Source organism: Pygocentrus nattereri, chromosome 7 (genome assembly GCF_015220715.1).
Source record: "Pygocentrus nattereri isolate fPygNat1 chromosome 7, fPygNat1.pri, whole genome shotgun sequence".
In the NCBI taxonomy this organism is placed as follows: Eukaryota; Metazoa; Chordata; class Actinopteri; order Characiformes; family Serrasalmidae; genus Pygocentrus; species Pygocentrus nattereri.
The window spans coordinates 19,562,816-19,706,994 of NC_051217.1; the positions used below are offsets into that span (position 1 = coordinate 19,562,816).

At 39.6% G+C, this 144,179-nt stretch overlaps 4 protein-coding genes across 7 annotated transcripts; 1 reads left to right on the forward strand and 3 right to left on the reverse strand.

Annotated features, from left to right (window-relative positions):
- Nucleotides 1-1,996: 1,996 nt before the first annotated feature.
- On the reverse strand, nucleotides 1,997-35,361 carry cep126 (centrosomal protein 126). 3 transcript variants are annotated; one of them, XM_037539966.1, is made up of 13 exons: nucleotides 35,150-35,361; nucleotides 31,894-32,050; nucleotides 29,791-29,910; nucleotides 26,325-26,470; nucleotides 24,639-24,735; nucleotides 24,177-24,363; nucleotides 15,037-17,005; nucleotides 9,149-9,304; nucleotides 8,680-8,801; nucleotides 7,420-7,477; nucleotides 5,631-5,795; nucleotides 4,192-4,253; nucleotides 1,997-3,997 (listed from the first exon to the last, which is right to left on the reverse strand). In XM_037539966.1, exons 2-13 carry the CDS (start codon nucleotides 31,923-31,925, stop codon nucleotides 3,899-3,901), a joined length of 3,213 nt encoding a protein of 1,070 aa, XP_037395863.1. In that variant the 5' UTR covers nucleotides 31,926-32,050; nucleotides 35,150-35,361; the 3' UTR covers nucleotides 1,997-3,898. The 3 variants fall into 3 exon arrangements, with proteins under 3 accessions (XP_037395863.1, XP_017563519.1, XP_017563520.1); XM_017708030.2 differs by lacking the exon at nucleotides 35,150-35,361 and having other exon boundaries at nucleotides 31,894-32,369; XM_017708031.2 differs by lacking the exons at nucleotides 26,325-26,470; nucleotides 29,791-29,910; nucleotides 31,894-32,050; nucleotides 35,150-35,361 and adding an exon at nucleotides 24,967-25,054.
- Nucleotides 34,583-59,921, forward strand: arfgap2 (ADP-ribosylation factor GTPase activating protein 2). Of its 2 annotated transcripts, XM_017708032.2 has the most exons (17): nucleotides 34,583-34,690; nucleotides 39,265-39,383; nucleotides 41,818-41,890; nucleotides 42,003-42,134; nucleotides 43,312-43,392; nucleotides 44,548-44,662; nucleotides 45,075-45,131; nucleotides 47,447-47,491; nucleotides 50,911-50,963; nucleotides 51,507-51,643; nucleotides 53,421-53,552; nucleotides 53,770-53,898; nucleotides 54,449-54,604; nucleotides 55,570-55,696; nucleotides 56,077-56,167; nucleotides 56,277-56,398; nucleotides 57,041-59,921. In XM_017708032.2, exons 1-17 carry the CDS (start codon nucleotides 34,619-34,621, stop codon nucleotides 57,059-57,061), a joined length of 1,662 nt encoding a protein of 553 aa, XP_017563521.1. In that variant the 5' UTR covers nucleotides 34,583-34,618; the 3' UTR covers nucleotides 57,062-59,921. The 2 variants fall into 2 exon arrangements, with proteins under 2 accessions (XP_017563521.1, XP_017563522.1); XM_017708033.2 differs by lacking the exon at nucleotides 47,447-47,491 and having other exon boundaries at nucleotides 57,041-59,860.
- si:ch211-71n6.4 (para-nitrobenzyl esterase) lies at nucleotides 59,857-77,713 on the reverse strand. The gene is made up of 9 exons (XM_017708028.2): nucleotides 77,596-77,713; nucleotides 72,277-72,977; nucleotides 70,134-70,241; nucleotides 69,293-69,489; nucleotides 66,790-66,992; nucleotides 66,641-66,699; nucleotides 63,719-63,886; nucleotides 62,870-63,091; nucleotides 59,857-62,020 (listed from the first exon to the last, which is right to left on the reverse strand). Exons 2-9 carry the CDS (start codon nucleotides 72,968-72,970, stop codon nucleotides 61,878-61,880), a joined length of 1,794 nt encoding a protein of 597 aa, XP_017563517.1. The 5' UTR covers nucleotides 72,971-72,977; nucleotides 77,596-77,713; the 3' UTR covers nucleotides 59,857-61,877.
- Nucleotides 77,714-84,279: 6,566 nt separating this feature from the next.
- pex16 (peroxisomal biogenesis factor 16) lies at nucleotides 84,280-101,544 on the reverse strand. Its single transcript, XM_017708027.1, has 11 exons — nucleotides 101,341-101,544; nucleotides 99,132-99,167; nucleotides 93,515-93,591; nucleotides 90,855-90,988; nucleotides 88,633-88,733; nucleotides 87,660-87,740; nucleotides 87,412-87,561; nucleotides 86,029-86,101; nucleotides 85,753-85,875; nucleotides 84,723-84,787; nucleotides 84,280-84,608 (listed from the first exon to the last, which is right to left on the reverse strand). The coding sequence occupies exons 1-11, from the start codon at nucleotides 101,465-101,467 to the stop codon at nucleotides 84,550-84,552; spliced, it is 1,026 nt and encodes a 341-aa protein (XP_017563516.1). The 5' UTR covers nucleotides 101,468-101,544; the 3' UTR covers nucleotides 84,280-84,549.
- Nucleotides 101,545-144,179: the final 42,635 nt, after the last annotated feature.

Here is a 144,179-nt window from a genome sequence, read left to right on the forward strand (position 1 = left end):
GTAAAGTCACTATTTTGGAGATACTTGTTTTTCTCTGGATAACAATACGTATATGATAAACGAATACACTTTGCACATACAGAGGATGAAATGTTCCATTCTGGAGACACTTACCAACTCAGGATTGTTCACAGGGGTGGGAGCCAGACATTGTGAAGTATTTAATGCTGCTAAAAGCTCCCTCTCTTAAGTTATTACATGAAATGGCGATGAATATGCTGGCCTAAAGCTTGTTAAATTAATGTTTAATCCACTCATGGGGGAGTGGTACTTGCAGGACGTTGTAGGGCTCAAAGAAAACATATTTTCAGATTTACCACCATTTTACCATCATCAACATTAACATTATTAACATTAAGAAATCTGTATGTGTAAAGGAAGTTGGTAAGTTTATGCACTATGGGCCACTTCACATCAACCCACTCTGAATTACTTTGTTTACATCTTAATGATTGAACAAAGCAAAAAATTTGAAAAAGAGGTGAAATTCCCCTCAAAGGCCAAACCTCTTATCCGTACCAAAGTAAAGACTGAACTTTGGTAATGCATTTTCTATAGCATTTATCATATGGACGTTTTGTATTCCTCCTGTATTTCCTTTTACCAGATGTAACCGATCAGGTAAGACCTGTTTGGTGCTGAACTTTGTTTCTTTAGTTTTGCCCTGAAGCTCCAAGGCTAATGTAGCTAACAAGTAATGGAGGCTTATGGACGCAAATTGTCATGCACTGTCTGGTCAGTCTTAAGTCTTGAGTATATGTTATTGGCATTGAGGCATATAAGCCCACAATAATAATGAAAAATGTAATCAACCAGAGCCCTGTTTCACAGATGTAGCAAACTGGCTTAGCTGGATTAGTTTGTCCACAAATCATTTTCACAAAATTTCGCCATGCTTATTATCCAAGCAACAGTGAATCAGACCTAAATCTGTAGATTCCCAGGTTTAAGCCCACATTAGCTTCAATAGCAGCCAACCAATGACATTTCTTAGTTTGCTTCTTTAGTTTGCAGCAGCACTATGAGGCTAATATGGATAACAAGACATGGAAGTTCATTTACGCAGCATTAGCATCATGCTAACTGCAGGCCTAAATCACCACACACTTGCCCCAACCTGTGTTGAGTTGTTAAGTAATCCCTAACAGACCTTTTGAAACTGTATGACATACTATTACCTATAAAAAATGGACAAATGGAGGCTACAGGGCTAAAACCAGTAGCAGCTGCCGTCTCGCGGCCTAAATTTTATCCCTACATCCAATTTTTTATGGTTTGGATAACATCGGTGTCAGAAGAAAACCTTCTATCTCCATTTTTGTTGTTATTCAGTCTTTGCCATGATCTGAAAATGCCTGTTGCCCTTTACATTGTGTGTAAATTCCATGATGAATGGACCAAAACAAATACCCAAAATTACTTGGACAAAATTCTGGTTCCATTGACTTACATTAAAAGTAAAGGATTGTGATAAGCTTCAATTACTTGTTAGCCTCAATACAAAACTAAAGAATCAAAATTTGGACACCAAATGCTATTTTCTGTCTAACCTGTGACTTTGGGGTGAGGTTAGATGAAGTGTAGCACTGAAGCATTTAGCTCATGTAATAAGTGGTTCACTGGAAAAACCCATGAAGATAGCAGTTCTGTTGTATTGCTACCATTATTTATTTAACCCCCCCCCAAAAAAAAAAAAAAAACTGAATGTATGTGATAACAGTGCTGCAGTTGTGTAAACTGTGAGTGAGTGAGGCTTCGGGTGGGGTTAGAGGGGTGGGGCTGGCGGATGAGTGTGCAGCTGACCCTGTAAAGCCAGTGGAGTCAGTCCGCCACACACTGCCGGAATTAATGCTCACTCAACAGTCATTTACACATGCACGCTTAAATGTACACACTCCCAGAAAACCTGCTGTGATTAGATCAGCATATAATCAAGAAGCACAACAGACTCTCTCATGTGGTTAACAATGAGGAAATGAGCAAAAACTCGACTCTATTTCATAGAAACATCTTTTTACTTCACATAATTACTGTACATAGCATAAACGAAAGTACATCCAATATACAACTTTAGCACTGCGTTACTGTGCAGCATGTACGTACAGAAATACACTTAAATTAGAAAAATAAAATCTGTGCTAATTTTAGGGGCAAATCTAAATATTAAATTATTTACTATCCATTTATATCACATAAATATGGTTTAGACTATGGCTGGTCTGTATGTCCAGTGCTGTCAGATTATGGGTTTCAGTCTAAACAAAAGTCTAAAAAGCATTTCAGTGCAGACCAAAGCTGTCCAGAAGCTGCGCTGTGCAGCAATACTGTCTGCCAGAGCAAGAACGATAAAGTGCTTGTCAGTTTAAGGGTTTAAAGGAATAGGCCAGCGATTTTCAACCTAATATCTTTTGGTCACATCTGTATCATATGGTCAAAAACCACAGACATTAATTTCAATGCTTCCTTGTAGTTAGCAAAAGCACAAATAACCTGTTGACTCAAGCTCATTTATAATAGAAGCAAACCAACAGGTTTTTTTTGGTTCTTTAAAGGGTATTTTGTTTTGTTTATTTAGGTTCACTTACAATGTTTTATGTATCAAACACTGGCTAAATTAATTCATAAATGACAATTTTCCAACCTTTCTTTATCCTTTAAGGCTGTTACACACTGAAAAGAAAGTAAATAAATGTTTGAAAATGTGAAATATTTAGGCTTTTTCCACGTCAAGTCTACACACACCAGGTGTGACGCTTTTTTGGGGTAATTTGGTGCATTGTTGGCGTGGTGAAAAAAAATGGGTGGAACATCTATCAAGAAGAATGGGAATCTCATGAAATGGGTAAGCTGTGACATTATGCAGGATGCTCCACTTTGGAAAAACAAAAGGAGAATGGAGAGAGAGAGGTTCCAGATGCACCTCCACACATGGCGAAGCACAAAATGACTGGGCGGAATGTCTTCAAATCCGAAAAACATTTTTTGCTCCTTGCAGAATGGGCAAACTGGGCTACTTTCCTTTCTATAAAAGTGAAGTTAGCATGGAGAGCTTCATCGTTTCATTCAGAAACTGAATCTTTGAATGCTTCCATGTGGATGGATGTTCAGTTTGAGCCCCATTTGAGCTTTTGCAGATTCTAATCTTTTGACGTGTGAAAAAGTTCCAGTAACTGGGACACAATCTGTCATCTTGGCTGTTGCAATGCCAACACCAGGGACGACAATGATGACCAGTGAGTTCATAATGCTAACAAAAGTTCATAAGAGTCTAACAGAGGGACGGATTAAATAATGTAGCATTTTTGCCACTTGAATAATTGCATTTGGTGTGTGATAAATTATCAGTCAAACATGCTCAAAATTTTTTGTCTAAAAAAATTAAATCCCATGAATAATTTGCACTCTGTGTGTAAATGCCTTTAGAATTAAACAGGCCACATTTGCTACTGTGCCTTTAAGACAAACTTGTAAATAAGCTTTGTTCTGATTGGTAGCCTCATTTAGAAAGTCTAGACTGAAATGCTCCTTATAAGTTCAGTGTGAAAGGGTGGAACTAAGCTGCTGTAGACCAAGTAAGGAATGTATACAAATTAGTTTTTTTCTCATTAAATCACAAAAACACTGAATTTTAAATGGTCTGTTTTTGTAGCTTAATTTGCATGTATGGACTGAAGTTTATCTTGAAACTTTAACAATGTTTATATACTAAATCAAGAAAATCTGGTTTTCCATGATAGGGGCCCTTTAACAGAGAAATTTCTGTCTGCGGTAATTGACCATATAAAGCAGATGCAAAAGAGATTAGGTTCAAGTACACTGGAGTTTTTCTTTAAAAGAGAATTCCAGCATAGAAAGGAAGGCTGCAAGGCTGGAGAGAAGTGCATTCTGGGAGCTGGAGTCAATAACGCCTGTAAGAGTGGGTGCGGTTTTCAGCTGAGCCGGTCTGATACCTGCGCTGGGTGGTACCCAAAACCTCACTGGTCTGGGGAGACTGGTTCTGCAGGGAGAGAGAGGGAGAGGGAGAGAGAGAGAGAGAGAGAGAGAGAGAGAGAGAGAGAGAGAGAGAGAGAGAGAGAGAGAGAGAGAGAGAGAGAGAGAGAGACACGGAGGAAGCAAGAGACAAAGTGTTAACAGAAAAGATGGGAAGTTTTACTAGGTTGAAGAAAATTAGGGCATACTAGTATTACTTACATTACACTCCAAGGCAAAGATTCCCTTCAGTGCTGTGTTTCCTGCAGTCATATCTTGCACATCTGTTCAATGCAAGCAAACAGACTTGTAAAACATTCTAATGGCTTACTAAAATATCAGGTCCTGTTAGAATTAACTGAGAAAATATGATAATCTGTTACTGTGCACCTACACTATATGGACACCTGACTGTCACACCTGTATAAGCTTGTTGGGCTTTGCATTCCACAACCATGGCCATTAATAAGAAGTTGGCCTCCTTTGCAGCCATAACATCCTGAACTCTTCTGGGAAGCTTTACACAAGATTTCGGTAATGGTAATTTGTGCCTATTCAGAGCATTTGTGAAATCAGGCACTGATGTTGGACGAGAGCCTGGCTCGTAGTCGATGTTTCAATACATCCCAAAGGGGTTGAGCTGAGGGCTCTGTGCAGGTCACTGGAGCTCCTACACACCAAACTCATCAAACCATGTCTTTATCAAGCTCGCTTTGTGCACAGGGACTCAGTCATACTGGAACAGGAAAGGGTCTTCCCCAAAGTCTTTCCACAAAGTTGGAAGCATACAACTGTCAAAAATGTCTGTTAATGGCATTAACATTACCCTTCATTAGAACTAAGGGGCTCAAACCCCGATAACCAGCTGCAGTGCATTATCCCTCCTCCACCAAACTTTACTGTTGGCACTATGCATTCCAGTATGTAGCCTTCTCCTGGCCATCCATCAAACCTAGACTTGTCCATCAGACTAGCAATGAGTGAAGTGTGATTCATCACTCCAGAGAGCGTTTCCACACCAGATTCCAGAGTCAGTGTAAACTACACCACTCAGAGCCAACTCTTGGCACTGAGTAGTGATCCTTCGTGAAGCTATGAACAGTATATGTACAGTTCTTGGATCGCGCTTCAGCACTTGCCGGTCCCTCTCTGTGAGTATGCATGGTCTCCCACTTTGCAGCTGAGCTGTTGCTGCTCTTAGATGTTTCCATTGCACAATAATAGCACTTACAGTTGACTGGGGCAGATCTAGCAGAGCAAACATTTCAAAACCTGACTTGTGGCATCCTATGACTGTGTGTTAAATGTCACTGAGCTCTTCAGTACAAACCAGTCTACTGCTATGTTTGTCTGTGGAGATTGCAAGGCTTGATTTTATACACCTGTTGGCAGTGGGTGTGGATGAATCACCCAAACTCAATAATTAGGCAGGGTGTCCACATATAGCGTATACAGTGGTGCTATAAGGTAGGTGGGGCCAGAGAGTGGAAGTATAAAGTAGTGGGTTTCTAATAAAGTGAAAGACAAGTGTTATTTAAAACAATTTAATAAAACAGCCCCATGTATGAACAAACACAGCTACAGTGCAGATGTTTTGTTTTATTCTTACAACTCAATGATTGTTCTGAATGGGAATATTAACACAAACACATGATGCTTACACTGCAGCCGGTGGTTGAGTCTGTCGAGGGACTGCAGTAGTTTCTGTTCCTCAAGAGACAGAGCACTAAGGCCAAACACCTGTCCACGCTGCTGCTGATGCTGCTGTGGGACCATCCTGGACCTCTGCAGCTGAGACACATCCTGACCATCACCATTCATCACCTCTGGACAGAGCGGAGAGAAGGAAAGAAGGAGACAAAGGAATGAAGCACACGTTGTTTAGTTGATTAGAGGGATTAAACTGTTCAGTTAATTCAATAAAGCTCTAATATATTGATGTTATATTTTAAAAGGGTATAAATAGTGCATCATGATGCATCAGTCAAAAGGTGGCGATTCAACTGCATTCATCGTAAAACAGAGTTTATTATGATAATATTCAATAAAGGATGAATATTATTTTTTTGCAATGATTTTCTTCTGCGATTATTATTGCTATTAAGAAGAGTATTTTTTGCCATTATCATTTTTAAAATAATCTTTTAAATATTATTATTTTTTTGTTAAAAATGAAGTTCTCAGGCTATCATCAAACGTAAACATCCATCAATAATGAAAGCTTTTTAGTTGCCGATATCCCACTGAACTGACCGTTTGCTAAATTCTACAGTGTCCCGCCTCCCCTTAGTTACTGTTGCCATGTTAGTCAAGCTCAGGCTACAGATGTGTCACTGCGGAGTCTCATTTTCAATCATGCCAAAAACATCTTCTGTTGACAATTACATGTTTTTGACGTTCTGACTGGCTATTTCATGAAACTTCCATGAGATTGTTGTGACTGAGTTGCAAGTGAGTTGCAGGACGTTTTCCATTTTGCAACTCAACTAAAGCTGCATGAAAGTTTTGCAGTGTAAAGCCAGCCTTGTGTTAACACACAAGTTCAGTAGCACAAAGGGAAATGTGAACATTTCAAATGTTCTGGTTCACTGGCTTTAGAGCATGTGTCAGGCTCCAGTCCTGGCGGGCCAAAATACTGCAGACTTCAGCACACTGCCAAAAAAAGCCAACAGCAGCGGTGGGTATATCCCAACAAAAAATCTCAATGTCTCAGTAACTTGTCATGTGCCCTTGAGCATCAATTACAGCTTGACGTCTCATGCTATTCACAAGTCGACTCATTGTCTGCTGAGGCATGGCATCCCACTCTTCTTGAAGGGTGGCCCTCAGGTCATTGAGGTTCTGGGGTACAGAGTTACGAGCCTCTACACTGTGACTCAGCTGATCCCATAGGTTTTCTATGGGATTCAGGTGTGGAGAAAATGCAGGCCACTGCATTTGAGGTACCCCAGTCTCCAGCAGCCGTTCCCTAATGATGGGACCTTGAAGATGAAATTAGGCCTGTGTTGTTCATGCAGAGGCACAATGACTGGATTAATGATGTTATTCAGTAGTATAGGCTGGTCACTGTACCATTCACAAAGTGTACGGCAGTTCTGTATTGACTAGACACACCTGCCCACACTGTAACACTACCACCACCACCACCTTGCCGTTAAGCTCCTTGTTAGAGAACAGCAAGCTGTGCAAAAAGTACTGAAACATTGAACAGCTGGACATGTGCATTCAAAGGTTTAGAGAAGGTCACATTAATTTCACCTGTAAAGGTTAGAGTGCATTTTAGGTTCATCCTGAAATTTCACCCGAAATATATATATACACACTTATTTTTAATTAATAAATTTTATAACTATAAATTTTGTTTATGTATGTGCTATCTTATTTTCTCAGATGTGCAAAATTTACATACGACAGTTTATCTAGAATAACTTTTACAGTAGCATACAATACCTTCATCATGCACTGTTTGGTCAGCTTTGCTTGAGTACATGCTTATTGGTACCGTAGCCTAGAGGATCAAAAATATTGAGGAAAATTAAAAAAGCAAGCAGTTTGGGTTGAACACAATCACAAACCTACAAACATTACATGAAGTACTCTATCCATTACTGCAATGAAGATACAGCTACTAAAGGAATCTCTTCATTGGGCATAGTCAAACTAGATGGTTTTTGCTGTAATTGCTGTAACTATAATAATTTGATCATAATCCACTTGACCTGAAGTTTGTAGTGTTCATGGATTACCTATTTTTTATTCAAGCACAGTAGAAACAGGTAAGCAGACTACACAGCTTAAATACCTGACACACCTGGAAAAGCCCTGTATACCTGTACTTGAGAAAGTAAAGATATCCAAGTATCTCATGTACTTGAGTTAAAGTAGAGATACCCAAGGTAAAATTTTACTCCAGTCAAAGTAGAAGTTCCTCCCTTTAGACCTCCACTTGAGTAAAGTATGAAAGTATTTGCCTTCAAATGTACAAAAGTATCAAAAGTAAAAGTACTAAAAGATTGATTATGGCTCTGATGTCCTGCACAAAACACTGAAGGCAAACAGTTTCCATCAGGGAGAACCAAGTGGCTACAAAATTACCTCAGAATAAACCAAAGTTTTGTTTAAGTTTAAGTTTAATAAAAACTGGCTTTAAACTCAGGATCACAAATGAGCTCCTTTACTATGTTGATCTGTAGGTCTCTGTTCATAAACATAAACCAGCCCAAACTGATTTACTGTAAAATGAAATGGTGTTTGTATGAATTCAGAAAAAAGCCACGTCAGTCACGACTGCATATGTGGACATATTTCTATATTGTGCTCTATTTACACAAAGTTAGGTTAGTTCATCATTTATGTTGAACAGACTCTCCCAAAATTCTACACTGCTGTGCTGATGTTGAACCGTGTGCTGCACTGGGTCGGTATGACCAACAGGTCAAAACAAGCTCTAAACAAAGTGACCGCTGTGCCCTGATTGGTGCTCTTGCTTTGCGCCTCTTTACTTTTGACGTTACATTTTTATACACAGAGAAACCAAAAGGAACAACAGATTTCTCAAAATGTAGTGGAGGAAAAAGGCAAATATCTGACTTTGAAATGTAGTGGAGTGAAAGTAAAAAGTCGCCCAAAATGGAAAAACTTCAGTACAGACACAGAAAAACTACTTAAGTATAGTAATAAATTACATTTGCTTTGTTACACCACTAATACCTGATAAAGAAACTTTTGTTTCCGGTCTCCTCCGGCTGTGGCTTGAACTCTGCCATGATCCACATGCACTCTGTTTTTCACAATATTGTTCTCCACAGTGGGTCTTCTCACTGGAGTCCTCACTGATTGGCACACCACAAAAAACGGAAATTCTGCTAAGAAAGGATCCTTTTCATCTCATAATTAGGCATGCGTCAAGTTCTGAAAAGACCTTTTCACCTCCAAGAACAACTCCAGGTCAGCAAATAGCATTCAAAAGAAGTAATGTTCTGAAAATAGCCTCAGTCCCTGTGTTAAGATCACAAGTGAGAAACTTATTGTGTAGCACAGCTGGCCTCTGTCCTAAATGTCCCAAACGAACCTGAAATGGTCAGTTTACAATATATCACCACAGAATTTTAGGTCTTTGGAGAGCTTCTACAAGGATGTCTTTGAAAACACTAGTAATATCTCGTGGTTTGAACCTTACCGTTGGAGGGGGAGAGGAAAAAGCCACCCATTCTTGTGACAGCTTTGACGCCACTGAGCAGGCTATCTCCATTGATGGTAACATGGGACAAATTGGCACGGCCTTGAGGCAAAGCAGACAACGAGCCATTGTGAGTCAGGAAGCTTCGAGGGTCACCTAAGTCAATTTAGAGAGAGAGCGAGAGAGACAGTGAGAGACACACACACAGACACACACATACAGAGACACACAGAGAGAGAGAGAGCAAACACAAGATGAGAGTTCATGAGAAAAATATGGCTTCAATATACAGTAGTGTGCAAAAGTCAGAGACCACCAAAAAAAACCAGAAAACATATTTCTTAGTATTTTGTGTGTTCGCCCACTTTTCGGGAGACTCACTTTCAGTTTGTCTCAAAGAAATCTGCAGGGATATTTTTCCACACTTCTAAAGTTCAGTCTTAGAAGTTGGCTGCATTTTCTGCTGCTCACAATGTTCCAGCATAATTTTTCTTCTTTTTTGTCTATTTCCTATTCTCCTTTTCTCAGTGAGGTTCTTCTTGAACCGCTACACATCCTTTCAGACCCATAGCACTAAGTTGTCTTCTCACAGTGGAAGGATGGACAGAAACACCTGTGGATGGTTTCAGATCTGAAGCAGCTTGATTTTCTCCTCTCTCTCAAAGACGAAAGCTTTCAGTGCTGTTTATCTGATGGGGGCAGTTTTGGTGGTGTTTTTTCTGCTTGTTCGAATCCCATTTCCTCTATTTCTGAACTTCAGATTTGGAGAAAAAAAAAACTTTTTTCTCTAATTTTCCTTTGACTTTCTTCTCCTTATGCAAGTGGATTATTAAGACAGATTATCTGCTCCCCTGAGAAACATCTATTGAAAAACGAATATGAGGCTGTTTTGACTGGAAATTAAATAAATGAGGGGTGGTCTCTGACTTTTGCACAACACTGTATGTTTGTGTGCTTCAACAATCAATTCAAAGGTTCTTTAAAGGAGAATCTCATTGATTGTTCAAATTTTCTGTATGATTAAATGCTTAAAATATAAAGTAATTCAGAGTGTTTTGATGTGAAATGCCCCCTTGTACAGAAATTTACCAAGTCAGAATCGTTCACAGTGGTGGTGACAGGAACCAGACATCTGAAGAGGTTAATGGCTGTAAAAGTTCCCTCACAGAAAGTTGTTGCACAGAATGATTATGAATATGCTGCCTGAGACATTGCTTTATTACAGTTTTGTGAAGGTTTTGGACTAAAACGTATATATTTTTGTTGCAGAGAGGTGCAGACAGGGTGCTGTGAGGCAAAACAGCACCCAAAGGAAAGCTATTTTTCAGATTAACCACTATTTTACCATCAGCAACATTACACATATAAACTCAGAGGACGTGCAGGTCCACTGGTAGTTTTGCACAGTAGATAAAATGGCTATGTTTGTGTTGTAGACATCAAGACCCCTTGTTCCTATCACCACCACAGTAAAGAAATTGGAGTTTCTCTACAATTAACCATTTCATACTTAACCCACTCAAGAGTCTTTATGTCTCAATGATTTAATTATGCAGAATTTTGAAAAATAGGTGGAATTCCCCTTTAACTCTAACATAACATAAAATGACTCTAAAGGAATAAAACCTCCATCATTATATGGATCCATTTCAGCAATGCAGTAATCCCATAAGTGGTGCACTGCTGTACAAGGGGCCAAAGCAAACAGACCCAACTGATCCAACTCTGAAAAGAACTTTTCCCAAAGACTCTAGAAAAATACCCCCAAAGAATCTTGAGCAAAGCTGCTGAACATGCCGACACACAAAGAGCACTCAGTTTCTTCAAGAGCCCCGCGCCTGACTATATGATGAGGTGCAATGAGAGCTCAGGGAGAGGCAGCAGATTGTAAGCCTGTTAGTGTTGGATTATGTTGCTGGAATGTGCCGTATGTGCAGTGAGGAGAGGATGACTCTTTTTTTCAACAACAGGTGAATGCTACTGTCTGGGTCTGTTACAATAAGAGTTCATTTGGCCTAAATTGAAGTAAAAATGGGGTCAGTATGCAAGGTCTCTGAACATTTGTAAAGTACACAAGTCCACAGTAACAGCATATCACTGCTGTCGGAAGAAAACCTTGCATGTCCATTTTTCAGTTTTTAACATATTTTGAAAATGCCTGTTGTCCTTTCTGTTGTCTGTAAATTTCATGGCAGATGGACCAAAAGAAATGACCCAAAATTACTTGGAAAAAATTCTGGTTCCATTGACTTACATTAAAAGTACAGTATGTTTTTTTTTCCTTTTCCTGTAAAGTTACCATTTTGAGATAAAAGGTTTTGTTCTGACAGCAGTGATATGCCATATGTAACAGTGGCATTTTTCAGACTGAATTCAAAAGCAGATGCACAATATTATCATTATCACACACAGAGAGAAAGAGAGAGAAAGAGAGAGAACAAATACAAGATGAGAGGTCAGGAGAAAAATATGGCTTCATTATACAGTAATGTGCAAAATTCAGAGACCACCAAAAAATTACAAACATATTTCTTAGTATTTAGTGTGTTTGCCCACTTTTCAGGAGACTCACATTTCAGTTTCTCTCAAAGAAATCTGCATGGATATTAATCCACACTTCTAAAGTTCAGTCTTAGAAGTTGGCTGCATTTTCTGCTTCTCACAATGTTCCAGTGTAATTTTTCTTCTTAGTATCAGCAAATAATTGCTTAAAAATGACTGCCATCAGACAGATGTTTAGATTTATAGCAGTTCTGGCCACGCAAGCTGACTGGTTGAGAGGCATCCTAACCGTGCTGTTATTTCACCACATCACAGGTTTTTCACAAACACTGTATCACTCCACTGAGACGCCGTTGCTAAGCAATGACTTTGACCGCTGTAGGAGATGCTCAAGCCATTTGAACATTTTTACTTCTTACAGAAAACGGACACTTTTAAGATCACATTTGACCGACAGCCAACTTGGTCAGACTCTGAAGATGAGACGACACTAAATTCCCAAACTGTCAGTTGGTCTGTGTGGAGCTGGAGAACGAACTGCCCACTGTGCAGCGAGTGGGCGGAGCTCATTACTCTGATGTAGCAATGAGCTGACTGTTAAGGAACTGCGGACATTAAACATAGTAAACGATCCAGTTTAATAGAACACTCAAGGTCGTGTGTTATCGCTATTAAATATTTTTATTAAACCTGTGTCTACCACAGTTGTTGGCTTCATTAAACCTCTTATTCTCCAGGGTGTATTTTGGTTTGTCCATCTGAATTTACACGTCCAGATCGTAAAGCAAATTATTCAGTAACTGCATGAAATAAATGCAAATTTTTTATTCCTTTTTGTAAAAGTTCCCATTTTACTAACAGAAAATGTGTTTATGATCACATATATTGCTATATTTATTGCTGAAAGCCAAAAATCTTAAATGCTCTACGTTTTATTTTATAAAAATAAATTTTACAGAGCAGATCACTGAAAAGATGCTGTCTGTTTATAGTTTCAGATGTGTGGAAAAATGGCTTGACTTTCAGTAGAAAAAAAAGAGTTCAGCTTCTTTTATTATAAGGGTTTAAAATGACATCACCATCTATTTGACTGGAAAGAAAAGCCTCATACGACGCCCAGCTTCTAAATGTAGCTTATAAAATATGAAAGTTATGAAGAACATGACGAAGTGCGTTTTGGAACCATCAGTGGTCTCAAGGAGTTGAAAAGGTTAATATGGTGTGTAGCCTCCCTCTGCAAAGATAACAGCTCTGAATCTTCTTCTATAAAGCTAAATGAGACTGGAGGATACATGGCAAAGCATCTGCGATCCTTTGTCCATACAGAACCTCTCCAGATACTTTAGACTCTGAGGGTCTACACTGTGGACTCTCCTCTTCAACTCATTCCACAGGTTTTCTATGGTGTTTAAGTTAAGGAACTGGACTGGCCATGGCAAAACTTTGATTATGTGGTCAGTGAACGATTTTTGTTTTGATTTTCAGGTTTGCTTTGGATCATTGTCCTGCTGGAAGACCCAGCCATAGCCCAAATTAAGCTGAGGCAGTCAGGTTTTGATTTAAAATCTGCTAGTACTTGATGGAATCTGTGATATCATGTATCTGAACAAGCTGTCCAAGACCTTTGAGAGAAAAACAGGCCCATATTATCACAGCTCCAACCCCCATACTTAACAGTGGGGAGGAGGTACTTTTCTGCAATGCTATCTTTGCATCTATGCCAAACTCACCTATGGTATTTGTTGCCAAAAATCTTGGTCTCATCTGACCAGGGTCCCACTGTAATTTTCAGTAATGTCTGACATGCTGCAGGCACCCCAAAACAACTTATGGTTAAGTAGGTGAGGTTTTATTGTAGTTTGGGAGACATTCTGACCCCAAGACATAATGTCTGCAAATCCCCAACTGTAGAGATTCTTTCTCGAACCATCCTCCTCACTGTCCATGGGGTCAGTATAGACATGTCCTCTTCCTGGCAGATTCTTAACATCTCCAGTTGTTTCAAGCTTCTTAATCATTGCCTGGATAGTGGAAATGGACATTTTCAACTTTTAAACTATTTTCTTGTAGCCATTACCTGATATGTGCATCTCAACAACCTTTTGTGCTGCATTCTCTGGTCTTTCTCATAGTGATGAGTGACTAAAGGAATTTGGCCTGTGCACCACCTCATACTTATAACCCAGTGAAACAGGAAGTAATGATCATTGTTGTGCTGGTCTGAGTGGATCAGACTGTGCTGCTGGAGTTTTTAAACACCTCAGTGTCACTGCTGGACTGAGAATAGTCCACCAACCAAAAATATCCAGCCATCAGCGTCCTGTAGGCAGCGTCCTGTGACCACTGATGAAGGACTAGAGGATGACCAACACAAACTGTACCAATACTGTAGCAACCACATAGCAACATTCTAGCAACCACCTGAGATAATATTAAAGTACCACAGGAACAATGCTTTAGCAATGACTTGGGATAAAAATGCCTAGCCACTCCCTAGAAACCACCTGAAACACAACAGCAACAACCTGTCAACCAGGATACCTATAATCAGGATACTTGCCAACAACCCAAAATACAATAGTAACCACAATAACCACCAGCAATATACTACTGTCTAACAACCGCCAAAAAAGACCATAGCAATATAGCAACCACCTAAGGCACTATTAAGATACCATAGCAACCGCTTAACAACACCTTAAAAACCAATACACTAGCAACAACTTAACAACCAAATAACAACTACCTAACAATCGCCAAAAAGACCATAGCATGAAAGCAACCACACAACAACACTCTAGGAACCATCTAAGATACTATTAAGATACCATAACAATGTCTTAGCAACCACTTGGGATAACATGGCAACTTACTAGTCACACCCTAGCAACCACCTGAAATGCAACAGCATCAACCTAGCAACGACCCTGGATACATATAACCTGGACACTTTAGCAACAACCCAAAATACCATAGTATCCACTTAGCAATACACTAGCAACAGCCTAACACCCAAATAATAGATGCCTAACAGCCGCCAAAAATAAAACCATAGCAACATTCTAGCAACTCTGCATTTTCTTCAGCAAGTGTAGTTTTCTACTAATTTGCACTATATATATATAGTATATACACACACACATACATACACATATATATACATATACATACACACACACACACACACACACACACATATATATATATATATATATATATATATATATTTTTTTTTCTTTTTCTTAGGAACCTTATCCAAAATGTCCTGTTTGTGCTATGTTCATGTGGCCTAGGCCAACTTTCATAGAGCATACATCTGTAAAACTGTATAAAAAATAATGTGTATCAGTGTACTGTGAGGCAGCCTGAAGCTTGGCCTACGTTACCCTCTTTGCTGGCTAAGGCACTGCGAACTCCATGCCACAGCAGTGAGATCTCCTCGTCCGTTGGCGTGCGATCCAGGCAGATGCCGTTCTCTCCACACTGGAGCGGCCGCCTGGCACTCCCCATCTGGGCCTCTGGCTGGCAGAGGGCATAGATGCCTTTAGACATGGTCTCGTATGCGTAGGCATAGGAGGGTGGCACTGGGGCCAGTACAGCACCATCAATTTTCAGCACATGATGCTGAGATACAGGCTGGCTGTCTGGGTTTTCTGCTTTGCTATTGGGACAGTTGTTGTTACAGGCCGCCTTGGTGATATAAATGGTGGGCTCAACTGCATTGGCTTCTAAAACCTCACATTTGGGAGGAGGTCGAGGAACCATGGCCTTCCCTTGAGTTCGGGCAACACGCTGTGCCTCACTAGCCGACTGAGGTCTAATCATGGTACCTTTCCTGGCCCGAGATGATATGGTGCCTGAAACGGTCCTGGCTGAGCGGACCCTGCGGGGAATATGTGAACTAGCAACACGAGCACCTGGCCTCTGTGGCTTGGGTTCCTCTGTGGTTTCCTCCTGGGGTCTCACGTCTGCCCAGGCTTGTCTGGTGGAACTGGGTCCAACAGACACCTTTGGTATTCCAGTTGGTGCATTCATATACCCAGAGTTATGTAATTCCCGCTGGTGGTCCACCGAAGGCTGTTGAGATAGAGGAGTTGGTTTGCTTTTAGCTGGTGCCTGCTTGCTTAGGTCTTTCTTCATTCTCTCCTCACACTCCTCCTCATTGCCATTTAGCTCATCAAACCAGCGGAGTTTCTTTTTCATGCTCTTGTCACTCTCAGGCTCTCTGGCTTTCACCCTGGTCAGCTCCATACTGTCCCTAATAGACATGGCTACTTGTTTGGGGAACACAAAGTGGCCTGAGGTGTAAGTGAATTTGGTATCTCCCACAACATACTTGGAGTTCTTCTTCAGTATTCCTTTGAGGAACTGCACATCACCACATTTAGGGGCAGGACAGCTGGTTGCACCCTTTGTTAATATCCTGTCTGGTTCCTCTGCTGTTTTGCAAGACTTGGAAGGCACTCCTCTATCACTGCATTCATCTGGTAGATTGCAGGCGTCCACTCTTTTGCATTTCTCCTCATAGCTCTCAGGTTGAGTTTCCCTCTGGAGGGCGGTACAGTCTGGTTTCTTCTTACACGACTCAAAAGAACCCTCTGATTCTACTGGTTGTAAGGCTAGATTGCCAAAATGAGAAGAAGCTGTGTTCACATCAGCAGCAGTGCTGGATGAAGCCTGGAAAAAACTGTCTCTGTGTCTGCATCTCCCAGTTAGCTGATCAGCTTGTGTCTCCGATGGACATTTAGCATATTTCTCCTCCAGCATTTTTCCCTGCAACTTTGATTCCTGAGTCAGACTCTTGAATGCTTGAGGTGTGCTATGTGGCACAGTGCATGTTTTGCTGTGGGTGACTACGATGCTTTTGTCTCTCAAAATTTTCTCTGGAGCAGCATTTTCAAAACAGCCGTTAGCCGTATGTCCTGAACAAGCTGCTAGGTTCTGCTGAGCTTGCACATTTTGGCAGCTGAGAGTAGACTGGGTGTCTATCTTCTGATAGCCTTCTGATTGGTCAGTCAGGTTGCATTGCTCCACTGCTTGTGTGAGATCCCATAGATTCTGGTCTTCATCTGCTGACCCATCATCCTCCCTGGGTGAAAGAGATGGGGAACTAGGACTGGGGCTGCCCTGCTGACTTAATACTTCCTTTAGGAAGCTCTTTATTGGACTGTGGTCAGATGATGCACACAGGTGGTTTTGTTGCTGTGGTCTTGTGACATCCTTGACCTCTAGAGGATCCAGAGAGGAACTGGAGCAGGCAGGGCTATTGTCATGACCCTGCTGAAGGACCTCATTCTCCAGGCTGTCCAGGCTAGACAGGCTTTCTGAACGGCTAGCTGGAGTGTCTTGGGGGTCCTGTAATCAATATAACAAGATTTGATATGACTACGGTACAAGATAATTATTCATATTTTAAATTCTTTAAACATTTGTAAAGGCTTGCTTGTGCAAGGTTTGTTGTTGTTTGGTTTTTTAAAAAGGGGAATACTGCCCATTTTTCAAAATGTATCCATAATTAACTTGTTTTGATGTCAACAGAGTCAGCGTTCTGATGTGAAATGGTGTACTGTAGAGAAACCTAAAGACTGTGATAGCATTTGGGGTTATAGAGTATATCACCCAAATATAGCCATTTCATATTCTATACAAAATTACCAGTAAACCTACATGTGTCTTCTGAATTTTTATATGTAATTGAGTGTTGTCTTTTGGTTTTTTAGGCTGAGTGCGTAACAAGACAGAACTGGGGCTGGATCATTGTACAGAATTATTTTTTTAAATGCATAACACATGTAAATACACTATATTGAAAAACTTTCTACACGTTTATTTTCAAGAAGTGTAATTGTGATTGTTGGAGTTCTTTATAATCAGTTGCTTTGTAAAGAAAGAATTCATGAATGACAAAGCTTTACAGTTCATAACAGGCCAAAGGACTTGCTAATTTGCATATATTTATACATTCTGTAGAAATGTATAAGCATAATGTTAATATTTCCTTAAAAATTAATAGTTTTTTATTGTACAACAGGTGTATAAGAAAGCCCAAATAATTCTGCATTTGTGAAGAATCCTGTAGGAAGTTGACTGCTTATGTCTGCAAACATCCAGCAGGTTTTACTTATCAATAAAAAGGCAAGAGGTGAAACACACACCTCAGTGTCACTTCTTTTATTATCTTATTACAACACATATTTCAATAAAACTAAAACCACTCCAAACTTATTTCTTGGACTGAAGAAAAAGAAGGAACATTTTTAATGAAATTCTTCATTAAAGCCTACTGTGACTACACGCTGCTCCTTCGGCACAAACCAGCTCGTCTCTGTCTCACTCATCTCACTGATTGGATTCACGCTGTATGTGGCATCTCAGTTTAGTGCATCTTCAAATTTGGCTTTTCCCAAACATTGACAAATTTGAAAAAATATGGAGTGAATAAAAAAAAGCTAGCCTGCCAGTCACATCTTAATGTCTGTATCTCCTCCAAACTGGGTACCCTGGGTGTATTACTGTAGGGCAAAGGCTATAATTTTAACAATGGTTAAAAAAAGTGGTAAATCTGCCAAAAAAAACCCCAAAAACAACAACAACAACAAAAAAACAACATCTCTCCACCATTAATACGTTTTAGACCAAAACCTCTCAACACTATCAGACAACACTGTCTCAGAGATTAGGCATTTCATACCAAACCACTCTGAATGACTTTCTTTACATCTGAATGATTTACCTGATCATACCTCACTAATAGTGAAAGCTATGAAAAATCTATAATATTACTAAAATATTTCTTTATTCTTGAGACATGAAATTAACGGAGGACGCTTATTCATGCAAATTAGCAGGAGTGCTGGAAGGCAGCTATATATATTTTCACTTGAATAACTTTGTGTCTAATATAAAATTCAAGAAGCAAAAGACAAGGTGGACAGAAAAAACACCACCCAGAAATCATATGGTTTGGTTTTCAAGGGAAAAATATTTACAAATGCCTGATAATAGATTCCACACAGTTTCTCAGCAACAGTGTCTCTGCTGAAAATGAAAAGAAAGCAAAACAAAAGAGAAACACCCCCCATGGTTCTAAATAGGATTACAGCTGTTCTGTCCCGGTCTGTTTAAAATTACAGGATTATGTTCTGGCTTCCACCCAACACAGGTAGCATTCCAGTGTGTGTGTGTGTGTGTGTGTGTGTGTGTGTGTGTGTGTGTGTGTGTGTGTGTTGGAAGGTCCTTTAGGGGGCCTTTGTACTTGTTCAGACGACACTCCAGCACGCTGTTGCAGGTGGAGCTCAAGGCTAGAATGGTACGGTCTCATTTTAACCCTCTATTTCACATTTTATGAGAGCAATGTAAAAATGATTGATACACCTTTCTTGCATAAAATGGAACTGATGATTAAAATCCAAAACAAACATATAATAAAAAATATAACATGTGGTTGTGGGGGGGTCCTTTTGGGGTACGTTACTTTAAGGTAACATCGTGCGACAAATGAAAACAAATGATACAGTGAAGTTATTTTACTCTAAATATTTGGAACAAAACAAATTGTGGATACTAAAAAATCATTTCTATTTCATTTTATTCTCAATGCCATGATGCTTTGTGAAGTAATGTTTCCGCTTCCTGCAGCTCAAAACACTAAAACACTTTTAAAAATCAAGAAAATTTGAAACGCTCATTTGCATAAAAAAATAAATGGCATCCTTTAAAAAAAGGACTGTGTTGAGTTGTTCACAGACACACACAGCACATTCTGAACCCTAAATATGCTTCGTCACAAAAGCTGTTGTTGTCCATTGTCAAGGCACTGCAAGTTAATGTTTCACAGCAGAAATGGTCAAACGCCAGTGCTGTTCTCCAGGAGAACCTGATAAATCAGTTTCAGGTGTCTCAACACTGCCATGCTGTTTTAAGCAGAATCTCCCCTCTCCCCACAAAGTGCAGCATGCAGGTGTTAAAATAAGGCTACTGCACCTAAACAGCGCTGAGTGTGTCCAACAGAGACAGTGTGAACAATTCATACCGGACATGAAACACAATATTTAGGTGTAAAAGCCAAACTTTCATAACTCGGTACACTATATGGGAAGGACTGAGCCTTTTGAGATTCAGCCGTATGATTTTCAGAGATATGATCTTATAGAAGTTTAATTTTAACTGTTAATGAGCTGATTTAGCAAAAAGCAATTTCAGCTCTTTACCTGCTTGTTTTATGTTAAAGAACATAAAACAATGTACCTGTATTTTGTTGAGCTTAACTAATCAAAAAACCCTACTGCAGTTTAACTGATATTACCTGAAATGCCCAATAAAAAAAACTGATTTACGAAAATTCATAAAAATTTTGAAATCTGTTTTTCCCAGCGAACTCATTGTAAGAGCTCAGAATGACAGTGGTAAGAGATACTGTATGCTGAACACTACATTACATAATTGACTAGAAGGGGCTTCTAGCCAATAATACTACAGTTAGACTTCCTAAATAGGCAAAAAGACTAAAGTAATTCTTAAAAATCATTTATAAGATACTGAAATATTTATGTGACACTGAAATATGTGAATCGTATTTTTGAAGTATGAAAAATTAAGATGAGTGAAACTGTCCAGCACACAAACAAGTCATCCACATGTTGCACTACGTCACAAAAAGGTACAAAAATGCCAATCAGATGACGTAATAACAGAGTAAAAGCCTTTGAATTATTTATTCAAACTTATTAAAAACTCCAGCAGCACTGCTGTGTCTGATCCACTCAGACCAGCGCAGCACACACTAACACACCAGATGGACTACAGTCTGTAACTGTAGAACTACAAAGTGCTCCTATATAGTAAGTGGAGCAAATAAAATGGACAATGAGTGTAGAAACAAAGAGGTGGTGGTGATGTTATGCCTGATTGATGTATGTGTCATGTTATTGTAAAGTGAAGCAAAATGAGCATTATCCTGAGGCAACATTGTGCAATACAAGGTTAATAACATTGCAAACCCACTCTAATATACTGTTTACACAAATTCACACACCCTTAACATACGCCCCCCACACACTTTCCTCATCAAACACCCACACACTCTTCTCAACACACACCCAGCCGGCTTACGCTGCGGTGGTTTTGTCACACTCCAGATCAGATGATGCTGTTGTAATGTTATTCTGCGTTTCCATGTTGGCATTTAAAAACTCAGGCTACGTTCACATTACCAGGCTGAAGTGGCACAAACTAGATTTTTTTCCCTGATGTGACTCAGATCTGATGTCTTCAGAGCTGTTTGGATACACAAATCTGATCTTTTCAAATCCGACCTGAGCCACTTTCATATGTGGTCCTAGATTGGATACGTATCCGATTTGTGGCCATGTGACCTTAATGTGATGCTCAGATCGGAATCATTCAGCATTACCATGGCAGCAGCACCAAACAGACGTTAAAGCCTGTAAACGGTGGAAAAGCAGCTCTTTTTCTCCTTCCTCTTGCTCTAATAATGAAGCTGAGAGCTGATCAGAGTTAATGATCTTCTCAGTGAAGCTCGTTCTGCTCGTTAGTTTGTGCTGATGATGGAGTGATTCAGTCACGTGACATTACTGAGTAGGATGAGCTCATGAGGGTCATTTCAGGACGCCGGTTCATCACATTAATGACAGATTTGAATCACTTACCTAAACGAGTGGGAACCATCCCACTCTGGGATTGTCAGAGAGTTCAGATTTAAGCAATGAGGCTTGTAATGTGAACGTAACCTTAGTTCTGTGTCTCATAGCAGCACATGGCCAACAGTGGCAAGCAGCCATTGAAAGGTTGCCATGGTGACAGGGTTACTAGCGAAAATTAATCATGATCACAAAAAATGGTTTGTTTATTTAAGTAGGCATAAATGCAGCAGTACTATTTTCACGTTTTCACTTCTTGTTTTAAACTGTACTTTGTCATGTTCTTTACTTCATAACTTTCATATTTCACAAGCTCCATTTTAGGTGGGTGTTGTGTGAGGCTGTAACTCTTCTTTCCAGTCAAATAGATGGTGATGTCATTTTAAAACTTTATAATAAAAGAAGCTGAACTCACAATTTAATTAACATCATTAAAAGTCGACCCATTTTTCCACAAATTTGGGCTATAACCTATAAACAGATGGCATCTCTTCAGTGATCTGCGCTGTAAAAAAATCATTTTTATAAAATAATACAAAGAGCATCTAAGGTTTTTGGCTTTCAGCAGTAAATTGTAAGCACACAGCAATATGTTTATGATCATAAAACACATATTATTGTTAATTGGAGGGGAGCTTGTGACAAAAATTTACATTTAATGCAGTTACTGAATAATTTTTTATTAAATATCCAGTTTCCTGTTGACCATTTATCATTCAAAACTAAACATAGCATTAATGTTAAAGGGGAAATCCATCAATGAGTCAAACTTTTGTTATTGAGAAACTTATCTGAATTGTTCGGAGTGGTGGTGTGACATCTAAAGAATTGAATTCCTATAATAGCTCCCACACAGGATGTTATTAAACATAACCCATATAGCGAGCATATATTGGTCCACTGGCTTAATAAGGTCAGCAACCCACTGACTGTCACTGCTGGTCCACCCTCGGACCACCCAGATTATTGTCCTGCATACAAACTCTAACTAGTTTTCAATCTCTCCAAAGGCACACAAACTTATTTAGAGAAAAACCTAAAACAAATATTATAAACAACAAAAAGAAAAAAAAATGACTAGGTCTGATGTAAAATGATTTTATAGAAGATGTTATTACTGACACTCACACACACACACACACACACACACACACACACACACCTTCTAAGCCGCTTCTCCTTCTGGGTCACAGGGGGTACTGGAGCCTATCCCAGCTGTCACTGGGCGAAAGACATGATATACCCTGGACAGGCCGCTAGTCCATCGCAGGGCAGACAACCACTCGGCTAGATTTAAATTATTTAATAAACTAACATACGAAGTATAACTTAAGAAAGGAAGGAAGGAAAAATGAGTAATTTGGACTGTGAGTGGAAAGTGAGCAATGATAAGTGGAATTTTCTCTAATGCTCTGCTTAAACATTGGTGGGCCGCAAAGAAAATGCGGTAACACTTTATTTGAAGGCTACCTACATAAGGGCTTTATGACGCATTCATAAGCACTGAATAATGTGTTTATAAAGCACTACTTGAACATTTATTAAGTGCTTATGTCGGTTCTCGCAACCTGACATAAGATGTTTTATGAAATAAATGACATTGTACTGACATAATTTAGAATAAACGTTGAACATATTTACAGCACTAAACATATTTAAAACACTATACATAATTGCATCAATCATCTTATCCATGCCATGGAGGGAAGAGGGAGTAGTTTCCAGGCATATTTAACCTGATATCAGTACAATGTCTTCTTAAGAATGCTGACATAAACAGTTATGTATAGTGTTTTAAATATGTTTAGTGCTGTAAATATGTTCAACGTTTATTCATATTATGTCAGTACAATGTCATTTATGTCATAAAACAGGACATAAGCACTTAATAAATGTTCAAGTAGTGCTTTATAAACACATTATTCAGTGCTTATGAATGTGTCATGAAGTCCTTATGTAGGTAGCCTTCAAATAAAGTGTTTCCGAAAAGGCTGAGTGAAACACCAATGGACCACCAGCTTTGCCATCAGCGGACAAACAGTGACCCACTATCCTCTTGCTCAGGGAATCAGGGAATGGTTACAAATACTTTGTCTGATTATTTTACCATTATCAATAATACATATAAGGGGCTCCCGAGTGGCACAATGGTCTAAGCATTGGCCCTGTCATCAGGAGATCGAGAGTTCGATCCCTGGTGATGCTACAGCTGTCCATAGCCAGGAGTCCAAGAGAGCACAATTGGCTCTCCGGGTGGGTAGGATGGCCCCCCTTCTCCTCCCATCAGTTAGATCTGGCGGTTGGCGTTTTCCTCCAAGCACATTCGGCTGTCCAGTGACATTGCGTGAGCGGCAGTTCGAAAAGAAGCGGTTGCTGGTTTCACAGAACTTGGAGGAAGCCTGTGCTAGCCCCACCCTCCTAGCGTTGGTGACAGCGTGTGTTTGGGGGAGTCCTAAGTAGCGAGTGGAATTGGGGAGTAATGACTAAAATTGGGGAGAAAAAAATCGGGTAAAAAACAACCAAAACAAAACACATGGTGGTTTTGCATAGTACTATATTTGTGCTGTAGACATTGAGACCCTTGGTTCCCATCACCATTGTAAACTGATCTGGTTCTCTACTATGAACCATTTCACAACAAACCACTCTGAATGACTTTGTTTACATCTCAACATTTGAATTATGCTGAAAGTCTTTATGTTTTAAGTCCACTTTATGTTACCAAATGTTTGTGTCCTTATACAATTTACACAAATGTAATTTATAGTGATGGTAATGATTATTATTATGTTCAGATATTTAAAACATCCACACCGAGGCTGTTCTGCAGTGTTTTAAATGTCATGTGGCAACAGTAACAGGCTGACCTGTGGGCAGGCCTGCTGTTGGTCCTCTGTCTCCTGCAGCTGATTGAAGGAGAGCAGCTGGTTGCTTTTGAAGTCACTCAGGCTTCTCTCTTGCATGAGCTTGGCATAGGCTTCGGCTGCAGAGACCGCTCGCAGGCTGCGAGGACCACTGGAGCCCCCTGGAGGCTTAGGGGAGGGAGTGCAGCTCCTATTTAAAACAGCAGCAACAACACAATGTTTCTCATCCAGTGGCTTAAAAGACAGAATAATGACTGTATTTTAAATGTGACTGTCTCACTCATAGAATAAACCTTCATAAACGTCAGCAGAGATGTAAAGACACTTGTGTAAGAAATGCACAAACTGAGACACAACCACAAAACTGTGCACGAGCACTGAAAACAAAGTAGTGTAAGAAATGGATTAATGGAAACACATGCTTAATTTAGTAACTGTAAATTCCTGTAAATGGGAAAATCTCACCTGTTGATGGCAGAGGCACTGGATAAAAATGGAGAGTGGAGAGTACCATGAATATGCATGAGTGCTTCCTCTAAGTTAGGGGCTCTTTTACCAGAGACTAGGGAAAAATAAAAAATAAGATTGTCTTAAATAATAGAAAACCAATAATGTGATAAAGATACATATATATGTACAAATGATGTCTGAAATCATACATACAAAATAAAGGAAGTTGTAAAAAGTAGTAATCTAATCTAATAATGTGCATAATAATTAAAATGAATTATAATACAATACAATAGAATACAAGACACACACACACACACACATACACAAATTCAATATTTACTTTGATGTGATACAGTGGTATCTTGATTTGATGCATTTGTCAAAATAGCACAAAAGAGATTTTTAGTATTTTAACTCACCAAATTTATTATACACACATAAATATACGTTATTTCCAAATAAGGGGGCACTGTTAGACTGGGAAGTCTGCGTAATGATCAAAAACACCCGTAAACAGGTGAATAGGTACAAGATGATGATATCATCATATGGAATAAAAGTTAAGTGACCCTCATTATGTCCCACAACAGGGAAATGTGCGAAAAGTCCAACAGTTAGAGAACAATGTTTATCACAAAGTGGCTACTGAGCCCTTCATAAATGCTAGTTTTATTCCATATCATGACAGCATCAACGCACAAACCCACACACATTTTCTAAGCTGCTTCTCCCTCAGGGTCGCGGGGGGGCGTGCTACAGCCTATCCCACCAGTCATCGGGCTGAAGGCAGGAAACACCCTGGACAGGTCGCCAGTTCATCGCAGGACAGACAGAAAGACACAATCACACACACACTCACACCTAGGGGCAATTTAACATGTCCAACTGACCTGACTGCATGTCTTTGGACTGTGGAAGGAAACCGGAGAACCCAGAGGAAACACGGGGACACGGGGAGAACATGCAAACTCCACACAGAAAGGACCCTGGCCGGGGAATCAAGCCCAGGCCCTTCTTGCTGTGAGGCGACAGCACTACCCACCGTCCCACCCACAGCATCAACAACACTTCTACAACGCAATCCAGAAGCCTTATATCACCAACATCCAGAAACGCTGCCGACTTCTCTGGGCTAAAGCTCATTTGAGATAGACTGATTCTGGAATGCCCACCTTTCAAATTGTTTCTGTAAATAATGAACATTATGTTCTCTGGAGAGGAAAAAGGACCATCCTGATGGTGATGTTAGTTGGTGATGTTATACTGTGGTAAGTATGCCCCTGTCCCACCTTTTGCAAGCATCCACTATAGGATAAGTGTATACACCCAAAAACAATAGTTAATTAGTTGAAACAGTAAATATCTTGTCTTTTTTCAGTTAAAATCGGGTTAAAAAGGATTTGCAAACTTTTTTTTTTGCAATTGTGTTTGTAACTTCATGGAAGTGCCACGTCATGGAATACTGCCAAAATCATGAAATACTAGCATTGTATTAGAATCAACTTGTGCAGGTATTTGCAAATAGTTTTGGTTTTATATTCATGAAAACACAATGATGATGTGCCCATAAAATCCCATAAATTTCAAGAAACCCATTTTAAAGCAGTTGTGATTCCAACCCACCAACCAAAACAGAAAGTAGGCTGAGTAAGAGTCTGTGAAGATGAGTGCTGGCAATCTAATGGTTGACATGCTGACCTGGTCTCCTCCTTTGGGACAGAGGGAGGTGTGCTCTCTGAAAGCGCTCTGTAGCATCCTGCACCCTCTGCTTACGCTGCTGCAGAATTTTCTCCCTCAGTCTCTGCTCCTGAACATCCCACTGCCTCCTCCTCTCCTCCAGCACCCTGAGAAGGAGAGAGAGAGAGAGAGAGAGAGAGATTAACAGATAAGGCGTAAAAGCATCTAAATATCAAATGAAGGAGCTCTAATTGGAGTGGAAATGCATCTTTGTTTGCATCGACAACAACATCTCGTTATGCAAGCTGTCATTGAAACCAGAGCCCTTTGTCTAAGCTGGCATTTCAACAAAATTAATTTGTTAATGGCATATCCACTTCAACAAATGGCAGCGCTACAATCACAAACAGCAGCAGAGCTGTAGGAGATACAAAGCATGAGCATTATATAGAATATATCGTTGCTGTCCAAAGAAAACCATGTATCTCTCTTTTTGTTGAATTAGTCTTTTTTTGTATTTATCTCTATTTTGTTTTGTTTCTACATCATTTCAACACACCAGCTGTCCTTTACATTGTGTGGAAATTTCATGATGAATGGATCAATAGAAATGCTCTTAAATCACTTGGAATAAAATCTCATTGACTTACATTGAAAGTGTTTTTTGCTTTCTCCTGTAAAGTTACTATTTTAGACATACTTGTTTTTCTTTGTATAGCAATGATATACTGTTATCCTATAATCCGAAATAATACAAATGCTCAAAATAGTCATAACTGTATTGTTAAATATAATAATAATATATAATAATATATATAATATATTATATTATATATATTATAATAATAAAACCCAAACCTGCACGTGCAGATGACCATTAGCACATTTACATTATGCAATATTGATGCTGATTAATGTGTATTGTCCCTGTTAAAGCTGCCCTTTGTAAGTTTTGGAGATTTGGAGACCTCTCTGGTGGGAATGTGTAATGACACGCAACGCAGATCATAACATTTTGCTACATTGGTTGTGCTTCGGCCCCCTTCCCCAAGAGAATGAATCTGATGATTCTGAGCGCATTGACTGAGTATTCAAAGAGAACTGAACAGAGAGAAACTGTTGATAAACATGTCCACTATTGCCAACGTATCTTCATCAGTATAATGTTGATTTTTGCATTTGAGATCTGAATATCGGGCCTGGCCTTGTAACCTTGTATGACGTATGAAAAACTCCTGCAAAATCTGACCTGGTCTTGATTTTAAAATGATTATTTCAGACTTTACAGGGTGAGCTTTAAATAAACAAAGCAAAGCAAAGTATACGCACACATAACTACAGATATGCAGGGTTTCTGTAAGGCCATCTTGAAGGAACTGTTGTCTCGCACCAGAATAGTGAGTTATAAACGTGGTAGGATTTGTGTCTCAGTCTTGTGTGTGCTTTGTGTTATGTCTGGTCACTGATGGCTATTATAAGTGACTTTACCTTAGGGGATCTATTTCAAGAGACCAAATCCTGGCTGACAACTAAAGCATTGAATAACAGTATCTTTGGACTGGATGTGCTAGCCTCTCTTTCTTTGGGCACAGGGCAGAGCCTGGGTCAGAAACCTAAGCTTCTGGTGAGGAAACAGGGTACGCTGCAGGTTACACACACGCACACACATGCTGAGAGCATTCTGCATGTCTGCAAATACAGTCTAGAACAGTGCGTCCTAAAGCCACTGCTGTGTGTTCTTGCCTTGCCTTCTATGGTTCTGTGTTGACCTCTACTGTACTTGTTCACAAATGCAATCAGCAAAATGATAATATACAGTGTATTTAATATGTAGAGGAGTGACAAAACAAAGGCAAAACTATCATAAAGTGTCTTAGTGGCTGGGACTGTACTGTTAGGATAGAACACCATTATTCCGAAATATATTCCGTCTATCGGTGTGTTGATGGGTTACATTCTGCTGACTGTGAAGGCCAAAGCATGATTTGCATCATTTTCTCACTCGTCAAACCATTCAGTAACCCCTCGTGCTCTCTGGATTGGGGGCAATACTGGAATCCTGAGGCCACTCCCATCAGGGTAGAGGTGATTCATCACAAGACAAAGGTCTGGACTGTACTGTTCCCTTGGTCTACACTGCATATACACTCTCCCACTCATATCAATGTTCTCCATAATTCTGTAGTGCTGATTATTTATATATATCATTTGTAATTAGAGGTTTATGCGCTGCAGCTCTACTATAATATCCCTCTCTATGTAGTTGCGGTTGGCACAGTCTGATTCCAACCTGTACTGACATTCTAGGTCTAAACGCAGATCACTGTTCCTACTGAAACATAAGAAACTCAGTCTCACACCTTTTCCTTTTGCCATCTTGATCCAAAATCAATTTTATTTGAGCCTCCCCAGCTTGTATATATTAGCCTCAGAGCATGGAGCATGGAATGTTATTGAATGCGTAACTGTATCATGCAGTATACCAATCTAGAAGCACTTATTTTTCAGAAAATACAACTGACCTTTTAGTTACTGTCAAACTAGTATGAAAGTTATGAGTTATGTTGCAAGGGGGTGAAGTGTGGGGAACTGAAAGCTACTAACAGTCCCACTGTCACACACTTTCTTGAACCACTGTAAATCATGCATGCAGATCTTGACATTAATTGCGATGTTTGATAAAGCTGTTGGATATTATGATGACAGCATGAGAAGCAACAATTTAGTATTAAAATAATGTGTTTCTGGCTGGATGTAATGCCAGTGCAGACAATTTTGGGATGTGTAAACAGAAATCGAACTAACCTCTCTTTAAAAATAGCAAAATAAAGAATTACAAAAGCACCATGTACCATTTTGTAAAATAAAAGGAAATTAAATACTAACAACTACTTATAAGCACTCGTGTTTTTGTGTATTTTTTTTGTATATAATATATAGGTACACAAGAACAAATGCATATTGTTGTTTCATATTTATTATTTAGTTATTAAATATTGGGGCATCAGACCTGGCAGGTTTTATTTAGTTAAAAAAAGTTCTTATTTTTGAGTGTAGGCACCGTGTTCTTCATTAGTCTGGAACTCTTATTTTGAAGGACTCTGGGAGGCATAAGGTTGTGAGCTCAAGTAGAGCCTGAGCAGCCTGTGTGCTGCGTGTTTCCCCTTTGCTGCAGCTCTTTAGAGTTGAATTTCCTTTAAAGCTGAGTTAAGGGTGACATTTTTAAGGTCTCAGAGTGTGTGTTGTATAGTCAAATGGTTAAGTCATTCATCTCCTGCGGTGGAGAGCAGGTTCAGTCCCAGCTCAGAGAAGCAGGCTTGTAATGATTTGCACGGGTAATGTAATGACGTCTCTCTGCATGCATATGAGGTCATTATATCTGTTTTGTCATTGCCGCTTTAACGATGTGTTTATCGTGGGAACTCATATCGTTAATGATAAAAATATAATTTATTGTGCAGCCCTAACATGCGGTATAAAATCTTACTTTCTCCGCCGGTTTGTCTCTGAGGAGAATTTGCGGGCACGAGCTCGACAAGACTTCTGTTCCTGGACCAGCAGCTCCCGGTCATCGTCATCCTCTACCTCCAAACATGGCCTGAAGTTTCTGGTGTAAGGCCGGGTTAAGAGAGCACACGGTTACAGGTGGCGCATGAGGGAAGGTCAAACGAGTAACTCCATCATTTACAGGAAAGTTTTCATTGGTACAACGACCAAGAATAAGAAGTAAAACCAAAATATTTCATGTTACATACAAGCTGGCATTCATCCCTCATATTCCATAATGAAACTTAAGTACTAATTGTACAGGATTAGGTGGGATAATGCCAGTTTACAACAGGACATCTGTATTGTTTATGACCAATTCACATTGGATATCTCAGCATAAATTACTGAGATTGGAGTGGCTATTTGATTTATGCTCAACCTTCACTCCAGAAAAGAGCAGAAAACATGTTTGGGAATCCACAGCCAACAACAATTTTCTGTAATTTTTATATGTTCTGAGCTGTACATGTGAGATAGGACAGTAACGCTACACACCGGCTTCATTTTAGCCACAGAAAACACTAGTAAATGAGGGCATTCATACTTAAGAAACTCTATTTTCATAGGATGTGATACCATTTTTATAACATGTTGATTCACACAAGATTAATGTAACCTGAGCATCACTGAGAAATGCTGGTATACACAAATTACCCCACCTCCCCATGTAAAACTAGTCCTATCCAAATAGGACTATTAATGTAAGAACGGCTGTAAATTTACAGTATACTCAGCCAGTAGAGTGCTGTATTATTGTAGTGTATATATACAGTAAAGCACTGTAAAATATTTACCTCTAAAATACACATGATAACCTGTTCATTATTTACAGTATTTCTCTGTTTTTGCTTAGCAATTATTGACTGTAAATTTACAGTACTTTACTGACAGTAGATTTTCCCGTAATTTTTTTTTTAGTGTAAACCTACCACTACGGTGTGTCTGTAACTTAGTGGCTGTGTTATTAATTACAATTATGTACAAAGGTACATAATATACTGTAGATATTCAGACGTTTCTCCATAAACATATAATCTGCCTTTCACTAATAACCAAAAGTTGATATAATTGACCTGATACACATTTTACCGAAGCTCAGAAACGCCTGCTTCTCTCTAAGCTTTCTGTAAGTTTTTTTTTTTTTATTATCGTTTTATTAATTTGTCATTTTAATACATTTGTTTATTGTTTTTTTTATCTTATCTTCCTTGTTTTATTTTAACTTGATTTTATTAACCTTTACATTTTATGTATGTTGTAATTATTTATTGTATTACTATATTTTTATGTGTTTTTTATTATTATTACTGTTTCACTTTTTATACTTACCTGATTTGAGTCTTCATTTATTACATTTACTTGTATCATCTGATGTTCTTACACATCATTAATCCACTTACTCTGTACTAACTCTGCAACTTTGTAAATGAGGGGCACCCTCAATGTTCTCCGAGACTAAATAAAGGTTGATTGATTGATTGATTGACTGGATTAACAAATGCTTGCCTCTCTATAAACTTTCGGAATTTTCTAACCCACATTTATTGTTAACTTGCGCTTCAGTTACTCCTGGTACTTTTAATAATCCGTCCAAGCTCCATTACAAATCTATTAAAAGCGTCTGCCTCCTTAGTAACATTCAAACGATCTTAGCAAGGTCAATGAAATTAAGCAGCTTGCACTCTTAAAAAATGGTTCTTCAAGGGTTCTTTAGGAAAGACAATGGGTCTATACAGAACCATGAGCACTCAAAGAACCACCTGCATGCTTAATAATAAAACGGTTCTTCGGACTGATAGAGAATGTGCTGTATAGGGTTCTATATGGAGCCAAAGTCAAGCTTGTATACAAAAACCCTTTTTTGGTGCTATTTTCAAGAACCATACACATCAGTCTGAAGAACCATTTCACCATGCAAAGAACCATATAAGGAAGCAAATGGTGGAATTGCTCATTCTTATTTTTATATTAAACAGCATTCACAGCAACGCTAGTCAGAAAAACACACATAAACCAGTCACAAAGCATCCAACAAGGATACGAGTAGAAGAGAGTCTCCTTCAGAACTTGCATCCCCAACAGAAGAGGAGGGAGAGCTTCCTTAGCTTCCCAGTTCCAGCAGCTTCACCACCCCAGCCTTCGTCCGGCCAGGAGAACGCTCCTCATGTCGGTGCTGTTGGAGGAGCAGGAGTGCAGAGCTGGAGAAATAATGATTTCAGCTAGCTCAACTGCTGTTGGAGAAGCAGCTCAGAGACTGAGGAGGAAAAACAGCGGGCTGCCAACACGAACGTTAAGCTGTTATGTCATGCTAGCCGTCCTGCCCTGAGCGAGCTCTGCATTTAGAAATATCTCCCGAGGCGACTGTTTGCGTTTCTTTAAGCGTGGATAGTCCGGTTTCTGCCAAAAATCATAAATAAATAGATACAAAACATGAAAACGGGCGTTGTTCGCAAACGCTGACTTCATTTAAAAGCCGTTTAATCGGTTAGCTTAGCGCTTAGCACCTCCAGCCGCACAGCAACAGTTGCTCCATGTTGGTAACCACAGACGCGTCTCCTTGGCAACGGTAACAACAGAAGAGCGCCGACAGGAGGCGCTGCAGAGGCGAACAGAGCAGCAAGGGCGTTTTGATAATGGTCAAAAACGGTCACGTTTTTTTCCAAAACGTCTGCGTGATTCAGCCCTTGAGATGTAAACCACGTCCTTCAGAGAGTTTGGTGTGAAATGGTCGATTGAAGGTGTCTTTACAGTGGTGCTGATGGGAACCAGGGCTCGCGACGGCCACAACACAAACATAGACATTTTATTTACTGTCCAGATCTACCAGTGATCCTCGGGTCTTCTGAGTTTTTGTGTGATGCTAATGGTAAAACAAAGGAGTTTTCTGTTGGGACTGTCTTGTCTGAGCACACCTTTCATGTATCACTCCACCATGACTGGGTTAAAGTCTTCTTCTTCTTCTTCTTCTTTCGGCTGCTCCCTTTAGGGGTCGCCACAGCTGATCATCTGCCTCCATCTTGCCCTATCCACTGCCTCCTCTACTTTCACACCAACCATCTCCATGTCCACCTTCACTACATCCATAAACCTTCTCTGAGGTCTACCTCTTCTCCTTCTGCCCGGCAGCTCCATCTCCAACATTCTTTGACTAATATATCCACTATTCCTCCTCAACACATGTCCAAACCCTCTCAACCTGGCCTCTCTGGCTTTATCTCCAAACTGCTCCACCTTCACTGTCCAGTGTCTCAGACATCAGGAAGCGTGTTCATAACCATGTCATGTAATAACTTTCTATGAGGGAGCTTTTAGAGGTGGACGTCTGGTTCCTATCACCATCACTGTGAAAGACTCGACAAGTTTCTCTAGAATGGAGTGTTTCACGCCAGACCTCTCTGAATGACATTTAGCTATGCAGAAATTTTGAAATATCGGTGCAGTTTCCCTTTAAACAGGTGACTTTTTTTTAAATGCATAGTTGTAATGCTGTAAATTGATTTCTCCTATTGTAGTTGTTTTTTATTGCTTTTGTATTAATAAGAGTAATAAAAAGTACTGATTCTGACGCAGAAAGAAGAATCATCAGCAGGTGCTGCCGGTGCTAGCTAACCGCTTTGTGTTGTGAGAAGATTGAGAACCCACGTTTTGACAAATGGAGGATCGTGCTTATTATTTAGCACAAGAAAAAGCGAAGGAGAGTGAATAATCGTCATCAAAGAAGCGAAAGAAAATCGGGCCAGACGACGGCAGAAAACCCGAGGCCACCGTAGGCTCTACTACATGTTTGCTGAGGTATTTAGTTGGTTGCAATCTACAACCTCGCCGCTAGATGTCGCTAAATCGTACACAAAGCTCCTTTAACCCCCATTTTATTTCCGCTTTTTTATGAATTAAAACATCGGTAAAATAGGCCCAAACTGATAAATGCCCGCTATTTCACAACCACATTGTTCTCACATTGTTTGTCTGTCATATAAGCCAATCAGACTGTAATCAAGGCTGTAACACTCTGTTTGAATGAATGGAGCTAAACTGCTGAAGGCTGAGTGGGTGGAGTAGGTTTTACAAATGGCCTCACAAAACAAAGTGATTTAAAATAAACCTTTTTGCAGTTTACTTTTAATATATGGACTGTATGGGCAAAGGAGTGAGTGGATTGAATATTTATAATGATAATTTTAAAAAGGTAATTGTACAATCGATACTAATAATGATGTTATACATTGGAACACTATCCATTGTATACATTAATACTACTACTACTACTAATAATAATAATTTTAAAAATTATATTTTATTTTTAACTTTTATTTTATTACTATTTTAAATCCCCGCGACCCTGTAGGAGAAGTGGCTTAGAAAATTTGTGTGCCTGTGTGTGTGTATTATTTTAAATGACATGTTTAAAAAATATTTTATAAAATATTTTTATTTAGCTTATTATTACTATTATTGTTATATAATATAACATAATTGTACAATCAATAATAATAATAATAATTTTATAAAGTGCCACAATATCCATTGTATAAATGGTTTTATGTATACTACTACTACTAATAAGTATTTATTAGTTTTATAAATATTATAATTATAATAATTAAATACATTAAATTTTTTTTACAAATGTTTGTATTTATTGTATTGTATATAGATTTATTATTATATCACTGCTTTTATTATTTACGTTATCATCGTGCAGTGCTCCGTGCTCTTATTTTGGACAGGGTCCTTGGTGCTGTGTGTTTGGTTGCGGATGGTGCAGGATGGCGATGGAGCCGAATAAAACAGAGATTCTCACGATTTTCAAAAGACTGCGGGGGATTCCCACAAATAAGGTAACGAACACATAAACAACACGTACGTGACTTATTATATCCGCCGCTGTCGTGTTTAATTCTGGCGTATGAGCTCTAATTTCGGCGTTTTTAATGTGTGATTACGTGTCAGTTCTCGGTGACTCGTTAAGCCGGTGCGGACAGAGGCCTTCATGCTAAAGCTAAAGCTAACGGCGTCAGGTCGCATACAACTTACACAGAGCAGCGAAGCCTCGGGGGCTGAAGACGTGAAGTGGGTTGTTCAGTAACTGTGGGGTCAACACGAGTCGGATTTAGGCTCGTACTGTTCAGGGCTTGGGTGAATATTTTGGGGGAAGTCCTCGGGAAGTTCACTGGTGTGCTACGTGACGTTAGCCGCTGGCTGGCTAGCGAGTGTTTCGTCAGCTGAAGCGGTGTTTATTAATCCGGCTCCTGGTTTAAAATCCCCGTTTATCTTGGTGTTTTTCTGTTCTTACTCACCCATTTTAACCCGAGAAAGGGCGCCGAGCTAATGAGAGGTTCATTTGGATGCCTTAGACCGGGAAAACACTAACGTTAAAGGGCAGGTGAAGCTGAAGTCGGCGGCTTTTATTCGCCACCGTCTTGTTCGCATTTTCCAGTTCCGCCTTAAACTGCTACCATTTAAGGTGGAACAGCTAATTGGGGCTTCGTAAAGAATAGGCACAAATACAGGAGCAGAGCTGGCTTTGGCATATTAGAAATGTTAAGTCCTTAATGAGGTTAGGTGGGGTGTCAAATCAGGAGAAACGGTGCTGTGCGGGGTTAAAACAGGGGAAGGATTGGGAACATCTGCTTTAGCCGGCTGGGATCTATTAGCCAGTTTTCCAGGATTGCAAAGCCACGTACGCAGCCAAGCGCCAGCATCTCCAATGACTGAATTACGAAGGAAATACAGGCAGTTCCAGGCCGAACAAGTGAAAAACAATACATGATTTGACGGGAGCCGCGTCATCTTTACCCCTTCTTTAGACATTTGACACGATGTAGTGCGAGGTAGCTTATAGAGATGTGCCGATATGGGAATTCAGGACTGATGGACGATTTTTTCCATGTCGATGCTGATGTCAGTACTCACGCTTTTCTGAAAGGTTTACATTTGGACTAAATTGTCCGTATAGACCAGTGTATTTATTTATAGAGTGTTAGAAATCCGGTAAAAGATCAGTGCTCAAGTCTGACCAATAATCCAGACAGACGTGCCACATCTTGAGGGTGGATTTTTTCCCTTCTACTTTTGCTGGTGGGAGGGGGTCAGATATCTTATGCCACTCTTAGGAAGCTAGGAAAGAAAATCCTGAAGCAACACTTCAAAGCGGTTTTTCAGAAGCCCCTCCCACCTTCAAGATACGTCATCAGAAGGGGGTTTTCCTAATCCTGCTGCGGTTTGCACATGAATGTCTCTCTGAATTTTTGGTCAGATTAATTTAAGTGACACTTTTTACTCCCACAAACAGGGAAATTTCACCTCTGCATTTAATCCATCCATGCAGTGAACCACCACATACACACTAGTGAGCACACGCACTACGGGGCAGTGAGCACACTTGCCCGGACCGGTGGGCAGCCCTATCCACGGCGCCCGGGGAGCAGTTGGGGGTTAGGTGTCTTGCTCAAGGACACGTCAGTCATGGACTGTCGGCACTGGGGATTGAACTGGCAACCTTCTAGTCACAAGGCCGGTCCCTAACCTCCAGCCCATGAATCTAAGCATCGTACAATTCTGTACAAAAATAATGATTGTATATAGCTTTTAATATTTCTAATGTGCAACAAAGGACATCTGGAATACTTGTTTATACCAGCTGCTAAAAGGGCCCATATCATGGAAATCTGAGTTTTTCATTTCTTAAACGATAGTTTTATGTAGTTTGTAAAGATGATTTAATATTCAAAACGTACACTTCACTCACCAGTCCAGACAGTCCATTTGGGGAAACCAGGCTTCAAAAGCACCCTGATTCTGTAATGTCACAAAAAAATCAACACATTTACACACATCCACCTTTTCATCCTGCAGTTTAGATCCATCTGTTCACGCCAAACCAATATGGAGTCTTTCAGCCCGGACTGCATTTAAATGAGGCACAATACTGGGCACCCAAACAGAACAGATATCATTTACATATCTTAAAGGCGCAGGAACAAAACCAGCCTGTTTAAGGAATAGAGAGAGGCTGGTGAAGAATTCTGACTGTTTTGAGGCATAAACCCATAGAAACATTATAAGTACACCTCAACGAGGAAAACAAAACAAGAATAATGTAGGATAAGGGCTGTTTATTTAAGCCCCATGCAAGCACAACATGTCTGTACACATGGATTTGAAGTATTCTGTGTTTTGCTTTGGATGGCTGGGCATGTGGATGTGGGTTTAATGCCAGGCCAACATGCTGTACATCACTGAGCTGCAGCATTAGGTCTGGAGGACTTGTGAAGGTCAAATGTTTATTGACAGGATTGCTGAATGTGCCTTAGTTGTGTGTTTCCCTTTTAAAAAGGCTTCTTGGTTCAGGCTGGTGAAGTTTTCTGCATTGTTGTCATAGTTACTCAAGGTTTTCTGAGCACTTAACCCTGCACAGTGGCTGCTAATGTCTTTAGAATTAAGCTTTCCAGAACTGTCTGGCTCTTGGCAGGGATGTAAACCACTCCACTGAGGACTAAGAGAGATTGCAGGGAAAGTGAAGGTACAAAAAAACACCATAATTAGGGATGCACAATAATATTAGATCACATGAGCATAGACATGCTCTAATAAATAATAATAATAATAATAATAATAATAATAAGAGCACGGAAGGTTGCCAGTTCAATCCCCAGTGCCGACAGTCCATGACTGACGTGTCCTTGAGCAAGACACCTAAGAGCAAGACATGATAATGATAATAACAAGAAAAGAATTTATGACAGAATAATAATATAACAGTAATCAGCGTCGGACAGGTGTTTAGATTTATACAACAGTTCCGACCACGCAAGCTGGTTGGCTGAGAAGCGTTCTAACTAGGGATGTCCAGATCAAGTTTTTCTGCCCCTGATCAGAGTCATTTAATATTGACCATCTTCCAATATCGAGTCTCAATCCGATACTTGCAGTGTATTTTCCTAGATAATACTATTGCACAGTGCACAATTCAGATTACAGTTTGATAAAAATCAGTCCATTGTATATGTGTCACAACTGAATAGCATTGTAGTTCATTAAGAAAAACATTGCCTGCTTCCAAGACATGTTTTTTTTATTATTATTATTTTTACAAAATAAAAGTAAACAAACTAAAAGATGTCTTTATTAATAGCTTGGAATAGCAGTGCAGCAGTAAAACTAGAACACTCAAAATGAGTAATATAATTATAATTCCACTTTAAAGTGTTGTAACAGCTTAATGTTCGCAATCAACTTAACTTAATCATGACAAAAAAACTAAATTCCACCTAGTGCTGCATTATAGTAGAAATAATATACAAAAAATCTGAAATCTCAGTTGCACTTAAGTGGTGTAGCAGCTTAATTTGAACATGTAAAAAAAAAAAAAAACCCAAAAAACTGTTTCCACTTATAAGAGTCACAGCATTACAGTAGAATATCAAAATAATAAAGTTGAGTTGTACTTTTTTGTAATCTGGAAAGGCCAGTTCTTAAAGTGCTTTTTAGAGCTGCTACAGTTTTTCCTTTCTTGTATTCAGTTATCTACACTCTGACTCTCACTTCCAAGTGAAGTGAAGGGTTTTTTGAGGTAAAGTAGCATCTCTGCTCAAAATATTTACAGAAGAAGGAAAAACGTTTTGAACTTTCAGTGCAAGTTAATTTAACAAGATTTAGTTCTAAGTAATTTTGGACCATTTCTGTTTGTCATGAAGTTTTGACAAAGGAAACAGCTGGTACTTTTCAAATTGCCTTAAATGAAAAACGTCAAAAACGGATGCGCAAGGTTTTGTTCCGACAGTGACTATGTTTACAGTCATAGGCAAAAGTTTGAACACCCCTGGTCAAATTACATGTTTTGTAGATTTTCTTAGTTAAAAATAAGTTGACACAATTTGTACAGGGAGTAAAATTGGAGAAATTCCATGTGGTTAAGGTGTAAACTGTCATTCACTGTGGTTTGATAATTGTGCTTTGACTTGTGTTCACTGTAGAGGATGTGTTCACCTGTTTTCACGTAAGAACTGTGTAACTATGTAACGTACAAAATGTAACGTGACCAGGGGCATCCAAACTTTTGCATACGACTGTAGCATCAGCCTCGGCAGATATGTACATGAGAACGTTTCAGAATCAGCCGGCAGTTCCCATTTTGGGAATTTTTTTTTCCCATTCCCATCACAAATTAAAACCTAATTACATTTTAATGCAAATTAAATATCTAGTGGGCGTAAGTGTTTGATCCCAGTATGTACACAAAAAAACTCACACTAAAGACACTGCGATCTCGTTGTAATAACACCTCCACTCTAGTACTTTGGGAAGGTCATATTAAATTGTGCGTGAATGAAAAGTTTGCATAGATTGTGTGTTCAGGGAATGAGCGCTTTCACAACCTCTGTTAATCTTCTAAACTCATCTTTCCTCACAGGCCTGCTTCGACTGTGCTGCTAAGAACCCGAGCTGGGCTAGTATTCCATATGGAGTTTTCCTTTGCATTGACTGCTCAGGGATCCATCGTTCACTGGGTGTTCACCTGAGCTTCATCAGGTTTGTGGTTTGGTCTGTCTGTTTACTGTGCTGTCTGTTACACTGTAATCAGAACTGATTGTCAGCAAGGGTTTAAATTACTGACGTTCAGGAGACCCAAATATATGTTTTTGATGAAAAACTTGGTTTGTTAGTGCTGGATGGTTTTAAGGGGGATTCAACTAATTATTATGTAATTTTTATAGACTGAAATGGTCAAAATGTAAACAGTTATTTATAGTGATTTGATGTGAAATTTTTTGTCAAAAAGAAAAAAAGAAAAGAGTCAGAACCTTTTTTGTGTTGTGATGATAGAAACTAGATATCTGAAGAGTTTAATGCCTTTTAAATCAGCTTCACAGAAAGTTAGAATACAAAATAGTTATGAATATGCTGGCTGATGCCTGAGACATCGTTTTACAATAGTTCTGAGAAGTACAATGATGTTTTAGGGCCACTGATAAAATAAAAATAGTGGACTTTGAGTAAAAAGTCATAATATTTACAGTAAAAAATCGTGCTATTTTAAGGAAAAAAACTCGTACTATTTCGAATAAAACATGGTAGAATTACCATGAAAAGTGGCATTAATACCAGTAAAGGTCGCATTATTGTGGCCAAAGTCTTTGCAAAGTGAAGCAGCACCTCCCTGTGTTAAATGAGGCGCTTTGAGTTGGTGGAGTTACATTTTATATCGATTCACCCCTTAAAGAAACACTCAGCCTCCCTGTCTGTCCTGCACATCAGCATCAGCCTGGTATTAGTATAAGAAACGGCTCAGCAGGAAACTGTTTATCTAGAATAAAGAGCTAGACGGACTTGGAGGAAACTTTCTGTCTGTGTGGTTGAAGGAGAATCTCAGGCAGGCTTGTCCACACAGCTATCGGGGGCTACATCTCCCCCCATTTAAAGAGGGCATGAAGTTGCACAGACTGTGAGAAAGACAGTCAAAATGATCGACCCACAGAGATAGGAACTCCGGCGCCAGCACAGCATCCGAGACCCCACACGTTATGTCAACCCCCCTATGGTTAGCTCACTTTATCCTCAAAATAGTACGACTATATTCTCAATAAAAAAAAAACTTTAACAGTGGGCCTAAAATGATGTTGTAGATGATCTTCAGTCTAAAACATTTTTAAAGTCAGTTCATGAGGTACAGACGGGGTTCTGCTTGACAAAGGTATGTTTCAGGTTTAGTATTAACTTTAGCATCATCAGCATTACATAAAGCTCAGAAGACACATGTAGGTTCACAGGTAGTTTCGGATAGTAAATAAATGACTATTTTATCTTGACCTCTGGTTTTTCTCAGCACCATTGTAAAGAAATCCAAGTTGCCAAGTTTCTCTACAATGAACCATTTCACACCAAACCACCCTGAATGACTTCGTTTACATCAACAATTAAACCATGCAGACATTTTGTAAAATCAGTGAAATTTCTCTTTATCAAAATCCAGTGTCACAGTGTCAGAAGTTTCTGTTTGTATTACCAAAGAATGTCTTACAAACCCAACTCGGCTCGTTTTGACTGGACTGTTCAGTTTCCTTCCCAATTTGCACAGTACAAATTTAGCTTTTTACTTTAGCACTGGAGCAAAAAGCCTAACATTGCTAACACTAGAAGTCAGTAGTTGCCAAAATCTTTGATGTAAATACATTCCCAAAACTCAAAGGGCATCCAGGTCTTCATTTAAGGTGGTGCAGACTTGTCAGTGCTCAGGACACAGTATGACTCTGAACTAGGAACATGAACAAAACTGCCCTGTACGGCTAAATGTAGTTTGCAGTTTTATAAATAACTATTAGTCTTGAATTTTTGAACTGAACTGTCATTGTAGATGGAAACATCAAAAATGATATGAATTTAATTCCTACACTTCCTTTAAAATGACTCCAAAGGGAACCTTTCATAGTAAACTTTAACTGATCAGAAAACATTTTTACAGAAACTTTTTTTTTGTTATTGTTTAAATCAGTCTGAAGCAAATGACACACAGCAATTTTTGTCATCTTTAAATGTTAGAATAGAAAGAGTATTACCCACACAGCGACTTATCTAGCAAAAGTATGTATTTTTCCTTTAGATAATTTATTATGCTTTGATTTATTGTGTTTTGAAATGGTTTCTGATGTTATTGAAGTATTTGATTGTATGTTTTTTCAACTGCGCCTGTCCTGTTTTGGTACTTTAATGGAATAAATCTGTACTTTTACTGGACTTATGTGACTTCTCAGAAGTGTGTGGGCAATACTTTTTCTGCTCTATTTAGATTTTTTGCATTATGCCCCTTTAGTAATCTGTGTTTTGTGGAGCACATAAATAATCTCATCTTTTAATGCTGAAATGTTGCTCAACACTAGCCAGCGGACAGTTTGGACAAAACAATGTGTTCAGAAAGCGCGGAGTCTAATCTGTGGGTTTTTACTGAATGATTTGTTGCTGTTTTCAGATCCACGGAGCTTGACTCCAACTGGAGCTGGTTCCAGCTGAGATGTATGCAAGTCGGAGGGAACGCAAATGCGGTAGGTTCTCCTACTGAGCATTATTAAGGCTCAAAACATTGTAATCATTTTGTGTTCGTGAGTGAAATGCTGACTTGTATTCTTTTCCTCTGGGAATCCTCTCCTGGTGCAGACGGCGTTCTTCCGCCAGCATGGCTGCACAACCAACGACACCAATGCGAAATACAACAGCCGTGCAGCACAGATGTACCGGGAGAAGATCCGACAGCTCGCCAACGCTGCTCTGTCCAAATATGGCACTGATGTAAGCTGCAGTTCTGACAGCTTTAGCGACTCGCATTAGGCCAATATTAATGGCCAGTTGTACTATTGACAGTGACAAATGTTCTGCCGTCACTGAGAGATTTTATGTGCAACCCCAAATTTTTCTTCCTGCTACATTTAAGCATAAATATAGACAATTACGTATCATATTAAATGCTTTACACAGCTTTCGCTACTCAGTTTATGATTCTGTTTATTTGCTTTAATGTGCTAAATAAAGATTTTTTTTCTCCTTCAAAATTTCTGCATAATTAAATACTTAAGATGTAAGCAAAGTAATTTAGAGTGGTGTGATGGAAAGTTTTCTGTTCTGGAGAAAAGAGTCAGAATCATTCACAGAGGTGATTATAGGAACCAGACATCTGAGGAGTTTGAGTTTAAGCTACCACACCAAATTATTACAAAAAATGAAGACCTTGACTGACACCTCAGATATTGTTTTAAGATTTTTATGAAGGTTTTGACCTTAAAGGGGCTTTTAAAATTAGTTCTAAAGTAGAAGTAATAAACTTTTACATGCTTAAACAAAGCAAAAGATTTTTTCAATATCACTTTTTACAGCTGTTTATCATCATTTAATGTTGCATTTAAAAACTAAGATAGGTGTAGGATCACTGATGGATTTGGATAGTAAATTTAATGGCTATATATTGTAGACAATGCAACGTTACAGTGCATCATTTTAAATTAAAATATTTTTAATTACTTTGTTCACATTTCAATTGAATATGCAGAAACATTCAAAAATTGGTCTTTCATTATCATTATTGTAGATTTTTTGATTATGACATACATTTATGATGTTCTTTAAACATCTTTACTCTTCATATTTACTAGTATTGTTTGGACGTTATGTATTATGTACCTTTCTGTATCTGTCCGCTGGGCAACGTGTGTCAGTATGTACACAGCGGTACACAATCTGTTCTTGCTCTCATACTGTTTCCACGTTCACAGCTTCAGCTAATCTTTGGCCCTGTGAGTCACTAGAGCATTGGATCAAACTCCACTTTATATCAGCGTAGTTTAGTCTTACCTTCACAATTGATTGTCTGATGTTATCAGTCACTGCTTAGAATATTTTGCTGAAACAGCAAGTGCAGGTATGTTCTGAGAGTGTTTGTGCTGTTGGTAATGATAATATTTTTACCCCTCAGCTGTGGATCGATAATACAGGAAACGTTCATTCCCCGACTGCAGAGAAGAAAGAGGCGGATTTCTTTGACGAGCACACTCAGGTGAGCTGCACGCAGTCATGTTTTCTCTGGTGTTTACCCTTTAAGACTGAACAATGCTGCCTTTAAACGTTGTTCATTTTTCAAACAGTTGTAATTAAATTGCACATTAACCTTGAGAAGCTGAGATTTCTGGCAAAATCCATTATAGTGTGAAATCCTATGCCCAGTCTATACTGGCTTCAGACTCCTATATTGTCTGCCCACAAGATCTCAGTGGGTGTAGATTGATGAGCAGTAGGGATGTGTGTGGTTGCTGCTACTGTCAGAACAAAACCTCAGATTTCCATTTTTCTCTTTTCTCAGTTTTTGCTGTAATTTGAAAATGCCTGCTGCCCTTTTATATTGTGTGTAAATTTCATGATGAATGGACCAAAACAAATGGCCCAGAATGAGTTTGGGGTTTAAAAAGTCTGGTTCCATTGACCTATATTAAAAGTAGTTTTTATTAAAAGTATGTTTTTTTTCCCTTCTTCTGTAAATGCATTATTTTGGAGATATGAAGTTTTGTTACTACAGCAGCGATACATTTATATATACACCCACACAAACATCACATACAGTGTAAGTGTTAGGAAGAAGACTGACCGACATCTGTGTATAGTAAAAAGGTTTTTTTTTCCTCTGCAGTAAAACGTTCTCCCATTTGCTGGTGCTTTTGTTTTGTCAAATCAGGACAGGAAAGTGATTTTTATATATATATATATATATATATATATATATATATATATATATATATATATATATATATATATATATATATATATCCATCCATCCATTTTCTAAGCCGCTTCCATATATATATATATATATATATATATATATATATATATATATATATATATATATATATATATATATATATATATATAAAAAGCATAGATTCATTACAGGAATCATTCTGTTCGTTACAGGATTAGTGCCATTTCAGCATAGATTCATTACTGGACTCGTTCTGTTCGTTACAGGATTAGTGCCGTTTCAGGATAGATTAATTGCAGGATTTGTTCTGTTTGTTACAGGATCTGTGCTATTTCAGCATAGATTTCTTGCAGGATTTGTCCTCATTCTTTCTTTTATCCTCTCTGTAAAAACTACAGCAAAAGGAAAGACCTTTTTTCTTTGTTCATGTAACTAAATTATTATGTTCATGTTCAGGCTGCCACCAGCTGGGACATGGCCTCCCCTTCCCTGTCGGAGCAGAATGGAGCCATCACCATCAATTCCCAACTGGAACAGGACGGTCCCAGAGTGGCCGAGACTGTCGCTGCTCGTGAGTCTGCTTCCATACATATCATCCTGCTGCAGCTATATGCAGACATAAATGCACACACAGTACTACGGCTGTCACTGTTGATTATTTATTAAATCAAGTAATATATTTATTATTTTGAAAACACTAATCTGAGGTTTTTAAATATTCTAAAGTGTTGTATCAATTTTATTAAAATATAGTATAATTATGGAAAACACACTGTGCATGTAAATGAGTGTGTATCAGTTTCTAATTGTGCAGTAGCAGAATCAAAAGTGCATTATCCACACACATTGCCACTAATTGTTCTTTGTAGGTAATTCAGTATGTGTGGAAGATGGGTTTTTTTTTTTGTTGTTGTTGTTTTTTTTTAAAAATAAATCTCGTAATTTTGCCCGCCTACTTAATATCTTCTTTTCAACTCTTCCAGAACTAGACGAAGGCCCCAGCATTGAAGGGTTAAGCACAGATACAAAAGCCCCTATAGGTGAGTGTTTCTGTGAGTAGTTTTATTTATGTAAAGTGCTGTGAAAAATCTAAGGCAGTCTTAGAAAAATATATACTTTATGAACTTTTTACAATCATATGTAAATGTTTGAACAGAAAGTTTGTCAAATTAATTAGTTTTGTTGATTTCCTAAGTGAAAATAAGTTAACACATACTCTATAGAGAACACAGCATTTTTGCTACTTGTACTGCGCAATTTCTACTTACTAAAGGGGTGCCAAAACCTTTTTTATATTTATATAAGTTTCTAGGCCGTGAGCATTCACTTTCAGTTTTTGACAAAATTTCAAAGGACCTGTTCTTTACATTGTGTGTAAATTTCAAGATGAACGGATCAAAAGAAATGACCCAAATTGAGTTGGAGAGACGTCTGGTTACATTGATTTACATTAAAACTACAGTATGTTTTTTCATTCTGCTGTAAAGTTAAAAATTTGGAGATACGAGGTTTTGTTAGATAGTAGCAATATAATAAAACCAAATAAACATTACGTTATCGAATGAGATTGTTACATTCTCATCTCAAGGAAGTCCAGTATTTACAGTTTCCATCCAATACATAGTTTACCTGTTCAATCTTTCATTAAATTAAATCAGGTCCTGGGGAGGGAATTTAATGAATCCATGCCATGTCTGGAGTCCAAGAAGAAGTCAGGAACTACGCCTTTATTCTAGACAAATTATTAATAACTTAATAAAACAATAAATCTTTATTTATTTAATATTAGATTAGATGCAAATGAGCAGAGTGGTATAGTGGCAAAAACACACTTGCTGCCAACAATATAAATAGCCTGAAACCAGTTTCGTAGCTGTTTGAGTTTTGCCCAGTACTCTGTGTGTGTGTGTATGTGTTATGATTATAGTGTGAATATTGCATTTGAGTACTTTTTTGCGCACTTAATGGTGTGCTACACAAAAAAGTATCCCTGCATTTATGCCACACACTGCACTCACTCAGACCAAATTCATCAGCATGAAATGTATTGAGGTGTTCTGGTATCTGCAGAACTGCCATGTCAGTGAATCCCATCAAACATTTGCACCATGTCAACCTCAGATATGACCACAAATGCCATGGAAACTTCAGTGATTGTCAGTATGTTGAGACAAAATTAGGCAAATAACATTACAGGAGAAGACAAATACATTCTCAAGGTAATGTAAAGAGATTTTATTCTAAGTGAGTTTGGATAATTTCTTTTGGTCCATTCATCATAAAATGTTCACACAATATAAAGCAGCTGCTGTGCTCAAATGAAGTAGAAGGGTTAAGCACAGATGCAAAAGCTCCTATAGGTTTTCTGTTGTCTGCCTAATTGCCGTGTCAGTGAATCCCATCAAACATTTGCACCATGGAAGAAAGGGTCAGCCTCACATATGACACCAAATGCAAAGAAAAATCTGTGACTATCACTGTGTTTAGACAAAATTTGGCAAATTCTCAAGTTTGAATGCAAGTTAATATAAAGAGTTTTTTTCAAAGAGATTTGGGACCTTCTCTTTTGGTCCATTCGTCATAAAATTTTCACACAATATAAAGCAGCTGTTGAGATCAAATGAAATAGAAAAATAAAAATTGACAATACTTACCTTTTAAAATAATTAGTCTGATAATAAACAGATAATAAAAAAGCACTTTGTGGATTTATCTTGAGAATTCATTTAAGTTGTTTAACATCAATGAAATCCTTCAGATTTGTTTCTAATGATTCAACCAGATATCGTTGATTTGTATATTCAAAGAAGCAAACATTGTCAATTTATGAATGAATTCAGAACCATCAGCAAACCGTGTTTTGCACAAAGAGGAAATGGACCTCCGCATTTGACCCATCCGTGCAGTGAAACACCCACTCACATGCCCACTATTGAACACACACACACTAAGGGGCAGTGAGCACACTTGCCCAGAGCGGTGGGCAGCCCTATCCGGGGAGCAATTGGAGGTTAGGTGCCTTGCTCAAGGGAACTTCAGTCATGGGCTGTCGGCCGAGGGGATCGAATCAGCAACCTTCCGGTCACAGGGCTGGTACCCTAACCTATAATAAATATGACCCAGTCTCAGATAGAAATGCCTTATGCCCAAACACTTTTACAGAGCAAAACGAAACTGTCCAGAATCTCTGAGATTGGAAAAGGGTTACTTTGATCCGGCACGCAGTTTATGAACTGTAGCCACCTGTCAGTAATAGAGAGGGTGAAGGGCCATTATCGGACTTCTGTAATTTGAATTAGATAGGAGACTCCTCTGCTAATTCTCTGTAACAACCATCTCTGCTCTGTTAATGCAGATGTCTCAATGAAATTGGCGCCTGATGAGCCAGAGCCTCTTAAAGGTGATTTGAATGATTTTGAATTGGCTGGGTGCCTCCTGGCTGGCTGGATATCAGCAGCATGTTTCTGTGCTTGATTGACGCTTGGGTGGAGTGTGGCACGCCTGCTTTTAGCCCAAATCTCTCTCTCTCTCTCCACATTAAACCACCAGTTTTCAGACATCCTGCATTTTATTAACGGCTGAAAATTTACAACCAGTTTACTGATAGTCTTCTGTAATTCCTTTGCAAACTCAAAAGCTGCGCTAGAACTTGCTTTTTTTGTCTCTTTTCTGAGACCCAACGAACGTGAGATTCCTACAGCGAATGTTTCTGTAACCAGCTATTTTAACTACCCAGCTAATGCTAACAGCTGTTTAAACAGCTGCTTCTGCCACCGTTTATTGTTCTTTAGCCTGCTGTTAGCGTGATTTACGTAGCGAGCGGCTGGTGAGACATCAAGTGCACTAAAACTGCAGTCGCTGCTTAAACATTCATTTTTGGAAGCTTAACATATCTGAGTGTATAATAAAGAACCATAGATTATATGGATTATAGATGTAAGTAGAAAGAACTGCAATGACAGTTGGAAAGGATACAAAGATGATAAAAATGCTGCAAAGATGTAAATAACACCCTTCGGATGACTTGATAGCGAGAGAATGTGTTGCGTGCAGCTTGTGTTTGAATTGCTTTGTGCAGGCCAGTCAAGTTCTTCCATACCAAACTCACTCATCCATGTCTTTATGGACCTTGCTTTGTGCACTGGTGTGCAATCTGAAGGCCACGTGAAGTTTGGAGGTCTGTAGTGATTGACTCTGCAGAAAGTTGGTGCCCTGCGCACTGTGTGCCTCAGCATCCGCTGACCCCACTCTGTCAATTTACATGGCCGTCCACTTCGTGGCTGAGTTGCCAATCACTTCCACTTTGTAATAATCCCACTGACAGTTGACTGTGGAATATTTAGTAGTGAGGAAATTTCAAGACTGGACTTGTTGCACAGGTGGTGTCCGATTGCAGTACCACGCTGGAATTCACTGAGCTCCTGAGAGCGACCCATTCTTTCACTAATGTCTGTAGAAGCAGTCTGCAGGCGTAGGGGCTTGGTTTTATACACCTGTGGCCATGGAAGTGACTGGAACACCTGAATTCAATGATTTGGGTGGGTGAATGAATACCTTTGGCAATAGTGTATGGTCCCTGACTAAAGGTACTGAGATGTACCCTTAAGGGTCCCACCCCAGTGACGAGAGGTACTGCCCCAGTGACAGTTTACCTTTTTTTCTGAGAGTGTAATAGCAAGTATTCCAACCAGCATGTCGCCTTGACTTGTTTTCTGATTTATGACGTGGCCTGTAGACTTTAGCTCAGCATTGTCTGACCCTTCTCCTTGTGATCTGCTCACCTATAGTTCCAGCTCTAATCTGACACCTAATCAGAGGTCAGGGACATGTGAACATTAGAGACAAGTGAGTTGAGTTAAGGTTGGAACTGAACTTTGTGGGAAGAAAGAGGAAAGTTGGGTTGGACAGCTTGGATTTTTCTCCTCAGTTCGATTTGAACACTGGTATAATGAGCTGTAGTAGACAAATGCTTAAGTCTGCACATCCAATGCATTAGTTTCACTGCTAGGGCTAATGGTCACTGATCTCATCAAAAGCACTTCAGCAGGACCTCTCCTCTCTGTTTTCGGGGCTTGTTATCTTAAAGTCTTTCTGTATAGAGCCCAAGCACACCAAGGTCCACTGAGAATTAATGTACTGGAATAATGAGATTAGAGATGCTTTCTTTCTCGTTCGATGGATGGAGTGCATATTTGCTTGTGTGCTTAATCAGGCCTAACGTCTCCATTTGTTCCTTCTAGTGGGTCTCTAAGGGCCAGGTTCAGTTTAGCCCACTATAAGGGCTTTGTCTAAAGAGTGTGGACGTCATCATTGCCCTTAAAAATGGCATCATGTCAAGAGAACTGCAGCCATAATCTGTTATTCTTGTGTATCAGGGATTTGGGGATTGTGTGTTGGCTGTTGTCCTACTGGCTTGATTTCCTCAAAGTGTTGTGTTTTGTTTTTGGCATTTTTCTTCACACTAATAGGGCTGCCACTGTTGATTATATTAGTAGTAATCTGCCAATTATTCTGCTGATTAGTCAAGTAGTTGGAGTTATTTGAAAAGACTGAAGTAAAATAGGCAGAACTGAGCAGCAACAAAATCTGGAGAGTCTTTAAAGGATTCTAAAATACTTTGTTGGTAAACAACAAACTAAGAAGCCTTTAAAGAGCCCATATCCTAGATTTCTCTTCCATTTTAACCTTTATTTATCAAAAACACTCATAATACATTTTAAGTGACCATATTCCAACCTTTTTTAACCCTTATTATTAAACAGTCTGTTACTGTGCCTTTGATGAGGCATAACATCATGATCACCTCCTTGTTTCTACGCTCATTGTCCATTTGATCAGCTCCACTTACTGTATAGGTGCACTTTGTAGTTCTACAGTTACAGACTGTAGACCATCTGTTTCTCTGATACTTTGTTACTCCTTTCACCCTGTTCTTCACTGGTCAAGACCCCCATAGACTCTTACAGAGCAGGTACTATTTGGGTGGTGGATCATTCTCAGCATGTAAATTCATGCAAATGAACTGTTTTATTGGTTGCTTTGTATTTTGCCTCATTCAAAAAGCATTCCAGATCAAAGTACTTAAAAATTCAGCCTTTATGACGAGGCTAAACTGCTGTTGGACGTCATAAAAACGGTGAATTCAAAAACAGACTGGTTTTGTTGTTTCCATATATGGACGATTGAATGGTGAGTTTTGAAACTTGGTGTTTAAATACTTGAAACTATGGTCACACTTTATTTGATTGGTCATCTATAGAGGATCTACAGATACATTTATTATTAACAAATATTCTGGTGATAGTTGACCATCAACAGCATTATGGTTAGGGTGAGGTTTAGGAGTACGTGTAGGTTTAGGGTTGAAGTTAAGGTTATACTTAGATTTAGGTTTAGCATTATATTTAATATAACCTTCCACACTCCAAGTTCAGTTGCATTTCAGTGATATTTAGTTGAATGTTAGTTAAAGAGAGACTACAAGGCATCTACAGTGGACCATCCAAATAAAGTGTTACCCAAACTATTTTATTCTGAAAAGCTAAGATTTTCCATGATGTGGGCCCTTTTAAAAGGGCTCCAGGAAGATTTACAAAATTGCAAGTTGTCAAGTAACCCTTGCCAATTCGTTGATCAGGTACATTGTAATCAATTATTCATCTGTATTTTTTTAACTGAATAACAAAGTGTGACTAGGTAAATGTGGCAGCCCTAAATACTAATGATGTCTGTCTCCGTGTGGTGTGCTCCAGTTTCTGATAAACAGAAAGAGAAAGAGTCGGGTTGGAAATAAAAAATCTGTCGTCTTTTTTGTTTTAGAAGCGAGACCCTCCATTATAGGAAAGAAGAAACCCACCACTACAAAGAAAGGGGTAAGCGTTATGATTCTGATTGCGTCTTTGTCCACTCAGATCTCTCTTTGGAACATGTTCATGATGCAGCAGCGCTCTCATTTAACCAGCAGGTGGCAGGCTAGTATTAGACATTGTTGCCCACACAAAGTCCAAGCATTAAAAGCCGCTGTGATGTTCCCAATAGCCTAAAGAAAGGCATATCGCTATTGCTTCCAACAGATTTCCATTTTTTAAAATCTGAACCTAAAGGAGTAGTCTAGTGTTTTTCAGCCTTGTCTATTATCTGCCACATCTGTGGCACACATTCGAATCCACAGACAGTAATTTTGATACATTACCGTGTACTTACTAAAAGAACAGAACATCTGACTTGAAGCCAGTAGGCAGTTGCAGAAGCTACAGTGCAACAAATGCATGTTGGATTGAAAAATGCAATGTGACTCCTTTAATTCACTTGTGTGTATCAGGGCTCTGTTCCCTCTTTTTGACATTTTACAAGTTATCTTGATCTTGTTTGTCCTTGTGTGAGTCTTTCCCTCATATGTGTTTTTGTGTCCTCAGCTGGGGGCCAAGAAGGGTCTGGGGGCGCAGAAGGTGAGCAGTAAGAGTTTCACTGAAGTGGAGAAACAGGCTCAGGTGGCCGAGAAGATGAGAGAGGAGCAGGCCGCCGAGGCTAAGAAACAAGCTGAGGAGTCCATGTGAGTACTGAACACCAGACAAACTAAGACACTCTTAATACCTGCCCAGTGATGTAATGTGGCTGTTACCCTTACAAAAATGTTTCTATTTAGAACCTTTTTTGCAAATAGTGATGGGCTTGTTAAAAGGCTTGTATTCTGTATCTGAGGTCCACTGATAATGTTTGTAGTTTTATGCACCAAAACAGTCCTGATTCATCTTTTAAATGACAACTTTCCAAACTCTACTAATACCTTAATTAAACAGACTGATTTTGTTACTGTGCCTTTAAGACTGACATGCAAATGATAAAGCAACAGTTCGTTCTGGCCACGTGAGCTGATTGGTTGAATGGTGTTCTAACTGTGCTGTTATTTCACCATAACCTCATAGGTTTTTTTTTCCCCCCAAACACTGTATCACTCCACTGAGACGCTGTTGCTAAGCAACGGCTTTGATAGCTGTAGGAGACGCTCAAGCCATTTGAACATTTTTACTTCTTACTTTGCCACAAACAGAAAACGGACACTTTTAAGATCACATTTCACCGACAGCTGATTTGGTCAGACTCTGAAGACGAGACGACACTAAATTCTCAAACTGTCGTCACCACTGAGCAGCTGTACAGTCGGCGGCTGTGACAGAAGAACAGCTAAACAACCTGGAGTCAGCCTGAAATGAACCCAATACCATTCGCCAAACTAAATAAGCTGTAAGATGCTTTACAGACTGGCTGGAAGAAAACATTAATATTGATCAAGTAAAAAAAATGAAAACTGAGCTAAACTTGATATTGTGGCAGTTTTATGGCTCAGTCCGATTTGGTCAGACTCTGAAGATCAGACTACACATTTGGCGAATGGTATTGGGTTCATTTCTGGCTGATTCCAGGTTGTTTAGGTGTTCCTCTGTCACAGCTGCCGACTTGAAAGCTGCTCAGTGGTGATGACAGTTTCAGAAATTACTGTAAGGAGCTGGAACAGTGAGTGAGCGGAGTTTGTTACTCTGACGTAGCACTGAGTTTTCTTTATTTAACTGTTGTATGAAAGCAATAAAACACTCAATGTCGTGTGTCATTGCTATAACATTACAATTATATTTCGCGATAACGCACCCTCTCGTGTTCTACTGCTTAAGTAACAATCAAGGTGGAAACACTCTTTATAGCTTGAACATAAATTGACAGGACTAACTTGCTGTAGGCTGAATAGGCAAGCGTGTAAGGTGTAGGATTTTGTGAAATCAAAACAGGTTGTTTGCAACTTAGTTTCCATGTATAGACTGGGGAGTAAATGATAGGTTACAAAATATACATTTACATGCTACATCTAAATGTATAAAAGCAAAGTTCATCAGCAAAGACTATAAAATTCAACAAAAGTAAATGAAGGAAATTAAGGTTTCATAATGGCTGTTTTTGACATGCTATGTTTTTAAGCTCTGCAATTTAATTTTGTCCATTTTTATAGGCAACATTGTCATACAGTGTCGTAAATTGCACAAGCAAGTCTGTTAGAGATTACCGATTTAGCCAAGTGCAGTACAGTGAGCCTCCATTACTTGTTAGCTACATTAGCTCTGAATAAGCAATCTTCAGACACCAAATGGTTGCTGAACAAGTGCACTTAGGATAGGGAAGACATTGTTGAAAACGATCAATAATTTTGCTTTAAGATCCAGTGCCTGAATAGCAGTACAACCAGAGTATGGGGCTGAGTACAATAGGAATTTCCTTGGCTCATTCATAGCTATAGATGTCCTGCTGTTGATACACTCTTTTGATTCTGTTCCATTCAGTGTGGCGTCTATGCGCCTGGCCTACAAAGAGCTGGAGATTGACAGGAAAATGGAAGAGAAGAGGCTGCAGAACCTGGAGGGGAAGAAGAGGGAGCAGGCTGAAAGACTGGGAATGGGCTTTGGGAACAGGAGGTATCTGCACCAACCTCTGTAACAGCACCGCACGAACAACAGTGTGCACTTAATCCTGGTTGTGAAATATCCCTGCACTCTGTATTTTTTAGCATTTTAGCATTTCTTCAGAGGTGTGTTGATGAGCACTGTAGCAGGCAGCTATGTAGGAAATGGTGATGATCGTCAGTAGGGCAGCGGTTGATCTGTTTGTCTTCCCCCTGCTCCACCTCTCTAGTGTTGTGTCACACTCGGTGATGTCAGAGATGCAGGTGATTGAGCAGGAAACTCCAGTGGGGTCAAAGTCTTCCTCCCGCTCCAAACTGGACATGTTTGATGAGCCAGGGTTTACCTCAGGACCACCAAAGTAAGTCTCTAGCAGGGCCAATTTGACCATCACTTGATCTCAGTGGTGGTGTGCGTCTATGTACTTGTGTGCATATGTGGGTTTATTGGCATATATATTTTAAATAAATTATTTATTTTTAATGAAGCTGTGCATTACAGTCATTTTACTACAGTTAAAGGAAGCTTTAAAACGATGACTGTTTTGCTCACTGGACGTTGGTAAGGCGCAGTTAGAAGACCTCAGAAGACAAGAAGGTTTTTGTGCTGTGGGGCTGTGAAAAGGAGCTGCTGGTGAAAAACCATCCCTAATTCAGATTAATTCACGAGGTCACTTGACGTGTTCCACTGTAGTTCCTCACAACTCAGTTCCAACTGAGGAAAATCTCTCGAGCAAAAAGACCAGTTTTTGTTCCTTTTTTTGGCACAGTACATTCATGCAGGACTGTATCACTAACAACAGTTGAGAGGCCCTTTAACAAGGAATCAGTTGGACAAAATATATTAAATATATAGAAATGTTCACTTTTAAGTGGATATGCATGTAAACATGTAACTTTGTGTCATTGCAGGTACAAGGACAACCCTTTCACTGCGGGAGACAGCTTTGGCTCTCGGTGGGATTCAGATTCAGGCTCTGCTTCCTTCTCCTCGTCCTGGGCTCTGGAGAAGGAGGAGCCGAAAGAAACAGAAGTCACCATCTCAAGCATCCAGCCAATTGGGGAAAGGTTTGTTATTCTCTACTGAAGCATGTTTGGTTTGCGTGGTCATGTTGGAATGTTTCATGTTTGTATAGATCCACTTCATTAAGTACATCTCCTTGTATCTATACTCACTGTCCATTTATCAGCTCCACTTACTGTACAATTACAGAGTGTAGTCCATCTGTTTCTTGGCATACTTTGTTACCCTTTCACCCTGTTCCACAGTGGTCTGGACCACAGTGCAGGAATTGTTTGGGTGGTGGATCACTCTCAGCACTGCAGTAACATTGACTTGGTGGTGGTGTGTTAGTTTGTGTTGTGCTGGTCTGAGTGGATCAGACACAGCAGTGCTGCTGGAGTTTTTAAACACCTCAGTGTCACTGCTGGACTGAGAATTGTCCACCAGCCAACAGCGTCCTGTGGGCAGCGTCCTGTGACCATTGATGAAGGACTAGAGGATGACCAGCACGAACTGTGCAGCAGCAAAAGAACTATCATCTCTCACTTTACATCTATAAGGTGGGAGTGTCTAATAGAGTGGACAGTGAGTGGACACAGTGTTTAAAAACTCCAGCAGCATTGCTATGTCTGATCCACTCGTACCAGCGCAACACATGCTAACACGCAGCCACCACGTCAGTGTTACTGCAGTGCTGAGAATGATCCACCACCCGAATAGTACCTGCTCTGTGGTGGTCCTAAACATTGGAGAACAGGGTGAACAGAGAAAGTGTGCAGAGAAATGAACCTATATAGTAAGTGTTGCTAAAAAATGGACAGTGAGTGCAGATACAAGGAGGTGCACTTAATGACCAGTTGGTGTACATGATTAGGTCTTTCTTCTATAGTTGTTTTTCTCACTCTGTACATTCTGATTGAATGTCTTCTAATAATAGAAAATGGATTTGAGTCATGGAAGTTATGAGAATTTCAGAATGTATGTCTAACAGATGGCAGATGAGAGATTTATGTGTGATGAAATATCTCAGGTTGCCCAGCAGACGGAAACCAGAAGCCTCCGCGCCTGTTGCAGAGTCTAGTGAGGCACGGCAGAAGTTTGCTAATGCTAAGGCGATCTCCTCAGACATGTTCTTTGGCCGTGAGACCAATGCAGAGGTACAGATAACTAAGGGAAATTTTGAGATTTCTGTTGAATTGCAACCCCAGAAAATAAGTATCAGTGAATTAAATTGCTGTGAACTCTGAGGTTTACACTCGGCTCCATTTGTTCAGATTTTTACTTTTCAGCATAATTCGAGCACACCACATTTATGTTGTGTAAAGAATTCATGATGAATTAATAAATAGAAATGCTCCAAAATTGCTTGGAATGAAATTCCTTTATATTAACTTGTGTTAAAAGTAAGGAACGTTTTGGCCCCTGCTGTAAAGTTGCCATTTTGGCAATTCTTGTTTTTCTTTAGACAGTGACGATGTTGTCCCTGACAAGTTGATTGATTAAAATTTCACGTTTATTGCTTCTCTCTGTGTTTCAGTATGAGGCAAAGGCTCGGCTGGAGACCATGTCTGGTAGTACCTCCATTAGCTCTGCTGACCTGTTTGGAGATGGTAGCAGCCGTACTTCAGGTGAGCACGTTGCATGTTTCATCCTCACCCTACCTGCCTGTGTGCTTTATGGAATGTCTGAAAGAGTGGTCAGTGCTTATACTCATTACCATGTGTGACTTTTCATTAGCATCGTCGGGATTTGAAAGTGTGCTTCCCTCTGGACCGGACATTGCCCAGTTTAAGCAGGGGGTGAAGACTGTGGCTGGAAAAATGGCTGTGCTGGCTAACGGAGTAATGAACACCATTCAGGTGAGTTGTTGACACCCTGGACCCTGAAGGGAAATCACTGTTGCGGCTAAGGCTTTTTTCCCCACAGCACATAAAAGTGGCCCAAATCTGATCTTTTTCTTCATATGTGACACAGATGTGTTGTCTGTGTGGCCGTGTGAACAGCAAGAAACGCACGATCGGATTTTCAATTTTCAATTCCGATTTGAAACGCTTTCATATGTGGTACTGAAATCCGATACAGCCATGCGACTTTTACATCAATCCCACTCCCCGTTCGTCATAATTTCATGCTGCTGAGATCTCAAATATTTAGGCTGATGTTTCTGTACCAAAAAAAAATAGAAGGCACTTATCGTAATCGCTCCATGTTTGAAGAGATTTTGAAAGAAACTGCCGATTGTGGCTGTAGGTGAACGAGGCTGCAGCGTTAAAGAAGAGTTAAAAAGTCTGAAAGCAAAGTTTAAAGATTCCAAGGACACGAACCAAATAGGTGACCGTGACTTTTTAACGGCGAGCTCGAACACGTTCTGGGTGATGAGCCCAGCTGTCAGTCAGTCAGCCCCACCCATTCAGCCTGATTGTTAAAGACCCCCCCTCTCCCCACCCCACCTCGCCACTCTTCGTTCTGTATTCTCTAAACTTCCTTTTCCTCTGTTTCAGGACCGCTATGGCTCCTACTGAGAGGACTGCATGAATTGGACAGGAAAGGAAGTGACATCAAACAGGACGTATCACACTGCTGACTGGATCTGGCCTTGTTTTTCTGTCCTGCATTTACATAAAACAAAGGAGAGAGAGAAAATAGAGAAACAAAAATAAGAGAGGTGGAAAGACATGGGACCTTCCTGTCTCTGTCCCCAGACCTCTGTAGATTGTCGCAGAACAACCCCCTGACAGTATTTTCACTTTCTTTCTTTTTGCAAATGTGTGGTTTTATTTTCAGATAACAAAAGCACTGAGAGGTGTAGAAAGTTTAGTTTTTTGTTTGACTTATTTTCCAGAACCACAGTGCATTTTGTTGAGACTAACAAGTTCTGTTTTCTATGCCATTTATTGGTCTCAGATTTCAAAGAAGTTGTTGATTTGAAAAACAAAAGTGTTCGCTATGAAATGAAATGTATAACCAAACTTATTCTTAGCTCTACCATGTTCTCATGGCTTTGTTTTTTTGTATTTAAATGGCATCATATTCTACCTGAACAGTGCAGTTAAGACTGTAGTGGTGTTCACCTTAGAAAGAAAGGGAACTGAACCGGTTGACGTGGGTTTGGATGTCAGCCGATCTGCACAGGTGTGAGGGCGTCTTTCAGCCAGCTGTGATGGAGACAGTCTGGGGCTTCAGAGTTTGATCGACCGAGACAGGATGTTGCCCTTTTCTTGGTGAGGTAGCTTTATGTTTTCAGAATCCAGCAATTTGAGATTGTTTCAGACAACATGACACAAACATAATACGGTGCAATACATGCTTCAGGTTTGGGCGCGGCAGCGTGTGACTGGACACCTGGAACTGCTAGTGGAGTTTTACATGTGAGGAAACGGAAAGGATTCATGTTTTTGTGCTGTTTCTCTAAGCATGCCTATGCAAGCCTGTGCTTGTAAAACTCCTCTCAAACCCTCAGGTTGCACTTCCAGTTTTCCCTCACACATTTAATAAGGTGCAAAAGGAGCAAGTCTGCTTGATACATGCTGGAAGCAGGTTCACAGATATGACCATGTCTGTAGCCTGTTTGGTTTAATAAAGAACATGTGTTCGTATGCAAAAGTCAAATCACATGTTTTGTTGATTTTTCAAAGATTTTTAACAGGGAACAGTGACTTTTTGTGCTAATTTTAGTGTGCAGTTTGTTACTTTGTCCCCTCATTTAACATGGCGGGAAAAAAATGAAACAGAAAATATTAAAACGTCATAACCCCCCCCGTGTTTTCAGTGAATAAACAATAACTGCGCATTAAATGTGTTCCTTATAGAATGCGTACCTAGAAAATCAATCAAACACGTCATTTGAGCAGGGCTGCCCAAACTTTTGCATACGTTCACATCAGCTGCCAGAATTGACCTATCCAAGCTCCGCTCAGAAATGCATTGTTTCGTATCGACTGTTGTGAAAGGAGCATGAGAATTCCCATTCAGCCTAGTGAGAAGTTGTTTGGGATGCAGTGATGTCGGAATCGTATCGGTTATTGCGGGAAGCTTCTTAAAAATCCAATTGGCATTGTAGAGATGTAGGCATTGTACTCCAGAAGAGCGGAGGGTTTAGGTGACGTTGGGTTATTGTGCTAAAATGTATATTCGTTTTAATGCATTTCTAATCCTATAGATGAAATTGACGAGCTCCAGTAAGATATTTCTTTACATTGCTAGTCCAGGTGTGGTACCTGTTTCTGCATTATTTTTTTTATATAGATATAGATGTGTTTTATAAATGTATCGGCAAATATGTCCATGAAAAATATCGGACATTTGTATCAGCCCACAGTTCCAATATCAGTGCACCCCTACAAATTGTAACTATTGTTTATGGCTGATCTGCAGTGTTGAGCTTCCAGTTGACCATTCTACGCTACTGAGCTGGATGTTGTTGCTAATCAAAACTGGCTGGTACGTCAGCTTGATTGTGGCAAAAATATACACTCCATCAGTTCTTAAGGCTTGTTCACATCAAATCCGTTTGTTCATGCATGTTGACAGTCTTTCACATCGAGTTCCAAACTGACTGACTGCAACGCTTCGTACTTTTTAAAACTGAAGTCTGCTTTATTTCCTGTGTTGTACGGATGCCTTAAACAGCAGACTGACCAATCAATGCCTACCAATCCAACCAAATGTTACAGCACAATATCTTATACAACAAAATGACTAAAAATATGGCGCTTAAAGGAAATAAATGCAGGACCAGAGCTGAAAGGCTGGGAATAACTTTAGTACTACGCAGCTACTGTTTGTAGATATTCTTTGTCTGTTTATATCTGGGTTTTCATCCACACTGGGTTGCAGTGCTTTTAAAAAAAAATAATAAAAAAATTATTTTAGTCCTTGGTGTGAACAGGCTTTAACAGTGTGACCAACTACATACACAAACTTATTTTCAAAACAACCCACCCCTCCAAAAATGACTTGTGTGCTAGTTTGCCTGAGATTTCCTCCAAGCATTCTGTACAGCTTGTCCAGCCTAGCAACAGTTGCCGCTAAGGACTGTGTTTGTGGGCGGAGCTTGAATTGGGTCAGTGAAAAATGAAACGAGATAAATTTTCCTTTTGACATTCAGACTCTTAAGTGATGCTGTTCTCTCCTGTCTGCTCACGATGTGCATGTAAGATTCTCCCTCATACATGCATTACGAAGATGTGTTTTTTTTCCACTTTGATTGATACCCGGTTGTATTAAAGGAAGGGATGGAAAAATTCACGTCCCTCAGACTCGTCTGCCTGACCCTTTGTACCCCAGTGCAAAATCCGCAAAATAAAGGAGGATGAACTTCAGCAGAAACAGTAATTTATTGTAGACAAGTTTTATGTAAATAAAGGTTGAAATACCCCCCCACCCCCAAATATTCCTGACTGATTGATTAAAAAAAATGTGCACAAAGTGATTTTTCATATAAAAAGCTTCAAACTCGAGTGGAAAACAAAGGTGATTATGAACACACGCAACATCCATAAAGGAAATAAAGTGGTAGAGGCACAAGAAGAGAATCCGAACTTCGCCAGAGCTCGAGTCACTGTGGGCTCTTTCATGCGCTCTTTTTCAGCAGAGGCCTTTCATCCACTCTCCTGCGCAGGTTGAGCGAGTCAACCCATCCGATCTTCGTTAAACCTTGAAGACGCGGAGAGGGGTGGTGTATAATCAGACGAGCCGGGCTTACGGCCTGTGATTAAACCTGATTCCCTAATCATAGCCTCCGCTCGGCAGTGGCCAGAGACCCTTTGATCACAGATAACATGAAAGCAAGTCACCCCCCACACTAGAGGAGAGAGAAAAGTACACCTCCAACACTGGAATACAAACAATAGGCTTATATGGCTGTGAGGAGGCCTTTCTAAATCATCTGCATTTTAGCTGTCAGCATGAAATCACAGAAAATGAATGGTATTGATGAAGCCATTCAGAGTAGTGTGGTGTGAGAAACTAACCAAATCAGAATTGTTCACAGTGGTGGTGGTGATGGGAACCAGACGTCTGAAGAGTTTAATGCCTCTAAAAGCGCTTTCATAGAAATCATTAGACGTGAAATTAGTCCATAGAAGTGAAACGGTATGAATATGCTGCCTGATGCCTGGGACACTGCTTTACAGTAGTTTTGACAAACTTATGGAAGTGAAATGTGTTTTTTTATTTTATTTTAAATGCATTCATGGTGGAGGGTTACATTCAGGATGCTTTAAGGCAAAGCAGTACACATTGTTTTCTTTCAGATTTTTTTCTCTCTCTCCTCCACACACACACACACACCCCAACACACACACACACTATATATATATATAACAGTAGGTTTTGTGTTGTAGACATTATGACCCCTGGTTCCTATCACCACCACTGTAAAGAAATCTGAGCAACGATTTCACATCAAACTACCGTCAATGTTCCCATAAGGTGCAGGAAGCTGTCGGGTGCAAAAATTACTGAATATAACAGTGACAGTGTAGCTGTTTTAGCCATGTCAGCCTTAAATGTTCAGGCTCAAGTTTAGCTATTGTAACTTATTAAAGACACTTTCATTTGACTCCCTTTTCACCTTTTAACTACTATCAAAATATCAAACAATGCATTTGACTCTCCTTACAAGCAGTGTGCGAAATACCCCCAGGTATTCGGGGGTCCCATGCTGGCTAGCTACTCCAGCGCTGGCTTGCTGCCCTCACTATTGCAGCACTGAAGCTTCAGAAATATTCAGAATATTTAGTTTAACAGTCCTTTTTTTTTAATGCTCTTCTCTCATTTGGTAATGTGCTCTTCCACACATTAATGGAGATCTTACTCATCTCCTCTTTTGTCTTTGGTTTGAGAAACGAGTAACAGTTGACTCTTTCTACCAGCCTCTTGGGCAATTTGGGCAGTCCGGAGCATAGTTACAGCTGCTAGGGTGCTAGGGCCAATTTGCAACAGTGCCACCCTGAGGCAGACCAGCGCTGCATCTCTAGTTAATTAAGAATATCAAAGACAGCATCTCACCGTTTCCTGAGTAAAGAAGGCTAAATAATGACTTCCCTAAATTTGCATGTTATCATTTTTAGGGACCCCAGAATTTTGATTTTGAGACATTCAATGGGTCCAAGAGGTTAATTAGGGGGTTCCAGATGCCCCTAGGATCCCCTGTATTTCGCACCATGCTTAGCAGTCACAATTTCCCTCCCCGCATCAGTGGCTATTCAAAAAGGCAAACTCAAGAAGAGTTAAAACAAGTTAAAATACACAACAGATTCTTTAGTATCGCCCCCTGCTGGTGTGCACACTGCTTTAGTGAAGCATGTTAATTGTTGGGAATCGATCAAAACAGTTTTAGTTGATCCAAGCGTATTTGTAAAAGCCATTTTCTTCCCACAGTCTGCATCTCTCTGCTAAAGGGTTCTGCTCCACAGAGAGTTTCTGGTCCAGAAGGGCGATCCGAGAGGGAAACTCCACCCACTCAGCTGGCATCTTACCTGCAACACGAGTAAAATCAGACCATTCAGAGCCGGAGCAGCAGTGGAGAACGCTTAAAATCCTATTCAGTGTGTTATTTCTGAGATTATCTTTGCCTTTTGTCCTTTTTATCTGTTCATTTTTCTTTTCATATCCCCGTTTTCATGTATTTATTCTTTACCCATGAATTTTTCTTTACTTTTCATTGTTTATCCATTCATTTTCCTCTTATTAATTACCTTCATTTGTCCTTCATCCATTCACTTTCCATTCTTGATTTATCCTACATGCATTAAGCTATCTTTTCCTTGATTTATCATTTATTCAGTCATTTTTCTTCTTCCTTCCTTAAGTGATCCTTTATCTGTTAATTTTCCTCTATTTATCATTTATTTCCATTTATTGTTCATATTTCCTTTGGTATTTTATATAGATTTTTATCAAAATTTGTGTAAATTTTGTACTTTATTTTCAAAATGTTTATTTTATTTATATTTTCTCGTCTATTTAACAAGCTTTTTGCTATAAATCTCTTATCTTAAATTATCTAAATACTGTATGTACAGTTGTATGCAAAAGTTTGAACACACCCTGGTCAAATTCCATGTTTATTTTATTTTACACATGAAAATAAGTTTGCACATCCTCTACAGAGAAAACAAAAAAATTCTGTTTATTTGCTGAATTCAACATATTGGAAAAACAAAAAACATGAAGCCCAATGTTTCCCACATTTCTTTCTCTCCAAAATGTTAAATTAAGCACAAACAGTAACTGTCCATTACAAAGTGCATTAGACCTGTAATTTGACCAGGTGTCCAACCTTTGCATACAGCTGTAAAAAAGCTATTTTAAAAGGTAAAGCTCACCTTCTTTAGCAAAGTAAATGAAGTATTTAGTGAGCACTTCCTGGAAAGCTTTGTCTGCAGGGGTTTTCGTCCCCAGCGTCATCTCAAGACCACCGAAGAATGCCAGACTGTCCAGCATATGGAAGGAAAAGCGACTTGGGTAAAACCCCCAAGAGGAGGCGTTCACTGCTTTAGACGGAATGTAGGTCACCAGGTAACGGTACACAGGACTCTTCAAAGCTTCTGGAAATCAAAAAGAATTAAGAGAGTCTAAGGCTGACTGCTCCTTCAAAAAGATACCAACAAGAGTTCACCTGCTGGGCTCTCAAGACCTCTCAGATGTGACATCAAGGATACCCTTTAGTTACAATATTTAGTTAAAAATATCTCTATTGTCTTTAAAGTGGTGGTTCAACCAAAATCTGATGCATACAATTTTCCCCATATCTCAAATGCAGTAGATCAGCCAAGACATATTTAGCTGACCACTAAAATTGTACATGTAATGCTTAAATCATCACACACTAGGCTCTAAGCATGTTGAAAGGTTATTAGTTATTAATCTCAAACAGACTCATTTATGTGGTTTCTGACACTATGACATACCGTCATCTATAAACTGGGACAAAAGTACATTAGGGTAGCTAGAAACAAAGGTAGTAGTGATTTTAAGCCTGATATTTGTCCATACTCTTGTCCATTTCTATAGATAATAGTACATTGATACGGTTTAGGAAACAAGTCAGATGAGTCTTGGCTAGGTGAGAGGAAAATTTAATGAATTTGATTTGCTGTCATTTTAAGACTTAAACCCATAAGGAGACACTATAAGGACAGTCATGCTAAGGTGGAAGATGAATTCATTTGTACCTGCTGCTCGCTTGGCCAGGTTGTTGTTGGGGCAGGTGACCCTCATATCGGACACCAGTGTGGCGTAGAGCCTTTCTGGACAGCGGTCAGTGGTTGGGCAAGGAGCTGAGCTGTTATAGAGCCTCAGGGCCTTGGACGCAACATCCTTTCCAAAAGGTCTTAATTTCTCTATATATGGGGTCAGAGAAAGAGACAGATTAAATGAAATAACGTTTTTAGAATGTACTCCAGTTATTATAGTAGTAGTAGTAATGTTACTGCTACACAGTCCATGTTATTGCAGTGGCAGTAATACTACTGTGAATTAGTCTACGTTATTACTAGTCTACATTATTACAGTGCTGGTAATATTACTACTGCGAATTAGTCTACGGTATTATTAGCTTGCGTTATTACAATGGTGGTAATATTACTACTGCGAATTAGTCTACGGTATTATTAGCTTGCGTTATTACAATGGTGGTAATATTACTGTGAATTAGTCTTCGCTATTATTAGCTTGCGTTATTACAATGGTGGTAATATTACTGCGAATTAGTCTTCGCTATTATTAGCTTGCGTTATTACAATGGTGGTAATATTACTGCGAATTAGTCTTCGCTATTATTAGACTGCATTATTACAAAGGTGGTAATATTACTGCGAATCAGTCTACGTTATTATTAGCTTGCGTTATTACAAAGGTGGTAATATTACTGCGAATTATCTACGTTATTATTTGCTTGCGTTATTACAGTGGTAGTACTGCGAATCAGTCTACGTTATTAGTCTGCGTTATTACAGTGGTAGTAATATTACTGCGAATTAGTTTACGTTATTATTAGACTGCATTATTACAATGGTGGTAATATTACTGCAAATTAGTCTTCGTTATTATTAGCTTGCGTTATTACAATGGTGGTAATATTACTGCGAATTAGTCTTCGCTATTATTAGCTTGCGTTATTACAATGGTGGTAATATTACTGCGAATTAGTCTTTGCTATTATTAGACTGCATTATTACAATGGTGGTAATATTACTGCGAATCAGTCTACGTTATTATTAGCTTGCGTTATTACAATGGTGGTAATATTACTGCGAATTAGTCTTCGTTATTATTAGCTTGCGTTATTACAATGGTGGTAATATTACTGCGAATTAGTCTTCGTTATTATTAGCTTGCGTTATTACAATGGTGGTAATATTACTGCGAATTATCTACGTTATTATTAGCTTGCGTTATTACAGTGGTAGTAATACTACTGCGAATCAGTCTACGTTATTAGTCTGCGTTATTACAGTGGTAGTAATATTACTGCGAATTAGTTTACGTTATTATTAGCCTGTATTATTACAGTGGTGGTAATACTACTGCAAATTAGTCCAAGTTATTATTAGTCTGCGTTATTACAGTGGTAGTAATACTACTGCGAATCAGTCTACGTTATTAGTCTGCGTTATTACAGTGGTGGTAATACTACTGCGAATTAGTTTACGTTATTATTAGTCTGTATTATTACAGTGGTGGTAATACTACTGCAAATTTGTCTATGTTATTATTAGTCTGTGTTATTACAGTGGTGGTAATACTACTGCGAATCAGTCTATTATTATTAGTCTGTGTTATTACAGTGGTACTAATACTACTGTAAATTAGTCAGTTATTATTAGTCTGCGTTATTACAGTGGTAGTAATACTACCTAGTGGTTGGTGTAGTGTAGTGGTTAACACCTCTGCCTTCTACGCTGTAGACTGGGGTTCAATCCCCACCTGGACAAACACCCTGCACTAAACCAATAAGAGTCCTTGGGCAAGACTCCCAACACCACCTTGGCCTACCTGTGTAAAATGATCAAATTGTAAGTCGCTCTGGATAAGAGCATCAGCCAAATGCCGTAAACGTAAATTAGTCTAAGTTATTATGAGCCTGCATTATTACAGTGGTGGTAATAATACCTCGAATCAGTCTATTATTATTAGTCTGTGTTATTACAGTGGTACTAATACTACTGCAAATTAGTCTAAGTTATTATTAGCCTGCGTTATTACAGTGGTAGTAATACTACTGCAAATTAGTCTATGTTATTATTAGTCTGCGTTATTACAGTGGTGGTAATACTACTGCAAATTAGTCTGTTATTAGTCTACGTTATTACAGTGCTAGTAATATTACCATGAAATAGTCTACGCTATTATTAGTCTGCCTTATTAAAGTGGCGGTAATACTACTGCAAATTAGTCTACATTATTACTAGTCTACGTTACTGTAGTGGTAGTAATACTACTGTGAATTAGTTTACGTTATTACTAGTCTACGTTACTGTAGTGGCAGTAATACTACTGTGAATTAGTTTACGTTATTACTAGTCTATGTTACTGTAGTGATAGTAATACTACAGTAAATTAGTCTTTGTTATTATATTGGTAATACTACCACTATAATAGTCTACATTATTACTAGTCTACGTCATTACAGTGGTATTTATAGTACTGAGAAATAGCCTACATTATTAGTGGTAGTAATATTTTAATAGTATATTAGTAGTAGTAATACTACTGTGAATTAGTCTACTTTACTATTAGTCTAACTTATTACAGTGGTAGTAAAAGTACTGTGAATTAGTCCATGTTATTATAGTGGTAGTTGCACTACGCGAAATAATCTACATTATTAAGCAATACTAGCTGCCGTCCTACTAGCCAACCCCTGTTTGATGTAGAAAAACTGAAAGATACTAGTAAGTTTTCTCTGACATTTTTAATGGAATGCCAAAATTAATGGAAGTTTCTACAAGAGTGGCTAGGAATGTGTTTCATTTTCATTTTTAGCCATTTAGTTCCATTCATCCCCTATTAACTGAGGGTGCCCTCTAGTGTTTTGCAGTCAGGAAGTGGAAAAGCTCCCCTTGAACTAACTCTGGTAAGCAATAACAGCATACCTCCTACAAACCACTCATAGTCCCCCCAAGTCCATGTAGAAATGTTCTTCAAAGGAGGACTGAAGATGAGAAAAGCAAGTCCCATTTTAAGATTCAGAAGCACAATTTAATAACAGCAACTGTAGTCAGTGTAAAACTGTAATATTTACCTGATGTCGGTCTCTTGCTCTGTTGTTCCAACCACAAACGGAACGTCATTATAAAATTCACCTTTTTTCTCCCAGGCTTCAAATGGAGGAACAGAAAGAACATGGCCGTCCACAACCGCAACTGGACCGCAGACGCGGTCTTTAACAGGAATGTCAGTTAGGTCCTCTGCTGCCCAATACGGATACTCCTCCCATGGAATGGCCTGCATAGTCAGAAGGAGAAGGAACCTGATATGAGTCAGTGATAACAAATGCATGATGTAATTTAATATAATTATTTTCTCACTTGTAGCTCAAATAGATTGAAATAGATGGAAAAACTGTCAAAAGTGCTGATTCTATACTATCAATCCAACCACATCTACCATTATAATATGAGATGTTATGGCTACACTTGAACAGAATGGAAGAAAGAAGAAGTGCAGACTTGAACCTGTCAATACAGAATGTAAATGTAATAATTCTGTAACTTTGTAACTAATTATTCAATTACACTTAAATCTAATAATACAGACAATACTAACTGGTTCAGTCTTAATCTAAAGACAGACCAGTATGAAAATGTCCTACTGTGATATTGTTCAAATATGCTAAAAACATATAAAAACACAATATGCACTACGGACCCACTCATATTTCATTAGAACAGCAGAACAATCATCTGCAGTTTCGATATGTATGAAATAACTAGCACAAGCACCGTTTAATGCTCAGTTACTATAAACATGCTTTGTCCTGGTATATGCTGTGTTCCTACGCTTACTTCTACTGTGACTTTTTAAAAAGACGGCAATCAAACCTGATCATCAGAATAATTCAAACTGACTATTTTTTACTGCAGTTTATCATTGAAAGTGCCCATATCCTACATTTTAACATTTACACCTTATTATACAGGGAGATTCACTTGAAAGAGGCCCAGAATATTCTGTAATAACTCTCGTTAGGATGAAGCAATCTGAACAAAACAACTTGCAATGAGCTCCTCAGTATATGCAGCTTTGAACAAGCTGGGACGCCCCTGTGTTGGAGCGATGAGGTGGGCACTGGACAGTCGTTGCGACATTTAACCTGTGTTTGCGATTCCTAGGTGCAGCCCCCCGTACCCTTTTCATGTGTCTGGCAGAAAACGGAGATCACATCCAGCATTGCATGTAATGCAATCGATTACACATACATCAAGGTATGTAGTGTATTTTTTGGTTCTGATTGCTTCATCCTAACGGGAGCTACAACAGAATTTTCGAGGCCTCTTTTGAGTGAATCTCCCTGTATTATTATATTATATATGTAGTAAAACCAGACATAATTCATCCAAACGTGACCATTTTGTAATCTCTTTTCATCCATTAGAATTAACCGGGCTGTTTCTTTTCTCAGTGTACCTTTGAGACTGATATATGTAAATGTGCTCTGTTTTGATTGGCTGCCTTGTACTGTGCCTCGTTAAAAAAGAGAAAAACAGTCCAGGCTGAAGCCCTCCTTATAATTTCACCTGACTAAAACGATGTGGGCTCAGTAAGTTTGTGTACTGTGTGCCTGCCTGTTTTCATGCATAATTAATGTTTATTTGAAGAATTTAGCATAACAAAGAAAAATAAAACAGAAAATGTGGCCTGAGCACATTTTATACTGTATGTTTCCTTTTTTCCAAAATATTAAATTCAGCCAGGATGTGTCAACTTCTTGTCATTCAGAAAATCAGCAAAACGTCCTTCGTCCAGGAGCGCTCAAACGTCTGTATACGACTGTATATGTAAATATGTAAATGTTTATTGAAACATATCTCCATATATGTGTCCAGGGAGTGAAGGGTACGTTTTAACACTGATCATGATAAGAGAAAAATTCCATGATATGGGCTCTTTGAATCAGTAATCAGCCTTGTGTCAACAAATAAAACACACTCTGATTTGCTCTGATGAAAGTCCACACACTAGAGATGATCCTGCCTCAACTTGCAAAGATTAAATGGTAACACTTCATTTGAAGGCTACCTACATAAAGGCTTCATAACACATAGATAAGGACTGAATAACATGTTTACAAAGCAATACTTGTATTTATGAATAGCTTATGTCATTAATCGCAAGATAGCATAAGATCTTTTCTGAAGTAAATTACATTGTACTGACCTAAGGGCCCTTAAACTAGTGATGGACATTTTGATTCATTTATAACACTGGTATGAAGCTTCTTTCTCAAATGATGGTGCTTATTACACAAGGCTTATGCAGAGACCTAGATAAAGTTTTTAAGGTGTTACAGGATGAATCCATGCCTGTCACCCTTTTGTCAACCTCTTAACATGCCAGGGTTACTACATTTACTTCATAAAACATCCTTTGTCATCCTGCGATTAACGGAACTGGGTTTTCATAAATACTCACGTATTAGTTTAGAAATACATAATTCAATACTTATTCAAGTTTTATATAATCCTTATTCAGGCAGCCTTCAAATAAAGTGTTACCAATGAAATGGGCAGGTGCAGGACTCTTACCTGCAAGACTTCAGTTATGCTGAGCTTTCGAAGACAAGCGGCGTCCTGGCAGCCTGTCTGTTTGAGGAACACAAGGTTGTCTCTCTCAGCTGAGGCCAGACTGGCGTTATACACGTATGAGCCGCTCATGTCGATCGCACGATGGAACAGGCCCTGGGCCAGCTTTGACATCATCAACGTCCACACAGATGTTCCTCCTTGAAAGGATTTGAAAAGCCAACATATCAAACAAACTCAACAGAAGGGACGCAGGGGATGATTACTGATATTATAATGAGCTGATATTGTAATATTAGGTTTAAAGAAGGAAGGCACAGCATGCAAACGAGCCACTATAAAATACAGCTATTTTATGTTGTACAGTATATGTCTAAGGCACAGTATAAAAGTAACAATAAAAAACACACACACACACACACACACACACACACACACACACACACACACACACACACACACACACCCATATATATATAACCTCACATTAAAGCAGGTCACTAACTTTTGGACTGCAATATATACAGTCCTATGCTCTAAATTGTTTGTTTTCTACCTGTAAATAAATTAATCTACTTTCACACTTTTATTATACAATTACAGTTTATTTGCTGAACATAACATATTGGAAAAAATTTAAATGTGGCCCACACAAAAGTTATGGCCCAATATTAATTATTAATTAATATTTATTATTATTAATATTTCATGCTTTCTTTTTTTCCAATGTATTAACCTGAGTAAATGAATAAATAAATAAACAACTAAAACTCCAAACCAAAACAACGTGTTCAAACTTTTGCACAGCAGCAACATACATTCACACACTTTTTTTTTTTCGTACCTGAACTCTGGCCAAATATGGTGACCTTTGTTGGGTCTCCACCAAACACGTGGATGTTTTTCTGAACCCACTTAAGAGCTTGAATCTGGTCCATGAAGCCATAGTTCCCTGAGTGGAGTGAGCAACACGATGTGTTATTGTTAAAGTGATAAATTACATCAGCACTGTATTCTGAGCAGAAGGCTGGTACGGTCAATACTTCTAGAACCCTGAATGACTGCATATATCCTAAAAATAGATCTAGACCAATTACAGAGTGCCTGTAAACAATGACAGTGTAATACATCCAATAATCAAATAATAAATTAAACCAGCATCTTACTTTTTTATTAGTACCACCTTTTTTGTTTAGGGATGCACTTTATGTGCAATCTGCCAATACATAACAAAACATACATGTAAAAATGGAAAAATTGGGACTAAACCTACCAGGATTAGCAATACAGAGATCCTCTATATGGTTACAGATGCAGTAAAGTGAATAAAGTGCTCACATGTTACAGGTTACATCAGAGTAACCCAGCCTCACTTAAGCATTCTGCTCTTCTGGAGCATCACCACATATCGGTCTGAAATATCAGTCTCATCTAAACATCTGCCCAATGGTGTTTTTTTAAATCAAATATCTGCTGATCCCCATGTGATCCAACATCACTGTGCATCCTTTTATTTTTCCTCTTATTCTTTCTTTATTTGTGCAAAGGTTGAATTTAAAAAAGCCGCGCACTCCTAGTTTTTATGGCCTGTTTTATATGTGGCACTACTCTTTGTTCTGTAAAGTCCATTGTAACTTGTTCGTAAACCACAAAAAAGTTCATTATCATGAGTAGACCTGGTGCTGATCTGGTACCAGGCTGATATCTGCACAAAATAATGGATCAGCTGTCAGAGTCGGAGCATTTTCAGTATGATGGTCTACTTTTAGGTCAGGGGTGTCAAACTCAAACAAAAAGGCCCATACTAAAAATTTCAGCAAATCCGTTGGCCAACTGTGTTTTTATTCCATTTTGTTAACTGTTAACTAGTCTGTTAATTTATTAACATTTGCCTACCCAATAGGCCAAAACCACAACATCAAAACAGGCACTGAATGCTTCAGCTTGAGCTTATTCAAAACTAAGTCTAAATAAAAATAAATTATTTCAGGTATTTTTTTAACTGCCTATTTATTTAAACAAGACACCAGGCATTTTTTCTTTTTGTGTAACTGCTGGCCCACAGACTGTTGTTGGAGAAAAGTGGTCAGAACACACAATATGTTGCTGTGCATGCTGGGGATTGTAGTGCATCTCAGAGTGAAACGGGCTGATAAGTATAGAAAATTTCACAGGCAGAATAGGACTGTGTCCCGGGCCTGATTTGGCCCACGGGCCTTGCGTTTGACACATGGGTTTCAGATGAGACTGCTGCAACTAAAAACAGTGCATTTTAAAGCCTAGTAGTTTTGAAAGAAGCAATACTGGATCTGTACTGCCCAATGCACAACAGACCTCATTCACCAATATCTTCCTAAGTTTGTTCTTTAATGTGTTCTTGAGAAAAGCTCCTAAGAAAGCTCTACGTCAGATTCATGACGTGTTCTTGTTTGCAACTTAGTGCTCTTGAGTGTGTGTAGATTCTGTTCTTACCCAAGAACAAATGCCAGATGAGAAAACATTGGTGCAAGACCAGAATCCTCATAAAACCTGCTTAAGTGGGCTTTAAAAAGAAATTTCTTCTTAAGAACGGCTGGTAAACATGGTCCAGTATCAGTATCGGGATCGGAAGGAAAAAGCGGTATCGCTCCATCTCTAATCATGACTCATTGTGTATTGTGAAAATGTCTTGTCTTAATTGTATGACGTTATGATGTTATGTTTTTGCCATATCGCTCACCCTGGATCAAAATGATCCACAATCATCTTGTACCAAATTGCTCTGGTTCAAACAATCAAACAATAAGAAAAACCCAAGCCTACTGCTGAATATGCTCCCCCAGCTGCTGCTGTACTCTAAAAGCTAATGACTCATCAATTGTGGACATTTGACAAGTGGGGAGCGTTAATGTGGGCAGACAATGGCTTTTTTCAGGATGGACAGCTTCCCTGAGCAGTTTGGACATTCTATGTAGACCTAATCAGACAGCTATGCTGAAAGGACTTACCTGAGGTATTGGTGGGTGAACCCTCTCTCAGCACCTCCAGGGCCATGAAGCCAAAGGCATTGAGCCTGTAGTTCAGACTGACAAAGACGGTTTGTGTTTGGGCCGCTAGCTCTTCGGTGGGTGAGTAGCCTTTCTCCTGCCCACTCAGCATGTGCAGATACCCTCCATGGAGCCACACCATGACGGGCAGGGGTTCGGCAGGCTGCAAGCTGGGCGTAAACACGCTCAGATGAAGGCAATCCTCGCTTCCGGTCACATGCCCATCTTTTTGAAGTGGCTGCACTTGTGCACATACGCTGCGTACACGGGTAGCATCGTAAACACCATGCCAACAATCCCCCGCTTCCTTTGGATCTTTCGGAGGCATCCACCGGCGTTCATCGACAGGCGGGACGGCATATGGGATGCCTTTGAAGGAATAAGCTCCGTTCTCCCAGCGCCCGCGCAGCCAACCACAGTCCGTGGGCACCTCCGCAAAGCCTGGGGGCGGAGTCTGGGCGATATGAGCCAAATATCCGGCAAGAGCAAGCAATGCGAGCACTCCACAGGCTATTAAAAACATGCACCGCTTCGACACCACCAGAAACGGGCTGACGTAGTGACGTCGGACGTACTGGATCTCCTCCTCCCCCTCATCCTGCACCAGGTAGCGGTACTCATTCCTCGCAGGGACTTGATACGCGTCCTCATTCATCTCTTCTCTAGGATAAACACACAGAGGGGGAAAGAGAGAAGACGTGAAGGCAGCTGAACCATTTTATGACTCATGTTTTCAGGTAATAGGTGACCAGGCGGCCGGTCTGATCACATTTGCAGCTGAAAAACACGTTTGTCTTCAGTCAACAAACAAGTTCTACCAGCTACCACTTTCACACAAAGTTTCTGTGAAATTGTAAACACGTCAGTTTATGTTGGACAAAAACTGATATCTTGGCAAGCAGAGCCAGCCAAAATCTGGTCACTGAAATTAATACGTCTCATTAATTTATTAGAATGTTATAATATATAATATAAAATGATATAATCATGTTGTAAGACTATTATACACTTGTTCAACTTCTTTCTAGATTTTTTTACTTGTTCAAAGTCATTTTATCTTGTTAAACCTTCTTATTCACTTAGGATTCTGGTCATTTCAAAACATAATGCGCATGATTTTGCTTCTTTGGAGAAATAATGCTTGAAACAAAGTTATCTGCCAATAGAAAAACACTTTCATGAGATAAAATAACTTTAAGGGCTCATAGCCTATGCTTTCTTGTACTTTATTTCCACATTTTAACCATTTTTGTGTTATTGTTTAAGAAAAAAATCATCGGAATTTACTTTGACATGACCATTTTCTAACCTCTCTTTAACCCTTACAATTAAACATGCTGTTTTTGCTACTGTGCCATTAAGACTAATATATGTAAATGAGCTCTGTTCTGATTGGCTGCTTTGTACAGTTTGACTCCTATAAAAGCCCTCCTGAAACACTCCTCGGGGCTAAACGGCTACAGGCTAAATAGAAGTAAAAAGTTGGTTCATCACAGAAACATCACAGAAACTGAATTTGAACCAGGGAGTTATTGCAGCTTAGTTTCCATATATAGACTGTGCAGACTGGGGAGTGGACAGTATGTTTTGAAAATGGCAGTGTTTACATATCACTTCATACCTTTTATTTTTTTTAAAAAATGTTTTTTTCTATGATTTGGGCCTTTTAAAACAGGCAAATGTCTAGAAATAGTTTATATCATTACAACAATGTGAATATGAGAAATATTAACACTTCTGAATTCACTATGGTCACTTTTTGCACGCTGAACACACTTTTCTTCTTAAAATGTACCCAAAGCATTACAGGAAACACACCAGAGGAAGAAAATGGACTTTTCAGCAGGTCCAGTCAAAGTAAAGAGAGCGAGTTCACCGTAAAAGTCCATTAAAGTAGAAAGATGTGGGCCCAACATTAATCAGAGTTAATGTTATTACTGAAAATACTGTGTGGATATCAGGTCAGGGTCAAGTAGGTCAGGAAAAAACTGCTCTGTACAAATAGACAGTCAGCAATATGAATAAGTTTTTAGGAGAAGCAACAGCTTATTTGCTCAGCGTGCAAAGGAGACAAGAGTGTTTGGTTTAAATAACTACACCACTTAACTTATAGACAATGTATGAGTGTCTTCTAATGATGTACAACGTTTTTATCTTGCAATTTTATGACTTAAATTATGGAGGTAAGTGCACTCGAACTGCATGTTAAAAACTGCTATTATGCTACACAAAAGACTGCAGACTGTCGGAACAAAAAACCTTGCATCTCCAAAATGGTAACTTTACAGGAGAAGGAAAAAACGTACCTTACTTTTAATGTAAGTTAAAGGAAGCAGACTTTTTGCCCAAGTAATTTAGAGTCATTTCTTCTGGTCCATTCATCATGAAACTTACAGAGAACGTAAAGAGCAACAGGCATTTTCAAATTATGCCAAAAACTGTTTTGTGCGGATAACAGTGACAGTTGTACGGAAAAGTTTGTGTGAATTTAACAAAATGGGAATAAAATAAAATATAAAATGTGGCCAAAGTTACAGCTCATTTTTTATATTATATTATATTATATATATATATATATATATATATATATATATATATATATATATATATATATATATATATATATATACATACACACACACACACACACACACACACACACACACACACACACACACACACACACACATATATTCCCCAACATGTTAAAATTAGCAAATAAATACATTTAGCAGTAACTTATTCAGAGAAACGTCACATTTTAGTGTGTTCTCTGTAGAAGACGTGTAAATGTATTTTCTCTTAAAAAAAATCAACAAAACATAAATTTTTACTGGGGGTGTTCAAACTCTTTATGCTAAGTATCCAGTGGCTTCTTACTTTCGACGTAGCGCTTCATTCAATTCATCTTATTTAAGGAAAAATGCTAGTTTGGCCTTTAAAGAGTAAAAAACATTATTTACACCAGCATTCAGAAGTTTGGGATCAATATATTTTTAGTAAAATAAGAAAAGCTACAGGAAACTATAAAATTATGATGCTCAGCAGAGATTTACTTACCAAGATATTACTATAAACAGATATACTAATATCGACTATCAACAAATAACTACATTATTTAACTGCACACATTTACAGCATGTAGTATATTCCACATTTTAAAGTACCTTGTTGTATCTATATAGTACTTGAATGTACACTGTTCTGACAACAATCTGGAAATAAGTCATATTTTGCAGTCTGAACACAGTGTAAGCATTACAGGGGAACATAGAGGAGAAGGAAAATGGATTTTTCTTTCAAAATAAATTGGAGAAGTTGAAGTTTCAGGCAAAAACAGAACTTCGTGAACCAATTCAAGTGGAGTCAGCAGGTCCAGTCAGAGTAAAGAGAGCAAGCTCATCATAAAAATCCATTAGATAAGTAGAAAGATGCTTAGCTTAGGTTATTACTCAATAAAATAACAAATTATTAATAAGGTAAGTGATTTTAAGTGTTTGATTGAATGCATTAATATGATTGATGGGCTCATTTTAGCTCACAAAGTGTTGATTTTGGGTTAGAAACGGCCAATACAACTGAGCCACCTCATAAACCGACAACCTTTATTTTGCTAACATGTGCCTTAGTTGAACCTGAATGCGTTTCGTCTTATTCATAATTCAATTTAGTGAGAACCCACTCTAACATACTGATCTACAATCATGTGCAGACTCATCTCACAGACCTACTACAGCCTTAGATTTGGGATCATAAGCCTTGGCTGAAGAAAGATCATTAGAACCACTAGGATTAGTACCTGATGGTTTTGCTTTTGAATGGGAATCAGCTATATGGTTACCATTACAGATCACTAGTTTCCTTTGGGACACCTTCAGATCCCATTAGGAAACCATTGAATGCATCTGGAATCAGTCCCAGAGCACTTGTTAAACCACTGGAATCCTGAACACTGGGATCTCATTCCATCAGGGCAGTCTGATGCACTCAGCATTCAGGCTTTATGCTAGAAAAAGTGGTCATTCTGTGGTCAACATTGGTCAGAAAAATCATAATTTATGTTTTCCCCAAATCATTCAACCCTATTTGGGTGGTGGGTCATCCTCAGCACTGCTGTGACACTGACGTGGTAGTGGTGTGTTGCGTGTGGTCTGAGTGGATCAGACACAGCAGTGCTGCTGGAGTTTTTAAACACCTCAGTGTCACTGCTGGACTGAGAATAGTCCACCAACCAAAAATATCCAGCCGACAGCGTCCTGTGGGCAGCGTCCTGTGACCACTGATGAAGGACTAGAGGATGACCAACACAAACTGTGCAGCAGCAGATGAGCTATCATCTCTGACTTTACATCTACAAGGTAGGAGTGTCTAATGGAGTGGACAGTGAGTGGACCCAGCGTTTAAAAACACCAGCAGCACTGCTGTGTCTGATCCACTCACACCAGCACAACACACACTACCACACCACCACCACCACATCAATATTACTGCAGTGCTGAGGATGATCCAACCTAATAATACCTGCTCTGTGAGGGTCCATGGGGGCCCTGATCACTGAAGAACAGGGTAAAAGGGGGCTAAGAAAGTATCAGAGAAACAGATGGACTACAGTCTGTAACTGTGGTAAATGGTAAGTGGGGCTGATAAAGGAGGCGTCACAAACCTAACACAGCCTTCAGTTTGGTTATAGGTGCCTTGTCTGAACTTTTGGCTGTAAAGTTGATGGTCTGGTGCTGGTTTTCCTGCAGACTGTGCTCGAACTGAGCTGCTCTGACCTTCAACTACGCAGCAGATTATGAAGATAAGGAAGACCGTGAAGACCGTGAAACTGCCCAGGTGATTTTAACTTAGTGTTTTTAACACATGGCCCTAAAACAGAGCAGTGCTGTGTTAAAATAGGAAACAGAGACGCGTTTTCGGGCTTTAAAAGACAGGATGACGCGAATAATCGGCGGAAATAACAACCTGAATCTGGCTATAAGTACGAGGCTGGAGTCAGCTTCCTATTCGAATTTTCCCGTTCCACCTTAAGTGGCGCCTAAGTACGAGGCTGGAGTCAGCTTCCTATTCGAATTTTCCCGTTCCAGAACGTAACCGCGGCACCATTTAAGGTGGAACGGCTAAATTCGAACAAGAAACTGAGGCGCCAGAATGCAACTGCTGCACCATTTAAGGTGGAACGTGAAAATTCAAACAAAAAGTTGGCGAATATGAAGCGGACTCCAGCTTCGTGGGGAAAGTAGAGTCCTGCTTTCATAATAAAACGAATGTTAGACTCACCCCTCCAGCGTTCCTGCATGAGTGAACTTCTTCTTCTTCTTCTTCTTCTTCTTCTTCTACTCTCTCTCTCTCTCTCTCTCTCTCTCTCTCTCAACTTTCTCTGATCCCCACCTCCTGTCTGAAAGTAAAGATGGCCGCTTTTTAACCAACCCCAAACAAACTGCAGGCTGAGCGGTGGGAGGAAGGGAGGCCCACGCCGTGGGTCACTAGTTCCCAACTGCACAGCCGCGCTTTCAGCCCTCATGAGCGTCAAAAGAAAACGGCGGCTTGAACTTCTACAACCCCAATTCCAATGAAGTTGGGACGTTGTGTAAATAAATAAAATAGAAACAGAATATGATGATTTACAAATCCTTTTCAACCTATATTGAATTGAACACACTACAAAGACAAGATATTTAATGTTCAAACGGATAAACTTTATTGTTTTTTGCAAATATTCACTCATTTTGAATTTGATGCCTACAACACATTCCAAAGAATTTGGGACAGGGGCAACAAAAGACTGGGAAAGTTGAGGAATGCTCAAAAAAAACACCATTCCACAGGTGAGCAGGTTAATTGGAAACAGGTGAGTGTCATGATTGGGTATAAAGGGAGCATCCCTGAAAGGCTCAGTTGTTTACAAGCAAGGATGGGGCGAGGTTCACCACTTTGTGAACAACCGCGTGAGCAAATAGTCCGACAGATTAAGAACAACGTTTCTCAATGTGCAATTGCAAGGAATTTAGGGATTTCATCATCTACAGTCCGTAATATGATCAAAAGATTCGGAGAATCTGGAGAAATCTCTGCAAGTAAGCGGCAAGGCAGAAAACCAACATTGAATGCGCCCTCAGACGGCACTGCTTTAAAAACCGACATCATTCTGTAACGGATATTACCACATGGGCTCAGGAACACTTCAGAAAACCATTGTCAGTGAACACTGCTCCATCTACAAGTGCGATTTAAAACTCTGCCATGCAAAGTGAAAGCCACATAACAACACCGAGAAACACCGCCAGCTTCTCTGGGCCCAAGCTCATCTGAGATGGACTGACGCAAAGTGGAAAAGTGTCCTGTGGTCTGACGAGTCCAAAATTTAAATTGTTTTTGGAAATCATGGATGTCGTGTCCTCTGGGCCAAAGAGGAAAAGGACTGTCCGGATTGTTATCAGTGCAAAGTTCAAAAGCCATCATCTCTGATGGTGTGGGGGTGTGTTAATGCCCATGGCATGGGTAACTTGCACATCTGTGAAGGCACCATTAATGCTGAAAGGTAGATACAGGTTTTGGAGCAACATATGCTGCCATCCAAGCAACGTCTTTTTCAGGGACGTCCTGCTTATTTCAGCAAGACAATGCCAAGCGATATTTGCACCTGTTATGACAGCGTTGCGTCATTATGAAGTGCAAAATATGAAAACGGAGACCCCGGACTGTTGAGCAGCTGAAGTTGTACATCAAGCAAGAATGGGAAAGAATTCCACCTACAAAGCTTCAGCAATTAGTGTCCTCAGTTCCCAAACGCTTATTGAGTGAGAAAGGAAAGGTGATGTAACACAGTGGTAAACATGCCCCTGTCCCAACTTCTTTGGAATGTGTTGCAGGCATCATATGAGTGAATATTTGCAAAAACAATAAAATTTATCCATTTGAACATTGAATATCTTGTCTTTGTAGTGTAGTGTATTCAACTGAATATAGGTTGAAAAGTATTTGCAAAGCATCATATTCTGTTTTTATTTATGTTTTACACAACGTCCCAACTTCATTGCAATTGGGGTCGTACATCACTCTCAGTTCCAGTCCAGAGTCGGTCGATGAGAGGCCATGAGGTACAGTAGTTAAAGTGGGCTATTTTACATCCATTTGGTACGGAGTCCCGCTGATGACATCCTGTATAAATAAAAAATAAGGTGTGGCCACGCATTATTAACACGTGGGAACGAGATGATTGAGTCGTGGCCATGACTTACTAAGGCATGGGAACGAGATCACAGCTTACAGTCATGGCCACACATTGGGATCTCGTTCCCACGCGTTAATAAGGCATTCTGTTAAAAGACTGGTTTAGCAAGAGAGACACTGGAGGATTTTCACCTAAAATGAGTTCATGAAGTGAGCCTTGATATAAAAATAATAACAGGACATCAGAGCCAGAATTAACCTTTTAGTACTTTTGCTTTCGATACGTACATTTGAAGGCAAATACTTCAGTACTTTTACTCAAGTGGAGGTCTAAAGGGAGGAACTTCTACGTTTACTGGAGGAATATTTTACCTCTACTTTAACTCAAGTACATGATCTGTGTACTTTGTCCACCACTGCTAGCAGACAATCATTAGCTTACAATTAAAACAGCCCACTTTAGTTACTGGCATACTGCCAGTAAGGGACAAAGGGACATCAAAACTTCTGATCCTCAGTGAATCCAACATTTTCATTAAGTCTTTAATCCTCTGTAATCTTTGCCATCATTTCAAGTCAAACATCTCTTGTTGACGTCCCAGCTGTTTTGTAGAGGAGATTTTATAGAACCATGTCCACATGTAGGCCTGTATTTTCATTTCTGTTTACTGTCAGTGCAAATGAGAAGGCTTTAGCACAGCGGTATGCAAACAGTGTTCGCTGCTTCCACAGACAGGAACTGAAGGGAAGGGGGTTAAACTTGTTTTTTAGTCTAATTTTAGTCTCCAGCGTTCCATTCATTTATCATCAGGCAAAGACGTGCTCTTGGTGACTGTGCTTTAAAGAACCAAGAGAGCGGAGATGCGTTTAGGGTTCATGTTTATAAGTATCAACAGTATCTTTCCATTTATGTGCAGTGCAAAGATGCTAAATTTTAAATTAGACTTTAAATTACAGACCGCAGTCGAGTGCGCACTACTTATTTTCTCATTCTCGTTTTCCGTTTTGATAAAGCGACCCCGTCTGATCTCCGTCTGCTTCGGCAGGAAAAAGATCTGAGGGAGTAAATCACTTTTCTCATCACTGGCTGATTTATTAAATGCATAAAGTCATGTACAAAAATCCACCATCCATTTCTCACATTGGATTTCATTAGAGACTCGGTTTTTTATTCCTTTTTTGACACACCCTGATTAAAATTACTAAAGGTTTGCATTTGTACATTCACATACAGTGTTGTCTGGCATTCCTCCAGTCAGTTTTACTTAATTACACAAAAACAAGCTTTCATTTCACACAGTGAAAAATAGCCAAGTCATTAATTCATTGCTTATAGTGCTGGTTTATGTTAGTCCTACAGACCATTAAAGTTGTGTGTCATTCTGTAGGTGGCGTCATGCCCATATTAGGAATTCAGTGCCTAAGCTGGATTTCTCCATGGAGAAAATGAATGGGATTTCCCAAAATCACCACTACAGCACACTGCTTTGTTTAAACGCGAAGATTTTTGCCAATCCCATTAAATACATTCTGATTAAAGATTTAGACTGAAATGTTTATCTGATCACTCTACTCAACAATCTGATGGAAAATCTCCAGTTACATCAGAGCCAGTTTATGAGGAGCCTGGCCACTTCCTATTTCCCCTGTTATATCAAATACAGGACTGCTAAACAGCAGAGGGCACCCTTGAGGGAGTCTTCAACGAATGGGAGTAAATAGAGCTCACTGGCTAAAAACTAAAAGTTAACAGTTTCTAATCACTCGCCCAGAACGTTTCTTTAATTTTAGAATGTAGAAGGATGCATTCCACTAAAAAAACAAAGAAAACTTATAAACCTATATATTTGCATCTTTCTACTTTATACAGGTTTTGGTTGGAAGAAAGCTGGCATTCCTGTTAATGTGCTGATCGATACTGTTGAGTGCTGATTGGCTGGCGAGCAGAGCAGCTCACAGGCTTTTCGTGTTCACAGTCATCATGGACGTTAAAAGCTCTTAAAAATATAACAGCAGTGTTGAAATGTTTTTTGCTGTTCTGTGTTAAGAAAATTACTTATTTTACATTAAAAATGTTTAAGCATTTACGAACTGATTTTGATCAAATGCTCTATATCGACCCGTTCATTTTGGACTCACTCGGGAGCACCCTCTAGCATTTGAGAAACCCGGAAGACACTGCAGAGCAGTAATTCTCTGGTTACATGTGCACTATGAGTAATCCAATACAAAATGACGAGCATTTGTAGAGTACCACTTAAAGTAGACGTTACCGTGACAGTCCGTGACTACCATGACAGAGTGAGATGAGCAGCAGTGAGCAGTGCTTGTGTTTGTAATTGTTTTAAAATGATGTCAGACTCAGGAAAACGTCCTTCACATGTCCTTATTAAAGAAGGCAGAGAGGAAGACGTTGTGTTCTGAGACACATAAGCTGGATGTCTGTCCCACCGACTTTTAAAGCTCAGAGCATAAACTTAGTCTCCTCTGCAGACCAGTTTATGCTCCGCCATGTTGAACAATATAAACTCTCATTATGACGCACATGAAGAACGGACTTAAACTTTCCGATAGGGAATGTAATCAGATACAGGTGTTTACACAGTTATTATTCTTCTATTTAACGGTTTATTTACAGGATTACCCACCTCGTTCAGTCGGATAGCAATTATATTCTGAAAAGCCTCAATTAGCCGAGACCATTCCGACTGAGGTGTATACATGCACAAATTTTATTCCGATTGAGCTATTAGTCTGACTATTAAGGTGCATATAAATGTGGCTACTACTCTGGTACATACAAAAAGGTTTCCATATCCGATCTGAACATTTTTCCACTGGATCCTCTGATTTATGAGGTTGTTTAGAAGTCAAGATATGACCATCGCTACGTCTGCGCTAATAGCAATCTTCCACTTCTGCACAGTGAAGTAAGGCTACTAGTAAACTTCAACCCTACTATTCAACATCACCAGCTGCTGCTAATGCATTCATCTACTATCATAACACCTGAACTACTGCACTGGACAAAGCTTGCTGGCGTGTTTGAGGTATTTTTGTGTACTTGCCTATCTTATGGTGTCAGTTCAGTGTTAGCAAAATGCATATTTCATCTCCTTAACAACCTGATAACTCAGAGGATTGAGAGATATCCAGTGAAAAAATGTATGTAGGATAAAAATAGTGTTTGGACCCATTTTTGTAAACCACAGAGTGAGTTTTCAAAAATTCCATTAATTTTTCTCTGAGAAGTCCAACTGGTTGTTTCCGGTATACGTATGACACCACCTACAGAATGATGACACTGTTGGGGTCTACTGGGGTCTTTTACAATGACAGTATACCAACTGAGCTCTTGTATCAGCTAGAGTTCGGGTTTTGTGCCACATTACTGCATCAGTCAGAAAAATCACTGAATACATCAGTCATTTTCAATCACTACTCTGATGAATGAATCTAAAGTGGAATTCCACTGAGTTTTCAAAATTTCTGCATAAATGGTTAAAATGTAAACACAGTCATTGAGAGTAGTCTAATGCGAAATGCACCATTCCAGAGAAACATACCAATTCAGAATTTCTCAAAGCAGTGGCAATAGGAACCGGATGTTTTTAAACAGAATTTACCTGAGTTTAATCTCTTGGTTATGAATGCACTGCCTGATGCCAGAGACATTATTCAAAACTATTTTTAAAACAAAGTTTTGTCTAAAATTGTATATTTTAAAAAAACATTCATGGTAGAGGGGCACACGCAGAGCGTCATAGTGTAATACTTCTCAAAAAAAAAAAATTTCCCCAAATATGGTAGAAATTTGTTACCAGCATCAGCATAACATAAAAACTGTGTAGGTTCACTGGCTGTTTTGGACAGTGAACTGAACAGTCATATTTGTGTTGTAGACATGGTGACCCCTGGTTCCTATCACCACCACTGTATGTCAGTAAGGCCCAATCCCATTTCACCCCTCGCCCCTACCACTTAGCACTTAGCCCTCTGTTTTGCGCGTTCACGTCTAGGGTTAGGGTGTCCCAATTCTTGTTGAGATAGAGGGGAGAGAGTTTCAAAGTATTATGATAATTTTATTCATAACAAGCACAAAAAATTGCTAATAGCATGCTAATGTCTCGGTAGCTAGCTAGCTACATCACCTGTTCCACCTTAAATAGTCCAGCAGTTCTGACACTTGAAGCACCAGAATGTAACTGCTGCTCCATTTAAGGTGGAATGGAAAATCTGAGAATCTGGTGAATATCTGACTTCAGCTTCATATCACCAAAGAATTAGTGGTGTGCAATAAAAAATAATTGCCCCCCTCTTTGAAGGCATATGATGCCCTAAATGTAACTAAAGCCCAGCAGTGAGGAGCTGAACTTTTCCCTTCTCTGTTGTCACTGCAGACAGGCAGGGTCGCCTACAGAGCAGAGCTAGTAGCTGTTAATGAAGTAATGCTCTTTTTTATTTGAGGGCCCCAACTCCGTTCCAAGGGGTTAGGGTGACACTCGAAAAGAAGGGGTAGGGGTAGAAAGAAGAAATGGGACTGGGCCTTTGTTTCTCTACAATTAACTATTTCACATCAAACCACACTGCATGTCTTTGTTAATATTCCTGTGACAAACATGCAGACAGTTTCAAAATAAGTCAGTGGAATAACTCTTTAAAAGGACTAAATCTAAAGGAAAAGCATGGAATTTATGGGTGGCACAGAAAGAAAATGAGGATAGCTACTATTCAACAAATGAGGGGAAAAAAAGGCTCAAATGCATGAATGCTGAAACAAAACAAACCCGAGCAAAAGAGAATAATTATTTACTGGATCAATATCAGTGCAATTTCTGGAAAATGGTCATTCAATCATACTTGCTAAGCAAACCGAAACAATTGTGTACCCAGTCACCAAGCAGAGTGGAGCACAATCTGCCTTCCACAGCGGCTGCACCTTATTTTCAGCACTCAGATTATCGCAGTGATGTTCTGGCACAGGTATGTGGCTTTTAAGCAGAGTTAAGGGCTCCTGCATGTGGGCTGGTCCTCATGACCTTCAGCGTTTGCTCTTCAACATCAGCCCCAGTTATAAAAGTAGATCTTCTGCCAGATAGGTAGGTATTCCATCAGTGGCCCTGAGCACAGAGGAAATGGACATAATTATGACATTACTGAGATCAGAACAGCAAGGGTGCTTTCCTGTATGCACCAAAGAGAAAAATGGAATAAATGGAATAGATTTTGCTTACGTGCAACCAAGCCAACTCCGGGAACGTAGTCGGCCAAGAAACGGAGAAGGAAAAGGATCTTCGTTCTGTGATGGCAAAGAAAGAGTAAGCAAAAGATGCTCCCAAAAAAGTTCAATTGAGAGCAATTATTCCTTCATGTGGAACGAAATTGCAAATTTTAACCTTTGAATGTACTCGTCTTTAAGTAATGTGAGCTCCTATCGATAATAAGGCATGTTCAGTTAACCAGTTCTAGTACTGGAGCATCTCTGCCTGGACATTTATTGTTTCAGAGCAGGAGAATTATGGAAATACGCAGGGCATCAGTACTTCAAGACAAGGACCATGCTTTAACTGACTTAGGACATCAGCATAACAACCTCTAGAGGATATGGATGTTGCTTAAGTCTCCTAAAGGGGTGGCAGAACCAGTGCTGAGTCAAGCTGGGTTCAAGAAGTTCAATGTCTTTGGTGCTAGCTGAAATCTATTTACAGGGGAATTTCTAAAATTGTTAAATCATTGTCAAAGTAATTTAAATCATTATTAATCATAAATAAGGGTTTCTCAAATCATTTAAATCAGGGGTATTTAATTAAAAGTCAATAGAATTTCCTCAAGCAAAGGTCCGGAACATCAATGTCTAACTTGCATCATGATTCAGCGTCATATAGTGTAAACTGAAGTAGCCAAGTAGATATATCAACAACATATGTAGTTGACAACCGAATGTCAAATCAAAGTGCAATTAGGTTAAGTGTGGTTCCTTGTAGACGATGTATTAACTTATTTTTCCTGTAGAGGAGGTATTAACTTATTTTTACTGTAAAGGATGTATTAACTTATTTTTCCTGTAGAGGATGTATTAACTTATTTTTCCCTGTAAAGGATGTATAAACTTATTTTTACTGTAGAGGATGTATTAACTTATTTTTACTTAGTGAATCAACATAATCAACCTGTAATTTGACGGAGGATGTTCAGATATCAGCATGCACTGTGTACTTGCATTTAGTAGTTCACTGTCTAAAGGGCTGTTGATGGAAGACTTACTCAGAGTATCTGTCATAGAAAGGTGAGCGGAGCAGGTAGTACAGAAGGAGGAAGGCTCTTCTCCTCATCTCCGCCTTCTCTCTGTGGTTCAGCGGCTTTGTGGTGTCACTCAACAGACTGAAACTGGCCAAAAATGAAACACAGTAACTCAGATTTAAGCACTGTGTTGGCATGTGTGCTCACACAGATAGAGAAACAAATGGATAAGGACAGAGATCGATGGAGAACTTCACCTAAAAACTCACTCTAAATGCCCATACAGAAAGATTTCTCTACCTGGTTATCTCCAGCAGACCAGAGATGAGCCAAGGCTTCCAGGACCGTCTGCCACACAGCCCCAGACAGGCCACTGAGAGCACACAGCATCAAGGAGAACACAGTTACAGCATCTTTCTTAGCGGCAAAATGAAACTTTAGCCATCTTGGAGATCCGGGAGCTGGCAATATGACAATACGTTATCATTATGCTAAATAACAGTATGCATTTCTAAATATACGACAGATATCATCTATACTTCTAGAACATAATATCATGAAAAAGAGATTTAGATCAAATTTAAAGAGTCTGTAAACAATAACAACAACAACATCCACCAGTGCAAACTGCATGGTAATAAGAAACTGACTGGATGTCGGCCTATTATGATTTAATTTACTTAATTGATTTCTTTTACAATTGCTTGATTCATCTTAGGTTAAATACCTTTATTTTTGCAAATGATTTATTAAAAAGGCAATAATAATAATAATTATTATTATTATTATTGTGGTTCTTCATGACATTATGGTATTAGTGTTTTGTTGATACTTGTCAATTCCAACTTCAGAAAATGGAAATACTGCAATATATTTATCATAAAAATGTCTTTTGTGACATGATGCTACATTTTTTTTGTCTTTCAATCTTTCAAGCTGTCTGACACAATAATCAAGGACATAATATTTTGCAAACGCACATGCTTTTAAAGTATTAAAGTGTGGGGAACACCAATGTAAAATAACAAAAAAATTTATTATACTAAACTTAAGTAAAACGTGAATAATAATAAAAAAAACTGTTTACTTCAGTTGCTTAAAAAATGCTGTTCTGAGAATTTTATGCCTGTGACTATATTCTAATGGAAAGAATATATTCAGTCAGTCGTGTGTCCACTAAAAGAACAGATGAACGGACAACAGGCAGACAAATGAGTTTGCTTGATAGGTCAGTTATGTGTACTAGGTGAGCTTTCGCTTGGTGGTTAGCTGTTTATTTATTTAAAGTTTCTCTGGCTTGAACAGAGACAGAGCGCAGGGGTACAAAGTATTGTTTATACTGTGTGGATGGGCCAAACCACATCAGTCTTGATGGAAAGGTGATGGATGGGAGGCTACAACTCAGTGGGAGTGAGATAATGAAGCCTTGGCCACAGTTACTAAGGCAAGATCTCGTCCCCATGCCTTACTTAGTCATAGCAATGTTTTAGGATCTCATTCCCACGCCTTACTAAGTCATGGCCACACATTAGGATCTTGTTCCCACACATTAATACAGCATAGCCATGCATTATTTTTTATTTATACAGGATGTCACCAGCAGGTCTCCATGAGATTTAGGTTCTCTGGGGGTTTTAACAGGTTTTAGACCTATTAGCATGCTGATCAGCAGCAGGAGGATACAGTGCACGAGAGGTCGAGAGATGTACAGCGACTCTGCAATAGTCTCCTGCAGACCCAGAGGGGTGGGACTGGACTGCAGCTCCTCCTCCTGATGCCTCCTTTTCCTCTCTCTGTTAGGAACACCCCACAGGCGAGCATGTAGTGAAGGCGCTAAACAAAGAAAGCAGAGTGAGTTTGATAAATTGTGGTCCAAGAATAAAAATCACTGAAAAACTGCACTTTTACTGGGACATACTGCAATGCCTTACCACTTCCCAAGGGTCGCATCACTCTTCCTGAGCGCTGTCCTATGAAAGTGGCATCCTCCTCTACCTCCTGACCATCCTGGTCTGATGGAGGAGAAGCATATGTAAGCAATCTCTCCCATGTCGCACACACAATGGTACAAAACCTAATTAACTTACAGCAGTAGTTCAGTGAAAAATCTACTACTATGCAATTTCCTTCTAAATGTAGCTGATCAGCATGAAGACATGATAGGTGTGAAGTTTGCTTCTTTATTTTCGCACTGGTGTTACAAAGCTCATGTAGCTACCATGTAATGTAAGCTTATACACCACCAGATAGAATGCTGCTAACTGCATGCCTGTATCATCACACACTTGCCTCAAACTGTGTTGTTAATCTTAATAGACTTGCTTATGTGGTTTTTGACACTGCATTCATTATGGCAACATTTAAAATAAAATTAAAAAAGTGAGATTATTTAACAAGTACACAAGCTATGTTTCCAAGGAATTACTGCATAAATTGTCATAAAGAGCTGGTTGAGCTGTTTCCACTTAGACAAGGCTGTAGTCTGTTCTGTACATCTCTGTTCATATGAGCTAAAAAGTGACAGCATTTATTTTAAAAATGCTCTCGTCTCCTCATCAGTGCAGCACTACCTCCACCATGCTGTTTGTGTTTGTATATGTTTGCTGTAAGAGGTATGTGAGGGAAATGTGTCATGACACTGAATTTATACATAAATTTGTTATTTTTCTTGAAAAAAAAATCCTTCCAATGTTTTTGGGGACCAACAAATTATTTATTTGCTAAAAGTTCAACAAAAGGGAATAAAATATTATTTACAATTTCTGCTCCACAGCCCAATTCAACAAACGTTCTTAAGTCTTAAATCATTTTTTGTAGAAATGTTTTGGATAGAAGTGTAGCTGCAGTCTGAGGCAAGTGTGAGATCATTTACACAGTGCTAAATTCACCTGAATGATTTCTTACCATTGTTATACAGCTGTGAGTCTCTGTCCAGTGGAATTATGGGAGGTGAAGTCTGGATGCCTGACTTATACCAGAAGAGCAGCAGGAGGCGGAGGATGGCTCTGTGTATGTTCATAAGGTGGACAATAAGACCTCGGCATTAGAGCTGTCCAAGACTGCACGACTGAAACCAGCCTGAATCAGAGTATATAGCCTATATTCACTCTTAATACACAATCAGAATTTCAGGTAAATTTATGTTTATTTTGTTTATATTATTATCATGATAAATGATGTGACATTACACCACATTATATTTTTATAAGCATACTGTGAATATCGTCAGTATATAACAAACACTGACCAACTGCATGTTTCACTGCAAGAGGGCAGAATTAGTCCTGTTTAAATGGATTTAATCCAGCGTGGATGATGGTACACAAAGAATAGTAAGTAGTTAGCACCCTAAAGGCCCATATCCTACATTTTTCCTGCTTTTTATTTAGGTGACATCTGTGTGATACCAAAACTTTAAGTTAAATATTCATGTGATCATTTTTCAACCACTTCTTCACTTAGAATTTAACAAGCTGTTTTTGTTAGTGTCTTTAAGCCTGATATATGTAAATGACCTCTCTTCTAATTGGCTGTCCTCATTTAAAAAGTAGTCCAAGCTGAACACTCCTAACTTCAGCTTGAATGGGCAGGGCTAAACTACTGCAGACTGAATAGGCAGATGTATGTACATAATTTGGTTTCCATATATGGACTGAAGAGTCCATTTTAAAACTTCAGCTGTGTTCATGTATTACATAAAACTTGTTTCAAAAAAAGTGAGGAAAATTAGTTTTTCCATAATTTGGAAATATTTAACCTCTTATGCACCAGGGTATATTTTGGTTTGTTCATCTGAATTTATGTGACCAAATCTTAAGGCAAATTATTCAGTAACTGCATGAAATAATTACAACTTTTAAATTTTAAGTTAGTAATCAAATTAATGGAACATGTTTTATGATCTACACATATTGCTATATGCTTACAATTTACTGCTGAAAAGCCAAAAACCTCTGACGCTCTTTGTATTATTTTATAAAAATAATCTTTACAGAGCGGATCACTGAAGAAGTCTGTTTATAGTTTATAGGCCAGATTTGTGGAAAAATGAGTCAACTTTCAGTAGAATTATTTTTATTATACTTAATATTATTATACTTGTAATTTTAAACCCTTATAATAAAAGGGTAATAACATCTATTTGACTGGAAAGCAGACAGTTTCAGCCTCATACGACACCCAGCTTCTGAATGTAGTTTATGAAAGTTATGAAGAATATGACAAAAAGCATTTTGGAACCACCGGTGGTCTCAAGGAGGCTAATACAGCACATTTTTACAATACACAATATGCATCATATGCAAATGAGGCATAACATTATACCTCCTTGTTTCTACACTTACTCTCCATTTTATCAGCTTCACTTACTGTATAGGAGCACTTTGTAGTTCTACAGTTACAGACTGTAGTCCATCTGTTTCTCTGATACTTTGTTAGCCCCCTTTTCCCCATGTTCTTCAGTGGTCAGGACCTCCATGGACAACACACACTAACACACCTCCACCACATCACTGTTGCTGCAGTGCTGAGAATGATCCACCACCCAAATAGTACCTGCTCTGTGGGGGTCCATGGGGGTCCTGACCACTGAAGAACAGGGTAAAAGGGGGCTAACAAAGTATCAGAGAAACAGATGGACTACAGTCTGTAACTGTAGAACTACAAAGTGCTCCTATACAGTAAGTGGAGCAGATAAAGTGGACAGTGAGCATAGAAACAAGCAGGTGGTCATAATGTTTATCATGATGTGTATATTCTGTTTATCTAAGGCCTGATCAGTTGGAAGAAGCAAAAACTTCCCAGCAAGGTCACATTTAATAAAAAAAAAAAAAAAAAAAAAAAAAAAAAAGAGTTTTATTAAATGATATATTTCACACTCTGCTCTGCAATTAAACAGGACTAATTATGCTCTCTTTTTGTAACTTGCAGTCAGTGTTCTTTTAGTAGACAACATTCACAGATGAGCATACTGTGCTACTAATGATAAAACATTGTCATATTGCCCATTCCTACAACAAAGAAATTAGAACTGAAATAGGCCATAAAAATTCATGATTGGTGCACCCCTACTGCTACTGGTGATATTATCCAGGCTGCTGCTGCTTCTTCAGAGATAAGGTTCTTACTTTGCAATCTGAATAAGCACAATGACGAGCCAGCGTCCAGTCTCCCCCCACAACTTGGTGGCCCCCATTTCTGTGAAGACTTCCACATACTCCAGCACAGACAGCCATGTCAAAAGCCTCTGCTGGGAGAGAGACTAACACAGTACACACACACACACATGTATCATTCTGTAGGTCAAACAGTGGTGATACAGACTGATCTGCACCACCATAAACACAATATAAACTCAAGCATTCTCAGCAGAGCTCTATTTATGTCCGTGTGAAAGGAGCCCAGGGTCATGAATCCTGTCTTATTCCCTCCCCACCTAGAGCCGAGTGCCACTTTTATTGCACCACTGAAAGCGCCTCAGTCTCTAAATGTGTTTTTCTGAACACTCGGGTGGGGAAACTCCAAGATAAATCTGTCTCTCTGGCACAAAAATAAGGAAATAAGAAGGTCTTGTACACCGTGTGCTTCAAAACACTCACAATATGTTAGATTTGAACAGTATAATGGAAACACAGTTGCTCAGAGCTGAATATCAACATTCAAAACCTTTATAGTACTACATCAATACTACCAGGTAAAGGTGGGCAATATGGCTAAAAATGTATATTACAATACTTCAAGAGATTTTTACAATACATAATATGGATCATAATATTTAGAGATTTAATAAGCTGGAAGAAAAGTAAAACTCGTTGTGCCACATATAAACTAATAATAATAATAAGCACACTACAATTTTTACAATCTGCACTACAGTAAATGCAATTAAACAGGCCTAATTATTTTATAGTTAAACATATACTTAGTTTTCTCTACTGATGATATGCACATTATGCTCAGAAGCATAATGAAACATATAACATTTATCACGATAACGATAAAATACCGTCATATTGTTCACCCCTCCCACCAGAAACGATAAAATGTCCATGTCATTCAATATCAAATATCACTACCTATTTGGTCTTTGGAGCCAATACGCATTCTTGTTCTCAAATCTAGACGGCTGATTGGCTGTATGTCATTAATATGTATATTACTGTATTGTTTTATTGTATTGATATGTATTTGTCATTTTATTGTATTGATATGTATGTCATTAATGTCAGCATTTCATAATTCGTCTGTAATCACTCTTAATGACTCTGAATGACTTAAAACAGAACAATAAAATAAAAAGCCTGGAGATGAGACAGGGTGTGTGGAGTCATACATAATCATTTCAATGGATTATGGTTCAGTTATGTTCCCTGACTAAAGGTACTGAGATGTAGGCTTGAGGGAACCACTCCAGTGACAAGAGGGGGACTGCCCCAGTGACAGTTTAGTGCCCTTTTTTTCTGAGTGTGTATGCTACATGGTGCCAGAGCTTTTCGTGCACTGTGCCATAGCATTTAACCAGCTGCAGTAGTCTTTTCTATGCTTCCTTATGTATACTCTGACCAAAGCATAAGATGCAGGTTATGCACTTCACACCTCTGACGGGTTTAGACATGCCATGCTCCTTCAGGTTTTCAATTAATAATATTAGAGACAAGCTATTTTGCAAATTAAAGGTCCTAATTTACCATTCTATTTATTACATTTTAAAGAATATTGCTGTTGCACTAAAATGTTCTCAGAAATAAAGATACAAAACTGTCACTGGGGCAGGACCCTCAAGTGTACATGTCAGTACCTTTAGTCAGGGAACATAACTGAACCATCCACTGAAATGATATTTTCGAAGCTGTACTGACTCTACATACCCCGTCTCGCCTCCAGGCCTTTTATTGTTTTGTTTTAAAACATTAGATTATGACAAGGTACAAATACCTACTCTTCACATGGAATAAACATATTTGGTGGACCTTAAGGCCACCGTTGTACCTTTGAGGGAACATTTATATTGTTTGTACCTCAATGAATGAAAAATGTACTTGCAAAGTACCTGCTAACGGTGTATCTCTAACATGGTAACTTTACAGAAGAAGCACAAAATGTTCTTAGCCTTACTGTAAATTTATAAAAAGTTTATTGTTCCTTTAATATTTCCCCAATGTAAAAGGCAGCTGGTATGTTCACTAGCTTTAATAGGTCTTGATAAGTATATCAAAGCTTTAGTTTCGTACAAACGTAAGCCAAAGCTATTAGCGTACTGAAGATTAAAGACAATTTAAGATGCCCAAAATCCACACTTTACCCTGATTTTACTAACAGCACATTCAGTATCTCTTCCTATGTGATGCTCCAGGATCCTCAATAATAAGCCTATTAGACAGCAAAGACAATACTGCATATTACATATTGAGATGAAAGCGTGGTCAGTTGTTTTTCCCGTTTTGTCTCTTTAGCTGGGGACAGACCGTTCCTTTCAAAATCTCAAAACATGCCCCCGTCTCAGCAACTTTATATGTGTTACCATGCCAACAACACACCATTGCTTTCCATCAGTGGCTTATATAAGTGGACTGATAGAGATATATGGGAGAAAGGGAGAGAAAGCGAGCAGGTGAGGAAGAGAGAGAGAGAGAGAGAGAACATTAGAAACTGAAGGTTAGGCAACAGGATACAGTGGTTTAAAGACAGAGATCAAGGGACTGCGTCAGCCCTGCAGTATGCCTGGGCGTGTGAGGTGTAACAGTGGGAGGAGAACAGACTGAGTAAGAAACATCCTCTGAAAAATTACCACCGGCAGTGTCCTAGACAGCCCCTTCCTTAGAATGCCATCGTTTAGCAGCACCAACAAGTTGGAGGCCGAATACACTGTGAAAGAAAACAGACAATGAAGTGAAAAGTCATTATGGTAGATTACTACAGAATTACTTACACCACCATTCACAAGTTTTCAATAATAGAAAATCAATCGGCTTGTAGACATGTGTATGAAATGATTCTAATATGTTTGTGCACTTGTTAAACCGCTCATGTGTAGTAAGTAATTAGTAAGACACTAGGAAGCTGTTAATGGAAACAAAGAAATGCTACACGTGTCCAGAATGATGAACAGAATTGCGGATGAGTCTAAAATGACAGAGGAAGCTGAACATCATCGAGAATAAAGCTATAAAAAAAATGATCCAGAATTCACCATATTTGGAGAATGCAAATAAGTAAATAAATAAGTAAATGTAAATTAAATATAAGTAGAAAATTAGTGTATTATTCATCATTTCACTCACTTCTTGTTCACAGACTCCTTGAAATATTGAATAAAAGATCTAAAACAGCTTTTGGTGAATACATTTTCAATAAAGAATATGGCGCTTCTGAACATTTATATGGTAATGTATATCATACAATAATACAATGATTAAAAATGTATTATACAAGTATATACTTCATATTCAACTTATTATATAACTAACATACTCAATGTTAGGGGTGAGGGAAAAATTGATTCTTGGACGATTCTTGTAGCCTGTAGCTCAGCTATAGCTGCTTTTTTGCATCACCAGCTAGAAACCTTTCCACAAAAGCAGAAAGTTTTCTTGTAAAATGTCTCACGATATTCTACTTTTTACGAGGCTGAAATCAGTTTCTCGTTCTGTCCCGTTCCACCTTAAATGGTGCATGAGGCACCAGAATGTAACCGCTATTCCATTTAAGGTGGAACGGGAAAATTCAAACAAGAGGGTGAAGAATGAGAAATTGACTTCAAGGTCACGTTTTTTTTTTTAGTGTTTCTTGTACAGATCGAATGCATCAGGAAAACAGCTGGAGTGATTATAAACACAAATCAGTCCATTCGTCTCCAAATTATGGATGTTAAATCTTTCTCTTCGCCTTTTTGTTAGCTACTAGCTGAACCAGCGTTTAAGATCATTTGTTAAAACTGTTGATGGATCAGCAGAGCTTTATTTTCCTGAAAAGGAGGATTAGTTTAATTTGACCTGGAAATCTAATTCTGCTGTGGAGCCACAACAGGGCATTACAAGAGCCGCGGGTTGCCGACCCTTGAGTGTATGGAAGCACTTTGGCTACTGTGAAGTTGAGGGGGGAAACCATATTACATGTTTCCACCCGTTTTCTGCCTGGTTGTTGTAGTGGCTGCCAACTAGCAGACCATCGATCAAGCAATGTCAAAACTTCCACCAAAGTCAGACGAAGCAAACTACAAACTCAAAGTTGCAACTATTATTGCCAAGGATTTGCATCCATACTCTGTCTTTGAGAGGCTTTTGTGCTATGCCGACATACAGCGTCCCGTCTCGAAGATATTTTACTGACACAGCAACCACTAAAGAAAACAGTAGGATAGCTGTAATGTGCTGCATGGACACCCACTGCTACAGGATCTTATGTCATCGATACTGTGCAGTTTATCACAGATGAGTGGCAGGAGTGTCTCATGTGCTCCAAACAAGAGCAGTGAATGAGAGCCATCCAGTTCACTTAACACATCCCTTCCATTTGATTTATTAATAAAAGATATTGGATGTAAATTCATTATGGGTCTTTACAAATACTTTGCTTTAAAAGTTCCAAGTCCTCACACATTGAGAAATAAAATAAATCCTGTATAGAAAAAAAGACATCGATAATCGTTTTATAATCGCAGCCTCTGAATTGTAATCAAATCATGAAGTGGCTAGAGATTCCCGCCCCTACTAATAACATACTTGATTATATCAACATTCATGTTGATAAAAAAAATATTCATCCTTAAAAATAAAAAAAAAGAGATTTGGATGACTTCTATTGGTCTGTTAAATGTTCACAAAATGTAAAAAAAACAGCAAGTGTCTTCAATTTTTAAAAAAATATTTATTCTTACTTTTATACTGTTTCACCCTTATTATTATAACTGTCTTGAGTTGTGTGACTGCTATTGGCTGCTAATCCTGGGATCATTAAAGTATCTGTCAGTCTACCCTTTCAAAAAACTAAAGAAATGGAGTTTTGATACAACTGCATAACGGCTACACATAGCTGCTGTTTTCATATGTCAAAGCCTGATGTATCCATACATGCAAAACAACATGCAAATCAAGTGTGTTGAAGTTAACATATCCTCTACACAGATTTTATTGCACTGTTTCTATTTATTTTGCTGGGATTAACAGATTAAAAAATTAAGAAATAAAATATGCTCTAACCTTTGCACAAGCCATTTTTCCAATATTTTCAAGCTACACTATATCAGATTTGAGGATTTAGAGACCTCTCTGGAGGAAACATGTAACTGCATATAATATGCAGAATTACATTAAATGTAGGATGTGCTTTAAACCCCTTCCTTAAGTCTGATGATCATGAGCAGGTTCAGTCAAAACGTGGTGAAGGATGTGTCTTCAAAGGATGCGAATGAATTATCTGCCACTATCATCATGTCTTCATCAGTATAATGTTGATTTTGCATTTGAGACCTAAAGATCAACCAAAACCTTCTTTCTGAGTCTCTTATATGCAGCTACACACGCTCATCATATTTTAGCCTGTTTTTTTCTCCTGACTCTTCTAATATTGAATGCTATTTCATTCAATATTAGCAAAAAAAAAAAAAAAAAAACCTACGCAGTGCTGATTTAAATTCAGCAAATAAACAGTGATTGGGCATTAAGATGCACAGCAGTGTGTTCTCTGTAGAGGATGTAAAGGACTTATTTTTACTTAGAAAATCAACAAAACATATTTTGACCTCAGCAATCTTCAGTTGCACAGTTCTCTCTGATCTAAGACATTTTAGTCAACTCAGAACCTTCACAATGAGCTAAAGAGTAAAAACAGGCACAGGGAAAACATTAAACCAGGGGTGTCCAATCTTATCCACAAAGGATGTTTCCATTCTGTGTGTCCTTGCTCAACATCATCTTCCACTGCCCAAGCTGCATATTCAAGAACACATATACCAATATATCGCTGCTGTCAGAAGAAAACCTCGTATCTCCATTTTTGTTGTTTTTCAGTTTTTGACGTAATCTAAAAATGCCTGTTGTAAATTTCATGGTGAAAGGACCAAAAGAAACAACCCAAAATTACTCGGAAATATGTCTGGTTCCATTGACTTACATTAAAAGAAAAGTAAGTTTTTTTCCTTCTCCTGTAAAGTTATCATTTTGGAGATAAACAAGGTTTTCTTCCAACAACAGCGATATACTAATATAACTAATATACAGATATACTACCACTATTTACCACCCTTCTGCACTTTCTATGCAAATAATACTGTATTTTGCACTTCTGGTTAGACGCTAACTGCATTTCATTGGCCCTGTACCTGCACAGTGAAGTTGAATCTAATCTACTCTAAACGGTTAAAGTACCCAGATGTGCTCTCGACCCATCCCAAATAGCGACAATGCATGATTTCACGACTCACCAACAAGAACAACCTGATGTGCCACCGTTCACTTCGGCTTCATCGCACCCGGCAGAGGATGCTCACCACAGCTGTATGTTTATAAATTCTGTTTTTTATGTAAACGTCGCACTTAACTACATAAAAAAATACAGCAAGAATTACATTACAGATGTCAAATAATGCCTAATCTGAATGTTCTGACTCTTCATCAGGACGAGGCTCTGTTTAGACTAACAGTGTGGGAAGTGTCTCAGTCATCTCTCCTCAACCTGGCTAACCTCTGGATCAGCGCTTCAGCTTGGCAAAGATGGCTGTAGCAGCAACTTTTCCCTCTCTATTTCTCCTCCTATTACTCTGTTTGTCCATTGACCCTAAAGTTAAACAGATTTATTCAAAATCCAGGTTTTTACTCAGTTTATCCTGCTGTTGGCTCATGAACATTTAAACAAAATTACCACCACTTTAAAGTCATAGCTGACAAACTGTTCACTGGTAAAGAAAAAGCAGTTATATTATATTGCTTTGCCATTTATACTGTACAAAACCGTCTGAGATTCTATGGTGAATATTTTTAATTTATCAGCTGCTAAACGGCAGCTTAACTCTGGTGAAATCAACTGCGCAGCAGCAAGTACACAGTACAGGTTTGCACTCAATATCTTGCGGTGCCAGACAAATTTTCAGTGTTGCCCATGGGAACAGGCGGGAAACCAGCCCACTGTAGGCAGGAGCGGGCCAAAGCACGCATGAAGAGAAATCACACAAATTAACGCTGGATCATTCTCAGCACTGCAGCAACACTGACTTGGTGGTGGTGTGTTAGTGTGTGTTGCACTGGTACAAGTGGATCAGACACAGCAGTACTGCTGGAGTTTATAAACACTGACCATTCACTGTTCAGTCCAGCAGTGACACTGAGGTGTGTAAAAACTCCAGCAGCACTGCTGTGTCTGATCCACTCGGACCAGCACAACACACACTAACACACCAGTGACAACACAGTGCTGAGAATGATCCACCACCCAAATAATACCTGCTCTGTGGTAGTCCTGAGTGTAGAAAAACAAGGAGGTTTTAATGTTATGGGTGTCTGTGTACGTGTGTGTGTGTGTGTGTGTGTGTGTGTGTGTGTGTGTATATTATATATATATATATACACATACACACACACACACACACACACACACACACACACATCAACACTATATATATATATATATATATATATATATATATATATATATATATATATATATATATATATATATATAAAATAAAAATGTTAAAGGGAATGAAGTCATTCTAAAGATGTTGGGAAGCAACAGAGCAGAGCAATGGCAGAGCCTTCAGTCCGACAGCCACAGCTGCCCAGCAAAACACCAAAAATAACCGCTCTGTGGTTTAATTCCTGCTTTGTGCTTACTGGGAATAAATGCTGATTGGTGAACAGTGAGCCTGTTGACCACGAATGCTGTGCTATTTCAGCAGAGTATAAGGTATATTGGATGTCAGTTCGCCTAGATGGAGCTGCGTGGGTGGGCGTGGGTCAAAACAATCTTGCGGGAGCACGACTGACAAAACAGTGCGGCGCAGATCTCTAGTACACAGCACATCTCAAACTCCTGTACATGTGTTCTCTGTCCTTGTGTTCTTGCAAGTTTGTTCATTCTAGCACGGTAACTTGTCAGACGTTCTTCCCAAGAACACAAGTCCGTTCTTCACATTGTTGGTTTTGAGTAACACCCATGAACCCTTGTTTGAAGACAGACAAATTAAGCAAGTGGAATCAGATGTGCTGCTGCTTGTTTGGAATGAAAAGCAACACCAGCAGCAACCATGGCCCTTTTGTGGATAAGACTGGACACTCCTGGGCTAAACTGTGCAGGAATCTGGCCCTCCAGGCCCAACTGTGGTCCTCTGCAGTACAGGCCACCTGCAGCTGCAGTTATGAATCTGCTATTTTTCTAACAGCTTAATGTTTGTGCAAGTAAGTCACTCTTACCCAGCTCTGAAAGTTCATGAGAGTCTGAAAAGCGACCTGCAAGAACAAAATAAACAATTAAAAATGAACCACAAGTGAGCAAAAGGTGATCTAAAACCATTTTCAAGAACATGCGTCTCTTACATCTTTTTAAATTAACATCAGTCTTTTTTAAAAATGGTTCTTCAAGGGTTGTAGATAAACCAGCCCTTTGACCAGAAGGTTGCCAGTTCAATCCCCAGAGCTGACAGTACGTGACTGGAGTGCCCTTGAGCAAGACACCTAACCCCCCACTGCTCCCAGGGAGCTGTGGATAGGGCTGCCCACCACACCTTTTACTGCACGGATGGATTCAACACGGAGGTGAAATTTCCCCTTTGTGGGACTAATAAGGGTCACTTAATCTTGATGAACACTCAAAGAAACCTTTGTATGAACCCACCCAGGCCAAACTGAACGGCCTGTGTACCCCCCCCTCCAAACTGAACGGGCTGTGTCCCCCCCCCCCTCCAAACTGAACGGGCTCTGTGTGTCCCCCTCCAATCTGAACAGGCTGTGTGTGCCCCCCCCCCCCCTCCCCCTCCAAACTGAACGGGCTGTGTGTGTGTGCCCCTCCAAACTGAACGGGCTGTGTGTGTCCCCCTCCAAACTGAACGGGCTGTGTGTGTGTCCCCCTCCAAACCGAATGGGCTCTGTGTGTACCCCCCCCCCCCCACCCTTCCAAACTGAACGGGCTGTGTGTGTCCCTTCCAAACCGAACGGGCTCTGTGTGTGACCCCCTCCAAACCGAACGGGCTCTGTGTGTGACCCCCTCCAAACCGAACGGGCTCTGTGTGTGACCCCCTCCAAACCGAACGGGCTCTGTGTGTGACCCCCTCCAAACCGAACGGGCTCTGTGTGTTCCCCCCCTCCAAACCGAACGGGCTCTGTGTGCCCCCCCCCCTCCAAACCGAACGGGCTCTGTGTGTCCCCCCCCCCTCCAAACCGAACGGGCTCTGTGTGTCTCCCCCTCCAAACCGAACGGGCTCTGTGTGTGTCCCCCTCCAAACCGAACGGGCTCTGTGTGTGTGTCCCCTCCAAACCGAACGGGCTCTGTGTGCCCCCCCCTCCAAACCGAACGGGCTCTGTGTGTGTCCCCCTCCAAACCGAACGGGCTCTGTGTGTCCCCCCCCTCCAAACCGAACGGGCTCTGTGTGCCCCCCCCTCCAAACCGAACGGGCTGTGTGTGTCCCCCTCCAAACCGAACGGGCTCTCTGTGTCCCCCCCTCCAAACCGAACGGGCTCTGTGTGTGTCCCCCTCCAAACTGAATGGGCTGTGTGTGTGTGTCCCCAAACGGAACGGGCTGTGTGTGTGTGTCCCCAAACGGAACGGGCTGTGTGTGTGTGTGTGTCCCCAAACTGAACGGGCTGTGTGTGTGTGTCCCCAAACGGAACGGGCTGTGTGTGTGTGTGTGTGTCCAAACTGAACGGGCTGTGTGTGTGTCCCCAAACTGAACGGGCTGTGTGTGTGTGTGTGTCCCCAAACTGAACGGGCTGTGTGTGTGTGTGTGTCCCCAAACTGAACGGGCTGTGTGTGTGTGTGTCCCCAAACTGAACGGGCTGTGTGTGTGTGTCCCCAAACTGAACGGGCTGTGTGTGTGTGTGTGTGTCCCCAAACTGAACGAGCTGTGTTTTGTGTGTGTGTCCCCAAACTGAACGGGCTGTGTGTGTGTGTGTGTGTGTGTGTGTCCCCAAACTGAACGAGCTGTGTGTGTGTGTGTGTCCCCAAACTGAACGGGCTGTGTGTGTGTGTGTGTCCCCAAACTGAACGGGCTGTGTGTGTGTGTGTGTGTGTCCCCAAACTGAACGGGCTGTGTGTGTGTGTGTGTGTGTCCAAACTGAACGGGCTGTGTGTGTGTGTGTGTGTGTCCAAACTGAACGGGCTGTGTGTGTGTGTGTGTCCCCAAACTGAACGGGCTGTGTGTGTGTGTGTCCCCAAACTGAACGGGCTGTGTGTGTGTCCCCAAACTGAACGAGCTGTGTGTGTGTGTGTGTCCCCAAACTGAACGGGCTGTGTGTGTGTGTGTGTGTCCCCAAACTGAACGGGCTGTGTGTGTGTGTGTGTGTCCCCAAACTGAACGGGCTGTGTGTGTGTGTGTCCCCAAACTGAACGGGCTGTGTGTGCCCCCTCCCCGCCGCTCAGCAGCAGGTCAGTAAGTCCGGCTCCTCCGTCTCTCCTCGTCTCTCCTACCTGCTATCAGGTAAGACAGGGTCCGCACGGCGCTCTCCGCCTGCGCCGCTGCGCCGGGGTGCCGCGTCACATAGTCCCGGTACCGGCCGTACAGACTGACCAGCTTCTCTGCGCAGATTCTGGACATTATATCAACTTTAAAAACACAAACACGCAAACACACCGAGCACAGCAGCCCGAGCGTGCACTTCCTGTGCGCAGAGAAACAACGTCCGGTTTCAGCCGCTTAAAGGGGCCGTGCACATTTTTTACTCTCAAATATTTCTTATCATTATCAAATGAAACAAACTTTGCAAAACACTACAGCTAAAACTGCAGTGAACGCAAAACACGCGTCAGAGTGATCATAAAAATATATAACAAAAAAGAGAGATGCATTAAAAACATACATACATAAGAAAGTAAACAAAAGAAATTACCATCATATGAAAATATTACATTTCACACATCTATTGTCAGTTTTTGGCTTTCTTATTGTCCCAGAGCTCATTTTAAAAATGAAATCAAATATGACCAGATTAATATGGGCATAGATCTGTGTAAACACATTCTTACATCAGTGAATTTACACATATAGCAAAACAAGAAATTTTGCAAATCCTTTATGAGTTAAAGCTTTTCAGTTTTATTGAAATCCTAAATGTTATTCTTCATTCTTTTTGTTTTTTTTCCTTAGATTTTCTTGAATTTCTTTGTGAAACATCACAAGTGTCCGACAGGCAGCACATTCATAACTATATATTTATGTAATAACGTTCCGTGAGGAGTTTTTAGAGGCATTAAACTCTTCAGACGTCTGGTTCCTATCATCACCATTGTGAACAATTCAGACTCCGTAAGTTTCTCTAGAGCACAGCATTTAACACCAAATCTCTCTGAATGACTCTGTTTACAGCTCAATGATTTAATTGTGCAGAATGTTTGGAAAATCTGAGAAATTCCCCTTTAAAGTCAACCTGAAATGAAAATGGACTACTATGTTTACTATGTTAGTCCATGACCCCTGGCCTATTGAGCAAAAATCATTGTGGTACATTATTCAGATGCCAACAGTCTTGCTTATCTGTGATCTTTGGTCAAAGTGTTGTGCCTTTGCTCACCACACCTTATGACATGTGGGTCTGTCACCAGGGTCAGGAAAAAATGACGTGTGTTTGTGTGTGATGGTCTGAGTGCGTGGTAGGATGCACATTGTATTTTATTATTATTTTTTATTTTTATTGTTTGTCAGAAACGGTGCAGTGTGAGCTACTGTACACTGTTAGAAATAAACGTACTATGCAGGTACATGATTCATTCATCAAGGTACAAACAATGTAATTGTTCTCTCAAAGGTACAGCAGTGGTTTTAAGGTCCAGTGGTGTACATTACATGAGTTTTTCCTAGTGGAAAAGTAGATATTCGTATGGTTAATAACCGAATGTTTTAAATCAGAACAGTAAAATAAAAGCCTGGAGACGAGACGGGGTGTGTGGAGTCAGTACAGCTTAGAAAATACCATTTCAGTGGATTATGGTTCAGTTATGATGCCTGACTAAAGGTACTGGGATGTACCCCTGAGTACCCCTGGGTAACCAAAGCCAAATTCTTTGTATGTGTAAGTATACCTGGCCAATAAAGCTTGATCTGATTCTGATTAATCAATAATCTCAGAGGAAGCCCCCCCCATTGTATGGATGGATTCTATGTAAAAGTAAAGAGAAATAACATTAGAGCTTTATGTTCCAGAGGCCAAATAATTCTCCTGGCCCTCATAACTGAACTCTCACCTGGTGCCTAAACTAACAATGAAGCCTTTTTTAAGATTCAGTGTTTGAGACAGAATTTTGTGCACTATATTTGAGGTGATATAAGGGAAATTTTAAGTAATCCTGTAAATGTGATTTATGTGATACAGCTTGTATGAATGGGGGGCGGTGGGCGGTGAGATTTATGCCTTTGTTTACAGAATGCAGTAACTGAAGCCCTTTGCACTGGTGACTTGGAAAGAGAAAGCAAAAGTGGTGTGGACAGACATAAATTATTGGGCAGCGCTGCGAAAAAGTGGATAGGCCAGGTTGTACAAAGATGAGAAAAAAAGAAAACAGCATACTTAAAAACACCAAGCCAAAACATCGTTGGCAAAAGTATACTGGCACAAATAGGCATGAAAAAACATTTATGGTTCATTCATGTCTTACCTGTGATGATTGATGGAAATTGGTAGAAAACAACATTTTTCAACATTTTAAAACCCCCGTTACATATTTTAAACACAACTACAGCTTCAGATTCATACACTGGTGTGCTGATAATGCAGCATAAAATGCTTCACTGCTTTTATATTTTTAAGAGCTTTTAAACTGCTGTAGAAAAAAGAAAATAAATAGCTACATTTTCTTTCTTTTTTTTTTTGTGAAATATGTCCGTCTATCTTCTAAAATTAAAGAAATTTTCTGGCCAAGTGATTATTTGAACTATTTTATCTTTTAGTTTTTAGCCGATGAGTTCCATTTACTCCCATTCATTGAGGACTCACTCATGGGTGCCCTCTGCTGTTTTGCAGTCCTGTTTTTGATATAATGAAGGAAATATAAAGTAGCCAGGCTCCACATAAACCGGCTCCCAATGGCGGCTCCCATTGCTGCTCTTCACAATAACAGTCCCCCGCAAAACAAAGCTCGAGCACATTCCCTGAACATGCGACAGCATGTCAGAGCAGTACACCACCAATAGTGTATTTGGTATTGACCCCAATTCCAATGAAGTTGGGACGTTGTGTAAAACATAAATAAAAACAGAATACGATGATTTGCAAATACTTTTCAACCTATATTGAATTGAATACACTACAAAGACAAGATATTTAATGTTCAAATGGATAAACTTTATTGTTTTTTACAAATATTCACTCATTTTGAAATTGATGCCTGCAACACGTTCCAAAGAAGTTGGGACAGGGGCATGTTTGCCACTGTGTTACATCACCTTTCCTTTTAACAACACTCAATAAGCGTTTGGGAACTGAGGACACTAATTGTTGAAGCTTTGTAGGTGGAATTCTTTCCCATTCTTGCTTGATGTACAACTTCAGTTGCTCAACAGTCCGGGGTCTCTGTTTTCATATTTTGTGCTTCGTATCGCGCCACACATTTTCAATTTGAGACAGGTCTGGACTGCAGGCAGGCCAGTCTAGTACCCGTAATCTTTTACTATGAAGCCACGCTGTTGTAACACGTGCAGAGTGTGGCTTGGCATTGTCTTGCTGAAATAAGCAGGGAAGTCCCTGAAAAAGACGCTGTTTGGATGGCAGCATATTTTGCTCCAAAACCTGTATGTACCTTTCAGCATTAATGGTGCCTTCACAGATGTGTACACAGAAGGTACCCATGCCATGGGCACTAACACACCCCCATACCATCAGAGATGCTGGCCTTTGAACTTTGCACTGATAACAATTCGGACAGTCCTTTTCCTCTTTGGCCCGGAGGACACAACGTCCATGATTTCCAAAAACAGTTTGAAATGTGGACTCACAGGACACTTTTCCACTTTGCGTCAGTCCATCTCAGATGAGCTCGGGCCCAGAGAAGCCGTCAGCGTGTCTGGGTGTTGCTGATATATGGCTTTCGCTTTGCATCGCAGAGTTTTAACTTGCACTTGTAGATGGAGCGACGAACTGTGTTCACTGACAGTGGTATTCTGAAGTGTTCCTGAGCCCATGTGGTAATATCCATTACAGAATGATGTCGGTTTTTAATGCAGTGCTGCCTGAGGGATCAAAGGTCACGGGCATTCAATGATGGTTTTCTGCCTTGCTGCTTACTTGCAGAGATTTCTCCAGATTCTCTGAATCTTTTGATATTATGGACTGTAGATGATGAAATCCCTAAATTCCTTTCAACTGCACGTTGGGAAACATTGTTCTTAAACTGTTGGACTATTTGCTCATGCAGTTGTTCACAAAGTGGTGAACCTTGCACCATTCTTGCTTGTGAACGACTGAGCCTTTCAGGGACGCTCACTTTATACCCAATCATGACACTCACCTGTTTCCAATTAACCTGTTCACCTGTGGAATGTTCCAAGCAGGTGTTTTTTGAGCATTCCTCAACTTTCCCAGTCTTTTGTTGCCCCTGTCCCAACTTCTTTGGAATGTGTTGCAGGCATCAAATTCAAAAAACAATAAAGGTTATCCATTTGAACATTAAATATCTTGTCTTTGTAGTGTGTTCAATTCAATATAGGTTGAAAAGGATTTGCAAATCATGGTATTATGTTTTTATTTATGTTTTACACAACGTCCCAACTTCATTGGAATTGGGGTTGTAGTATGAGTAATTTTTTTGGTACAGCTTTAGTGAAGTTTTGTCCATGAAGTGAATGCAAAGTCTGGAACTGCCCATGGGAGGCACTCTGGGTATCTGCAGTGGAGTATGAATGGGAACCTCTGCACTTTTTCCTTTAATCTGATGCCTTTTATCAGTGCTCTTGGTGAACCCTGAATTGGATTCAGCAACCTATGGTTGGTGACCCTATTACTTCACCATGAATCTCTCAGCTGTAATCTGTAGAGCAGATCCAGTTTAAGAGTTTCATCATTGAATCTTAAGCTGTGCCAACTGAGAGATGGAGAGATTAGATCAACACTGGCAAATATAGACATTGTCAATCTTCTGGGAATGAATATGAAGAGGGGGCTTTGCGTAATGACCAGCTGTTCAAAGACATCTCTCTGTATGCTTACATTTCTATAGACTAACCTCTTCTCCTGCGAGAAGACTTAGAAAGCTTAGAAATTCTTTTTTCTACAAAATATCAGTGAGTTATTATTCAAATATACAATCGAAGAAACCTTCCACTGAGTAAAATGACTTCACTTCTTCCTGAGTCCTCTGTATTATTGCCAGTTGATGGTTGAGGGTGGATCGTAAGTGTAGGCTAAGCACTCTCCCTGAAGAAGATTAAAGCGGTCAAAAATCTAATTTTGTCACTTAAACCGTTTGTGCAGTAAGGCCGGGGTTTTTCCCCCGAAGCTGCTGTTAGTCTGGAGTCTGCAGATTTTACAGTGACGGATGACACTGCTGATCTAACACAGCAGTTTGATGACAACTGTGTCCCAACAGTACTGCGTTTATGGCCATCCATCAGACAGGACTCATCATTATGACAGGAGTGCGGTTTGATTTAGTCTCTGCTTCTCTTCTCTTCTCCTCCCTTCTCTACTCATCTCTTTTCTACTCTACTCTACTCTTCTCTTCTCTACTCTTTCTGTATCTTCTCTACACTTCTCTTCTCTTTCTGCATCTTCTCTACCTTTCTCTACTCCTCTCTTCTCTACTCTACGCTTCTCTACTCTACTCTACTCCTCTCTTCTCTACTCTACTCTACTCTACTCTTCTCTACTCTTTCTTCTCTACTCTTCTTGTCTCTGCTCTTCTCTATTCTACTCTACTCTTCTCTACCCTTCTCTACTCATCTCTTTTCTACTCTACTCTTCCCGTCTCTACTCTTCTGTACTCTTCCCTTCTCTACTCTACTCTACTCTACTCTACTCCTCACTTCTCTACTCTACTCTTCTCTACTCTACTCTTCTCTACTCTACTCTATTCTACTCTACTCTTCTCTTCTCTTCTCCTCCCTTCTCTATTCATCTTTCTACTCTACTCTACTCTTCTCTTCTCTTTCTGTATCTTCTCTACGCTTCTCTTCTCTTTCGGCATCTTCTCTACCTTTCTCTACTCCTCTCTTCTCTACTCTATTCTTCTCTACTCTACTCTATTCTACTCTACTCTACTCCTCTCTTCTCTACTCTATTCTTCTCTACTCTACTCCTCTTTTCTCTACTCTACTCTTCTCTACTCTACTCTTCTCTTCTCCTCCCTTCTCTACTCATCTCTTTTCTACTCTACTCTACTCTTCTCTTCTCTACTCTTTCTGTATCTTCTCTATGCTTCTCTTCTCTTTCTGCATCTTCTCTACCTTTCTTCACTCCTCTCTTCTCTACTCTACTCTTCTCTACTCTACTATTCTCTACTCTACTTTATTCTACCCTTCTCTTCTCTACCCTTCTCTACTCCTCTCTTCTCTACTCTACTCTTCTCTACTCTTCCCTTCTCTTCTCCACTCTTCTCTACTCTTCCCTTCTCTTCTCTACTCTTCTCTACTCTACTCTTTTCTACTCTTCCCTTCTCTTCTTTTCTCTACTCTTCTCTTCTCTACCCTACTTTTTTTTCTCTACTCTTCTCTTCTTTCTCCTCTTCTCTATTTTCTCCTCTCTTCTCTTCTCTCTCCTCTTCTCTTGTTTTTTATCTTATCTTTATCTTCTGTTTTTTATCTTCTTTTCTCCTCTTTTTATCCAATCTCCTTTCGTCTCTTCCTCTCCTCCTTTCTTTCCTCTTCTCTTTTTTCCAATTCTCCTTTCATCTCTTCTTCTCCTCCTTTCTTTCCTCTTCTTTTTTATCTGCTTTCCTTTCATCTCATGTTTTCTTTCCATCTCTTCTCTTCTATTTGTGTCAGAACGTCAGAACGCTTACAGATTCGTGACCCTGCACTGCTGAGAAGAAAAAGTGCTGCAGTGTTTTTTCTCTTCTCTGGGCTGAAGACTGGCTGTGCTGTTGTCACTCGTTCGATGGATTTAACCCTGCTGGGAGTCTCTCAGTGTCACTGTCTTCACTTCATATCCTACAGAGCCCACAGTGAGATCTGGAGCTGTACTTATTAAAGCTCATCCAAATCAATTAGCGTCTATAGGACAAAGTGCCCGAATCGAACCAACCAGACAGATTTCAGATGATTATGCCTAATGAAGCTTTTATTCTTCTAAATACGGAAAATCTTCAGAACCGTGTGGTGTTTGTCGTTGCTATGGATTGTGTGACATTCCCCTGAGAGCGGCTGAGGAGTTTAAAAGAAACAGTGGTGAACTTTCTTTGGAGTGATTCCACTGAAGAAGCACATAATCTTTCAAATGGAAGACAAACGGGACAGTTTTGTAACTGACACTTTATGTTTAAAGGGAGTGGGTGGAGGGAGGTTGGGGGGATTTTTTTTTTCTGCTAAATATAAACATCTAACAGATAGAGTCGCTTCCCTCCCCAGAGAGTGGGGCTGGTTACCCAACATAAGCTAACTGAAATCAGCTCAGACTGATGATGACGATGATAAACATAAAAACCATTCAAACTAAAGATTAAGTGACCCTTATTAGTCCCTCAATGGGGAAATTTCACTTCAATTTTCATGTTTAACCCATCTGTGCAGTGAAACACCACATACACACTAGTGGACACACACACACTACGGGGCAGTGAACACACTTGCCCAGAGCGGTCGGCAGCCCTATCCATGGCATCCGGGGAACAGTTGGAGAGCAGGTGTCTTGCTCAAGGGCACTTCAGTCATGTCCTGTTAGCTCAGGGGATTGAACCGGTGACCTTCTGGTCAAAAGGCTGGTTCCTTACCTCCAGCCTATGACTGCCCTCATAAAACCTGATTATGCTGTACTCTGTAATGTACCTATAACTAACTCTGCTAAAGCTATCAACTATTATAGTAGCTGAGACTGAAATTTAGTTAAATCAGGAGATGAAGATGCTGAGATTTTCGTTGGGAGTGACAAGGATGGACAAGATTTGAAATGAGCAGATCAGAGGGACAGTGAAGGTGGAGCAGTTTGGAGATAAAGCCAGAGAGGCCAGGTTGAGATGGTTTGGACATGTGTTGAGGAGGAATAGTGGCTATATTGGTCTAAGAATGTTGGAGATGGAGCTGCCAGGTAGAAGGAGAAGAGGTAGACCTCAGAGAAAGTTTATGGATGTAGTGAAGGTGGACATGGAGATGGTTGGTGTAAAAGTAGAGGAGGCAGTGGGTAGGGCAAGATGGAGGCAGATGATCCGCTGTGGCGACCCCCTAAAGGGAGCAGCCGAAAGAAGAAGAAGAAGAAGAAGAAGCTTTCATGCGTTCATTCATGGAGGCACAGTGTGTCAGAATTAAGAAATTAATTATGAAATGAATTCACTGAGAATGCAGACACTAAAACATTTAAACGTTCAATATACTTTTACTATCACTCTATTAATAATAATAATAATTTTTTTCCCAACAATGTTTATATTGAATTTAACAACAACACTAGTGGACATTAACTAAGTAAATGTAATTTGTTGCTGTACTTAAGTAGTTTTTGTATCTGTACTGAGGTTTTTCCATTTTGAGCACTTTTTACTTTCACTCCACTACATTTCAAAGTCTAATATCTGACTTTTTACTCCACTACATTTTGAGAAATCTGTCATTCCTTTTAGTTTCTGTGTGTATAAAAATGTGTTTTGACCTGTTGGTCATACCGACCCAGTGCAGCACACGGTTCAGCGTCAGCACAGCAGCGTAAAATTTTGGGAGAGTCTGTTCAACATAAATGATGAACTAACCTAACTTTGTGTAAATAGAGCACAATATAGAAATATGTCCACATATGCAGTCGTGACTGACGCGGCTTTTTTCGGAATTTATACAAACACCATTTCATTTTATAGTAAATTAGTTTGGGCTGGTTTATGTTTATGAACAGACGCCTACAGATCAACATAGTAAAGGAGCTCATTTGTGATCCTGAGTTTAAAGCCAGTTCTTATTAAACTTGGAAGTTGTAAATAAATCTTAAACTGAAACTTTGCTTGTGTGTAAAAGTGATTTCAGAGCCACTCGGTTCTCCCTGATGGAAACTGTTTACCTTCAGTGTTTTGTGCTTATGATCATTTTAATAGACGTCAGTGTCACTAATTAATGACGTTCTATTAAAAGACTGGTTTCTTTTGGTCCATTTATCATGACATGTACACACAATGTAAAGGCAAACAGGCATTTTCACACTATGTCAAAAACAGAAAAACAACAAAAAAGATTTTTGGTTTTATACACACATACACACCCACACACTCACACTCACACACAAACACACACACACACATATTTATATTTGAATTTTATCTATAGATTCACACACACTCTCACACACACACACACACACACACACACACACACACACACACACACACACATTTATATACGAACACACAAAAAGGAGGACACATGAACACAATCTCTAGTAAAACACACAATGTCCCCCCAAAGAAAAAAGAAAGTCTATTATGCAAAAAATCTTATATTCCTTACAAATACGTTCAATACGTTCTAACCAGCAGACTTAAAACATCAGCCTCCAATAAAGGCTGGTTTGACTGTGGCTGCATGAAAATGTCCACAAGCTTCCTCCAGGACATCCCTGGAGTCCAGACATCTTCTCTGTTTACATACGGCCAGCAGTCCCCCACTACTGTGCTTTAAAAAGTCCTCCAGCAAACCTGCAGCGGGAAATCTCTGTTAGATGCCACCCTGCTCACTGGGGAAGCTTCTGATTGGCAGGAATCCTGATGGTTTACGCCTCGGTGATGAATAATGCATCGCCGTCTACTTAAGCGGAGTGATGAAATATTAATTGCAAGTCGTTTTAATCTTTTTATAATTTTAGATGTGCCTCTGAAGTGAGAGGCCAGTAATTTGGGTTGAGAGTGGAATCAGTTTGAGGAACAAACAGTATCTCTCTTCATGATCAAAAACTGCTGAGAAGCAGCATAAATGCAGAATGACATCATCACTAGGCGGTCCAAAAGTTGCCTGTTTATTCAGAGCTCTTGCAAATTTTTTTTTTTGCTTAAACACTGCCCTGAATTTTTTCTCCTGCCTTAAGTGCTTCAGGAGTTATATCCAACTTCATAGCCTCCTAAACTCATTGGAACCATTGGTGGTTCCAAAATGCACTTAGTCATGTTTCTCATAACTTTCATATTTCATAAGGTAACATTCAGAAGCTGGGCATTGTATAAGGCTGTAACTCTTCTTTCCAGTCAAATAGATGATGATGTCATTTTAAACCCTTATAATAAAAGAAGCTGAACTCACAATTTTTTTTCTACTGAAAGTTGACCAGTTTTTCCCCAGAAACGCGGGGGAGCGATGATAAGGCTAAGGATAAGGATAAGACGTACTGAGAGAAGTGAGTTTTATTAAGGGCAAATCCATTATCAGGGTCACAGAGCCAACACGGATTGAACGGGGAACAGATATGACTAAAAAAACGCAAGATAAACAAACAATGGAGGCCGGTAGAAACAAATATCAAACATAGACCATACAATACATACAAAAACCAAACAATACAATCCAAACAATACACTACACGAAAATACAAAGATCAGCCCACTCACAGGGGAAAACACATGGCTTAAATACAGGGAAACAAGGAGGGTTAACAATACACAGGTGGACAAAACAAGTGAGAACAATCAAGGGTGGAGTCAAGAAACAAGGGGGCATGACCGGGAAGAACATGGCATCTCTTCAGTGATCTGCTGTGTAAAAATTATTATTATAAAATAAAACAAAGGGCGTCTGAGATTTTTGGCTTAAATTGTAAATTGTAAGCATATTGCAATATGTGTAGATCACAAAACACATGTTCTGTTAATCTGAGGGGAATTTTTACAAAAAAAAATAAAAAATAGAAATTTACATTTATTTCATGCAGTTACTGAATAATTTGCTTAATATTTGGTCACATAGATTCAGATGGACAAACCAAAACACACCCTGGAGAACTGTAGAATAAGAGGCTAAAAGTACCAGAATGTTATTGCTACACTGTTTAAGGTGGATCAAAACATTTTAATAAGAAGCTAAATTTGCACTGTTAGAAAGTGTTCATGCGAATCATTGTTAGCTTAGTGCTAACAAACAACTAGAATCCTGTAGGGAAGCTAGCAGAAATTATTATAATGCACTCATAGCAAAAAGGTTGCTACGTAGCACCACAATAGGGTTCTTAGGCTTGTAACAATAGTGGAACCCTTATTGGTGCTATATAGAACCAAAAAGGTAATAAGCCATGAGAAGCTGTGCATTACTGTGAATTTATCCTGAGAAGGTTTTCTACACTTTCTTCCCTGTGATAAAATCGCCGCAACACACAGCCTCAAGTGGCTTACTGCTTTTACAAAGCGGCAAACCAACATAAAATATGTTAATAATACAATATTATTAAGGAAATAGTTGAAATTATTATTAATAATAATCGACATAAACAAATGTTCCACCAAAAAAAGTAACTAGCTTATTTAGAGTGCGATGTGGTTGCCAAGCAACCATGGGTGGCTGAATGAGGAGAACGTTTGGTCACCCATTGCTGTGTACTGTGCTCATTTCATGATTTTTACAATTTTTTTATTTTATAAAAATGAATATATGATAACTCAGCACTGTTTACTGCAAAAACATTCACTTCATAAGTAATTTTGGTCACCAAATTACCATTTAGCGCCAATCCGGCTGCGCTCTCTTCATCTGCTGGGGCTGAGACTCAAACGGCTCCCTGCTCCCTACATAGTGCTCTGATGTTACATAGGAATTTAAATACTGGATCCTGCAGGCCAGCAATGAATAATATAGGTAATAATAGTCATTTGGGTTTCAGACAGATCAACACTCGAAACATATGATGCACTGTTTGACTGTAGAGGCTGGAATTTCTGAACTTTCATAACCTAGCTAGCATGCTATTTTGGCAGTACAGAGCAATTTGGGAATCAGCCTGGGTTTGATGTGATTTCTGACTGAAATATGAACATTTGAAGTGCGTAATCCATTCAAGTGACATTTTTAGACTTGTATAGTGGCATTTTATAGTTAATCATACTGTAAGTGCTGTAATTCAAGCCTGTGATGTTAGTGATGGAGTTTAGGCTGTTATCTTTAGCCTGTTAGCTGTTTTAGCCTGTTTAGCTAGCTGGCACGCCTGGTTCTAGTGAAGAACGCAATGATACACAACTCAGTTGTAGTGAGGCGGTCATAGGTGTGAGTGTACCATGTATACCACAGAACCATCTACAACACATTTTCCATCCTTTAATCATGAAAAGGGTTCTTTGAGTGTTCATGGTTCTATGTAGAATCATTTTCTTTACTAAAAAGGTCATTGAAGAACATTTTTTTAAAGAGCGTAGATGTATTTTGACATTTTTGGCCCAAATTGAAGGCATAGGTGTAAAAACCACTGAATCAGGGACATTTTTTGCTTTAGCTAAAAGCACAAAATCACTCAAAATCTGCATTTCGTAGGAAAGTTGTTTGTTGTAAATCACAGGTTAAATTTCAGTCCTTAAACCCATTCATTGTTCTTACGTAGAGGCAGAAAAAGCAGGAAGGCTTACAAAGAAAAAGCAAAATAAAACTGCAGTGAGAGAAACACAAGCCTCATTCTTCTCTTAGCCGTTTTAAAGGAATGAGTGCCCCAGAAATCCTTCGTCCCTGCATCTCTTCTTCTCCTCTCCCGCAGACTGATGCCTTATGCAGATAAGCCACCTCGCTGTTTCTCCCTCACAGTGGAAATGGAGATGGAAAAGCGTGTCGGCTCGCCAGCTGTGTGCTCCCCTTCTCCCTGCGTGTGCACGTCTGAGAAGGCAATCTCACGGTAATGAAATCTCCCGTGCGCACATACACCTGGCCAATCTCAGCGTAATGAAAGCGAGTGTGCACACACACCTGGGCCGGAGGCTGCAGCGACGGAGGCCCACCGGAGACTCACACACACTGGCTTGTTTTTATTCAATGACAGAACTCTATAGAGTAGCCATAGTGCTGTGCAAAAGTCAGAGACCACACTGAAATTAGGTCAAAGTAGCCATTAAGTACAGGTTATTCATTTTTCAGGATATTTATGAGGAGATCACGTATAAAACAATCCACTTGTGTAAGGAGGAAGAAAGTCAAAGGAAAAAAGTGGGAAAATGATTAAAAGCTACGGAGAAAATGGGACTCATAACGACCTGGTAGACCACCAAAACTGTCTCCATCAGAGATTTGGGGGGGTCTACTCTAGGGCATTCTGCGAAGTGATGAATCACCCTTTCTTATTTGGCAGTCTGATGAACAAGTCTGGGTTTGGCAAATACCAGGAGAACGTTACCTGCCTGACTGTAAAGTTTGGTGGAGGAGGGATAATGCTATGGGATTGTTTTACAAGAGTTGGCCTAGAACCCTTAATTCCAGGGAAGTCTTAATGTCTTGAGGGAAATCTTAATGCTTCCACAGACCAAGGAATTTTGAACAACTGTATGCTTCGAACTTTGTGGGAACACTTTAGGACCCTCATCTGTTCCAGCATGACTGAGCCCTAGCACACAAAACAAGGTCATAAAGGCTTGGCTGGGTGAGTTTGGTGTGGAAGAACTTGACTGGTCCACACAGAGTGCTGAACTCAACCCCATCAAACACCTTTGGCATGAACTAGAACAGAGATTGCAAGCCAGGCGCTCTTGTTCTACATCAGTGTCTGACCAAACAAATGCTCATCTGGATGAAAGGGTGAAATTTCCCACAAACACTCTCCAAAATCTTGTAGAAAGCTTCCCAGAAGAGTGGAAGCTGTTACAGCTGAAAAAGGGGGACCAACTGTGTGAAAGCACGCATACACACACTGTTGTCTCTCCTCAAGTACCTGCTCTCGTTCGGGCAGAGACAGACAGGTCCGTAAGACAAATTAGTCTTTACTGCATTGTGGCAAGTAGGACAGATTGTAGCAGGCTGTGGAGGAGGGCTGTGTAATATAGAGAAGTTTTTAATAAAGATGTGAGGGTATAATTGAAGTCATCAACCACACCGGCAATTAATTTGATAATGCCTTTGCTCCACAGGGCAAATCAGTTTAAGAATAATGATCAATTAGTAAGATAAGTGGGAGGGGGGTGGGGGTGGGGGTGAGGATTCTAACACATAAAGAGCGCATTCAGTTCAATTCAAAGGGCTTTACTGGCATGACTATTGGTCATTTATAGTTTTTGACACTGGGGGCCAGATGTACGCAAAATGTACACCAAGCATTTGAAATTAATGTGAGTGTTTCATGCTGCAGCTAATCAGGCAAACTGTGCACAGACCCGCCTACTGACTTGTGTGGGTTCAAAAGGTTCTCTTCGCTGTGTGACTATATCTCCATCAGCAAAGAGAAAAGAGAGAGAGGTTTTAGTTGAAGCCCCAGGGTAGTTAGTTTCATTTTGCTGATGGTAAACATTTAACTTCCATTCTCTATCTTTCTCTGTCTCTCTCTATCTTTCTCTCACTCATTCTCTCTCTCTCTCTCTCTCTCTCTCTCTCTCTCTGTCTTGCTCTCACAGACACACACACACCTCTTTCTCTCTGTCTTTCTGATAAGACCTTCTGTTCCACGTGTATCTGATCTTTACTTTAAAGTCCCAATCTGATATTCTGAGTTATTTATTCTGTTCTGATATGGATCAGACTGAAATGCTTTTCAGCAAATGATTATCTAGGAGTTTGTTGGAAAACAAGAATTTGAGCCAGTATTCCAGCCTGGGCTGCACTCAGCCCTGACAAAATGCAGCAAGACATTGATTTAAATGGAGACGGTGGTGTGTCGAACACTCTGTTGTGTTAGACAAATACTGCAACTGTGGCAGCTGAGAGGGTCGTTCCTGGCATTCTTCCCAAAGAATTTCTGAAGCTTAATTAAAAAATAAGTTTACAATAAAACATGTATGACAAACAACATATTTCATTGTTGCATACACAAAGCTGCATGTTAAGGACTTTATTAGAATCCATTGTGTGCACTCTTTAATATGGTAGGGCTTACATACACGTCACTGCTGATTGGGTAAGACCCCTGACACCCATCAAACGAGAGTAAATGTACCTCAGAACACCCTGCACACCCTTTCGCACTGTTCTGATGAAACGTTGATCAACCCGGAAACTGTAGCAAAGCATTTTGAGAGTGAATACGCCCTCAGCTGTTCACCCTTCTGATCTGTTTGCTGTGATCTGACTTTGTCAACATACTTTATTTTGTCTGGCTTAACACACACAGACGCAACACATAAATATAGTTTAGTTTTCTCGCTTTGGCCACACTTTGGATCTGTATCTTTCAGAGCTGATATTTTACTTCTACTAAAGTGTTGGCCCGCATGTGAAGAGAGGAAGCTACTTTTGGCCTTGGTTCCAATTAAGTTCTTCACATTTAGTTCCTAATTGCTTTTTTGGGTTTCATTTCATTTTCCTTTGTTGGTTCAGCTCCTGGAATGCTTTAATGGTGCTCTCACTTTGGAGCTTCAGCATTACGTTGTAGGCCAAAAGTAAATCAAACAGAGAAGAATAGAGTCTGACTAACTTCAGTTCCTGTACTAAGACGTTCCACTCTAATTCGAGAGCGAACGCTGCACTGGAGGAGTTTTTTTAGAGACTTTTACCTCTACAAGTCATTATAGTTTTACTTGAGTATGCCTTCGGAAGCCATTATCGTTGTATGAATGTGTCAGCCTTCTTTCAATATTAATGAAACATTCAGATGCCTCCATATTCTTAACGCATGGCCACGAGATTTAAAGTCTGAGTCAGAGTCTGTCTCAGAGCAGACATGCAGAAAGACAATTAGCACACATTCTTCCTCCGGCTAGACGTGGACATCCTTACAGTGTGGAGAGCTTAGACAACACTGTCATATGAGACTAAATATAAGGCAAGACAATTCTGTGAAATGAAAGTGAGGATGGTGAAAGGGAGTGAGAGATAATGGAGTCTTAGTGGAAAAGATCATTTATTAACACTGCTGTCTTTGTCGGTTTAGATGTGAATCTGATTTAGCATTGAAACAAAACTACATTCCAGTTTGGTAAAATATCAGTGTGAAAAAGAAGAAAAAAGAAAAAGAAATCAAGCGAAAAGGGCACAAGTCAAGCACAATATGGGGAGAAAAGGTTACTTAAGATTTCCTAACATAAGAAAAAAAGATCTTGTGCAGCAAATGATCTTAATATCTAAAATCAGTATATATTTGGTTTAAGGTATTGTGGCTAGCTGTAGCCTCTTAAACCACCAGTGGTTCCAAAACGCACTTCGTCATGTTCTTCTTAACTTTCATATTTCATAAGCTACATTCAGAAGCTGGGTGTCGTATGAGGCTGTAACTCTTCTCTCCAGTCAAATAGATGGTGATGTTTTAAACACTTATAACAAAAGAAGCTGAACTCACAGAACTCACAGAAAGTTGAGCCATTTTTCCACAAATCTGGGCTATAAATTATAAAAAGATGAAGTCTCTTCAGTGATCTGCTCTGTAAACATTATTTTTATAAAATAATACAAAGAGCATCTGAGATTTTTGGCTTTCAGCAGTAAACTGTAAGCATAGAGCAATATGTGTTAACATAAAACACGTCTTCTGTTAATTTGAAGGGAACTTTTACCAAAAAAAAAAAATTAAACAAAAATTGACATTTATTTCATGCAGTTACTGAATAATTTGGTAATGGAAATTCAGATGGAAAAACCAAAATATACCCTGGAGCATAAGAGGTTAACTGTGGCCAAGTTGATTGGATGTCATAACAATAATGTAAAATGACCAAAAACTAGCCTGGGTCTTGTTTTAAACATTTCCTTAAGACCTCATGGTACTAAAAACTAGAGATACTTTGCTTTTAAATAAACTTTAAATGATCTCAGATCCACATTGTAAACTAACAAAATCGACATTCCTTGAAAAGACTTTGCACAATGTAAAAAAAACCCAGATGTAATAATAAACTGCAAAAAGGTTCTATTATCAGATTAAATAGGAAATTCTGTGACTAAATTGAGTTGCTAGTGAGCAATGAGGGGTGAAAGTGGAGGAATGAGACCCCCTGCTGTGAAAACAATCCACACCTCTCCACAAAGGTGGCCATGATAAAACAAACACAACACCTGCAGCTTTGTTCATACCGAACAGTCCTGTACAACAGGCACAAGAATAAAAATAGCATTTAAATACAGTAAAAACACTTTAATCAAGGCTGACCTGCTCGCTCACCTACAACGATCAAAATCCAGTTTGCTTCCTGCTTCCCGAGTTATAAGTTATAAAAAGTTATAAAAAGTTATAGTTTTTTAGTTAAAGTTATAAATTTAAGATTTCGCAAACTTAAAAGCAAGAAGAAAAAACAGAGAACAGTTAAACAAGCAACAACATAAAAAGCATACATAGTAAAAACAAACTAAGAAGCAAGAATAGTAATAATAATAGTAATAAGACCAATAATAATGGAAATTTAAGTAGTTAAAAATCATTCATTTAAATTCAATGAAATCATCCAAAGCAAAGTTTGTAAAATGATGTTTTCAGCTGCTTCTTGAAATGATGTACTAGTGTTGCCTGTCTACTCTCTGGTTGTGAATTGTTCCATTTTTTCAGTGCATAAAAACAAAAGGCAGCCACTTCTTTTCTTCTTAGCTTTTGGTACTTTAAGCGAACCTGTGTTACTTGGCCTTTGGAACCAACAGAGTCAGGCAGTCCATATACTGCTTTAAATAAACAGTAGAAGGAAAGTGAAAATGTATCCAAAAGAAACTGGGAGCTGTACTGATGCCTGAATTGGTGTGAAGTGTTCTCTCTTGCGTGTTACTGTTCTGGCAGCAATGTTGTGTACAAGCTGTAACTCATCAAACACTCAAACACCTTTTTTCAGCAAACTGTGAATTACAGTAGTCAAGTCGTAAAAAAACGGAAGCATGTGTAATGTAACTGCATTGTCCTGGTGCATTGCTTTGCATATGGGCTGGATAGACAATCTCTAAAGAAGCAGAGCTCAGGCAGTGCTGTCACCTGAGATAAACTACAAGGGAAGAGAGTCATATGATGAAAGTACTGATAGTACGAAAGCAGCCATAAAAAAACTGATGATGTATTTAAATATGCATTCAAAATATATTTACACATATGAGCTGGGCTATGCTTATATCAGATCTTTATCTCGCTACCAGACGATGCGCTGTAGAAAATGAAGCTGCATCATTGATGCATTGTCCACTGTCGCATCCTAATACTTCAGAGTAACTGCACTGTTGAGAAGATTAACAATGTGGCTCTAAGAGAAAGCGGCCCATCTCAGCGATTTGATGAATTTATGTCTCCGGCAGGCCGGAGTGGTTGGTGTGTGTAGTTTTAGAAGAGCTGGAAAAACAGAGTGAGTAAGAGACAGAGAGAGGGAGAGAGAGAGAGAGAAAGGTAGGCTGTATAAATCACTGTGACGGCTGGCTCTCACGCACTCTTGATAAGGTTATTACTCTTTTGGATAATTAACTCCTGTAGACGAGCGCCGGTGTGGGACGTAGCTTTTATGGAAGTTTCTCAATTTCACCTTTTTATGTACTTTGGTAAGAGGAAAAGTGCTCGGCTACTCTATATCACTCTATATCACCCCGGCCACCTTTAGCTTTTGCTCTTCTGATGAGACCTTCCTCAATCAAGGCGCCGTAAAAGCCAGTTTAATTTTATAAGGTGTGATAAGTCATACCTCTGCAGTGTGAGACAATGGCACCGATGAGGCTGAAAGGATGTGAAAGATGACGTGTGGAGACACGTCATCACAAAACCTAACCAGCGTGAGGGACTGAGGTTGTGCGTGAGTATGCTAGTGGCTGACAAATTAAAGGGAAAACCTGAATAGATGCCTAATAGTGGTGTGTTTAAACATGTGCAATAGTTTAGCAACATTGGTTTTCTGTTAACTGAACAATCTTACCTATAATATAACCACATACCTATAATATTAATCATAAGAATAAAACAAGTAAAATAACATCTTCCTCTTCTTCTAAACCGCTTATCCTTCTGGGTTGGAGCCTATCCCAGCACCCAGCATTGGATGGAAGGCAGGACACACCCTGGGCAGGTCACCAGTCCATCACAGGGCAGACAGAAAGACACATACATTGACACACACACTCACACCTAAGGGCCATTTAAGCATGTCCAATTAGCTTGAACTGTGGGAGGAAACCCACATAGACAGGGGAGAACATGCAAACTCCAAAGGTCCCTGGTTGTCCGGCTGGGGAATCGAACTCAGGCCCTTCTTGCTGTGACAGCGCTAAACAAAAGTCAATTTACTTATTTCACATGTTCACTGATGTAAACAAATACTGCAGCTATTTCATGTTCCATTTAAAGACATATTACGCTGTGCTTTTGTTTTATACCACTGACTCCGCCCACAGAATAAACAATAAAAAATACGACTAGTGCAGAGACATCTCATACACTGAAATAATACAGCACTGAATATGTTCTTTTAGGAAGTAATCACAATACACAATCACACCAATCGACCATCTTAAAAAAAAAAAACTAGTTTTGTTTATTTCACATTTTGTTCTTTCCAGTTGTTGTTATTTTAATGCTGCAAAGCTTGGTCAGTAGGGGGAGCAGTGCTTGGCTCATGATCGGCTGAATTCTGTTGTTTTATCTGCTCCCTACCAGTACATCTGCAATGATGTGTAAATAAGGTGCTGTTAGATTTCACTCACTGATAATTTGCACTCAAATCTCTGCTTATTGCAAATTTGATACCTACATACCTTAATTACTTAAATACTTAAATACCTATGAATTACTTAAACTGCCATATCTAGCAAGCTGATGTCTCAAGATAGTGTTTGTAGGGAAATTAGCTAGCTAACTTAAGCACAAGGTCAGCAACTAAACTCTAAAACTGAGTATTTTTACTAGAACACGAGACACATTAGTCACATTACTTCATAACCCCATACACTAGTTTATCACTGGACTTTTGCACTGTAATAGAATTCCTCACATAGTTGTACTTTGCAGTTCTGTACTGGGCTTTTGCACTACCTCACTCCATCTTTTGGGCAGTTGCAAATCATCCACAATAACTAACTCAAAGACTGTTTTTACAGCATCCCATTGTTTTTTGTATCCCATTGACTTACCTGTGTATATACACTATACAGACAAAAGGACACCTACACATTACACCTACAGGAGCTTTTATGACCTCCCATTCTAAATCCATAGGCATTAATATGGAGTTGGTTTCTCCTTTGCTGCTATAACAGCTTCCATTCTTCTGAGAAGTTTTTCTATAAGATTTTGGAGTCTATTCATCATAAAGAGCATTTGTGAGGTTAGACGAGACGACCTGGCTTGCAATCTCTGTTCTAGTTCATCCCAAAGGTGTTCAGTGGGGTTGAGGTCAGGGCTCTGTCAAGTCCTTCCACAAGAAACTCACCCAGCCATGACAGCGGCAGCGTGCTTTACACCACTCCATCCGACACTTGGCATTGTGCTTGGTGATGTAAGGCTTGTATGAAATTGCTCAGCCATGGAGACCCTGTTATGAAGCTCCCAGCATGCAGTTTTTGAGCAGATGTTGTTGCCAGAGGAGGTTTGAACTCTGCAATTATTGAGTTATATGCTCCTCAGCACTCAGCGGCCCACCCTGTAACTTTACATGGTCTGACACTTCGTGGCTGAGTTTCTGTGGTTCCTAAACGCTTCCACTTTTCAATAAAACCACTCACAGTTGATCGTGGAATATCTAGGAGGGAATACACCTACAATGGGACTGAATGAAACACCTGAATTCAGTGATTAAGAGGTATGTCCCAATACTTTTGTCCATATAGTGTATCTTTTCTTATTTTGCCATATCTATTAAAATATCTTTTCTTGTTTTCTTTTATTATCTGTTTCTTAGTGTATGTATCTTCATTATTTATTGTGCACATTGTGTGTTTGCTGCTGTTACACTCTAATTTCCCAAAAGGGATTAATAAATCTCTCACAACAACCAGTTTTACAGCGCAGAGAAGGAGCACCAGTGTAGAGGCCAGGCAGCTTCAGTCACTACGTATAGAATGACATCATCTGCCAGCCAAATCTTTAATATGCATATCTGCAGTTGTGTACCAAAGAGTAAAATCCTCTTTCATCAAACAGGCCATAATAAATCTCTGGCAGAAATCCTGAATTCCCTCGCCCTTCCTGTCTGCATGACCGCTGATTGACCCTTTTCAAGTACCTTATAGGATGGAGGTAAAACGATTAGTGTCCATTTAAATGTCCTGTAAGTGTCAGTGCTTTGAAAAAAAAACACTCTTGGTCTACATGTTCTGCTCAGAGAGGGAGATTAAGGTATTAACACTGACAATTTTCTGTGGACCTTTCTCAGAGAGAGAGAAGCAATCACGAGAGGTACGTGAGGGAAGAGGAGATTAAGGTGCATTTTGTCGTACACGTGCTTAGTGGAGAGGATTGACAGGATAGACTACATTGCCAAAAGTGTTCACTCACCCAAATCATTGAATTCAGGTGTTCCAATCACTTCCATGGCCACAAGTGTATAAAACCAAGCACCTAGGCCTGCAGACAGCTTCTACAAACATTAGTGAAAGAATGGGTTGCTCTCAGGAGCTCAGTGAATTCCAGCGTGGTCCCGTAATAGGATGCCACCTGTGCAACAAGACAAGTCATGAAATTTCCTCACTACTAAATATTCCACAGTCAACCGTCAGTGAGATTATAACAAAGTGGAAGCGTTTGGGAACGACAGCAACTCAGCCACAAAGTGGTCGGCTACGTAAAATGAGTGGGGTTAGCAGATGCTGAGGTGCATAGTGCGTAGAGGTCGCCAACTTTCTGCAGAATCAATCACTACAGACCTCCAAACTTCATGTGGCCTTCAGATTAGCTCAAGAACAGTGTAGAGAGCTTCATGAAATGAGTTTCCATGTCCGAGCAGCTGCATCCAAGCCTTACATCACCAAGTGCAATGCAAAGCGTTGAAAGCAGTGATGTAAAGCGCTGCCACTGGACTCTAGAGCAGTGGAGACGTGTTCTATGGAGTGACGAATCACCCTTCTCCGTCTGGCAAGGTGATGGACGAGCCTGGGTTTGGTGGTTGCCAGGAAAACGGTACTTGTCTGATTACATTGTGCCAAGTGTAAAGTTTGGTGGAGGGGGGATTATGGTGTGGGGTTGTTTTTCAGGAGTTGGGTTCGGCCCTTTAGTTCCAATGAAAGGAACTCTTAATGCTTCAGCACTGAGAGATTTTGGACAATTTTATGCTCCCAACTTTGTGAGAACAGTTTGGGGACGGCCCATTCTTGTTCCAACATGACGGCACACCAGTGCACAAAGCAAGGTCCATAAAGACATGGAAGAGCGAGTTTAGTGTTGAAGAACTTGACTGGCCTGCCCAGACACCTGACCTCAACACCTTTGGGATGAATTAGAGCGGAGACTGTGAGCCAGTCCTTCTCATCCAACATCAGTGTCTGACCTCACAAATGTGCTTCTGGAAGAATGGTCAAAAATTCCCATAAACACACTCCTAAACCTTGTGGAAAGCCTTCCCAGAAGAGTTGAAGCTGTTATAGCTGCAAAAGGTGAGCCGACATCATATTAAACCCTATGGATTAAGAATGGGATCTCACTCAAGTTCATTTGTGTGTGAATGCAGACGAGCGAATACTTTTGGCAATACAGTGTATGTGCTGTTGGAATGGCCCATGTATGAAGTGTATTTGTTTAGCTGTCGTATTATCATGGGAAATGTATTGTTTCACCCAGATGGTAGTCTTTGTTATCTTTTTGTCAGGGTCAGAAATCGAGTTTTTGGTGTTTGAGGACTGGCATGGTGACAAGTGCTCTGGTGTCGTTTCCATCAAATGCAGAACTCCAGTTCTGTGGCTTTGACACAATCCAGTAAACAGCGTACTCCCCCGAGGATTGCACTTTCGCAACTTTCTTCAGGTGCCTGTCCGTCTTTCATTCTCTCCAGAGCTGAACCTGGGAAGACTGCTGTCTGGCTTTTGGTGCACTTCAGCATTGTTTGACAGCAAATCCGTTTTCAGCCTTCCTTTTCGATTTGTCAGGGGATAGGAGAACCGCCCTGGGTTGGTCAGATGCTGTCATATCTTTTCTCTTCCTGAACAAAGAGCCATTTCAGGTTATTCTCCTTCATATCAAAGTTCTGGGCACAGCTTTGATTTCTGTAATGGCAGGAGAAATGACTCAAATTAGCCCTGCACGGATGCAGTGGATGCTTGACGCGCAGACATCCGCTTCTCACTTTCGCAGCAGTTTCCTCCGTGTGTATGAATCCATATCAGCCTACTTATACCCCTTTCAGACTACATGTAAGAACATTTCATTTGCATGCCTCAGAAGACAACAAAGACTGCTTTTTCCTCCCCTTTCCAACACTCAGCTTATGTAAGATCCGTCCTTTTCAAAAGATACAAATTGCAAAAAAGCCACACAATCTGCGCACAAAAGATGTGGTGGTATAAAATGATTTGTGGTATGTAGTGTTGGAAATAATGAATAATAATAATGAATTACTGTAATTCCACCATGTTCGGTGGTAACAAGAAATGTATCTAATTCCCTTTTTTAAATAAAATAACATGTTATAATAACTGAAATTTAAATGGACTGATTTTGTCAGTGACACTGTATTTTGAGTGGTCGTTCTTAGATTAAACAAATACTCAATGGACCCTCAGTAACATGTCAAAAACAGATGAGGATTAGGATTAGGTTTTGGGTGGCATTTAAAGTTAGGATTAGAGTTAGGATTAGGATTTGGTGGATTTTATGGTTAGGGTTAGGATTAGGGCCAGGGTGAGGGTTAGGGTTAGATTTTGGGTTGAGGTTAAGGTCAGGGTTAGGATTAGGGCCAGGGTTAGATTTAGGTTTAGGATTGAGGTTAAGGTTAGGGTTATGGTTAGGTTTTGGGTTGAGGTTGGTAAGGTTAGTTTTTATGTAATGGAAGTAACATATTAACATCACATCTACTTAATGTCAGTAATGTATCAACAGAACATCTACAAGATATTTACTTCAGTTTATTCAGATGCTTCACTACTGCTACTTCACTGATACATGGTTGACTGTGTGTTATTGATAATCTGTTAAAAGTTTATTAATTATCTACAAAGGGCCACTCCAAATAAAGTGTTACCATCTCACCTTGTGTGAAAATATTAATGGACAACTACAGACTATAGCAGACAAACGCAACCTATTCCAGAGTTTCTTGGTTATGATTTAATGTCACCCGACCTCACGGTGGCGCAATGAGTGAATCAATCAACATGAGCCCATACAGTGGCTAACAGTTCGGTCAATATGAGCTTGCCCTTATGGAAAAAATATATCTGTTGTTGGAACAAAACCTCATATCTCCAAAACCTCGTATCTCCAAATGGAAACTTTGCAGTAGAAGGGAAAAACCTACTTTACTTTTACTGTAAGTCAATGGAACCAGAATTTTTTGCCAAGTCATTTTGGGCTGTTTCTTTTGGTCCATTCATCATGAAATTTACACACAATGTAAAGGGCGACAGGCATTTCATAATTATGTTGAAATGATGTCAAAACCTGAAAAATGGAAATACGAGGTTTTGTCCTGAGAGCAGCGATATATATTTGAACTACATGCCAAATACATTGCAGTCCTGCATTCCAACCACTAAATGTATTTCAGAATATATTGCCATATAAACCTAATACATTTTGAAATACATTAATTTCAAAATGTATAGGGAAAACTGTACACATAGAAATATTCCATACCAAAATAAATGTATGTATCTGAAAATGTATGAAAATAGCCAAAACCATGTCTAACACACTTTACTGTTTGGATACCTTTAGAAATGAATTTGAATCATCTAGTATCTTAATTTTCAGTATTAGTAAATGAACCTTTAACATGAAAAAAGAAAATAATTATTGATATTCTGTGAAAATGGAGTTATGATTTGATATCTTAATTTATTTGAAATACATTGTGTGTGAGTGCCATACTTCATATGAACTTGGGTAATGCAATGTATAATGCAAAATTCAATATACTGGGCAAAGAAAAACAAAGTGTGACCTGGGCAAACATTATAACACATTTACACTGTATGCTTTAATATTTTTTTCTCAATATGATAAATCCAAAATTTGCAGAAAAATACCATATTTAAGTATGTTCTCTGTGACGAGGAGTGATGATGCAGATGCACGTGCTGAGATAAGCGAGTTTTATTTTGGGCAAATCCAGGGTCGTGGTCGAAACAGTCCAGGGTCAATGAGCCAATACGAAGAGAACGAGATTCAGACATAACGAAATAAACACAGGATCCAAAGACTACACTTCAAACAGAACAAGCAAAACATCCAACACAAACAGCACATACATACAGCATGTCAAAACAAGCATACAAACAAAGACCACAAGAGGCAAACACAGGGTTTAAATACAAAAGGGCTAACAAGGGTTTACAGGACACGTGTTGAAACACAGGTGGGAACAATCAGGGGCGTGGTCCGAAAACAAGGGGGCCGAACTGGGAGGATAAATACAACAAATGCACGTGGACAGGACTGGAATCAAAACAAAGAAAGCATGGGGAGGAGTGGGAGGAGCCAATCGTGACATTCTCTGTACAAAACGAGTTCACTTATTTTCACCTATAAAATCAACAAATAATTTGAACAGCGGTTTTCCAACTTTAGCATATGATTGTTGCCCAAATTTATTTTTGTATTGGTGTAATGTTCATGAAGATCTGCAGACTGAAAACACAAATAAAGAAGGCAGGCAGGTTTTGAACTGAGTTTTAAAAAGTGTTCAATAACATGGCTGTAACGTGGAGCGATGTTGAGGTGGATGCATGTGCGGAGACAAGCGAGATTTATTATGGGCAAATCCAAAATCAGGGTCAAGACAGTCCAGGGTCATAGAGCCAATACGCAGAACAGGAGGGACAGACATAGCGCCAAAATGAAACAGGATCAAAACAAACAGTGGAGGCCGGAAGAAACACTACACAAAACAATTCAAACTGTACTTATCAAACAACACATACATCCAACAAAGACCAGCAAACACACAGGGGAAAACACGGCTTAAATACAACAGGGTTAACGATTGTTCACAAGACACAGGTGGAAAACCGGTGGAACAAGTCAGGGGCGGAGTCAAGAAAACAAGGGACCCAGACTGGGAGGAAACCAAACAAAGAAGCACATGGACATGTAAACAGACGCACATGCAAGACCAAAACACAAAGCACATGGAGGAGTGGGAGGAGCCAATTGTGACAGTTGCACTACATTTTGTACTAAAATGCTATAAAAATACAATTTAAATAGAGGAAGAAGACGAAAAAGGACATGAGAATTGAAGTGTAGTAAAAATATGTTTGTTACCTCATTGGTTGGGATTAGGGTTTCTGGCAGGCCAAATTACTCACTGGCCAACTTTAAGGCAACACTGTGAATCCTAGCCCTAAATCATCACACATCTGCCTCAAACTGCCAAGCTGTTGCGATAATCAAATAGACTTACCAATATATTTTTTGACACTGTACAACACAGTGTTTCATAATTTCACAATTTGGCAGCCCATCATGATTACATCATACTGTGACTGAACTTATCTAATGCAGATTCAGACACTTTGGCTGAGGCTTCAAGTCCCCAGCTGACCAGCAAACTGGCCTGAACTCTCTGAGTTCAGAGTTAATCTTGTGATGCGTCAGCTACCACAGTCATGTGAAGTAAAGGCAAATCTCACTCTTTTCTCTCTCTCTCTCTAATCCTTCCATCACAAGAGCTGAGAGATCGATGAGGACCCGACTGCTGTAATTGGGTAATACACCTCTTTTGAGCCTCCTGTTCATGAATCAATGCAAGTGTATTACAAATGCTATAAAGCACAGTGCCGGGGATGGGCTGTAAATACCGAGGAACTGTGCACTCCCACTGGCTTCCTGATGAAATGCTTGACTGAGGGGTTCCTGTACATTATTCCGGTCGAGTCATTGAATTGTCTTTGATTGCTGTTTCTTGGCTTTGAGTCCAGCTTGGTGAGAAATGGGAAGGAGATTGAGGATTGGAGCTGCTCGTCTATACGATAATGTCCGAAAATCTAATACTTGTCCAAATGAACAACATCTTCCGTGGCAGCTGGAAGGAGCCCAGAGGACTTCGGCCCAATCCTCTGGCCTGCCTGGAGCCAGTACGGGCAAATCTAGTGCCTTCCATCTGTCAGCTTTTCCTCGCCAAGCTCAGGGAATTCCCCTCAGCAGTCAGCTCCTGCTCCCGACCCTGCTCAGGTAATACAGGGCAGACACATGAAGTGTGGAGCATTTTAGCTCCAGACGGTGAAAGGAGGACAGGGGGTGTCAGGCAGACTGTCTTTATGAAAAAGAGGGGAATCACACAGGGAGGCCGAGGGTACTTGACAAGTCTTGCGTGGAGTCTGCTGTGCTGGAGGAAGAAAAAAGTTTAGAAACATCATCCATACTCATGACTTAATGGGAGCTCATTACCAATTAACTATGCATGAACTCTGGCTGTAAATGACAATTTTCAGAACCTTCCATAGCTTTAAAAGGAATAGTAGGGGGAATGAGCATTTTTTTTGCCCAAAAGCTTAAATTTTGCATAGATTTGTCCACATTTTGGCCAGTTTTTACAGAAAACAGTATGTCATACACTTGACAAGTCTTGCATGGAGTCTGCAAAAAGTTTAGAAGCTTCATCCTCACTCATGTCCCAACAGAAACCCAACCACCACTGAATATTTATGAACCCCAGAGGGGAACCCTCAGGGCCTTCTAGGTCTTCAGAGAAAGCCTAAAGATTTCTAATTAAAATATTTTATAAAACTTTCTATGAATGTCACTTTTGTAAGCATCTATAAACTCATTAATAACACATTATAATGCATTCATAAGGCATCATAAACATGGCTATAAATATTTATAAAAATGCATTACACATTATAGCCATGCTAATTATGCATTATGGTTCGTTAACATGATGCATTATAAGTACTGTTCATAACAAATTATAAGAGCTCATAAAATGTATTTGTCTGCTCTAAGTAAAGTGAAACGTACTGTGCCAAAGCCTCCTCCAGGGTTAAGAGTGAGGCTTCAAGTTGAAATATTTACTGAAGGATTTACTGAAACACTAAAACACACCCAATAAAGCACATTACAGGCTTCAAATGTCAGAGTTTAAACTAGTGCTGCCATCAGTGTTTTACCCAATGTGGGAAAGTCAATGTACACCACTGTTAATGTTCACCAACGTTAGTCTGGCACTGACTTAACACTGCATATCCAATAGAACGCTAGCAGAAATATGCATTACTGTAGTGTAGTGTAGTGTAGTGTTACAGAATGAAGGTTTCTAGCACTTGACGTTAGAACCAGCGAGGGAACAAATTACAATGACAGCACTCGACTAGCTCGCCTCGCCCTCTCCAGGCCTTCACTCCACAGTGACTTCACACTCAAATAAAATATTGGAAACCCCAGGTTGTAAATAAACATTGTATTTGTCTTCATGCTCTCCAAGCTGAGACTGACTTCTTTGGCACTGAAAGTATAACATGTTATTAACACTACTTATAATGCATTATATTAACAATTCATAATGTATAATAAACATAACTATAAAGTGTAATTCAGTGTAATTCATTTTTGTAAATATTTACAACCATGTTTATAATGCCTTATGAATTCATTATAACTCGTTATAAATGTGTTTATAGATGCTTACAAACATGACATTCATAGAAAGTGTTATCAAATATTTCTGTCATTTTCAGATCATTTTTATTAAATGAGGCCATGCTGGTTTTATTTTAAACTCTCTTTAAAGTGTTAAATAGTAGTAATACTACTTTTATTTCATTGTCAAGTTTTGTTTGTTAACAAAAGGGTTAACAGCCAATGAAAAACTGTCCAATCAGGATAATTTCCCTCTGTGGTATTCAAGTAGCTACAGCCAAGTGAGATCTCTCATTGGTTAGGACTTCAGGAGCTGGACAGAAGGCCTCACATGTTAGATCAGGTGTTTCCAAACTTTTTCATGCCAGGACCTACACATGGAGGTGGTGTTTGTCATGTGGCTCCCAAAAGTTCCTTTGTGAAATTCAGAATTTCAAGCCACTCAAAGCCCCTGTACAGTTTACAAATGGTTATTCATTCAACCACTGGAAGATTTGACCAGATGGAATTGATATGATCTTTGACTTAACTCGGCTACTGATGTATTTCACATGGCCACTGGCATATTTAACCTCTTATTCTCCAGGGCATATTTTGGTTTATCCATCTGAATGTACGTGACCAAATTGTAAGCCAAATTAATCAGTAACTGCATGAAATTAATGGAAATTTGTATTTGTATTTATTGTATTTATTTATTTATTTATTTTGTAAAAGCCTCTCAAATTAACTAATTAATTAATTAAAATTGCTTTTAATGTGAGTAAATGGAACCAGAATTTTTTCTAAGTCATTTTGGGTCATTTCTTTTGGTCCATTGATCATGAAATTTTCACACAGTGTAAAGGGCAACTGGCATTTTGAAATGATTCAAAAGCTAAAAAATGACAAAAATGGAGATACAAGGTTTTGTTCTGACAACAGCAACAAAAATCTAAATATATTTAAATGGTAGGTTCTAAATAAAATGATTTAGTGTTGTTGTGGAAACAGGTCAAAGATACAACTTGCACGGACAGTAAGAGTAATAGTGACGGTGTATATAGACATTTAAAATGAGTTCTGTTCCTAAAAAATAATAAAAAATCATGGACCATGCATCACCAACCCCACCCCCCCCCTAAACCCAACACCATTCAACCCTTGACTTCCACTTCCCAAACCCCAAAGCCTCCAATCTCCAATAACCACCACCACCCTCATCCCCCTCACTGATATCTCATTGTAACAAAAATGTAACACATGGCAACCTTGATTTCATTTGGTTTTGCCACTGACAATTTTTCCCTGCAGGTAGCCTTTCAGCAAACACTGCTTGCCTGGCTAGTTAGCAAATGAATAGCACTGTAACTGTACTGTACAATATTAACCCCCACAAAAATCCACAATGGATTGCACATGGGTTAAGTTAACACTGAAGAGGCAGCCAATCTAAAGTATTATAGGGAAACAGGCTCATCGTCCGACACATATTAATGTAACTTATACAACAATTTTTCCACGTTACTACTAGAACTAGTACATTTTGAAAAGTAAAACAGTAGCATCAATGCAAACCTCACCACAAAGCCGAGATTTATTATAAAATAAATTAAATATATAATTTTTAAAATATAAACAATAAGAATAACAATTATTATTATTGTTATTATTATTGATAAGCGCCTTTCAAGACACCCAAGTACACTGTACAGTAAAAATAACAAAGATAAAAATCAAAAATAGCATGTACAAATATGTAAAACAATACACATACTTTACAAAAATCACAATACTGGTTCATCCAGTGAGTGTTAAGACTAGCTTTGAACATAGCCATGGTCGAACAAACACACGGCTCAGAGGGGAGACTGTTCCACAGCTTGGGGCCAGTAACACTAGCAGCTGAATTTTGTACGTACTGCGGTCTATTCAGAGCCCAGGCAGGGAGTCCATATAGTACAGCATTGCGGTAGTCAATTCTAGATGTTACAAAAGCATGGATAACAGCCTCAGCAGCAGAAAAAGAGAGGGAAGGGCGGATCCTGGCAATGCTCTTCAGATGGAAAAAGGCTGCTTTACATGAGTCAAAAATCACTTCCAAATTTCTAATCTGGGTCAAAGAAGAGACAATCAGGAATAGAGACAGCAGTGTTTCTTATCTTTTTTCTGTAGCTGGAGAGGCAATTAATATGGCCTCTGACTTAAGTCCTTATTTACTCCTTATTCGTCAGCTTCATACTCTAGTTTACCACTCCACCTTAAATGAGGCAGCAGTTACATTCTGGCACCCATGACGCATTTGTGAAGAGTAATTTAGCAGATTTCAAACATGATAAATCCAATAAATAATGTTGTTGAAAGTTTTATGTCATTAAATCTATACCTTCAGGGCAGCAGAGCGGTTTGGTATCCAGTACAGTTTGGAGGTTTTCCTGTGGAAACACACCTGCTAAACCTGGCAGTTAACAGATGAGTGTAATCAGGTGTTCAGCAGGTAAGTCATCAAACTGTGCTGGACAACGGCCCTCCAGAACCAGATTTGTGCACCCCTGCATTAGAAGAATGTAATGAACTTGAGCTTAAAGTGTATCTGCACCTTTCCTGCGATGCTTCATATGTGCTGGTTAACTAGAGTTGCGTCCACATAGTTGAAGGAACTGTCCTTTTCTGTTTGCGTTGGCCTACCAGCCCCGATCACTTATATAGTGCATCTATGAGCTACAGATGGGCTAAAATCAAGGAAAGCAGACAGGAAAGAAAGATTGATTCAGCTATTCTGACCCAGCCCAGACCAGCTTACCTTGCCACAATGTCGGATCATTCACTGCATCATCACATCACATTCCCAAGCCCTGTAAGCTTCCATTACGTGTTAACTACATTAGCCTCATAGCTCCAGCACAAAACTGAAGAAACAAACTTTAGACACCAGACATGTCTATTCTGATCGACTACATTTGAGGAGGAAACTGTGTGAATCAGATTTTTTTAACTATTCTTTTAAGGCATTTAGATATGGGTGCTTTTTTGAATTGTTTTTCTCAACTTTTGAGTGAATTTTATGCAATAGACATAAAGACACATTAAACAACCCACAGCTGGCAAGCACTGCATTTTAAATGCTACAAGCTTGAAAACAGAAGAAAGCAGAAGAGACACTCTTGAGTTTGCTTGTAAAAATACATGCTCATTATTGCTGCTGTTGTTCTGAGAAAGCGTGAAATAATTAGGTTGTATTCTGTACATATTGTGTGCCATAGTTAGAAGAAACCCGACCATGTCATGAATATGTATGAACCTGCCTGTAGAACAGCCTTTTTTCACAGTTTCTAACTCTCCAGTCCAGACTTCTCTTCAGGATCCCAATTAGAGGCTGAACTTCCTCATTAGTGGAAAAGAGACGCCTGCTGATACACATGTTAGGACCCCAAGTGAGCCGAAAAAAAGGTGGGAGGAGGAGTGAGGGGGTGGAATGTTCAACATCTGTATTTGTGAACTGCGAATGTAAGGCCTGCTGAAACTACACAGCAGGGATTAGCTTGTCTCATCTACCGAGACGTCAGAGCACGGCAGTATTTACATCCGGACCCTTTGATTCATGAGAACAGTAGGCTGAGCTGAGTTTCCAACAGCTATTAGTAGCAATGACCATATATGAAGAATTCACTTGCAAAAAATGATAAACGCCATAAAAAAACACGAGCTGGCTGTGGTGAGTTATTCTTAAAACACAGCGCACTCGGAATACTATGAATATTGTCAGGGTACTGCAAGATCACATTTTACAGCAGGAACAGTCAAATGTGAGCGCTGTTCTCCAGCAGAACTTAATTAATCCATTCAGCCAATCAGTGCACAGTATTCTGGTCAGGTGATACAACACTGTCGCCAACTATTTTGGAAGAATCTCAGATGGCTCCCTTCTCCATACAAAGTGCAGCACGTAGGTCTTACAATTATGGCTACTGCATCTAAGTAGAGCTCAGTGTGTCTAACAGAGAGCCACCTTACATTCAGTCATGTGTGCACAATTCATACTGAACATAAGGTGCAATTTTTTGGGTAAAAGCCAAAACTTCATTACACTATAGTGCACTTTACTTAGGGAGCAGTGAGCCTTTTGAGATTCAGCCTTAGAATTTTCTGAGATACTCTATATTGCCAAAAGTATTCATTCACCCATCCAAATGATTGAATTCAAGTGTTCCAATCACTTCCATGGCCACAGGTGTATAAAACGAAGCACCTAGGCCTGCAGACTGCTTCTACAAACATTAGTGAAAGAATGGGTCGCTCTCAGGAGCTCAGTGAATTCCAGCGTGGTACCCTAAAAGGACGCCACCTGTGCAACAAGTCCAGTCATGAAATTTCCTCACTACTAAACATTCCACATTCAACAGTCAGTGGTTTTATAACAAAATGGAAGCGATTGGAAATGACTGCAACTCAGCCACGAAGTGGTAGGTCACGTAAAAGTGACAGAGTGGGGTCAGCGGATGCTGAGGCGCATAGTGCGCAGAGGTTGCCAACTTCATGTGGCCTTCAGATTAGCTTAAAAACAGCATATAGAGCTTCATGCAAAGGGTTTCCATGGCTGAGCAGCTGCATCCAAGCCTTACATCACCAAGCGCAACGCAAAGCATCGAATGCAGTGGTGTAAAGCGCTGCCACTGGACTCTAGAGCAGTGGAGACATGTTCTCTGGAGTGACCAATCACAGTTCTCCGTCTAGCAATCTGATGGATGAGTCTGGGTTTGGCGGTTGCCAGGAGAAATGGTACTTGTCTTGCATTGTGCCGAGTGTAAAGTTTGGTGGAAGGGATGATGTGAGGTTGTTTTTCAGGAGTTGGGCTCAGCCTCTTAGTTCCAGTGAAAGGAACTCTTAATGCTTCAGCACCGAGAGATTTTGTGGGGACAGTTTGGGGACGGCCCCTTCCTGTTCCAACATGACTGTGCACCAGTGCACAAAGCAGGTCCATAAAGACATGGATGAGCGAGTTTGGTGTTGAAGAACTTGACTGGCCTGCACAAAGTCCTGACCTCAACCTGACAGAACACCTTTGGAATGAATTAGAGCAGAGACTGTGAGCCAGGCCTTGTCGTCCAACATCAGTGTCTGACCTCACAAATGCGCTTCTGGAAGAACGGTCAAAAATTCCCATAAACACACTCCTAATCCTTGTGGAAAGGCTTCCCATAAGAATTGAAGCTGTTATAGCTGCAAAAGGTGGGCCAACATCATATTAAACACTATGGATTAAGAATGGGATGTCACTCAAGTTCATATGCATGTAAAGGCATAAGAGCGAATGTTTTTGGCAATATAGTGTACAACCCCATTTCCAAAAAAGCTGGGACGCTGTGCAAAATGTAAAAAAATTAAATCCAACGACGATGCCTTCCGCCCGATGACTGCTGGGATAGGCTCCAGCATACCCCCCAATACCCTGTCCCCACTGACAACAGGTCAGTAACATGACTGGGTATAAAAGAGCATAAAAGAGTATAAAAGAGTCTTTCAGAAGTAAAGATGAGGAGGGGTTCACCACTCTGTGACAGACTGCACCATCAAATATAGCAACAATTCAAGAAAAATGTTTCTCAAAATAAAATTTGCAAAGAACTTCTTCTTTCATTGTCTGCAGTACATAATAGCATAAAAAAATTCAGAATCTGTATCTGGAGAAATCTCTGTATGTAAGGGACATGGCCAAAAACCAGTATTTGCTGGCCGTGATCTTTGGGCCCTCAGGTGGCCCTGCATTAAAAACAGACATGATTCTGTAGAGGAAATCACTGCATGGGCTCAGAAACACTTCTGAAAACCACTGTCTGTGAACACAGTTCATCACTGCATCCACAAATGCCAGTTAAAACCCTAAAGCTCAAAGCAAAAAAACAAATATAAACAGGATCCAGAAATGCTGCCACCTTCTCTGGGCCTGAGCTCATTTAAAATGGACTGAGGGGAAGTGAAAAAGTGTCCTGTGGCCTGACGAATCAACATTTGAAATTCTTTTTGGAAATTATGGATACTGTGTCCTCCAAACTAAAGACCACTCAGCTTGTTATCAGTGCACCGTTCAAAAGCCAGTATTCAAGATGGTTTAGGTGGGGCATTAGTGCACATGGCAATATGAAATGAAAAATAGGAGGCCCGGAACTGTTGAGCAGCTGAAACTACAGCAGTGTCTCCTCAGTTTCCAAAGCTTAAAGACTGTAGTTAATAGAAAATGTGATGCAGCACAGTGGTAAACAGGCCCCAGTCTAAACTTTTTTGGAACGTGTTGTAGGCATCAAATTCAAAATGGGCATTTTGATGTGTTTTCTTTTGATATGTTGATATGTTGTCTTTGTAGTATTTTCAAATAAATATAGAGTTTAATTAATTTGCACATCATTGCATTTAATTTTTTTAAATTTTGCACAGCGTCCCAGCTTTTTTGGAAATGGGGTTGTACACTATATTGCCAAAAGTATTCGCTGTAGTTCATGAAGTTCATTTATAATGCAAACTTTATGAAGGTTGTTTCAATATTTAGCTATAATTTAAAGGCCTATATTTATATATTTTTATGTATTTCTCTACTTACAATACACTTTATGTTTTTGTGGTGTTATGTACCAAAAATAATGTTTCTTATATAATTCATTTTAACATGATTTTCAAATCTCTCTTTATCTCTTAGAATTAAAACAGGCTGTTTTTTGTTACTGTGCCTTTAAGGCTGTAATGATGCAAATAAGCTCCATATAACTTCAATGTGAATGGGCGGGGATACATTTCTGTAGGCTGAATAGAGGATAATTGTAAGTTTGTTGGTTTTTGTGACATCACAAAAATGATTAATTGCAAGCTTAGTTTGCATAACCGTGGCATAAATCAGACATCTTGTAATAGGCCTAGTGCATGTGAATGGATTGTATTAAAGGGGAAATCCATATATTTTTCTTTTTTTTCAATAAAAAAGTAAATGGTTAAGATGTAAACAGAGTCATTCAGAGTGGCTTGGTGTGAAATGATCCATTCACAGTGGTTATTTTTTTTCATGTCCTGGAGAAGGTAGGGGACACGGAGTCTGAATGGACCCTGTTTAAAACCTCCATTGTGCAAGCTGCCAGGCGTAGCTGTGGCCAAAAGCTTGTGTGTGCCTGTTGGGGCAGCAACCCAAGAACCCCCCAGTGGACACTGGTGGTGAGGGAAGCCGTCAAGCTGAAGAAAGAGGCCTTTAGGGACTGGATGGCCCAAAGGACTCCCAACTCAGCAGATAGATACAGATGGGCAAAAAAGGTGGCAGAAGCAAAATCCAGGGCATGGCCATGGAAAAAGTTTGGCCTCAAGGAGGTTCTGGACAACTGTTCATCAACTCAGGAGTGGTCAGGGTGGCTGCGCCCAAGCTGTATTCAGCAAAGGTGGAAAAACTTCAAATGAGGATATTGTTGGTTAGTGGATGGAGCACTTTGAGGAACTCCTTAACTCCGGGGGCTTCTGGTGTGTCGAGTTCAAGGTCACTAAGGTAGTTGGCAAGCTCCTCAGTGGCAAGGCACTGGGGGTGGATGAGATTCGTCTGGAGATGCTTAAGGCTCTGGATATTGTGGGGCTGTCATGGCTGACATGCCTCTGCAATATTGCATGGACCCCAAGAACAGTACCCTTGGACTGGCAGACCGGGGTGGTAGTCCCTATTTTTAAAAAGGGGGACCAGAGGGTGTGTGCCAAGTATCGGGGTATCACACTGCTCAGCTTCCCTGGGAAAGTCTATACCAAGGTGCTGAAAAGGAGACTTTGACCGATAGTTGAACCTCAGATTGAGGAGGAACAATGCAGATTCTATCCCAGCCGTGGAACAATGGACCAGCTTTTCACCCTCTCACAGATTGGTGAAGGGGCATGGGAGAGAGTGAAAAGTTGGTCGCCCTAGAACATGGTCGTAAGCCTTCTCCCCCAAGATATCTTGTGGGAGATCCTCCAGGAGAATGGGGTACCGGGGCTACTACTCTGGGCCATTCAATCTCTGACCTCCCGGAGTGAAAGCTGTGTTCATATACTTGGCATTAACTCAGACTCTTTCAGTGTTAGCATTGGACTCCGCCATGGTTGTGCCCTGTCTCCAGTCCTGTTTGTGATACACATGGACAGGGTGTCAGGCCGTAGCTGGGGAGGCATCTCTACTATTTGCAGATGATGTTGTTCTTTTGGCTGAATCGCATTGATGCCTCCAGCGCTCAATGGAGCGGTTTGCAGCTATTGCAGTGTTTGAAGTGGTTGGTATGAGGATCAGCACCTCTAAGTCTGAGTCCATGGTCTTAGCCCCATGGTCTTAAGGATGGCATGCCCATCCCAGGTAAGGGGAAAGGACCTGCCCCAGGTGGAGGAGTTTAAGTATTGGAGTCTTGTTCACCAGTGATGGGAAGAGAGATCATGAGGTTGCCTGCAGGCTGGGACAGGTGGCAGCAGTAATGCAGTCACTGTACTGGATTGTAGTGGTGAAGAGGGAGCTGAGCCATATGGCGAAGCTGTCTGTTTACCGGTTGGTCTACATCCCAACCCTCACCTATGGTCATAATCTGTGGGTAATGACTGAAAGAACGAGATTGCAAATACAAGTGACGGAAATGAGCTTTCTTCGCAGGGTGGTGGGCTACACTCTATTTGATAGGTTGAGGTGCTCATACTTAATATAAATACTTCATTTATAATGAAAGAAAGACAAAATCCTTTTACTAGTAGGTTGCCATTCCTCTCTCTCTCTCTCTCTCTCTCTCTCTCTCCATCTTTTTATTATTAATATATAGCTGCATTCAAAAAAGCTGGTTTTGAATGGTAAATGAAATATCTATATTTGTGTTGTAGACATTGTGACCTGTATCCATATGTTTTTCTATAATGAACCACTTCACCTCAAACTACTCAGATTTTTTGTTTTGTTTAACAATAGAATTTGCTGAAATTGTGCAAAATTGGTGGAATTCCCCTTTGAATTTCATTGCCAACTTGTATAATTGTGCTATATGCTGTTCTGCCAGCTGGCTGCTGGTAAATACACTCAAAAGGCATTCTTGGATCTATAGATACAGACATAATAACATGTAAATTGAACAATATTGTTTCCACAGTGTTGGCACCCATGAAAGAAGTTGGGACCCTGATGATGCCCAGCACTCCAGCTCCAGCAGAACATTCACACTCTTTCTGAGAGGAGGTACCGAGGTGAAAGCAGCCTTTTGGAGCCTTTGGAAGAGATCCATGCAATATTAACTGACCCTAAGCACCATGCTAGTCCGAGACCCACTGTGCTATTTAATGATCCAAGCAGACTTTTGCCTGTTTTAAAGACGTTTCTATTAGTCTCTGCGCTGCTCTTGCGCAGAGCTGCCGGTGGAGAGGGATCGGAGGCTTTAGTTTCTGCAGGAACATCAGACAGCCTGGCCTCGTTAGCACTGATGCCGAGCGCTCGGCTGAGGAAAAGACAGATTGTGTGCTGAGGGAATATATACAGATGCTGCTGAACATCATTGCCCGCTGCAGGGGAAATCCTCCATGGATTGCTCACATTTAACAACGTGATGGAGAGACAAATCAGGGGTAATTTCTGTTCCCCTCCTTCGATTTTCTCTGCTTCTTGTCGTGCTTCCTTTTTTCAGCAGTTCTAGAGTGAAACCAAAAAATGTGGGCTGGTTACAGTAGATGTGTCTGGTAAAGTGTGTGTGGTGAAGAGAGTGGGTGTACTCACTTACTGTACACTCAAAAAAATCTTTGAGCCCAAAAGTTAAAACTTATGTTTTTTTAATTACGTCAATTTTCTGTTCAATTTAAATACATAATTCCAATATAAACAATTGTATTATTTATGTTTCTCCATCTTGTTTAATAAACCTGAATGAATTAAATGACATTTTAATTAGAAGTGCTTGTAGGATTTATGGAACTCTTTCACATTTATGTACTCCATTTATGAGTTAATATTACCTTCTGTATCATAGCACAAATACTTAGACTGTGTAAATGTATTAAATGACAAAACATGCTAAATTCAAATGTCGTACAAACTGTATTAAACAGTATAGAGTCACATTCCAAGATACAGGTAAACTTTTAGTCTAATGGGAAAGAAACAAACACAGCTGTGATCAAATTCCCTGCTTTAGGATTTCTATTCACTCGCAACTGAACTACTAATTAAAGCAGATGTTTATGTGCTTCATTCCTGCTGAGGTGCAACTCATGCTAATAACCGTGCCAGTTAGCCAGCTAACGCTATCAGTCACTTCATGCTATGCTAACATGTCAAGGTCACCAACAGTTACAAAAAACCATGAGCTGTTGATTTGAATACTAATGGAATACGACTTTATATACAGCTATACAGTAAATCACTGCCATTCTTTATTTAATCTACCTTTTGTATCTGTTACCATGACAGCAGGCCTAGCAAGGATGCTAGCTATCTAGTTCAGTGGTGTTGTCTAGATTATCCCTCAAAATAAGCAAAATGAAACCCATTTGGTCAAAAACACAAATGACATTAATGAGCATCACGATTTCATTACAGTTGCACTGAATAACAAAGGATGGCGGAGACTGTATAAATAAAAAGAGCTGTTTCATGTCCACCATGCCAGCTCAAGAAATTTCCTCATTGATAATGCATTTCCTGTTATTGGGTTGCTTCTAATGAATATAAATAAGTACAGTATATTTGCGTGGCCCATCATATTAACTGGTCGGAATGAGATCCTAATGCATGGCCATGACTAAATAAGCCGTGGGAACGAGATCATGCCTTACCAAGCCATGACTTAATTATCTTGTTCCCACACCCTAGTAGGTTGCGGCCACGCATTACTTGTATTTATACAGATATATGTCACCAGAGGGATAATTGTGGGTTCAAATTCTATGGAAAGGTTAACCCCCCACTGCTCTAGGTGTCGTCTTCCCTTCTTTGTTTTTTATGCACTTTTGCCTTCCAGTGTTCGCCTAGCCCTTCATCACTAGTCACATGTTAACCTAGGATCCTTAAATGTCTGAATATTTTTGGGCAGGGTTCCACTCACAACTTAACAGTGATTAAGATTAAGTAACCCTTATTAGTCCCACAACGGAGAAATTTCACCTCCGCATGTGCTGTCGGCTCTGAGGTTCGAACCGGCGACCTTCCAGTCACAAGGCCGGTTCCCTAACCTCCAGCACATGATTGCCCCCAGCCCCCATGACTAGCCACAGCTACATGCAGCCTAATAATCCGACCAATTGAGGCCATTTGGAATACAATATCTATTTGATTGATCGAGGTGGGTAATTTTGTAAAAATCCTATTAATATAAGAATAATATCAGTGTAAACGCTAAATCGGAAAGTTTAGGTCCATTCTGCATGTGCGTTGCTTCATATAGAAAGTTTATACCGTTCAACACGGTGGAGCAGAAACTGGTCTGTAGAAGAGACGAAGTTTATGCTCTGATCTTTAAAAGGCAGCGGTGGGACAGGTGTCCAGCTTATGTGTCTCAGAACAAGACGTCTTCCTCTCGGCCTTCTTTAATAAGGACATGTGAAGGGCGTTTTTTGGAGTCTGACATCACTTTAAAGTAATTAACAACACAAGCACTGCTCACTGCTGCTCATCTCACTCTGACCGGACTCACGTCTACTCTAAGTGGTTCTCTACTCATGCGTGCAGTTTGGATCAGATTTCTTGTAGTGAGCAAGTAAAAGAAGATTTTCCATCAGATTGTTGAGTAAAGTGAACATAAACACCTCAGTCGTAATCTAAAACATGAGCATTTCATGTGGTGTTTCCATTATTTTGTATATCACTTTGTGTTTGTGTGCTTGGGGATCATGTGTGGGACCATATTGAGGGAGTATTTCAGATCGTCATGCTGAGTGTGTGTGTGTATCATGCTGTGCTGAGGCTGAAAGTCAGCCAGTGTTGCCTGGAATAGACCGGCCACATGGTCAGGCCCCCCCGCCATTCAGCAGCCAAACAAAGCATAATGTCATTACCATGGCAACTGACCTGTGGCTCATATGCTTCTATGTTTCAGGCATGTACTGGCCTAAAGCTTATAAGTGAGGAGTGAAGACACTCATTACATCCTCTGCGACTTTCCTCTCTGACAGAGTGTGATCAGTGAAATGAGTCGGTGTGTAACATTGTGTAAGTTCTCTAGACTGAGATTTAATGTTTTCTCCATTGTGATGCTGCCACATTTACAATATAATGGGGAACTTAAGTTAAAATACCTTTGTCTCATTCCTGAAGGTGCATATGATAATCTTTGTTATGTTAAGATGTATTTTCTTCATAAGCCCTGGTGCCTATTTTACTTAAATGAACAGTTCAGCAAAAAATCTAATTATCATGATTTATCACTTACCCCAGAAATAATCATTTACTGTGGTTTTAGTGTATTGGAGCTTCCTGAGTGTCTAAGAAATTCTGGGTCTTTATCTCTTTTTAAAAAAAATCTTAAGACTTTTCTTTTTAGATGTGTTTTTATGAAGTCAGTTTTGTTTTAAGTACTTCTGGGTCTCTTTTCTTAAGAAGAATATGAGGACTTTTCATTTCTGACCTGTTTTATAGATTTCATTTTGTTTTGTTTCATAAACTCTGGATCTCTTAAGTTGAATCTTAAGATTTTTTTTAGACTTTTTTATGAATTTAGTTTCATTTTTCTGTAAAGCACCTTGAATTGACGTTGTAATGAAAAGTGTTTGTATGTAAAATTGATGTGAATACAATGTAAATAAAATTGGTTATTGTTATTATTACCTTATAAACCATTAGGATTCTTTACATTGTGGTATCAACCCATTAAAAAATGCCAAAACACTTCACAAAACCATCAGGAGCTTATGTTGTAAGTGATTAATCATGTAAATTTCATTTTGACTGAAATATTCCTTTAACAGCGCCCTCTACTGGAGGGGCCTATTTTAACAGAAGATGAACAAAGGTTTGTTTGTTGATAGCCATAACTTCAAAAGAAGTGCAGATAAGCTAAGAAATGACTTAACCTTTCTGAAGGAAATATGGACATGGATCAATCCCGCTTTTGGATCACGTGTTTTCCCTGTTATGATCTCCCCTGGGAATCGGTGAGTATTGTTTTTTTCAGGCTGTTTATCAAGCTTGTTTTTTTTTCTTTGGACATGTAGGCTCTTTTTTATTTCTTTTTCATGTGAGCGAGTATTTGTATTCTTGTTTTGTCTTTACGTTTTGTGGTTTGGACTTTAATTGGCGGCCTATACCGCAGCCTTGGCCATGCTGGAGTGTTTGGTCTCTGTGGACATTGGCTCAAGCTGGACTAAAATTGTGTTTGTAAATATCCATATACATTGGGCTAATGATACTGTAACTGTTTCCTTTTCACTGCTTAAGGATGCAGCATTCTCCTAACACCTTGTAGCAAATATTATATCATATTATTCTGTTTATTCCCCCCTAATGTTTTTCCATGTAGGCTAAACAGCTTTCTGATGTGACTACGGTCAGATATATTATAAAGGAGGAGAAGTGAATGGGAAAACTTACAGCACTTAATATTTTTGTGTGGACAATCATTTTAATTTCAGTTAAAAGAGCCAGTTGGCTTGCTAAAATATTCACAAGAGGGATAAACCTTCCCTCATATTGAAAACATGTACATGCGCTTTAGCTGAACAAGCTGAAAAAACTTTACCTGCTAATTTGATCAAATGCTGAATCAAACTGTACTATTTTTGTCAGATTTTACCAGTGATTTCAAATCTGTTTTTGAAAAATTAATGTGGCTTTCAGTTTCCTGCATAGCAGTTTTCCTGAGATAGGCCTGTATGACTGGAAATAACAAACTGCCGAGCTGGCCTGCCTGTTCCATTGGCTAAAATCACCCACATTGTTACCCATGCTGCTTACAGTGGTGTCACAGATGAAATGAATGGAAAACATTTTAATTTAAGAGCGCTGCTGAAGTAAGCAAACGTACGTCCGTAACGGCAGACACCGAAGTACAGACCTGTGAAGTCATGCCGTCATTGTGTAATCGCCATCATGCTCATGTTAGGAAGCAGGTTTTCTCTATGACAGAAATAAATGTTGGAAAATTGCTGCTTTCACACAGTAAAATACTACATTTTTACATAGACATGTTTCTCCTGAATAGTGACGATCTTAAAGAGTCGACTACTTCATGCAAGCTAACACTTGTGTGCACTGAACTGACATCATAAGACTGGTAACCTCACCAAAATACCCCAGGCAACCCAGTAAGCTTTGTCAAATGCGATAGTTTAGAGGCTTTGGCAGTTTTAGGCTGCAGTTTGAGTAGCTAATGATATTGAAGTTTAATAGTAAACTTACCTTCATGCAGTGCATGAAAATGCTAAGCAGTTAGCTAACCAGCTAAGACCAAGAGTTCCTAACAAGGGTATGACGCCGACTACAGAAAGATA

Excerpts from the sequence above, each read along its gene's own strand:
- cep126 (XM_037539966.1), bottom strand. The coding sequence starts at position 31,925 with ATGCAAGTTCTGAAGGAGACTCTCTTCTACTC. Across the intron at positions 26,471-29,790 it reads GAGACAAACCGGCGGAGAAA|GGTGCTGGAGGAGAGGAGGA; the intron begins GTAAGATTTTAT and ends TCTCCTTCTCAG. Across the intron at positions 17,006-24,176 it reads AACAGCAGGCCTGCCCACAG|GACCCCCAAGACACTCCAGC; the intron begins GTCAGCCTGTTA and ends TATTGATTACAG.
- arfgap2 (XM_017708032.2), top strand. The coding sequence starts at position 34,619 with ATGGCGATGGAGCCGAATAAAACAGAGATTCTCACGATTTTCAAAAGA. Across the intron at positions 50,964-51,506 it reads CCACCACTACAAAGAAAGGG|CTGGGGGCCAAGAAGGGTCT; the intron begins GTAAGCGTTATG and ends TTGTGTCCTCAG. Across the intron at positions 53,899-54,448 it reads TTTACCTCAGGACCACCAAA|GTACAAGGACAACCCTTTCA; the intron begins GTAAGTCTCTAG and ends GTGTCATTGCAG.
- si:ch211-71n6.4 (XM_017708028.2), bottom strand. The coding sequence starts at position 72,970 with ATGAATGAGGACGCGTATCAAGTCCCTGCGAGGAATGAGTACCGCTAC. Across the intron at positions 66,993-69,292 it reads GCATAACTGAAGTCTTGCAG|GCCATTCCATGGGAGGAGTA; the intron begins GTAAGAGTCCTG and ends CTGACTATGCAG. Across the intron at positions 62,021-62,869 it reads CATTTACTTTGCTAAAGAAG|GTAAGATGCCAGCTGAGTGG; the intron begins GTGAGCTTTACC and ends CTCGTGTTGCAG.
- pex16 (XM_017708027.1), bottom strand. The coding sequence starts at position 101,467 with ATGTCCAGAATCTGCGCAGAGAAGCTGGTCAGTCTGTACGGCCGGTAC. Across the intron at positions 87,562-87,659 it reads GATGCGACCCTTGGGAAGTG|CGCCTTCACTACATGCTCGC; the intron begins GTAAGGCATTGC and ends TTCTTTGTTTAG. Across the intron at positions 85,876-86,028 it reads GGTCTGCTGGAGATAACCAG|TTTCAGTCTGTTGAGTGACA; the intron begins GTAGAGAAATCT and ends ATTTTTGGCCAG.